At 38.1% G+C, this 144,179-nt stretch overlaps 1 pseudogene across 1 annotated transcript; it reads left to right on the top strand.

Moving 5' to 3' along the window:
* The first annotated feature begins 18,070 nt into the window (after positions 1–18,070).
* On the top strand, positions 18,071–19,116 carry LOC309622491 (RNA-binding protein 3 pseudogene; annotated as a pseudogene). Its single transcript has one exon. The product of its transcript is annotated as an RNA-binding protein 3 pseudogene (transcript).
* Positions 19,117–144,179: the final 125,063 nt, after the last annotated feature.

Below are 144,179 nucleotides of genomic sequence, written 5' to 3'. Positions count from 1 at the left end.
CACATACACACATTCTTCCAGGATGAGTGGTTATTTTTGAGACGCATGTACTAGTGGCCTAACTAAATCTATATAACAAAGTCCATTTAATGGGAAACTGTTCAGTGATTCTGCTGCCTTTTTCTTCCTTTCGTCAGGGCTAGGTTCATGAAATCCCAGGACTCCACAACCTACCTTTTACTTGTCTCATTGTTTTTCTTTGTTGTATTAATCAAGTAATCACGTTTGCAAATGTGTTACCTTGAAAAGTGCTGAGACTTCTCTTGATTATGAATGATCCTTAATAGTTCTGCACGTTCGCCTGGGGCCTCCTGTGGCTATGTGTCAATTTACTATCCCATCCATGGACACACACTCACAAGCATGAATGCATGAGCATGAGCACACATGCAGATATTAAACTTGTTCAATTTAGTGAGAAGCTGATTACAAATTATCTGATGACATCCTAGATTTCAAGAAAACAGCAAAAGAGAATTGTTCATTCACTTGGTGGATGGTGGAGTGAGGACAAATACAGAGAACACATTTTAGGAAATTCAGTGAACAGAAATATCGAATTGGGGGGAGTTACAGATCAGTCAAATGAAAATAAAGGAAGTTATTAAAACTGTGCAACCACACTGAAGCCTGGTTTTAAAGGGGTATTTTGATCAAAGAAACACATTGCAACAATAGGGAGTTTTGAAAATAAAACAATTTAAAAAAAAACAAACGAGTTTCTCAAAATACTGTGAGGAAGACATGTGATGTTTACTGATATTTCTTGAAGAATCATTTCTTATCTCCACTTCTTTAACCTCTTATAGATGTTTCTATTCTTCTCTCTCCCTGAAATCAACAGGACTCTCTCCTCCTTGCTCTGGATAAAAACTCCCCTCTCAACCTTCTCCTTGGCTCTTTAAGTCTCCTCCTCGGCCCTTTAAGTCTCCTCCTCCTCTCCCCATTTTACAGCCTCTACTCTCCTGTCTCTCCACACCCCTCCCAGAGAGCACGCACCACCATGGACAATCTCCATCATCTCCAGTCCTCAGAGGACAGAAGAAGGTGAGAAACCATGCAGGCAAAAAGAGGATCCTCTTGGAGAAGGGGAGGAAAGCAAGGCCAGGAACATTGAAATACTCATTCTTCCTTCTTCTCCCCTCCCCTCTTTTCCCCTCCTCTCCTCCCCTCCCCTTCCCTTCTCTTCCCTTCCCTTTCCTTTGCTGTCACTTTTGAAACACTTTGAAGAAACATATATGGCAAAATTATTTCAAGCATTATTGCAGAAATGAAGTAAATACAATTTATATTTACCCATTCTATTAATGACATATTAGCTGAAACTATCAAAGTATAAGGTATTTATGATATTGATTCTTTTTCTTAATCTCTCTGTCTGCCCTTCCCTCTCATTTCTCTTTCCTTGTCTCTCTCTCTGTCTGTTACTCTCTCTCTCTCTCTCTCTCTCTCTCTCACACACACACACACACACACACACACACACACACACACACTGTTCTCTGGTTTACATTTGCAGCCAACCCATGCACCCAATACATTTTGTACTGTGGATAACAGACAAATGATCTCCCAACCAGTTCCAATTTTTCATTCATAGGCATGTTGTCTGAAGAATAGTGTCAAATTGTTAAGTGTGACTGAGAGATGTGGCAAGAGGGGCAAGTATGTGATTTATAATGGGGTATTTTTTACAGTTTAATATTAGTGATGCCCTGAAATAAAGATGTACAAAATGGTCTCTATACTCTTGTGGTATACAAAAGCTTGATATTAGTAAATTAAGGTCTTAATGTTTGTAATGTGGGAAACAAGGAAAGCAAGTGGAGAAATTTTAATGGACAGAGAGGATTATAAAATACTAATATTAACAATAATAATTACCTTTTACTGAGTACTGATTTTCTACTAGAAACTTTGAAGATCTTTAAGCATACATTATCTAACTGAACTCTTGGATCAATACTGATAGAAGTATTGTTATGCTCATTTACAGAGGGAGGAGCTGAGGTTTACATGGGTTAAGTAACTGCCTATCATCTATCATAGGGCTTGTAAATTGCAAAGATGGGATTCAAATCCATATCTACCTGATCTAATGTTGTGCTTTAAACTTTGTGATAAATGTGTGTATGTGTGTGTGTGTGTAATACACATATACATATTTACATATATGCAAATATAAAGTGATTGCCTCTGTAGGCAGTTTGCGATTTCAGATAGAGAGAAGATGTTTAGGAGGTGGGGATAGCTTTCATAAGGTTTTATAGTATGGGACAGATGGTCAGAGTATAATTGGTTACATAACTGTGTGCTTGAAGAATAGAAGGTTAAAGAGTAAAAATAAGGCAACTGAACTGTGGATTCTGTCAGATGTAGTAGTTCATCATTACCTTTGCTATCTGTTCCCTGGTGCCTTCTCTCTCAAGTTTCATCTACTTATTTCCTTCTCATCGATTCATACTTGAGTTGAATTTTCATTGATCTACCTTTTCTTTTTGCCCTTCTTGACATTTGACCTCAATGGGTTTTTTTTGTTTTGTTTTAAAGTATCTATTGAATTTGTTACAATATTCCTTCTGTTTTATGTTTCTAGTTTTTTGGCTGCGAGGCATGTGGGATCCTAGCTCCCCTACCAGGTATCGAACCCGCACCCCACGCCCCCAGCATTGGAAGGCAAAGTCTTAACCACTGGACCACCGGGGAAGTCTCTACCCTCAATATTGAGTGTCCTCACTAACTACTGTGTCTGGCCATCAATGAATTGTGATTAAACAGAAGGATATACATAGGAAAGTAAATGTTGTTTCACAGGTGGTCTCATAGAAGGGTTTGTGCAGAGTATCACAAAATTCCCAGGCAGTAAGGACTGGTGCCTGTGGTTTAATGAGCCTGAGACTCTCATTCTTGAAAGAACAGGATAAGGAACCAGGCTGGTCATGCTTTAACACAAACCTTGTATAACACCATTTGGTACCATGAATAATATCTGACTTTAGTTAGTCTCGGACGCCTCTTATATGAACATCAAATAGCTAAGTGTGTCCCTAAACTCCTGACATGAGGATTGGACTATAATTCTATATTCCACGTTCTCTGCAGGCGGTGGGAAGTCCAGGGGCCAAAGCACTGCATGGCGCGTCAGACACATTGATTTAGGTTCTCAGCTCGGCACACTAGTAAATGATGTGGAATTGCTTGGGGCTCTGGTTTCCCACAGATAATAGGAATGCATCAGCATCACAGCACCTCACATTTGCTGAGTACCCAGTAGTCATATATGAGATGCAATGGGTTTTTACAGGATTTAGGCATGGTCACTAGTCTTCCAAATGTACTGTTTAGTGGGGAGACAAGACAGACGGTTAGAGAATTGTAGCACTGGAAATAGATATCCTGGAAGTTCCCATTAGCTGGAATCTTGTGAAGTGTTTGAGGGCAGGGATAATTTATAGTATTGCCACAAAATGCGCCCTATCTTATCTGCAGTAGAGGGCTCTCCTGGAGTCTGGAAAGTATCCTAATGATTACACAGAACGTATCCAAAATAATGCTTTCAATAATGCTGCAAAATATTGTGTTATAAACATAAAGGAACATCCAGTATAACAAGTATTGTTTTCTTATTCTCTCATGTCACAGCTAAAGGCATTGACAGAGAAGAATAAAAACTACATATCAATTCTACAATTCTGAGTCTTCCTTTATTCTCTCTCTAGTGTACAGGCCAGCTTAGCAATAACAAAGTGAATTACACAGGGAGAAATGGGAGCTCTAGAACAAGGGCTGTCAAACCTCTGTGGGCATCAGCATCACTTGGAGGGCTTCACATGCACAGCTCTCTGAACCTCAGCCCCAGAGTTTCTGATCCTCTAGGCCTAGAGTCAGGGTTCATAATTTGCATTTCTGACAAGTTCCCAGGTGATGCTTATGCGGCTTCTCTGAGGACTACCCTTTGAGAACTACTATCTTAAAGTACAGGAAGGAATAAAATGGACACATGCTTTTCTGCTGGAGTGTTCTGCCTTTTTTTGAAAAACAGTGAGTAAAGAAGAAGGACTAGGGACTTCCTTGGTGGCCCAGTGGTAAAGAATCCACCTTCCAATGCAGGGGATGCAGGTTCAATCCACGGTCAGGGAACTAAGATCCCACATGCCGCGGGGCAACTAAGCACGCACGCCACAATTACTGAGCCCATGCACCTCAACTACAGAGCCTGTGTGCCGCAAACTACAGAGCCCACGTGCTCTGGAGCCAACGCGCCACAATGAAAGATCCCGCATGCCGCAATCAGGATTTTAGTACTGCAACGAAGACCCGACGCAGCCAAATAAATAAAAATAAATAAATAAATAAATAAATAAATAAATAAATAAAATAGTAAAAAAAAGAAGAAAGACTAAATGTCCAATTTATGAAAAGAATTTATCATTCTTTTAAAGCAATGTTAACGCTGTAGAGGAGACTTGGAAGCTCTGGTGGTAAGTTCTAAGCCAGAACTATTTCATTTGAAGATATCATCTGCTGCTTGTGTTTACTTATTCTGAAGAAAGTGTTTCATTGTTTTCTTCTTTTCAACTGATTTTTACTATACTGCTATATTTTAAGGAAAATTATAGACATTGTGATATCCTACCTCCTAAATATTTCAGCATACATCTGTAAAAAATGAGAACGTTTGCCCATATAACCAAAATAGCATTATTATACCTAAGAAAGTTAACAATAATTATTTATTATTATTTAATACTTATTCCATATTCATATTTCTTAAAATTGTCCCTAAAATGTCCTTTTTAGTTGGTTTGTCCATAGCAGGATCTAATCCAGGATAACGGATTGCATTTGGGGGTTGTTTCATTTAAATCTTTTCAGTTTAGAAGAGTTTTTTTGTTTCACGACACTGACTTGACAAAAAGAAAGGGTCCTTTGTTCTGTAGAATATTTCATTTTTTTGGATTTGTCTTGCATCCTTGTGGAGAGTCCCAATTAGATCACAGTAAATATTTTGGTAGGGGTACATACTAGCTGTACTCCGTACTGCATTACATCAGGGGACATATAATACCTGGCTTCCCATCATTTGCATTGCTCTATTATGTTAATGCCTTCCTGACCATCCACTATGTTATTACATTTTCTCCCTGTTGCCAGAAAATCATCTGTGTGCTGTTACTTTGGTACTACACAAATGTCTGATCCCTCCATATATTTACCTTACTGTTTTAATATCACTTGATAACTCTTGCCTAAATCAGTAATTTCACTAAAGTTTAGAAAGTGATAATTTACTAGTTCTATCACTCCTTCTATGTATATTATCTGGCATTCTTTTTAAAAATTAGAGCTTTTGTTTACAACTGAGGCTATTTAATCACCTTAAGATGTATTTTCTACTGGGAAGCTCAGTCTTTCCCATAATTTACCAATTTTCAAAGTAAGTGAGGAACTGGTTTAATTAAGTGTCTCAAATGTTGACAAGTCAGATAGTCTAGGTTTCTCTGTATAAGTATCGTTAAAGACACGTGATGTTCACAGATTAAATGTGGTTCAGTTGCCTACAATTATTCTGAAAATGTATTCGCATGACAGGAGTAAGCTGTCAAGAAGCAATGAGCTGGAGACCAAAAGGACAACTCATTATGACAGGAAACAGGTGACTGAGCTGGCAAGGAATCTCAAGGCTTCAGATTTCCTTATTAGCCGTTTCTGGGTAAAGCATTCAAGGAATAGGCACCTAACCAGTGAAGCACTGACAAGAGAGAAGACACATACCATTTGCTTTGAGAGGTATTCATTCCAACGTGGCTTAATAAAGCCAATCCAGGAAATTGTGGCCACTAATTTTTATTAGTAGAAATAGTTTTTTAAAAAGTCAGGGTAGTAAGAAAACTTTAAGGGGGATGTAATCTTTGCAGTGTGTTTGGTTTGAGCCTATTTTGGGAATGGTGATGGTGGAAGAAATGCTGTTCTTTATCGTATTTATAACCATGCTGAGCTTGCAAAGGGAAAACAGACTAAAGTCATTAGATGAATGCAACAAGGCAGTTAAATGTAAACATAAGGGGAATCATTTACATGGAAGTCTTCAGCATTTTTTCTATCTCCTGGAGTTTATTTTTTTCAAAAAACCAACAGCCAAAACACCTAGCACTGAAGAATTAGAAACCATTTCCTGTTACCTTGGGTTGAAGTAAAAAAAGTAAGTGACAAATTATTTTGGTAAGACTGCTGGTGATAGTCACAGTCATAGGTTTTAACTATGTATGTTCAAGTAGTGGAACTTCTAGCAGATGTTTTAGAATCATCTCTCTTGGATGCTGTCACCCCTTCCTTTTGTTCAAATCTCAGCTAAAGGGACATGAAATGTCTTTTATTTCTGTGCTCTGTATGGAGAAATTGATCATGATGGATTTGTTGATGTAAAAGACAGTCCTCCCCTTTCCTTCCCCTTTTGCTGGAGAGCCAGGTGTTATTCCCTGGAAAGCCACATAGAGCTCTGGACTGGGTGAGCTTTCAACAGCCAATGCCATTAGCTTGGGTCATATCCACCCTTCCTAGGACCCGTGCCTCGGGACTTCTGTTGGGTTGACCTTAAACCCAAGCCACGCTGTCATCTTTCATCTCTGTTAATATTGTCATGTCCATTCTCTAGTTCTGGAATGAGTTACTAGTCTTCCAGAAATGTGTGCAAAAATAACATTCTGAAAATTTTCCAGGTTGAACTTTCTGGATGCACAAGTTTGTCCTTGTGTGGAAAGTTGACAGTGTGTCAGAGTTGACAAAAAATAGTGTCTTGCAGAATAATAGTAAAGATAACATTATTTCTCATTCTAGAAACGTTCGATGAATATTTACTATGTATCATGAAGGAATAGCTCTCTTAAACCATTAAACATGGTATCTACTCTCTACTAATTGTCTTATTCAGAGATCATGACTCTTCAAAGCAATTAAGTCTATAACTAAAGATGGAATTATGTTTTTTCCCTGGTAGGTAGGGTCTTCAATTTAACCTTTATAGCATCCAAACTATAAGATAGCAAAGGATCCAAAATGCTTCTAAGTCTCAGCTTATTGCCAGTTTTATAGGCATTTGGAATGTTTGTTTGTTTCATACTTTAACATTTGTTTATTTATAACAAAGAGCTTATTATTGTGCATAATTTCATAATAATTATCTATTGATACATGCAGCTCCTTGCTAAATTCAGTTCCAGATGTATACTTTATCTTTTTTCATCCAAGGTTCAGAGTTGCCTTTGAGATAATTTATCGTTGGTTTAAAGACAAGAGAAAAAGAAAATGAGATACACTGCATCTTTGTGGATCCTTTGGGTACAATAAACATTGTAATTAAATCAGCAATTACGAGAACACTGAAGTTGGTTTAAGAACAATTTTTCTCCAGTGTATAAAAATATAACAATAAAAATGCCATCCACTGTAAGGCTTCTGAAATCAACTGGTTGTATCTTATAGCCAAGGAAGTCTTTCACTGGAGATTTTAATGTGTTAGTTATGTCGACTTCAAAAGGAAATTTCTGTAGTGTGGAATGAAATATAATTTTAAGAATTTTAATTCTGTTTCGGTTCAGAACTAGAGGCAATTGTACTTAGTATTCTCTGCATTGGCAAAAGTCTTTGAATTTAGATAGCCATGACTCTTAAAAATGAGAACGTTTAATTGTTTAATTGAGAGTTGGAGTTGCATAGAGTTTCTTGGGCAAAGGTTGTGATCCTGCTGCTTCATTAACAAAAGGCAAAGTTTTAATATTTTCTAAACCTTGGGTAAAAATCCATATATTGTAAATAAAAACATCATTTTATTATACCATATTGGTACAGAAAATTTGAGATCATTTGCAAGGTCCTAGATATGGGGAGGAATTAGTCATCAAATCTTTCAGACACTTCCAGGGATTGCAGAGGCCTTTATGCGTCTCCTATAAAGGTCTGCTCACCCTCATGCAGAGACAAGAAATGCAGTGATGTCTGCCACAGAGGCAAACTCGCTGTACAAGATGCCTTGCTTATGACTCTCCCAAAAGACTCACTCTGTTCCTGACTTTCCCCATTTCCTAGGACCTGGGCCACAACAGGATATTTATTCTCTCCTTCTCCTACCTTTAGTCTGATCCTAGGAGAAGACGCTCAGTGTCCCTTATGTAGAAACAGATGGTGCTGCGCCCTAGATCTGCTGGAGCACAGCTCAGAGCCTCCAGCTGGAGAAGACTTTATGGCCTCAGGACACGAGCCCAGCTCAAGGTGAAACATGCCTGAGAATCACAGAATTCCAGGCCTGGGAGGTTCTCTTAAGTTTAGGAATTTACCACCTCGCCCTCCCCACATTACTTTCCCAGTGTGTTTGTGCAGTCCATTTGAGTTCACATAGCTCTGTTACATTTTTGAAACCACTGTGAGAAAATCTCTGAATGTCTCTTTAGTGTCCCCCCATTGCTCCTAACTGGAGAATTAGACGATTCTGAATATGTTTTTTGGCTCTGATATTTGGTGTTCCCATAATGCTGATGCCTTAGTCTCCTTCATGCCAGATTGGGTCAGTAAGACCCCATGGTGTTAGTGAAACTGAGCAGGACCCCGTGGGGCTCTTGGGATGGGGCCTTTCCGTGCCCCCTGTTTCTTGTAGGGAACAAACTCCAGCCTCCATGACCTTCCCTGAGTTCCAAAGGGCAGATTCGAACAGTTGTTAATCCGGGAAGGGAAGGGATACAGAGTCAAGGGAGGAATAGCCAAGAAACAATAGTGCAACCTTGGGGTAGGGTCCTAGTTCTGCCTCAAAGGTTACACAATACAATGTCTTTAAGCCCTTTATAAAATTAAAAGCAGCAAATGGAAGATGTCAGCATTCTTCATACCAGAGAAGACCACCTGAGGCCAGGCTAAAGGAACCAGAGAAACTCATCAAGAAGATTACCTGAGATGAGATTAAAGGCCCTGCCCACACCCTAACCTTATCAGCAACCCCACCCTTGAACCATTGCCATAAAACTCCTCACCAAACTCTCCTGGGTTGGGACACATAGTTTTCGAGGGCAGGAGCCTGCTGTGTCCCCCTTTGCCTGGCAAAGCAATAAAGCTATTCTTTTCTACTTCACCCAAAGCTCTGTCTCTGAGATTTGATTTTGGCATCATTGAGAGATAGTCATTTATTCAACAGACATTTATAGAATGCCTAGTAGGTACCAGACACTGTTTTAGGTGCCAGAGAGACAGAAGTAAACAGAAAAAAAAAACCCAAAAACCCTGCTCTCAAAGAACTCATGTTGTTCTTGGAGAGGAGAAAACATCTGAAAAGAAAAAAAAAAAAAAATTTTAAAGTTGGTCTGTTAGATGGTAATAAGTGCTATGGAAAAAAAAGAAATTAAATTTCAGTAGGCAGGTTGTAACTTAAAATAGAATGGTCAGGAAAGCCTTGCTGAGATCGTCACTTTGAATAACGACCTGAAGGAGGTGGATGTGAGCTGAGCTGAGCTCAGCAGACATTTCAGGAAGAAGCATGCCAAATAGACAGTGCAGCAAGTGCAAAAGCCCCCAAGCCGCGATTTGAAGAATGGCAAGGAGGTGGGAAATAGCAACGGGACTGGTGTGGTCTTATACAGGCAACTATAATTATAACCTTGGCTTTCATCCATATTGAGCTTGGATATTTTTGAACAGAGAAGTGATACACTCGAACTTACCGTTTCAAGGAGGATTCTGGCTGCTGTGTCACATGTAGACCAGCAGGGGCCATGGGCAGAAGCTGGGAGTGCAGTTCAGAGGAAGCTACCAGGAGGAGGAGCTTCAAGATGGCGGAAGAGTGAGACGCGGAGATCACCTTCCTCCCCACAAATACATCAGAAATACATATACATGTGGAACTGCTCCTATACAACACCTACTGAACGCTGGCAGAAGACCTCAGACCTCCTGAAAGGTAAGAAACTCCCCACGTACCTGGGTAGGGTAAAAGAAAAAGAAAAAACAGACAAAAGATTAGGGACGGGACCCGCACCAGTGGGAGGGAGCCGTGAAGGAGGAAAAGTTTCCACACACTAGGAAGCCCCTTCACGGGCGGCGACTGCTGGTGGTGGGTGGGTGGGGGGAACTTCGGAGCATGGAGAAGAGCGCAGCAACAGGGGTGCGGAGGGCAAAGCGGAGAGATTCTCGCACAGAGGCTCGGCGCCAAGCAGCACTCACCAGCCCGAGAGGCTTGTCGGCTCCCCCGCCGGGGCGGGCGGGGCTGGGAGCTGAGGCTCGGGCTTCGGAGGTCGGATTCCAGGGAGAGGACTGGGGTTGGCGGCGTGAACACAGCCTGAAGGGGTTAGCGCACCACAGCTAGCCGGGAGGGAGTCCGGGAAAAGGTCTGCAGCTGCTGAAGAGACAAGAGACTTTTTCTTGCCTCTTTGTTTCCTGGTGCGCGAGGAGAAGGGATTAAGAGCGCCACTTAAAGGAGCCCCAGAGATGGGCGCGAGCCGAGGCTATCAGCGCGGACCCCAGAGACAGGCATGAGACGCTAAGGCTGCTGCTGCAGCCACCAAGAAGCCTGTGAGCAAACATAGGTCACTCTCCACACCTCGCCTCCCGGGAGCCTGTGCAGCCTGCCACTGCCAGGGTCCCGTGATCCAGGGACAACTTACCCGGAAGAACGCATGGAGAACGCACGGCGTGCCTCAGGCTGGTGCAACGTCACGCCGGCCTCTGGCGCCGCAGGCTCGCCCTGCATTCCCTACCTGTCCCTCCCCCCGGCCTGAGTGAGCCAGAGCCCCCGAATCAGCTGCTCCTTTAACCCCGTCCTGTCTGAGCGAAGAACAGACGCCCTCAGGCGACCTACACGCAGAGGCGGGTCCAAATCCAAAGCTGAACCCCTGGAGCTGTGCGAACAAGAAGAGAAAGGGAAATCTCCCCCAGCAACCTCAGGAGCAGCGGATTACAGCTCCACAATCAACTTGATGTACCTGCATCTGTGGAATACCTGAATAGACAACGAATCATCCCAAACTGAGGAGGTGGACTTTGGGAGCAAAGATATATTATTTTTTCCCCTTTTTCTCTTTTTGTGAGTGTGTATGTGTATGCTTCTGTGTGTGATTTTGTCTGTATAGTTTTGCTTTCACCATTTGTCCTAGGGTTCTGTCTGTGCATTTTTTTCTTTTTTTTACTTTAAAAAATTTTTTTCTTAATAATTATTTTTTACTTTTTAGTTTAATAACTTTATTTTATTTTATCCTCTTTCTTTCTTTCTTTCTTTCTTTCTTTCTTTCTTTCTTTCTTTCTTTCTTTCTTTCTATTTTTTTCTCCCTTTTATTCTGAGCCATGTGGATGAAAGGCTCTTAGTGCTCCAGCCAGGAGTCAGTGCTGTGCCTCTGAGGTGGGAGAGCCAACTTCAGGACACTGGTCCACAAGAGACCTCCCAGCTCCACATAATATCAAATGGTGAAAATCTCCCAGAGATCTCCATCTCAACACCAAGACCCAGCTTCACTCAACGACCAGCAAGCTACAGTGCTGGACACCCTATGCCAAACAACTAGCAAGACAGGAACACAACCCCACCCATTAGCAGAGAGGCTGCCTAAAATCATAATAAGGCCACAGACACCCTAAAACACACCACCAGACATGGACCTGCCCACCAGAAAGACAAGATCCAGCCTCATCCACCAGAACACAGGCACTAGTCCCCTCCACCAGGAAGCCTACACAACCCACTGAACCAACCTTAGCCACTGGGGACAGACACCAAAAACAACAGGAACTACGAACCTGCAGGCTGTGAAAAGGAGACCCCAAACACGTAAGATAAGCAAAATGAGAAGACAGAAAAACACACAGCAGGTGAAGGAGCAAGGTAAAAACCCAGCAGACCAAACAAATGAAGAGGAAAGAGGCAGTCTACCTGAAAAAGAATTCAGAGTAATGATAGTAAAGATGATCCAAAATCGTGGAAATAGAATAGAGAAAATACAAGAAACATTTAACAAGGACCTAGAAGAACTAAAGAGGAAACAAGCAATGATGAACAACACAATAAATGAAATTAAAAATACTCTAGAAGGGATCAATAGCAGAATAACTGAGACAGAAGAACGGATAAGTGACCTGGATAAAATAGTGGAAATAACTACTGCAGAGCAGAATAAAGAAAAAAGAATGAAAAGAACTGAGGACAGTCTCAGAGACCTCTGAGACAACATTAAACACACCAACATTCGAATTATAGGGGTCCCAGAAGAAGAAGAGAAAAAGAAAGGGACTGAGAAAATATTTGAAGAGATTATAGTTGAAAATTTCCCTAATATGGGAAAGGAAATAGTTAATCAAGTCCTGGAAGCACATACAGGATAAATCCAAGGAGAAACACGCCAAGACACATATTAATCAAGCTATCAAATATTAAATACAAAGAAAACATATTACAAGCAGCAAGGGAAAAACAACAAATAACACACAAGGGAATCCCCATAAGGTTAATAGCTGATCTTTCAGCAGAAACTCTGCAAGCCAGAAGGGAGTGGCAGGACATATTTAAAGTGATGAAGGAGAAAAACCTAAAACCAAGATTACTCTACCCAGCAAGGATCTCATTCAGATTTGATGGAGAAATTAAAACCTTTACAGTCAAGCAAAAGCTGAGAGAGTTCAGCACCACCAAACCAGCTTTACAACAAATGCTAAAGGAACTTCTCTAGGCAGGAAACACAAGAGAAGGAAAAGACCTACAATAACAAACTCAAAACAATTAAGAAAATGGGAATAGGAACATACATATTGATAATTACCTTAAATGTAAATGGATTAAATGCTCCCACCAAAAGACACAGACTGGCTGAATGGATACAAAAACAAGACCCATATATATGCTGTCTACAAGAGACCCACTTCAGACCTAGGGACACATACAGACTGAAAGTGAGGGGATGGAAACAGATACTCCATGAAAATGGAAATCAAAAGAAAGCTGGAGTAGCAATTCTCATATCAGACAAAATAGACTTTAAAATAAAGACTATTACAAGAGACAAAGAAGGACACTACATAATGATCAAGGGATCGATCCAAGAAGAAGATATAACAATTGTAAATATTTATGCACCCAACATAGGAGCACCACAATACATAAGGCAAATAGTAACAGCCATAAAAGGGGAAATCGACAGTAACACGATCATAGTAGGGGACTTTAACACCCCACTTTCACCAATGGACAGATCATTCAAAATGAAAATAAATAAGGAAACACAAGCTTTAAATGATACATTAAACAAGATAGACTTAATTGATATTTATAGGACATTCCATCCAAAAACAACAGAATACACATTCTTCTCAAGTGCTCATGGAACATTCTCCAGGATTGATCATATCTTGGGTCACAAATCAAGCCTTGGTAAATTTAAGAAAATTGAAATCATATCAAGTATCTTTTCTGACCACAATGCCTTGAGACTAGATATCAATTACAGGAAAAGATCTGTAAAAAATACAAACACATGGAGGCTAAACAATACACTACTTAATAACCAAGTGATCACTGAAGAAATCAAAGAGGAAATCAAAAAATACCTAGAAACAAATGACAATGGAGACACGATGACCCAAAACCTATGGGATGAAGCAAAAGCAGTTCTAAGAGGGAAGTTTATAGCAATATAATCCTACCTTAAGAAACAGGAAACATCTCAAATAAACAACCTAACCTTCCACCTAAAGCAATTACAGAATGAAAAAAAAAAACCCAAAGTTAGCAGCAGGAAAGAACTCATAAAGATCAGATCAGAAATAAATGAAAAAGAATTGAAGGAAACGATAGCAAAGATCAATAAAACTAAAAGCTGGTTCTTTGAGAAGATAGACAAAATTGATAAACCATGAGCCAGACTCATCAAGAAAAAAAGGGAGAAAAGTCAATAGAATTAGAAATGAAAAAGGAGAAGTACCAACTGACACTGCAGAAATACAAAGGATCATGAGAGATTACTACAAGCAACTCTATGCCAATAAAATGGACAACCTGGAAGAAATGGACAAATTCTTAGAAATGCACAACCTGCCGAGACTGAACCAGGAAGAAATAGAAAATACAAACGGACCAATCACAAGCACTGAAATTGAAACTGTGATTAAAATCTTCCAACAGACAAAAGCCCAGGACCAGATGGCTTCATAGGCGAATTCTATCCAACATTTAGAGAAGAGCTAACACCTATCCTTCTCAAACTCTTCCAAAATATAGCAGAGGGAGGAACACTCCCAAACTCATTCTACGAGGCCACCATCACCCTGATACCAAAACCAGACAAAGATGTTTCAAAGAAAGAAAACTACAGGCCAATATCACTGATGAACATAGATGCAAAAATCCTCAACAAAATACCAGCAAACAGAACCCAACAGCACATTAAAAGGATCATACACTATGATCAAGTGGGGTTTATCCCAGGAATGCAAGGATTCTTCAATATATGCAAATCAATCAATGTGATACACTGTATTAACAAATTGAAAGAGAAAAACCATATGATCATCTCAATAGATGCAGAGAAAGCTTTCGACAAAATTCAACACCCATTTATGATAAAAACCCTGCAGAAAGTAGGCATAGAGGGAACTTTCCTCAACATAATAAAGGCCATATATGACAAACCCACAGCCAACATCGTCCTCAATGGTGAAAAACTGAAACCATTTCCACTAAGATCAGGAACAAGACAAGGTTGCCCATTGTCACCACTATTATTCAACATAGTTTTGGAAGTGTTAGCCACAGCAATCAGAGAAGAAAAAGAAATAAAAGGAATCCAAAGTGGAAAAGAAGAAGTAAAGCTGTCACTGTTTGCAGATGACATGATACTATACATAGAGAATCCTAAAGATGCTACCAGAAAACTACTAGTGCTAATCAATGAATCTGGTAAAGTAGCAGGATACAAAATTAATGCACAGAAATCTCTGGCATTGCTATACACTAATGATGAAAAATCTGAAAGTGAAATTAAGAAAACGCTCCCATTTACCATTGCAACAAAAAGAATAAAATATCTAGGGATAAACCTACCTAAGGAGACAAAAGACCTGTACGCAGAAAATTATAAGACACTGATGAAAGAAATTAAAGATGATACAAATAGATGGAGAGACATACCATGTTCTTGGATTGGAAGAATCAACATTGTGAAAATGACTCTACTACCCAGAGCAATCTACAGATTTAATGCAATCCCTATCAAACTACCACTGGCATTTTTCACAGAACTAGAACAAAAAATTGCACAATTTGTATGGAAACACAAAAGACCCCGAATAGCCAAAGCAATCTTGAGAAGGAAAAATGGAGCTGGGGGAATCAGGCTCCCTGACTTCAGACTATACTACAATGCTACAGTAATCAAGACAGTATGGTACTGGCACAAAAACAGAAATATAGATCAATGGAACAGGATAGAAAGCCCAGAGATAAACCCACGCACATATGGTCACCTTATCTTTGATAAAGGAGACAAGAATATACAGTGGAGAAAAGACAGCCTCTTCAATAAGTGGTGCTGGGAAAACTGGACAGGTACATGTAAAAGTATGAAATTAGAACACTCCCTGACACCATGCACAAAAATAAACTCAAAATGGATTAAAGACCTAAATGTACGGCCAGACACTATCAAACTTTTAGAGGAAAACATAGGCAGAACACTCTATGACATAAATTACAGCAAGATCCTTTTCGACCCAGCTCCTAGAGAAATGGAAATAAGAACACAAATAAACAAACGGGACCTAATGAAACTTAAAAGCTTTTGCACAGCAAAGGAAACCATAAATAAGACCAATAGACAACCCTCAGAATGGGAGAAAATATTTGCAAATGAAGCAACTGACAAAGGATTAATCTCCAACATTTACAAGCAGGTCATGCAGCTCAATATCAAAAAAACAAACAACCCAATCCAAAAATGGGCAGAAGACCTAAATAGACATTTCTCCAAAGAAGATATACAGATTGCCAACAAACACATGAAAGAATGCTCAACATCATTAATTATTAGAGAAATGCAAATCAAAACTACAATGAGATATCATCTCACACCAGTCAGAATGGCCATCATCAAAAAATCTATAAACAGTAAATGCTGGAGAGGGTGTGGAGAAAAGGGAACCCTCTTGCACTGTTGGTGGGAATGTAAATTGATACAGCCACTATGGAGAACAGTATGGAGGTGCCTTAAAAAACTAAAAATAGAACTACCATACGACCCAGCAATCCCACTACTGGGCATATACCCTGAGAAAACCATAATTCAAAAAGAGTCATGTACCAAAATGTTCATTGTGGCTCTATTTACAATAGCCAGGACATGGAAGCAACCTAAGTGTCCATCAAGAGATGAATGGATAAAGAAGATGTGGCACATATATACAATGGAATATTACTCAGCCATAAAAAGAAACAAAACTGAGTTATTTGTAGTGAGGTGGATGGACCTAGAGTCTGTCATACAGAGTGAAGTAAGTCAGAAAGAGAAAAACAAATACCGTATGCTAACACATATATATGGAATGTAAGAAAAAAAAAAAAGGTCATGAAGAACCTAAGGGCAAGATGGGAATAAAGACACAGACCTACTAGAGAATGGACTTGAGGATATGGGGAGAGGGAAGGGTAAGCTGTGACAAAGTGAGAGAGTGGCATGGACATATATACACTACCAAACGTAAAATAGATAGCTAGTGGGAAGCAGCCGCATAGCACAGGGAGATCAGCTGGGTGCTTTGTGACCACCTAGAGGGGTGGGATAGGGAGGGTGGGAGGGAGGGAGATGCAAGAGGGAAGAGATATGGGCACATATGTATATGTATAACTGATTCACTTTGTTATAAAGCAGAAACTAACACACCATTGTAAAGCAATTATACTCCAATAAAGATGTTAAAAAAAAAAATAGAGGAAGCTACCAGTAATAACACAGGTGGAATGTGCAGGGCGAAGGGGGAGGTTAGAGCAGGCTGGAAACAGCAGAGATGGTGAGAACTGTTCCAGTTCTTAATACATTTTTAAAGTAGAGCAAATACAGTATGCCAAAGGATTAGATGTAGGATGTGAGAGAAAAAGAGGGCTCAAAGGTGACTTCAAGGGTTTTGTCCTGAGCAACTGGAAGAACGGAACTATGGCTTACTGAGGCAGAGAAAGACCTGGATCAAAACCCCTGTCTGCCGAGTGTGATTTTGGATATGCATCTTAACAACTCTGTGCCCCACGGCCTTGGTTACGCTTATAATATGGAATAAACTTATCGACTTAGAGGCTGATATAAGAATTAGAGATAATGTATTTAAAGCTTTTGCATGGTGCGTGACACTGGTGGGTACTCAGTAATAACTGGAACTGTTATCATGATCCTTCCTTAGGAACAAAAGAACAAGTCTGGATTTCCCCGCATGATAGTCCTTCAGATATTTGGAGATAACTCAATGTTTCCTCTGAGTCTTCTCAGAATGAATTCCATTGTCTCTCCTTGTGGGCGTTGGCTGGATTCTCTGACTTTCCTTGGTGCAGGTAGGTTTGAACCACTCTCCTGGTTTATAAAAGGAATGAGAAAGGTTTAGAAAAGGACTTTATACATCTTTCAAGAGTGAGCTAAATGATCAGAAATCCACGTGTGAGCAGTCTGTATTCCCCCTTCTCTCTCTCCCCATAACAATTGTGAATGGAAAAGCTTTACTTTGGATGCAGTTGACGTAAACATGAATCAGGATAATGGGAGTCATTATTTACATGTATTTTCTTTTTGTCATAAACCTTCATTATATCTCAGGGCTGTAATGCAATTTTAGTGCAACCAAACTTAACACCTCCAAGTTATAAAATCAATTCTATCCAGCCACAATTATTGATATAATTACTTGTAGTTCCGAGCATGCCTCGGTGGCTGTCATTTACAAAAAGACTGGTGGCTGCTCTGGTCCCTCAGTCCTGCAAGCTGGCTACATGGGCAAAAAGTTCTAGAAAGGATGAAAACATCAGATGAACTCTATTTGACTAGGAACCATGCGTCAAAAGCCATACGGTTGGCCCAGTCTCTCGGCTTCTTGGCGGTAGCTGTCTCTTCGGCCTTTTACTTAAATTCCAGGACTTGAATTTACCGCCATGTCCTCTGAAGAAGGGAAGCTCTTCGTGGGAGGGCTCAACTTCAACACTGATGAGCAGGCTCTGGAAGACCACTTCAGCAGCTTCGGACCTATTTCTGAGGTGGTTGTTGTCAAGGACCGGGAGACTCAGCGATCCCGGGGTTTTGGCTTCATCACCTTCACCAATCCAGAGCATGCCTCAGATGCCATGAGAGCCATGAATGGAGAGTCTCTGGACGGTCGTCAGATCCGTGTAGACCACGCGGGCAAGTCGGCCCGGGGAACAAGAGGGGGTGCCTTTGGGGCCTATGGGCATGGTCGCAGCTACTCTAGAGGTGGTGGGGACCAGGGCTATGGAAGTGGCAGGTATGACAGCCGACCTGGAGGATATGGATATGGATAAGGAAGGTCCAGAGACTATGGCGGCAGCCAGGGTGGTTATGACCGCTACTCAGGAGGAAATTACAGGGATAATTATGACAACTGAGATGAGGCATGCACACCTAATGTAGATACACAAGGAATAAAACTTCTTCTGATCCAGGACCATCCCTCCAAATGGCTGTATTTATAAAGATTTTTGCAGCTGCACTGAAACATCTGTTTTAGTTACATCAATTTTTTTTTTTGAGTAGAGCTCCCAAGGTAGCTTGTTAAAGACCTTTCAGAAAGTTCCATGTGTTTTTTAAAATTTTTCTCCCATTTAAAGACAAATTCTGAGACGTTTGTGGAGTCTGGATATTTTTTCCTTTTTTACCAGTTTTTTAGTTCGGGCTCTCAGGAATGTTGGTTCTGGCAAAAAATGTTTGGCCAGACTGATTTTTTTAAATAATGTGCATCTAGGAACATTTTAAACACCTGTACACAATGTTTAATCGTGATTAGGAAGCAATTTCTGACTGTAACTATAAGAAATGAAGAACATGATTACTTAGAGGTGTTTTTTACTCCAGATCTCTGCCTTGATTATATAGAAGTTTCTTAAAAATATTTGTGTGTCATTTTTTTTTTAATACTGGAAGAAAAAAATATTCTGTTGTGTTTCATGTAGCGTTTAGGATGTCTTTCACCGAGTTGATTAAAAAGATGAAATCTGAAAAAAAAAAAAAAAAAAAAAAACTCCTACCTGCACTATGTCCCCCGAAAGTTCGACGAGTGGGTGGCCCCCGCCCCTGAGGTCGTTGACATGGAGAAGCGCCTCCACCGAAGTGTTTTTCTCACCTTCCTTCGCATGTCCACTCACAAGGAATCCAAAGATCATTTCATTTCCCCCTCTGCTTTTGGAGAAATCCTCTACAACAACTTCCTGTTTGACATCCCAAAGATCCTGGACCTCTGCGTGCTCTTTGGAAAAGGCAACTCCCCGCTGCTGCAGAAGATGATAGGAAACATCTTTCTCCAACAGCCAAGTTACTATAATGACCTGGATGAAACCATGCCCACCACCCTTCAGGTACTGACTGACTCTCAGCCCTGCCCAGGGGAGGCAGAGCCCTTCTCCTACCTGCTGATGTTCCTCAACTTTCCTGGAAGAGTCTGAGAGAAATTCCCCCCACCCCCACCCCAGATACACCTCCAGACTGTCTCTGTGTTGCACCCCTCACCTCGCTCCTTTGAATTCATCCTTTCCTCTCTTGAACAGGACTGAAATCTAAGGGCTATCCAGCACTCATACAGAAAGAGCTTGGGGTGCCTTTTGTGTTGTTTGTCAACAGCCATCTGTCTCTAAGGATACCCCTGTACGTTTCTCAAATCAGATGAAATAATGTTCACTGTAGAAAATTTGGAAAATTAAAAAAAAAAAGGAGAAAAAAACAGAAAGAGGGAGATTAATCTTCCTCCATAATCCCACCACCAAGAGAGAACCGCTGTTCACAGTAACTCTTAGAATTTTACATGCTAGCATACTTAAAATATAGCACAATCAGTTAAATACTTACATGATTTTATGATGGGCTGTTTTCCCCTCACTGTTGATTTGTCTTTTATTTCAATATAGTTCCCATAAATCGCCAAAAAAAAAAAAAAAAAAAAAAAAGCCATACGGTTGGAGCAAAAGCCTGAATACAAAAGGAAATATGGGAGAATGTACAAAATCAGACTATGTCTTTGGTCCTCATTCTTTTTTTTTTTTTTTAAGTTAAAATTTATGGGCCTGGACTAAATAGTTTCTTAAATTCTATCTCACATTAATACTTTATGTTCTGTTTCCTTCCTTCTGGTGCCGTCTCAAAAGACAGTAAAAATAAATGTTAACATTCCACTTGCCATGGTGGAGATTATAGCCTTCTGAAAACTTTTCATGGATAATCAAGCTTCATGGGTTACACTATAGTCAGCACACAGGCAGGGTCCAAATCTTAATCTCTGTTGGCAAAGCAAAGCAAGGAATTTAAACCAACGTATGGAGAAAACAACACAGAGATTCTTTGATACAAGTTGGATTCTCACAGTCATCTATAACTTCAATGTTCCTTATCCAGAAAAAAAAAAATCTTTACTAATTTATCTAAACAAATAAACCTGATGATGCTTCTAAATCACTTAGCACAATGCCTGGAATATAGCACACATCCAACAGGTGCTTTTTCTAATAGTAATAACGGTAGTATTTTAATTTTTTATGTGTCTTTCCAGTGCAGTGCTACTCTATATTCATTGAGATCGGCCAGTCTATTAGACTCCTCAAAATGTACAACAACACTGACTTAACTTGTTAATAAACTGGAACTTCACACCTGCTCCCAGCAGTCCCCAAGAGGCCCTGTGAAGTAGAAACACAGCTGAAATGGCCCAGGGATTGCTGGCTGATTTTAAAGTCCTCAGCTTTCGTGTTGGTCACACACGTATTCACACTCCCAAATGAAACATGTCTTTGTGCAAGAGCAAAGAAGGTGAGTGAAGCTGGCAGCTTGCTTCATAGATGCTTTTATGCTTTTCACCTCCTCCCCACACTAATTTTTATTTAAATCAAGAAAAGTATACATTTGTGACTCTCCTATATATTAGTAGTGAAATGTGGAGTGTGTAACCAGCAATTTCAAGTGAGTCTAGGGGTGGCTTGGTAGTAAAGGTTTGGCTTGAAGGCTGGGAGCAGCCATGTGCACACATCCAGCCTGTGTATCCTCTGGGTACGTGCCCTTGGTGCCTGTTTGCTGGCTCACAGGCTTTCTCTTGGTGCTGCTTTTCTGATGGGGTGAATTAAGATTTATGTCTATCACTAAGAATTTTTCTCTCACTGCTCTGTATTTAAAATTTTTCTCTCAGTAAAAACAGATATGCTTTATAGCCTATACATAAGCCCTTAAAGTTATATTCTAAAAAGACTCTAGAAGAATCTATAGTAATATTCTAAAGTAACTCCAGGAAATTAAAAGAACATAAACTAATCATTCTAACTATTAATTTTTAATTTTATGTTTTCTTATTGTATGTGAATATAGAAATACATATAAAATATATATGTATTAATGCACTTGTGTATATATGTATGTAATCTTTGTTCCCCAGGAAGTGGCTGGGACTCTTTTTCAATTTTCATTTTATTTTCTTGTTGTGATGACCACAGATCTCTGTTTTCCCACCAGCATGTAAAATTCGCAACGAAGGAACTTGTCCATTCATTCTCTGCTATATCTCCAGTGTCTACAAAAATATCTATTAAATACCATACTGAGTATAGAAAAAACTTAAATATTAGACACCCAACAAGCATACAATAAAGAATAACTGCTTTTAAAGGACAATAGAGACAACTGTACAATGTTCTTAAATTTGAATGTGCATTAGAAAAAGAACTAGGAGTTTATCAAAAACTCATATTGTTAGTAAATGCTCAGAGATTTCAGTTCAATATGGGGTAGAGCCTAGGACGTGATCAAGCAACCTTCCCCCATCTCCCACCCACACCTTCACACAAATGATTCTGAGACAGGCAGTCCCTTGAACCACACTTTGAGAAACACTGCCTCAGAATCTGCTTTTTATTTACACAGCCTGAATAACTAATACTCTAAACTTAGTGGCTTATTTCTGTCCCTGTTCCACTTTGTGCTAACTTTCCTCACCCAAAGTACATTAATGCTTCCTAAATTCCTTTTAGCCTTTGTTCACCTCTTTATCCCCTAGATTAGAACCACAAGGGTTTGGCCACCAATCAAAAAGAGTCTCCCGTCTATTGACAGAAGATTAAGAGGTGTTGGGGCTGACTGACATCAGGAAATGAGACCAGGACACAATGTGATTGCCTAGGTTTGGGAGAGAAAGAGAACAAGTGAATCTGCCTGGAAACAGCAAAGAGAGAGGAAATGAGATTTGAATTAAGAGCAGAAGGGGACAGGAATTGGTGGAAAAGGACCTGGACCGTGTGCTTAAGACAGGCACTCAAGAGGATCTAGTGACAGAAACAACGAAAGGAGAAGCTACCAGCGTAGGTGTTTCCAGTCAATGGCAAAACTGAAGCTGTGCCTTGAGCTTAGGGCGTTGTGTCTGGGATTCAGCCAGAAAGGATCTGGCTTCCCCACGGAACTGGGAATAAGGAAAATAGCTGGGCTAGTTTGAGTATGAAACAGGTTGGAACTAAAAAAACAGGTTTGTGCATTGTAATTTGCCAAGTTGGACCCTATGACTAAGTTTGGTAGTGGTAAGTGATCTGCCTGTGGGCTCTTTAGGCTCTGAAATCTTTTACTCTCTAGAAGAGAACTGTTTTTATTTTATTTTTATTTATTTATTTTAATTTAAAATGTCAGGCTGACACAGAAGAAGGTATGGACCAGGAGCATGGAGGCAACATTACTGGAGGCCAAGATCGTGATTGAAAGGTTGCCTTATAAAAAGAAAAACTTAATCTCCTTTGACATGGGGAGTGAAACTGATAAGTAGCAAGCAGGGAAGTTTTGTAGGTGCGCTTCTGGTGCTTTAGCACATAGCTCTCAAGAAGTGCTAATTGAGAAGCTGAATGGATGACTGGTGACTTCAGGACACCCTTGCCTAGAGCAGTGGGTGGGTATACAAGATCATTTTTCACAATGCACTTATATTTTCTGCTCATTCCATTCACAACTTAAATATTGCAGATGATTCCACTAACTAGCCGTGTGAAAACTTGCTTAAGAAATTTAATGCTTTTAAATTTTGCTTTTCTTTTCTCATTTAAGAGGAAAGCATATTGCCTTTACAATAGGTAGAAAGTAACATCCATTCCAAAATTACAAGGATACATTCTGGCTCTAGAATTCAATGTCCAGATTCTAAAAATAAATGAAAGTCACTTGTTACAAAAACATTTATTGCATAGTATGTAAGACATGATGGCTAAGCTTTCTTGCCCTCAAGGGTTTACAGTCAAGTAAAAACAAGATAAATCCCAAATTTTGTCATGGCACTAGTCTAGAAGCAAGAATTAAATTTATTTTGCATAACATTTTAATGAGCAAAAAGAGAAAAGCTATTGGACTAGGTTACTAAATAAGGAACTGGCAAAACACATGGAATGAATGAGCATGTTTCCACTGGACACATGTATGGGAAAGCAAGCATAGGGAGTAACAGGTCAAACAAACAAAAAACAAGGCTCCAAACAAGTGCACATCTGTGCAGCTTGAGCGTTGAAAACAACCATCAGTATCCTAGAGGGAGTTAAATACATTCAGCTCCTTCCTTTATAGTTGGTTTCAAGTAGAATCTCTCTTCATTTATTATACAAATGATTAGTGTTTTCTGCTTGGCATTGTGTTAGTGGGAGAAGGAAGATAGATTAGACAGGGTTCCTGCTTTCAAGGAGCTCAAACATAGAAAGCTGTATTATGAGGTAAAAAGCTCGAGGGGCTTTACAGAGGTTCAGGTAAGGTGTGTGGGAGCTCATAGGGAAGTCTGGATGGCTTCAGGGAAAAGGTAGGGGATTTGAACTGGACCTGTGGACAGATGCAAGTGGACAATCAGAGTTTGGAGAGCTGGGATGTGTTCTAAATAGAGAGATTCTAGTAGGATTGAAGACAATGGAACAGAAAATAAGTCATATTTGGGACTAACCAATGAGTAATCTTGTTGGCTTGGACTAAATGGATGTAAGAAAAGGCACAATTCAAAAGAAGAGTTGAGGAAATATTTAAATAAATAAAATGAGTGATGAACAACATTTGATTATTTACTTAGTCTAGTGACTTGGTGAGCAGAAGAACCAGGGTAAGGAACACATTGAAGAGGATTTTATAAAATGATTGCCGAGATTTTCTCTGTAGAGTGGCAATTGCAAACTCGACTGTCCAGGAGAGTCTGGTAGGTAATGCCGATGAGTGAGCTAAGCCAGGAGTAGGAAAAGTAGCAACTCAAGGGAGATGATCAATGACAGCAGTCTCATGGTCTGCATGTCAGATTGTGACAGGGACTGGGCTTTAAAGTGGCCAAATGGATGGAACACATTACTTCTGAAAAGGCAGCTGCTACTCAGCTCCAGACACTTGTTGCCTTGTGGAAACTGAGGCCCAGTAGGGCCAAATATTCAAGAGACATTACAAGCTCATATTTTATGTTGGCAGTGAATTCAAATTAAAAACAAAACAAACAAAAAAACAAACAAACAAAAACACCCAAACAAAACAAAAAACAGTGGACCTCAGCATTGTGTGGGTCACACAAAATAGGTCTGCAGGCAGTCAGTTTAAGGCCTCTGATGATTGCTTAGGAGTCCTTAAAAAAGGTGGAATAGGGAAAAGCCTTCCATTTTAAAAGAAATTAAAGCATCACACTGCTAGGAATAGCAGGAATAGCAAAGAGCCATGTGGAAAACCCACAGCTTGTTTGATTATTTGTTCAATGTCTGTCTCAGTAGACTGTAAACACCCTGAGAGGGGAGAGCATCCCTGTTTTTCTCCTCAACACCCAGCACAGTGCCTAACATAACATGGGCATGAAATAAATATTTATTGAGTAGCCATTATTCTTAGAAATGTATTCTTAAGGCTAATGAGAAGTGCCAGATTCTGGTTTTTTCTTTTTTTTTTAATTTTATTTATTTAGTTAGTTAGTTTTGGCTGCGTTAGGTCTTGGCTGCACGGGCTTTCTCTAGTTGCGGTGAGTGGAGGCTACTCTTTGTTGCGGTGCGTGGGCTTCTCTTGTGGAGCATGGGCTCTAGGCACACGGGCTTCAGTAGTTGTGGCTCGTGGGCTCTAGAACGCAGGCTCAGTAGTTGTGGCATATGGGCTTAGTTGCTCCACAGCATGTGGGATCTTCCCGGACCAGGGCTCGAACCCGTGTCCCCTGCATTGGCAGGTGGATTCTTAACCACTGCGTCACCAGGGAAGCCCCTCTGGTTTTTTCTTTACTTGAGATGAGGGAGAAGTATATTGATGTCTGAATAATTAATGACTTGTAATTTTATCATATCAATATGTTATTAATACATATCCTTTTTATTTTCAGCAGAATCTGGTCATATACATTATTACAAAACTCTTAAAAGTTATAGCCTATGTGAAGTCCATGAAATAACTGTGATCATGACGTTCCTCTAATCAAAATGCTTCAATGACTTCCCATCCCCTACTAAAGAAAGTCTAAACTCAACATGATCCAAATTTACTTATATGATCTGGCTCTTGGATGTATCTTATGTCTATCTTTTCTTTCTGTTTCCCAATCTTGGGATAGTGAGTAGGTGAGTGGTTCTTGGTTGCCGAGAACTATTTCAGAGAATAATTTTTAGGGGATATATGTTCATATTTGATAGTGGTCAAAGAAAAGACAATGAACACCAGTACATAGGATATATTACCAGTTGTCAAAAGAATCACGTGAAATTGGGCAAAGGCTCATGATGGGGTTTAAGGCCATTGCCCTTGGTACCTAGGTATCACTGGCATTCCAAACTTGAGTTGTGCTTAGTTTCCCTTTATAGGCATAGGAGCTAATAAATAAGGACACACATTATTTTTAAAAGGTTTTATAATATCCAGAGTTTGTGTGGACAAACACTTTTTTTTTCTGGTTTTCTGGTTAAATATTCTAATGTGTTCGTGAATGCTTGTAGGCATTATATAGGCAATATTCACATAATGAGAAGAATGGCTGCAAACTTTATAGGATAAAAGTATCTTTTATTTTCTAGATGTTCTTTATCCATTTTATTCTGTGTCTTAAGGTAGTATTTCTCAAAGTACAGACTAAGGAACAATTATATTAAAATAACCTAGAATGTTTGTTGAAAGCAGGTTTCTGGAACATACCATAGGTGTATATTGAAAGTAAATATCTTGGGGAAGGGCTCAGGATTCTGCATTTTTATAAAGTTTCTCAAGAGATCTTGATGCCTATGAAATTTAAGAACAATTCTTTGAGGGTATGTGGTCAACCCAAAGTGGCACCATTTATTATCAGTGGGTGGTCCCCCTCTCTTTCTCTGTCCTAGTGTGGAGCCAGCTCCACAAAAATGCTACCCCCTGGAAGTTTGGCTGGGGAATATCTGTGCAAACACCTGCGTACCAGATGGGCACATCTGTACAGCTTGTACTGTTGATCCAACTTCGGTACATGTCATGCACCACTTGCTTAATTCAGAGTGACTGGAAAGGCTGATGAGGATTTCACACAGAAGTCTTCAGCACATCAGAGTCATTTTCTTTTTTTGGTTCTTTTCTTTTTTTTCTTCTCTATTTACCTTGATTTGTGGTCTTTTTCTTTTTCCTGAACAAGAATTGCAGGGATTGAATACCCAAAAGTAAACAACTCATCTAGCTGAAGGCATTGCTTTGTGAATACAAGTCACTTAATGCAGAAAGCCTCAAGCAGGTGGTATTGCTATTTGCAAGGATAGACTTGTTTTTTAAATAGATCCAGTTTTCTATTAAAACCATCTAACAGTTTAAGGTTTATCAATTACCAAGTGTAAAAGTATGCATAGTTGTACTAAAATAGGAACTGAAGACAAAAGAATTATAATTTTTTTCTTTCTTTCTTTTTTCTCTAATGCAAGTGACCTAAGTATCAAATAGATGGTTAATCTCAACCACCACAATGAGATACCAGGATAAGGTCACACAGTAATCTTTTAGGCAGGCAAGCATGGCGTATATCTAGCTTTCTTTACTTTTTCTTTCTCTTTTTTTTTTTTTTTTCCATCTATACTTTTCCCTCTTACATTCTTTTTCCCACTGCTAGATCTAGACAGAAGGATGCTACATTGAAAGATGGAAGGAAACAGTAACAGTTTATTGTTGGAATCACAGAGCTAGGAAACACTCTATTAGAAATGGTTTAGAATCATAGATCTTGGGAAGGGGAACTGGGTTCATGTTGTTTAGCTCTAAAGAAAACGCTGCCTACTGGTTGAATACAAAGGGAAATAAGTTTCCACAAGATTTTTTAAAAAGACCATCATAAAACATTGTGACAATTAACAAATGATTACAGCAGCACACAGGAATGGCAGACGGGTTTTGCATGGTGTTTGACCAGGGAAGTCACCAGGGAGTATTTTTCTCTGTCTTAGAAAAGTCTCCTGGAACATGTACAAGCCAAGCTTGAATCTCCATGCTGGGGAAAGAGCTGATGGGAAGAGGGGAAACAGGAAGGGGATTGAACCCTGGCTTTGATATCACACTGCATTTCTGCTTTCAGTGCTAGGAGCATGCTTTCATGGCTTTCAACATACAAATGCCATTGGGATCTATAAGTCAATCATAGGCTCTTGTTTTGTTCTTTCTTGTATTATAGAAAGTTCTGTAGTCCTTGGAGGAGATAATGATCTCCGAGGTGGCCAAATTAGAATCCAAAGTTCTGGAATATCTGTCATTCTTGAATAAAAATGAAAAGACCCAACTTGAACTAGCTTGTGGAATTACTGTTTTATGTAATCCAAAGCAGGGAAAGTAGTCATGCATAATACATGAACAAATGGGTGTGGCCATTTTTCCAATAGACTTTTATGTTTAATTTCTTTTTAAATTCATTTATTTATTTATTTATTTTTGGCTGTGTTGGGTCTTTGTTTCTGTGCGAGGGCTTTCTCTAGTTGTGGCAAGCGGGGGCCACTCTTCATCACGATGCGTGGGCCTCTCACTATCGCGGCCTCTCTTGTTGTGGAGCACAGGCTCCAGACGCGCAGGCTCAGTAGTTGTGGCTCACGGGCCTAGTTGCTCCGCGGCATGTGGGATCTTCCCAGACCAGGGCTCGAACCTGTGTCCCCTGCATTAGCAGGCAGATTCTCAACCACTGCGCCACCAGGGAAGCCCCTCCAATAGACTTTTATCTACAGTTGGCGGTCAGATTTGGCCCACAGGCTGTGGATCTGGCCCCTGTCACATGGCAGAGAGAAGCAGTTACTTTGGACCCTCGTCCCCAATCCAATATCAATCAGGTAGTTCCACTGTATTTGCAATGGCTCAGTGATTCTATCAATGATCTAGCACAGAAATAGAGAATGAGCTTTATCTCATCTGTCACTTTCAAACAATTGATAGAGAATGAATATAACTGTGTTCAGAAGGATTCTGAGATTGTGTCTGGGCTAAGCAGAAAAGTATGTCATAATCAATTAGCAATGTTTAAAGTAGGCACCAAGGGGAATATAGTAGTGCATACATCACATTTTTGTCATTTTTGCTTTAGAATACAGCACCAGCATGGCCTGATCTTGCTTCACACATTAAAAAATTTCCGCTCAAAGGCCTAGAAAGATTTTTCTAGCTTGATTATTTTCAAGATCCTAACAAAGATCCAAAGTCGGGTAAGATGTCACCCAATGCAATTGCTCATTTTTTCAACTCTGGTTTTTTTTTTAAGTTTAGTACAGAAATGATAAGATCACTTAAAATATTTTATCAAGTGGAATTAATCAGAATTTTGGAGATAATCCATCTTATGAAATACTCAAATGAGATACCTATTACTTTTTGTTATACTGAAATGGAATGGCAATGTAGTATTGTATTTTTTAAAAGACTTCTTTTAGCTCTCAATTATTTTGCACATATTTTACCTATGATGTGCTCTTACTAGCCTTTCTAACTTTTTTTTTTCCTTTCCTGGAGAAGGTCATAGACATTTTGAAAGCTACCAGGAGGAGAGATGATACCAAGTTAGCTGTTGTAGAATCCTGCCTACAGATGAGCAAGCACCACCTGCAGCTGTGCTATAAAACAAATGGTGCTTCCTGAAAACATAATCATTGGGAGGCGGTCGGCAGCTGTTAAAATTGAATCACCATTGCTCAGTCCAAAGGGAAGGAAATTTTAACCATTAGTCTCTCTAAGTTGATATTTAAATACCCTCAAAAAGAAGAAAAATATGAAATTTCTCTTCAGAACAACTTATGTGCCATACCCAAAGTTTCACAAGACAAGTTTATTGAAGTTGTCTCAACAGTAGCTGTGTGGGCAGAGGGTACACAAGAAATAAATCCATGGTTCCTTTTAGTTGAAGTTTGGCTTTAACCAGCTCTATTATCACTTATTTTACTTATCCTTTTCTAAAAGAGCAAATAAGGTTTTAAAAAATATATTAAAAATCTTTTTGAACACTGTCTTATGATTTAGATTGGAATGTTTTTTTCTTACCAGAGAATGAGATGTGACAAAATGGAAAAAAGGATGGAGAGAGAAAAGAAAGAAAGAGAAAACAGAGAAAAGAAGGCTGAGACAGCAGTTCTTATCCTAGGCTGGCTTCAGGGAGAATTTATAAATTACCTGAAATTGGATGCAAAATTTTACATTTGTGTGTATTTATACGTACACATGCACTCAAGTGAAGTATATTTTGGGGATGAGTATTAGCCCTTCAATTGAAAATCACTGTTCTACAGATTGAATCCTTATCCAGACAGGGTAGCCTGAATAAGTTCTGGAATGGCCAAGTCCAGCCCGAGGCCTAGGAAAGAGTAGTGGCCAAGGGAAAGCGGATGTTAACTAAGGAAAATATTATGTACTTCACAAGTTTTGCCCAGAGGTGGCTCTGATCCTAAATACATGATGATCAGTCCTGGAACCAAGGAGGAACCATGGTAGTCAAGGCAGGCTTTTTTTTGGAATCAGTGACATATGACTACTTCCCTCTTTCTCTCTGTCTAGAGAACAGCTGGTGCACCCTGGAGAGGCCCTGACAGTGAATGATAGCCCAAGGACAAGGGACCAGCTGAAAGCCAGCTTGGCTGCAAATTAGAGTATAATGGCAGAGTGGTTTCTGCTGTGAAGCGATTTGCATCAGAGCCCACTGACAATGCATGTTCTGTAGGGTGGGCATTTGCGAGAGAAGGAAATCATAAATGCTGCATTCCTAAATAATTTAGAAGAAGATACATCAAAGGAAGAGGAGCAGAGAAGATAGGGAATTTATAGTAACCGTTTTTAGGTTATATTACATGAACACTCACTTTGCACCCAAAGAAGTATATCTATATCAAATTTACCTCCATGTACTTGCTAGTTGCCCCCTCCTCCTGTACTCTCACGGTACTTAACTCATAATTCTATTATAGAACTATATAAATGCAGTGCTTAGACATATATTTCATTAAATTGTGTGTTTATAATGCTTAGGTATGTTTTCCCAAAGGTCAGATTACTGTGGTTATCACATCAACACGCCAGCATTCTAAGAATCTCGTGTGTGTGTGTGTGTGTGTGTGTGTGTGTGTATAATAAAATCTTTAATTGTTTTAGGAAATGCACAAATGGCTGAACCTTGTGGAAGAACTCTGATAATGTAAAACATCAGAGAAGAGATCCAATAAAAGCTAAATGAAATTCTGTGATAATGGAGACAAAATGCTGAGGAAAGGAAGCAGCTGGAAAGGGGAACAAGAGAGAAACATGGTAAGATTCATGAAATAGTAGTAATAATCAACATGGAGGAGCATAACATGTTTCTGTGTTATAGCTATCAGAAAGCTAATCCATTAATTGGACATAAGATAAACATCAAATAAACAGTATTATTTTATTAATGTAACTATGAATATCTGCTAGAATGGCATATAGATACATGGTAATTTATGATGGTTGATAGGCTGAGTTTGTATTTTCCATCTGATGGTGATTTTCATGGGGGCAGAGACTGTATCTTTACTCCTTTTATAATCTCCAGTACTTAGTTCAACACTTATCACACAGAAAGCAATGAATAATTATTGGTTTAAAAAAACAAATGTCTGACATTTGAATCTTTGTAATCAGCCTGATCTTATCCATGCTTCTTACTTTTCCACTTCTTCCTATTCATACCTCCTGCTCTACTCATCACTGCCTCATGAAGCCATGCTAGAATGCTTTTTCTTCTTTTCTTTGCCTTTCCCAATCTGCTCTATACCCATTTAGGCTTCAGCACAGCTTACGTCCCACCGAGTCCATGAGGTCTCATCTGTCTGCTCTTTGTATATTGATTTCCTTCTCTTTTAAGTTAGAACTTATCATGTTCACTTTTTTAAAATTTATTTTATTGAAGTATAATTGCTTTACAATGTTGTGTTGATTTCTACAGTACAGCAAAGTGATTCATATATATGTTCTTTTTCATATTCTTTTCCATTATGGTTTACCACAGGATATTGAATATAGTTCCCTGTGCTATACAGTAAGGACCTTGTTGTTTATCCATTCTATATATGATAGTTTGCATCTGCTAATCCAGACTCCTAATCCGTCCCTCCCCCCCAACCCCTTGGCAACCACAAGTCTGTTCTCTATATCTGTGAGTCTGTTTCTGTTTCATAAATAAGTTCATTTGTGTCATATTTTAGATTCCACATATAAGTGATATCATATGGTATTTGTCTTTCTCCTTCTGACTTACTTTACTTAGTATGATAATCTCTAGGTCCATCCATGTTGCCACAAATGGCATTATGTCATTTTTTTAATGGCTGAGTAATATTCCATTGTGTATATATACTACATCTTCTTTATCCATTCATCTGTCGATGGACATTTAGATTATTTCCATGTCTTGGCTATTGTAAATAGTCCTGCAGTTAACACTGGGGTGCATGTGTCTTTTCAAATCATAGTTTTCTCTGGGTATATATATGCCCAGGAGTGGGATTGCAGGATCATATGGCACATGTTCAGTTTTCATTGAGTGTTTCATTTGTTCAAGACTCGTTTCCTTGCATAGACTACAAGCTCTTTGTCAGAAGAAACCGTATTTCAAAGAAGGTAAATTTCTATATTTCCCATGTTGCTGAGGGCATATTGGATACTTCATAGACAGATACCTGCCTGCAAGGTAGAGAGCATTTCTGGGAAGGAAGAGGAATCTAATGCCACAGCAGAAGTGATGCTTAAAGGATCTGAGAGCTTGCAGGTGGGTGGGGATCCAGGCTTAGAGGTTTTCCCAGAGTGTGGGGTAGTTTCGCCATTTGCAGGGAGCTCACATCTACAGAGATGTGATAAAACAAGAGGCTAGGCCCCTGAATATAGTGTCCTTAGTGGAGAATCACACATTTCGCTAAGCTTTCCATTCATTTCCTATCTCAGCAGCTGTAGTCACAGAATTGACATATTGAAATTAGATGGGTTTCTTTTACATGGTTACAACTTCTAGCTTTTCTTTCTCTCTAGGGCATAAATTAGTAGCAGGTAAGTAAATAGTGGCATAGAAATTTAATCGGTTTTCTGTCATTGGAAAGCTCCTTTTGTACCTTTCTCAACTTCTAGGTGGAGAACATAAAATAGAAATAAAATTGTTCCTATATTTTCATCTGGCATTTACTGATTTGACAGCATTTTCAGTACATGGAATACAAACAATAAAAAAACTGGTCTATATATTGTGCTAACCTTAAGAATTTTTTCCTACAGTTTTTCAAGGGAATTTGGCTATATCAGTTGATAGATAGTGTTCAGTAAAAAGAAAGAAAAAAATGTAGTCTTATCTTTGTCAATTAAAAAGAACTGAAAACATGCTATATAAGTTCTAATCCTTCTGTCCTTGTGAACTCTACTTTGGGAATAAGGCAGACTGTACCCTCCTGAAATTGCAGAATATTTTTGTATAGTTAAGCAATGATGTAGCATTCTTTAACCTTGTTTTCCATAAAAACATCTAATAGCCTATTGGAAGAATAAAGAAAGGCAAGATTCAAGATCTATCCCAATCCGATAGGATTGTTCTACCTGGTGGTGGCTTACTAATAGCTTTATTATTAAACCATGTGAGCAAAAGAAAGCACTACAGCTTGGAGAGAACTCAGACGGATCTGCTTTCAGCGTGTAACTAAACCAGTGTGTAGAAACAAGTAATTAAAAGGACACAAAGCCCGTAATCAATTGCGCACCGGTTATCTTTGATTGCTCTTGCAAAGGACAAATTACACACAAGCCTCTTGAAAGCCTGCAGAAAAAGAGGTTCTATTATCTTCTTTTTGAAATCATTTCTCCACAAAGACAAGGGCGTCCCTATTCCAGATCTCTTGGTTTAATTAAAGAGACACAAACATCAGATGATGTTGCAGCATATCGAATGTTTCCCTGTCAGTGCAGTGGAGTGAAAGAAGAGCAGGGGGAAGGGGGGTGAAGTGGGAAGTAGGGCCTGGGGGTGGGGGTGGGTTGGAAGAATTTCTTTTCCATAAAGACTAGCCTTTTTCACTCTGACCATCTGTTTTCTCATGGTGAAAAGCCCCATTGCTGGTATCCTGGCATAGCTTTGCACGTCTTTGTGCTTGAGGGACATTCAATCTTGCATCTGATACACGCTGATCTGTGACACTTCCTAACAAATGAGGCTTTGTTCAAACAAAGAGACTCCCTGATAGGAACTGTAAACTTGGAGCTTGATATCCTGTAGGAAAGGCAGGCTATGGCTGAGCTGGCACAGGAAATTCTCTCTGCAATGCAACAGAGCCGAAGGAGGTCACACCCCCGTGCACACATACAGCCTTTCAGATCTTCCCAGACCTCTCATCTCTGTTTTCCCTTCAGATATGGCAGCTCTAGAGCACGCCTGCCTTCGAACCCAGCAAGAATGGGACCCATCTCTATTACAGGCTGAAGCTCACTCTCAATAATAATGGCACTTATTTGTATAGTTTCTTCATTTTACAAAGCTCTTTCACAATTGTTAATCCATTTGATACAATAACCTCATAAGGCCCAGTCCAAATGTGATCATATCCAAGAGAACTGTTTTATAAATACCAATGCCAGTTGCTGCTTGTCTCTCTTTCTCCTTCTGTGTCCTCTCTCTCTCCCTTTTCTTTTCTCCCTCGTTTTTCCCCCCAACTGATGACCTTGATTTAGAGGTTCCCAACTTCAAAACTACCCGTCTTTTCACCATACTATGTTTCTGTGGTCCCTTACTTCTTAGACTTAAGCTGTGGAATAGAAAATGTATAATGAGCTGCTGAATATGGATTGCAATTCGGAGAAAGTAGCAGAGAAGGCCCAGATTAGGAAAATACTGCTTGCTCTTTCTAGTTATGATTTGGAATCCTGTTAGAATGTAATTAGCATCCTTAGAAAGAATGCCACTTTTTCTTTTTTCCCTTTAATGTGCTGTGTCCTCTCCTTGGCAAACTCCTACACACTCACTTAAGACCTAGCTGAGGGGGGCTTCTATTTCAGGCATCCCCTCCCTCCTCTAGTCAGTTAATTGGTACTTCCTTTGTGTTCTCACCCCACTTTGCTTCCCACTCAGCACCAGTATGTAGCACACTGTAGTCTGAACTATTTGTTTATGTATCTATCTCCCCTACTAAGCTGTGAACCACAGGGCTGGAATGTGTATTTATTATTCATCCTTGTATATTTCCAGTATTCCATGAAGTGCCTGACCAATAATAGGCTGCCAGTAACCGTATGTTGAATAAATAAATTTTATTGGTTAAACACTGGTACAGTTGAAAGGGAAGAAACAGGAAAATACGGCAAAACAGGGAAAATTGACTTCACTGCACACATCTACAAATTTTTCCTTGGCCTGGACCCGTCATTTGGCTTTCTGTGTCTTACCACTTCAACAATATGAAGCGGTGTGTGATTCAGGAATTATTTTAGACCCAGTCTCTCAGTTTTCTGGATCAGTACTTTTTTCCAAAGATGCTTGAATTGCAGAGAACTTCAGTAACCTTTTTAAAATTCTGTCTTTGATTACTTAGTGGACCTATTACCAAATATAAAGATTTTTGGCTCAATAAGGCCCTGGAGTTACAGGAATGAAAACTTGTCCTGTGGAGCACTTTAACATGAGAATTTCTTAGGGAGGGCAGTGAGCTGCAGGAAAAAAAAGTGGTCACATAGACTTTCAATCTTACTTTTCAACTGGCTTGCTCAATCACAAGTTTTTTTAATGTTTCTGAACTTTGATTTCTCTACCTATGAAATAAGAATATTAACACTAGCATGCCTCAATCGGATTTTATGAGGACTAACTAAATGTGATTGTAAAATATGTTGGGAACATAAAGTACTGGATAAAATAATTAATATTCAAAATTTTGAGACTGGATAGGATTTCAAAGGGTAATGGTGTAAGGCAAGGTGTGACTGCACTGCATTTTTAAAGGGAGGGGCTCCAACTCACTTTGTCCCTTTTCTAATCTCTTTCCCTTACGTGTTGGTAAAAATATAACAGAAAATGGATTAATTAAAGTTTGGTGGCACATTGGAATTTATTTGAAAATAATTTTTAAGAGTAATAGTGGTCAGCAGACAAAGGGTAGAGCAACTGTAACCGCCTTGTTATTGCAGCCAGTTTGAACATTACCATGTAAAACACTGGAAAGGACCACAAAGACAGCAGGACAGACCCGTTGGCTTTTAATGTCCAGTTACTCATTCAGTTAAAGGTAACCAGTACTGACTCTATAAGTGATTATCAAAATACGCAGCTTCTGTGTCTGTTGCTAGTTAAAGTGTGGTAGCGAAAGAACCAACTCTGCTGGCAGAGCAGTGAGCCAACCAATGGATCTAAAATTTGAGGTTCAACTTATTGAAATGCCAGAAACAACTTTAAAAGGTGTTTTACACCTGGGGATCACAAAGTCAGTTTATCACCCCAGGGGAGTAGAAATGAGTTTAATGTGAACCTACTCAGTTTGATTCTGTTTAAAGTAATAGCTGACATGAAAGTAGTGCTGCTTTTTCCTTTGCATTCTGTGATCTGTATTTCTGCCTATGATGCTCCTAAAATCCCTATTAAGGAGATAGGTGAGGTTGTAGTAACTCTAAGTGCAGACATGAGAGTGAGGCGCTGTCACATGAGTGACCCACCCTGGGCAACCTTTTGTCTTGCCATCAGTGGAGCTTTATGTTCTGATTAAGCTTGTCAGATTTTCCAAACTTGTCTATCACATGTGAAAACGGACTTTTTTTGTTTAAAGGAATGGAGCTGGGGGAACAATTTTCCCAGCATTTTCAAAAAGCAGTATTGATTTTTCTTTCAAACTATCTTTCAGATTCCTTCCCTCTTTTCCACTCTTACCGTCAACCCTGAAGATTAAATCCTCATTACTGAACTTACTAGAGCAGTAGTTCTCAACCTTGGTGGCACAATAACATCTCTCTGGGAGCTTTAAAGTACTGACATTCGGATTGGAATCTCAGAGATTCTGATGTAATTGGTCTGGGATGTGCCCTGAGCACTGAGATATCAAAAGTGCCTCTGGTGAGTCTAAAGCGTGGCCAGGGAGAGGAACCGATGACCTCTATCACGCACTCTGCTCTGTCCCGTCCATCCTGCAAACCGCTCAGATTTAACTTAATAACCATTACAGTAACCAGCTCCACCTTGGTCTTACTAAAAGTACATCTCACCTCCAGTTTTCCTCTTCTTATTTTCTATTCTTAGTATAGATATTTCACCTCATATAGTTTGAAACTAAAGATGAAATAGGTGATAGATATATTAAAATTTCAGGGCTAGATAAATATTTCCCCAGTAGTGTTTTAATCATTTTACTCACTCAGAAATTCTAAAACATTGGCATTGCTAAATTCGAAAACTCTTTGACCTAGTATTTAATATTCTTCAACATTTTAAAATCTCATTCTACTGCTTCAGTTTGACTTACCACTACTGCTCTTTCTGAATCCCAAACCCACCACGCTGAACTATTTGTTCTCCCCACAATATGCCTCATACCACCCCATCTCTGTGCCTCAGTTCTTTTTTTTATAAATTTATTTATTTATTTTTGGCTGTGTTGGGTCTTCGTTTCTGTGCGAGGGCTTTCTGTAGTTGCGGCAAGTGGGGGCCACTCTTCATCGCGGTGCGCGGGCCTCTCACTGTCGCGGCCCCTCCCATTGCGGAGCACAGGCTCCAGACACGCAGGCTCAGTAGTTGTGGCTCACGGGCCCAGTTGCTCCGCGGCATGTGGGATCTTCCCAGACCAGGCCTCGAACCCGTGTCCCCTGCATTGGCAGGCAGACTCTCAACCACTGCGCCACCAGGGAAGCCCTTGTGCCTCAGTTCTTACCTTTCCCTCTGCTGAGAAAGCCTTGAGCCAGCTCTAACTCTTTCAATATAAACCATCCTTAATGTGCCAATCGATATGCCACTTTCTTTAATAAGACTTTTCAGTTTTGATAAAAATAGGTGTAAATCCTTTTTTCTACACCATAACATTTTTTACTTCTACATCTTATGGCTTGATCTATGATTATTTATATATTTTATTCTACTCCCTTTCTTCCTCCCACTATACTGAAAGCTTCTCAATGGCCACAGTAAAATATGATGAGAGCTACTTTAGAGTCAGATAGCCTGGGTTCAAATCTTGGTTCTACCTCCCACTAGATATGTAACTTCTAGCAAATTATTTTCCTCTCCGGGCTTTGTTTTCATATCTTTTAAATGGGAGAAATAATACCACCTTCTTATAGGGCTGTGGGGCAAATTAAACGAATTAATACCCATGATGTACTTAGAACAGTGCCCTGCACAAAGCACCAGTAAATGTCAGCTCTTGTCAGTTGCTTGCTTTATCTTGACAGAGACTAGGGCAGTATCTCGTACATTTTAGGCACTTAAAATATTTGTCAAATGTAGTACATTCTTTGGAGCTTGAAAAGATCCCAAATACCCATACTATAAATATTTGATAGGTGATAATCTTCAAGTCATTTTTACAGCTACTTGAAGGAGCATGTGGGCCAAAGTGACCTGATATTTTGTTTGAAAAAATGGAAAACATAATTTCTGACAGGCTTGGTATCTCGTGTTGAAGTTCTTCAGTCCCATAGTTAGTGCTAGAGGTTCACCTCTGTGAAATGCCAAAACTGTCAATCATAGTGGTTTACAGCATACTCAATTCCACAGACATTTTAAAAAAATAGTTGAAAATCCAGAAGCCAATGAAATTCTTTAGCTTAAAACAGGTATGTGCAAAGAAACTGAATAGGCAAATTATGTATTCTGAGAACAAAACTTCTCTATGTAGATTTCATTTAATAATATACACTTCACAGGTCTTTGGAGATAGGACTAAAAATATGACTGTCAGATTTAACCAATAAATATTTTAACACCAGCACATCTTAAACTCATATGCATTTGTATCTCAGATGTCATAAAATTGAATTGCCCTTTAGTTTTTCAGACAGAAAAAAAGAATACATAAAATGATCAAGTCCATGTCATGTGTGACTATACAACCAGTTACTGGGGTTTTCCCCCACCTACATTGACTTTTGAAGTGATTTTTTTTTTGGAAATTAATAATTAATCTTTTTCAGGTGTTCCTTTTGCAGGTGGTGAGGGCAGTCAATGTTAAAGGAAAAAAGATAAGAATAGAGGACAAGTCCTGCCTGTCAGAGGCAAGGTGTTTACGAGGTAATAAGACACCACAGGGATCAGACTGTGTGGTATTTGTACCCTAGATGTTAATGTGGTCTTTGTCTTCAACCATTTCCCAGGAAACCTTGTCAACGAATTACCTCTGGAGGTGATGTTTGTGCAAAGGAAGTAGAATAGTAAAAGTCTGAAGTAACAGTTTATAGCTACAGAGAGAGGGAGAAAGAGAAAGAAAGTGAAGGAGGGAAAGAGAGAGAGGTTATGAGAGTCAAGCAAGGCTTTTCAGAGTAATGCTGAAGATAGTTTATCCTCCAGGAGTCACATATTGAGAATGGCACATGGGAATTTATTTTGTTTTGGGTTTTTTATAACCATCATTTTTCACCTTTGCTGACTATTTGAGTCCTCTTTGTTCAAAGAATTTATTCATGGGATTACACTCAGATTCACAATGGAATATCCAGCATGTATACTCCTGGATGGGAGTATATGTCTTTATCAGATCCTTATATAGGGCTCATTACATGCCAGGCACTATGCTCTAAGTTTTACTAAAATATAATTACGAAGTTAATCCTCAGAATAGCTCTATGAGGTAGATACTCTTATTGTGCCCATTATACGGATGAGGTAACTGAGGCCCAGAAAAGTTAAATATCTTGCCCAAGGTCACAGAACAGGGCTAGGAATAGGACACAGGCTGTCTGACGGGCTGTCTGACTCAGGCTCATAAACATTGAGTTATGTCGCTTCGGAAGGAAAGACACAGTTATCTCAATAGCATTCAGAGCAGGTTCCCCCTGCATTTTAAGCGTTTTTTGCTCTTGTTATGTAACTCTAAGCAGTACTCCCTTTTGAGGATAATAGGAGGTAATGGTGTTAACCTGACAAAGGAAAGGAATTAATCAAAAGATGTGGCAAAGGAACACCAGGAATTTAAATTGACTATAAAGTTAGTGCAAAAGTCTCAAAGTGTTTTGGCCCAGGGCCTGCACTGATCTATGGGAGGAGCTGGCAGCTCAGGGAAAGTCATACAGTGAGTGTGGAGGTGCAGTTTTATGAGAAAGTGGCAAGGTACAACAAATAGGAGAGAGAACACTAAAGGCCAGAAGTGTGTGAATTCAGGAAGGACATCGTGTTACATCAGAGAATGCTTTCGCATATCCTAAATACCATCCCCTTCTCTCTAGCCTTCTCCAAAGTAGGAAAACTATTAATATTATAAGGATATTCTGTAGAAGATAACTGTCTGGAGGCCTAAATTTAAATCCTCAGTCCACAACTAATTGGATTTATGGCTTTGGTCCAGGTATTACATTTTCCTTGATCACAGTTTTCCCATTGATGAGACAGGGTTAATAATAGTACCTACCTCAGGGTTATTGTGAGAATTACATGAGAGAATCTATATGAAACATTGCCAGCACAGTGAGTACTCAATAGCACTTAAAAAAAATTTTATTTATTTATTTGGCTGCGCTGGGTCTTAGTTGCAGCATGTGGGATCTTTGTTGTGGCATGCGGGATCTTTTAGTTGCGGCATGTGAGATCTAGTTCCCTGACCAGGGAGCAAACCCGGGCCCCCTGCATTGGGAGTGCAGAGTCCCAGCCACTGGACTACCAGGGAAGTCCCCTCAATAGTACTTTTTAATTTTTTCTCTCCTTCGTGACATTTGACGTCATGAATACAATTTTATAATTCACAAATATTTATCTTCTACTGGTTAGGTACTGGGATATACAAAGGTAAACAAAATATGGTCCCTGCCTCGAGTTAAAAGATATTCATGGTCTACACAGTAAATGCAAATATTTGTTACAGGGTTGTACAAATAAGTGAACTACAAATACTGCAATAATTTCTAATCAATTTCCCAGAGCAAAAAATAAAGTTTTCAAGATACATGATAACTTGATAAAATGCACTGAGTGTTCTCTGCCCTGTGTGTCTCTGTGACGTTCCTGGCAGCATCGTGGATTTGCCATGTGGAGGAGAGTTCTGCACCCACAGTCTGTGCACTGGGTGTCTCACAGGACAGGCTCAGGCGGCGGAGTTGTCCTTGAGAAGATCTTTCTTCTTAATTATGCCCAAAGGGTATCAGATATCCATTTTAAAGGGGAGACATGATGGAAAGAATGGATTTATAAACACAGTTTTCTTAACTATAGTAACAAGACCATATCTAAGGTTTCTAAGGCCTACATCATAATTCCTGGGTAGCATGTCACAAAAGTTCTTTGTACATTTTTCAAAAAAGTTTCAGTTTGTGTATGCCAATATGCTATATGCTTCATAAGAAGATATGACAAATTAATTTTAAATATTTAATATGAATACCAAATTTATTCTGTTGCTTCATGTTCCACCTTTCAGCCTACCTCTGATTTTAGCCACAGTTGCAGGGCACACTTTTATGTAATCTTAGCTTCAGGCTGACAGCATCCTGCACCAAGGCCTCCGCAAGTGTCTTCTCATTTTCTACTTGAGACCCTCTCCAAGGCCACAGTTCCTGCTCAGCTCCTGCTCAGCACAAAGCCAGTCTGGGAACATCTGGGTGTGAATATCCCAGATGGGTTGATGGATATACTGGGCCTCCCATCCTTCTAATGGAATAATTGTGGGGCACACTCTCTATGCTCTTAGAGATCTGGCTGAATTGTACCAAATACATTTATTTATATATATTATTGATATATATTTATATATATTATCTTTTTCTCCTTCCCTGTTTTAATCTCCCTGCTCCTCCACTCCTGTTTTTGAGGTCATGTCTAAGTAAATAGTCCACATCCAATGCATCCAAGACTTTGTCTTTAGCTCTGCATGGAAAGAGTTCATATTAAGACATAAAATCTCAACATCCAGGTGGCTAATAGTCTTAAATTAGTTAAATAAACTGAATAAAGGAAAATGGGTAGATTAGGAAATCTGGGTATTTCACTCAGTTAGTGGGACTGTGAGTTAGAGATCATCAATGGAATCTCCTTTCAGGCCAATTAACATCATAGAGATGTGCAGGGTAGTGCACATTACAACTTCTAGGAAAAAACTCTTTAAGTGAACTCATCCTTCTGAGAGGTGTTCAGTGGTTACATGTTTCTATAATAGGAGCAGAAATATTATGTTTTAAACACATGAAAAGAAAAATTAAAACATATCTTTCTTCTCGATAAACAGTTTTAAGTTCTAACTGAAGTTGTGCTAAAAAGACTTAGAGACATATGGGCCACTTTCACTTAGTTTGAATCAATGAGACCGACATAATGATCTCATTCTTCTTTGGCTGGTTTATGACAGCTGCTTGTGTTAGAATGTCAATGAAAGCCTGCGACAGCAATATAAAAGCTATCGTACTGATTGTGACATAAGCTTTGAGCTGATTAGAAGAAAAGTACACAGTACAAAGTATCATTTTTATCATTTTATAATCATTATAAAAAGACCACAATGATTATCACTAGCAAAGCTGTTTACATCATGATGCATGAAACTGACAAGCATATAACCCAAACCGATGCAAAGGACAGAAGTTAAGGATAGAGCAAATACACCTGCTCTGAATTAAGAGAATAATAAAATGATAGGGTCCTTTCTGAGAAGTGGTCTATATACTTTTGCATCCCTAAATTTGAAGTTCTTCATGAACACTATTATACTTCAGTTTTAAGTTACCACTGGTGAGCTAAAGAATTTCATTTTACATCCATTGACTGGTTTTCCCTATTTTAGCTGTAGTGATGTCACTGTTGATATGCATAATGCATTTTAGATTACCTATGACTCTAAGTAAGCCCCATGACAACTTTTAGAAAAACAGTCACCCTAGAAATGATAATCAGTCCTTTTGATATTCTGGGTTTATGGGAACACTATCAGAGCAAAATTAAAGAGAGCCTAGATAATTTGAGGTCATGGGATTTCTCCTAGAATAAAACCAGAAACCGAATTTGGCCAAAAGCTGTTGAAGCCTCTTGAAGTAAATTAGCAGAAGGGCAGATGTTCTCTGAATATTATGGGGAAATCTGGTTAGTGTCATGAGGCTGTCATTCCTCTTAAAAGTTGCTGGAGAACTGTGTTCAATCTCTTATTTGGTAGCTGTTCAAAATTTATCTGAGTGTTGTTTAAGAAATGAGCATGTTTGAGGTAGTGAAGTTGACAGAAAATTGCTATGTGACAAATGACCTGAGAATTGTTAAATGTTGCAGTTCAGTTCACTTCAGATGTCGCTGCTATAAACAAATGGCATTCTGTGGAGCATGCCTCTTAAATGGGCAGGCCTATTTGTCTTATAGGATATGATAGACATTACTCACTAACATTGTCCATCAATCCTTCTGGGAGCATGGGAGGATTGCATGTCTTTGCACCATGAAAGTTAGACAAGCATCTAACATCCTCTGACCAAGAAAATAAGAATAAAGTAATTGGTGTCACCTGTGACCTAAATCATAGAAAAGCATGTGCATGATTCTTTTTCTTCTCTTCTTCACCCTGCTAAAATCTGAAGGCTCTTGTGAGACAGCAGCACAGACGAAGCTAGAGCCTTTATCTATTTCAGTCGCTGAGTGACTACCATAAATCAAGTTCCCCCTTGACCCATATAAGTCATGTGCTGTGCATGGGAAATAGACCTTTGCTGCATTAAGTCACAGAAAGGCTTGTATTTTTTGTTACTGCATATAAACTAGCCTATTCTGACTAATACACAGCATCTGTTTTAAAAAGGCACTGTTTATGTGAACCAGCGACCTGGGATTGAAGTTAGCTCTGATATATGGAATATACGGGCAAAATATTTAATCAACTATAACTCTAACTTTATTAAAATTATCATGTGTTTAACCTCCATGCTTATGGCAAGATAATACCCCAGGAAAGAATAAAATCCAAGTTAGTGGCTTTTTCAGTTCTTTCAGTGAAGAACATAATAGGTGCTCAGAAAATGTTGTTTGAATTGAGTTAGGTTGTATTAGAAAGCAAGAGTGCAAGGAAAGAGGTTTTTTGGCCAAATACCATCTTATACCACAGAGAAAAAATGTGGGAGAGAAAGACAAAAATCATGATGAGATAAAGAAAGGCATCATAAGCAGTAGGAGTGATATATCCTTAGCCATAATGTAAGTAGGTTCAGAGCAGAAAAATGGGAATATACTGATTGAGTCAGCCCAAAGCCTGAGGAAAGATAAAGCTAGTTGTACAGGCTTCAAAGGGGTTTTAACTGAAGCTGTGTCTACATGGTATCAAAAATTTTATCTAGTTCCATATTAGTTTTACAGACGTGATTGATTTTTTTTTAATCAAATTCATTGATTAGTGTTATGTAGACAGAGTGATTTTGTTTTTTTCTCTCAGAGTTGTATGTCATATCTAACCATATGCCTTATCTCACACAGGTTGGTAGTAATTATTTTTATGGTTAAAAAAGCTTTTTTCCCAATATCATCAAATTTTATAAGATCAAGAATAATATAGGGAATTTCAAAACTTTTGTATTTCCCCTTTTTAATGTTTATATTTCCTGAAGGTCTGACATTCTATGAGGGCAGGAATGATATTAGTCTATTCACCAGAGAATCCCCAGGACCTAGCATAATGCCTTGTACACAGTAGATGTTCATTATCTTCTGAATGATTATATGAATATGCATATAAAGCTTCTAAGCGCCTTTCGATATGGAGCTACTTTATTCTTCTGGTTTTATGTCTGTTAGACTCCCTGACATACCTTGTGCTGTGACCAAACAGATCTGCCTATAAACTTCATCCCATCTTTGTTCTCTGACTTACTCTCTTTCCTCAATATGTCCCCATGTCTCTGCCTAATATTAATAGATACCTTTTATGGCTAAGCACTTTTCATATATTTTGCCATTCCCTAAAATAAAATAAACAAAACTATGAAGTAGGTACTATTCATAGTAATAATACCATTATACAGATGAGAAAAATAAGACTTAGAAAGGTAAGGTATTCTCTGAGCCCCATGGGTCCCCAGCCGCAGGGCTGCTAACGTTTGCCTCCTTACAGAACCATTGCTCCTAACCACCTTGCTTACCACTAGTCTCTGTTGTCCCTCCCTCAAGCCTCATTCAAACACCACTTCCTCCATAAAGCTCTTTCTATTACGTTGATCTTCACTGATCTCTCCTTTGTTCCAAACACCTGTTACCCTTAAACTCAGCACCATGCTGTTCACCCTTACTCTTTCTGTACATATTTCATGTGTACAAACTTTACATGTCCAATGAGCCCTTGAAGTCTCGAACAGGAATTGAGCGCTATTTCTTTCGTATATTCCCGTATCTAGCACAGGAGAGATGATCAAGCAAAACTTCCTAGATAACAAGCTGATAAAGAATAAAATAATGTTAAATTTGCCATATTTACCCCGGAATTCTCATTTAGAAATTTTCCTCAAAGATCAAGTCTGACAAAGAAAGATCTAGCTTTTTCTTTTGACATCCTTTATTAAAATAAAAGTTTAGTTACTTTCTGTCACTCAGAAACTTAAAACCATATGTTCAGCTTTGGAATTGTTAGAAATAGTTTGGATAAAATAGGCTGCCTTTTCAAGATGAGGCAAAAACTCTTATTTCCAGTCATTAAAACTGTTTAGGAACAAAGGAATCAACTGACAACTTGTGACTGGTAGAATCAGAGAAGCCGGAGATTGGGATGTTTATTTTTACACATTGGGAAGGAAGAAGCAAGGATTAGCCCCTGAGTTTGACACCTTGGATGAGCTCAGTGGTTTTGCATCATATCACATGAACATAATGCCTCTCTTCATGCCCCCTTAGAAGTAGGCAGAGGCACAGAAGAAAGCCCCAGGCCAGAGCTCTGAACATAAACTGGATCTAAGGCTTAGTAACTGAATCTGATCATATAAACAACTTAGAACAAGTGAAGAAGTGCCAAACTTGTCCTTGTGAGTTTCCTTGTAAGTTAAAAATAAACTAGAACAATTATGTATTCAGATTATGGAAAGGTAATGAAACTGAAGCTAATTTAAGTAAATGATTCATGATTCCAAAATACGTAAAACTACTACAAAATTAAGTTTAGCTTGTGCTAAAAGGAAAAACAAAATAAATGAAGCCCTTGGTTAGGTTTGATATTCTTTAAACATATTACAAAATATTCTACCATGTCACCTTAAATAATAGATTCAGATTTAGACCAAGTCAGGGGTAAGCAATAGTTATTACCTGAAGGCTCTTTTGTGATCTATGGAAAACAAAATCACAATTTAAGTTCATTCTCAATGGAAATGTGTCCACTATAACTGCTGAGGCTTTAGGCTGAGGCCTTGAATAATTCACAAATTAGGTGACAGTATAATCCTCTTATGTAGATGCGTGTTTTTAATGGGAAACAAATATTTTTTTAAATTATGAATTGATTTCAAAATAGAGACTCACTTAAAGATCACAGAGTTTGTGTTGAGAACATAACAGATGGGAATTGTGAGACCAGGCCAGATGCATGCCCACTTTGGACAGTACTATCTTGCTAACAACACTCCAAAGATCATGCTGTGGGAAAGTGGCACAGGCTTTCCTACTAGCAATTTATGGTCACTCATTAACTTGCCAAAACTTTTTGGGGATCATTATATTTTTGCCATTATTATCTGCAAAGTAAATACAATACCTGTTATTCCTACCACATTTTTTGATTCACAAGATATCAGGATGGGCATGGTTGCTTGCCCTGAGGGACTTCTCTATAAGATCTGTTCTAGTCTTACCCCTCCCACCACCCTTCCGTCCCTTTCTTTGTTCTGTCTCTTTGACAGAATTTATTCACACTTCACATAAATTTGTAGCTCTCAATCACAACCACTCTCAGGCTATGTGGTCTTTATAGCGTCATGTTTAAAATTTAGTAGTCTCCATGACTCTTGCTCGTTCTAGTTGTCCTTCTAAATCCAGACCTCCTCAAGTTCTCTTTGTATAAAATTATTGAAGTGGAATGTTTTTGGTGGAGTTCAAGTCCCCTGGTAAGAAGTCCAGATAAACTTATATGTGCAAGAGACTAATTGAAGGAAGGGCCTGTGAAGGATAAAAGGGGAGACGGAGCAGAAGTAGGCAAGGGAGTGCCTCAGACCATGACGCAGGTCTGACACTGGAAAGCAGAGGGAAGGAGGGAGGATTGGGTAGGAACAGCCTCACACTGCAGTGCAGCTGGGAAGAAGTCATACTCAGGTCAGATCAGAAGTGTCCCATTAAAGAAGTTATCCTTGGGGTAGGAATGGTCCAGCTCTCTCATCCCTACTGTGCTCCACCATTGGCTAGCAAGTGTCCAGGAAGAGCATGGCCTCTGTGTGAGAGCTGTGATAGATCCCATTGGGTTAACAGCTGAGGTTGTTACTACATACACTCAAAGCAGATTCTCTCTGGAAGGGAGATCTGAGTAACTCACCTTCATGCCTTCCATAATTCACCCTTTGTGCTGCACAGGTCCAATTCTCCATCTGTGTTTGCAGCCCAGCTTCTCCATAGTTCTTTGGACTCCTTTTCTGAAGGATAAATTAGAAGACGGTGGTTAGTGGAATGAAAAACCGCTGTATTGCTTCATTAGGTCTCAGGTCTGCAACAGGTACTCATTGTCTCTGTTCTCTACTGTTCATGAAAAATGCACCTCATTCACAGCTATCTTCTTGGTAAGTCTTTGTAGTTAACCTGGTGGTGTGACCAGGTCTTCATTCCTGAGGGGTCTGAGCCCCTTTATGAGGTCAGGTCAGGGTTGCTGAATGTGCGCACTCACAACTGGACAAGGGAGTATCAAGAGAGGCCCAAGTAGATCGCTTAGGTTCCACAGGTCCCCCCCCCAGTCCCCATTATGTCAAAATGGCACTACTTCCTCCTACTGATCCGGGTCAAACGTTTGCTATGTTGTGTGGGTTTCCGTGTCTGTGGGTCAGGTACTCTGTGAGTACCTGGGCAGTGATCCTGGCTGAGGATCTGTGGGCAGATAAAGCGAACTCATAACTGAAATCAGTATTTTTCTCTGTGAGGATAAACTGTCAGTCCTTTCAAGATAAAAGAGACCCAGAGTAGTCAGATTGCCTCCAAATGACTTGCTGGTCTCCTGGAGGAATAATGCTATACTTGAGACTCAGCACTGACGGCCATTTGGATATTCAGAGATAGCCATAGTTAAGTGGGCCTGGAGAGGTGTGTGTCCATGTTAGGTCCCTGTGTAGCTTCTAACACTGACACCCTGGGGTCCCTGAATTTTTAAAGAATTTCTCTCTCACCCTCTTGACTGCAGGTGTCTGACCAAGGCCTCCAGTGCTCTAGCCATTGCCTGCTCATCCTGCCTGAAGTCACTGATGTAATGGATCAATGTGATTTTCTGTACAATGTCTAGACAGCCCATATCTCCTTGAATAATACTATGACAGAAGGCAGGAGAGTTATCATAATAGAGTTATCAGAGCCCGGAAATAAAACTGTACATGAGTATTTCTGTCTATTCCATGTAAATGCAATTGTGTCTGATCTTTTTTCCTAACTGTGGTAGAAAAGAGGCCTTATTAATATCTTCTAGCTATGAAACCATGATTGGTCTTCGAGATGTGATCATGGCTATTACTCAGTTGAACTTCTGGTAGAATACGACCATTCTCCCTGATCTATCCAGTTTCTGCAGGGGTCAAACTGGTGAATTACACAAAGGTATGTTAGAGACTATAGTCCTAAAACATTTAGATCTTTAATAACAGCAATAATCTCCATCATCCCTCCATGATATGGTATTGTTTAGATTTACTTTCTCGGCTGAGGGGTGATGGCTGTTTTAAAGGCTTTCACTTGGCTTCCTCCGCTGTGATAGAGCTTACTCCACAGGCCAAGGATCCCATGTGAGAGATAGTCTGACTTTGAATCCTAACTATACACTCAAAGTAAATGACTACTTGATGTGCCTGTGGACTCAGTGGCTGGAGCACTATAGTGGATAAAATCCACTGTACTAATATTTTATCAAAGATTCCATTTATTACCCAGATCCCTCTCTAATGAGGGTGTTATAATGATGGTTTGGGTTTCAGGTATTAATGTCAACTCAGAAAGTTATATACAGTAGTTGTCAAAATGTTGGATAATACACTTTTTCCAGTAGTCAGTCATCTGAGTAAAAGGCTACAGGTCCCTCTGTGGAAGAACTAAGTGAATTTTTACCGTATGGACTTGTCATAGTGTTGCGAGATCTTTCTTCTTGGGAGCCATTTTATTTATTTATTTATTTATTTATCTATTTTTTAAAAATTTATTTTATTTGTTTATTTTTGGCTGCGTTGGGTCTTCGTTGCGGTGCGCGGGCTTCTCATTGCGGTGGCTTCTCTTGTGGAGCGGGGGGTCTAGAGCACAGGCATACGGGCATAGTTGTTCCGCGGCATGTGGGATCTTCCTGGACTAGGGATGGAACCCGTGTCCCCCTGCATTGGCAGGCAGATTCTTAACGACTGCGCCACCAGGGAAGTCCCTTGGGGACCCATTTTAGTCAATGGATTCTGTTTCTAAAAATTGACCCAGATTCAGGAAATGGAAAAGGAATTGTGACTTTTTATTGGAGTGACTGCCCTCAGCTCCCTGCTCTTTCATTGTTGTTAGATATTTAGGAGACATACTGCTGTCAAGCTATTTATCTTCTAGGGTGTGACAATCTGTTAACCATTTCTAAAAGTCCTTGTGGGTTAACTCCCCATGGCTGCTTCTCCTCCCTTGTCAGTTACTATAATTGTGGCCCCATGGCTTCTGGCCATTAAGTGCCACCTCCTGGCATCTATTGTTCCCTTGGCTATTAATGAGCCAGGCTCAATGATCCCCTCCCGCAATGTCAGCCCTGGACAGCAGAGGTGGCCACCACTGAGCTTTGTGAGGCTGGTGCCCCCCTCCCCAGTGCATTCCTGGTAGCCTTGGTGAACGCTGGGTCTTCTGAACCCTCTCCTGGAGCATTATCCTTGGGTTGGACATTCATTCCCACATGTCTACTTCCTAGAGCCTTTTAATTCCATCCTCTACTATCTGTCATGTCAACTCAGGCATTTCGATTTTGCTCAGCATGGGCCACTACTTTCTCCAGGCTTCTAAAAGTCCCCCTAACAGTGAGTTTTCCCTATTTCCTGGGATTCTTGACAATTTATTAAACCTGTGTTTAATAATGTCCCCAACTCAATAAATTATTGTTCATTCAGCCTTATGCTCAGGATCCCTTGACTAAGCACCCTCACAATCCAGTTCCAGGAGACTCCTCTGGAACCTGCTGACCCGTGCCTGCTAATTCTTGCCATTTCTTTGGTGTGTGAGGTATTTGCTGCCTTATTTGGCCTGCCCATCACCAGCTGGATTATGCTGGGATCAAACTGTTATGCTCAGCCTGGTGGCCAGGAGAGGGAGTAAGAACAGCTCCCAAGGGGCATTTGTCATTGCCTTGCAGGTGAGAGGCCTCTGTGGCAACACACGCACATGCCATCCCTCCTGAGGCAGTGTCACCTCTGTAGGCTCCATAGTTTCAGGAGAATCTGCAGAGCCCAGCCCTTAGGGCCATCTACCCAGTTCTTCCCATCCCTTAACTCAGTGCCCTAGATCTTCTCAACCTGACCTTAGCATAACAGACCTTCCAGGGTTGGTCATTTAAATGATTCTGGAGTTCTATGACCCTAACTCTTAGATCCTGTGGTTACTCCTGAGCTGTGTCTGTCTTTGCACAAGATGGTGGCTTCTTCAAAAGCTACCAAAAATGCCCTCTGGCTCACACACTTAGCATTTAACTCTTTGTTAACTGATTTATCAATAAGTTTCTCATTGTCCTTCAGGGTGTCAATGCAACTTAGTAGTAACTAGCCACTTCTGCTGTCCTTAACTGGCATTTTTTCACCATACATTTTAAACACCTGAATCATTGCACCATCAAAAGTCTTCCCTTCTACTGGGTCATTTTCCCAGGTCGCCACTGGTGAAATTTTTAGCAGTTGGGATACTTCCTTGTGCCAGAGACTATCTGTACCTCCTTCTAGAGAAGTGTTAAGGGATCTAGTTCACAGACCTCATTTTATTACGTTTTATTGGATCACTTCTGGTACCAAGTGTGTCAGCTTGGGAACCAGATGCCAATGTGGAATTAGATGTGCAAGAGTTTTGTTTGGAGAATGGTTCACAGAAGATAAAGGGGAGAAGGATCAGGGTTATGCAGGAGTGTGATGCATGTCTGATCCCTGTAAAGGGAGTTACAGAAGAAGGAGGATGGGATGGAAAGAGCCTCACACTGTGATCCAGCTCTGAGAAGGCACTGGGCAGGCTGACAGGTAGCCCCAGAGAAAAGACTGCCCATTAGGGAAGTCCCACTTTGGGCAGGAATGGTGCAGCTCTAGAACAACCTCTGTGCTCTGTTACTGGTCATAAGCAGTCTAGGAGTAGCATGGCCTCAGAGTGAAAGCTGCAGTGGATTCTGTGATGCAGCACCAGAGTGCCCTCCTCACAGCAGATTCTCTCTTAAAGGGAGACCTGAACAGCACACTCCAGTGGCTGCCACAGTTATGTTTCAGGTGAGGACACACCATAATTTTATATGAGGGAAATACTAATTACTTGATTTTTTCCCTTACATACTAAAATTGCCCAATTATATCTCATGTTTGATTCACTTTCAATAGCATAGGAACCTAATGCAAACAATTTCCACTCTTCCTAAGTCTTTTTCTTGATCACAACTATTAGCTCAGAACTCTTTGTTTTGCACTTACAGTTTGAATTATTTATTGCTAAATGCATTACCTTGCTTTTTCCCATATTAAAATTTATCTAACCACTTTCTACCCACTGTTCTGACTTAAATCATCTTTTCGTAGTGTCCCTACCACTAGAATTTGTGTAATGGGGACCATATTTATAGCTTCCCATTTATAATGAATATTTGCAAGTTTTGACAGGTATTTTTCCAATTTCATGCCTAAGTTTCTCTATGGATTTACCTGTTGTCTGGCTTTAGACCATTTTGAGACCTCTGAGCAGAATCTTCTGAGAACGTTCCCTTTATACAGCACAGGGGACTCATTCTCTGCGTCAGCCTTGTGTTCCTGTACCGGAGAGATTAACTGAGGACCCATAAGCCTGAAGAGCCTGTGAAGTACATGCCACCTTTTAAGGGTGGAATTTCCTATATAGAGGGTCATGGCTTTAGAAGCAAATTTTGCAGGTGAAAACTGTCTTGCCACCTCAGACTCACCCTGACTGCACCGTAGATACATAAAAAGGCAACAGTGCATCGTTACCCATGGGGTAAGCCAGTTGACTCGTGAGGCTTTGCTGATATTCTAGATGAACATGGAGAAAGTTGGTAACTTAAGTCCAAGCTGTTATTACAAAGTAAACAACTGCTCTCTAGGTAATATTTTATGTGAAGCATGACTGCCTTTCTCATGAGGCAACTCATCAATGTACTCCAGGTTGTGTGTGTGCTAGCAGTACAACCAATATCTAGAGGTAATCTGTGCATACTCTCTCTTTAATGCTAAGGAATTTGATCAGCTTGATTAGTTTTACTTGGCTGTATAATTTCTATTTATGACTGTCCTGTTCTGTCTCCTGACTGTACTTATGTATTTTTGAAAAGTTTTCATTTCTAATCCTTCTCCACTTACAGAGGAAACTTTTTCTGGTGCCTGCTTTTTTGAGCCTTAGACCATATTAGTTTTTGGTTTTCTAAGTCATTCAATCATTTAGATGCCCACCAATCTCTGTGTCCCCTCCAGGGTAGAATTATCAGTGGAAGCAGCTGCTTAGTCAGACACTATATTTTCTAGGTACCCCAGCATCTAGATAAGGCTGTGTGTCTGGTTCTTGCAACTGAAATGGAGCAGGAATGATATGTGTCACCCCTTTCTGCTGGCTGAATGCAAAACATGATAAAATCCTTGGAGGTGGCACATTCCCAACATGGATGGGACAAAGGTCTCTGACTTACACATAAAGAAACACTGTTTGCTCATTGGGAATAACTGGACTGAACTTAGGAAAAAAATTAACTTCTATTCCACTAGACCACTGAAATTTCAGGGCTTATTTATCATAATTACTGGCATTACACTAATGAATGCTAGACTTTTCAACAAGGAAAGATCTTAAGCATAATTTTAAGAAATATCACTGCATTTACCTTAGTGACATCTCTGAGTATGAGTAGGCAGAATTTGTAATGTTCTATGGGACAGGTAAAAAAGATGAAACTTTTATATAAAAAAATGAAATAGAGTTGATATCTCTTTGGATAAAAGTATCACTTTTTATGATGCAAACTGATAAGAATGTATTATAAACAACCAAACCAAAATAGTGTGACTTTTTTCAAAAAAAGTCAAAATAGGGCTTCCCCGGTGGCGCAGTGGTTGAGAATCTGCCTGCCAATGCAGGGGACACGGGTTCGAGCCCTGGTCTGGGAAGATCCCACATGCCGCGGAGCAGCTGGGCCCGTGAGCCACAATTACTGAGCCTGCGCGTCTGGAGCCTGTGCTCCGCAACAAGAGAGGCCGTGATAGTGAGAGGCCCGCACACCGCGATGAAGAGTGGCCCCCACTTGCCGCAACTAGAGAAAGCCGTCGCACAGAAACGAAGATACAACACAGCCATAAATAAAATAAATAAATAAACCCAAAAAAAAGTTAAAAAAAAAAAAAATCAAACAAACAAACTTGGTTTAACATTAAAAAAAAAAAAAAAGTCAAAATAGTCTTTTTTCAAAAAAAAAGAAGGATTTGGGTAAGCTGCAAAATCAAGTCAAGGTGTAAATCGAGAAACTTCATTTAACAAGAGATAGACTGGTGGAATGTTACATGAATTGGAAGATGAGGGAAGGATTTTGAATAAGACAGAGGAACTGTGTCAAGAAAGGATACTTAAGCATTCATGATTTAGCAGAAACAAATCCAGAAGGGGGTAGTGGGTGAACCAGTAAAAACTGGCAATCATAAATCAGTAAATCAGCATTTTAAATATGGAAAGTAAGTACCACAGATATGTCCATTTTTATCTCCTATACATCAGTGGAATCTAGCTAGAAGTAAAGATCCAGAAAGCCCTAGATGAAGTAAACAATACTTTTCTCTTTGCACGTTAAATGTTATAAAACAGTTTTACATACTTTATCTCAGGTGTTCCTAACAATGTCCCTGACAATTAGAAATGTTGGATAGTGTTATAAGAATGATGAAGATGAAGAATTGAGGCTCAGAAAATATGAGCAATCATCTACACCAAAGGGCTTCCTGCCAACATTGGCAATGATGATATTTGAACTTGAGGCTTGTGACTCTTAAATAAAACTTAAACAAAAAAACAAGCAAAACTTTTACAGCTGCCTGTTGTAGGGAAAGGTGTGACAGACATGAAGTTCTCATCCAACTGTGAAGAGTCATCTGGGAAAACTCATGGAATGATTCAGGGCAGTCCTATCCTTTGCCATGATAAGGCCAAGATATTTGTGGACTAAATTTTTGTGTTTATGGAACTCAGGAGTAAATTAGCATGAGCTGTGGATAAAGTACTACACAGGCGTCAAAGAGAAGTGTTGCTAGCTCTTCCTAATTGGATGGGCCACATGTGTCAGACGTCTTTGGAGGAAATGTGTTTGGTAACTGGCTTCTCAGCTTTATGAATAAAAGTAATTTGAAATAATGTCATTTGAGGAATAGTATAATAAGCCTTACTTAAAAAAATGCTTTACAGTTTTAAAAACATTTATTTCATTTTTTTCCCATTTATTTTACAAACTCAGTATATGTTTTGAGGTATGAGAAGGTGTTAAGGATATGAATGTGGAAGTCAGTCTCTTTTCCCAAGGAGCTCTGAATCCACTGGGGGATCCAAACAAGTGAACAGATAACATTACTATGAAATGAAATGCTCTGATGTATTTATTGAGGGAACTGTATGTGTTTACTCAAAAACCATAGTAAAAAGAGTCAGAATTCATGGGAAGTCAACCACAGTTTCATAGGTAAGTCATTACTGAAACATTTAGTTTTGGTGACAGGAAGCTAGACAAAAGCAGTTGGAATTCTCATTTTTTTTTTCTCTAATTTTCTAACAGCCTCCTGTTTTGCTTTTACTGTCTTCCTCCTCCTCTCTTCTCCCCACATAATCCTCTCTCCTTCTCTCTCCCTCTATTTTTAAGCCAATCTCACACATTTGCATAAGCCTAACCTTACTTCCATGCAGCACAATTGTGGTTTTAATATTACAGTCTGTGGAGTCAGACTGTTTGGGTTCAAATCTGGCCTCACCACTTACTACTTGTGTCACAATTTACTTAGAATCTGTGTTTAATCTCCTTGTCTAAAACATAGTATTCTCTTTATAAGTTGTGTGTGTGTGTGGCCATTTAATGAGTTAATTTAATAAAGTGCTTAGTGCCTGGCACATGGTAAGTGCTGTATGGTTGAGTATTAGTTTCCTTGAGCTTGTAACAAATTACTACATGCTTAGTAATGTAAAACAACATCCATTTATCATCTCACAGTTCTGTAGATCAGAGTCTGGATAAGTTTTACTGTGTTCTCTGCTGAGGGTCTAACAAGGCTAAAATAAAGGTGTTGGCCAGCCTAGGCTCTTATCTGAGGCTCTGAAGGAGAATCTGCTTCATGGTTTATTCAGGTGATTGGCAAAATTCAGTTCCTTGTGGTTGTAGGACTGAGGTCTGTTTCCTTGACATGTGGGCCCCTCCATTTCAAAGCCAGCCATAGCATGTTGAATCTGTCTTGTGCTTTGATTCTCTCAGACTTCTTCTGCCACATCTTTTTGACTATTTTGCCTTCTTCTTCTGCTTTTAAGGGCTCATGTGATTACATGGCCTACTCAGATAATCCAGGATAATCTCTCTATTTTAAAGTCAGATAATTAGCAATTTTAGTTACATCTGCAAAGCCTCTTTTGTCATGAAATGTAACATATTCACAGACATGACATGGGGTGATGAAGGTTATAGGAACCAAAATTCTGCCTACCACAGACCATTATCTATTATTACTGTTATAATTTAAGTGAGTGAAGGACTAACAGGGGTAGGGAATAGAATGTTCTGGACTATAAAGTTTTCTAGTGAATTGAAAGTTATTTAATTTAAAGAGTTAAACTTTGGAGTAAAGGAACTACTGCTCTGATGAACTCAAATCTTGAACTCTTATCTGTGTGCACATATATAATAACGATTTCTATATTTTTAAGTGTAACACTCTGTTGCTTCTGAATCTTAACACAGATCTGTCGATACACTTTCAAAAATATTTATAAAATTACAGGTCATCTCTTATGTTTAAAAATGAATAAAATTTGTAAGAAGGAAAAGTCTTCTCCACAAAATTTAACTTGGAGATAGTTTCAGAAATCTGAGAAATTGCACGCCTTTCAAATATATGTTTTAAGGATGTGTAGAAAAGGGAACCCTTTTACACTGTTGGTGGGAATGCAAATTGGTCAAGCCACTATGGAAAACAGTGTGGAGGTTCCTCAGAAAACTAAAGGTAGAACTACCATATGATCCAGCAATTCCACTCCTGAGTACATATCCAAAGAAAAGGAAAACATTAATTTGAAAAGATACATGCACCCCAATGTTCATAGCAGCATTATTTACAATTGCCAAAATATGGAAGCAACCCAAGTATCCATCAACAGATGAATGGATAAATAAGTGATATATATATATCACTTCTTTTTTCTTTATCCATTTATATATATATATATATATACACATATATACATATACACACACAATGGAATACTACTCAGCCATTAAAAGAGAGTGAAATTTTGCCATTTGCAACAACATGGTTGGATTTGGAGAGTATTATGCTTAATGAAATAAATCAGACAGAGAAAGATAAATACTCTATGCATCACATACGTGGAATCTAAAAAGTAAAATAAACTAGTGAATATAACAAAAAAGAAATTATATGTTTTGTTCTGAAATATGACTACAGTTGATTCCTGATAATATAAGAAATGAAACATATTTATTAACTAATTAAGCTTTAATATAAAATGTAAAGATTTAAATTGTAATTACTTCTAGGTATTTCACAGTCAGAATAAACCTAAACTAGATCTTGCTAGAAATTGAAAACAGAAAACTTCAAAAGATCATGAGGAAGGAAATAAAAGTAAAATAAAATATAGTGTTTAACTTATTCTGTATGCCTGCAGTATGAAGCTAGATAACTGTAAATCACATGGGTAAACTATTTCTAAAGACTTTTTTTCTTTTGGTTTGTAGTTAGGCAGCTTGTGGGTGTAGTATTCGAATCTTCTGAGTATGGTTACTTCTCCCTAGCATTTGCTCAGGGCTCAGACTCTCACTGTGGGGCTAGTTATTCGTATTTGGGAGTTGTAAGTGTCCAAGTACAGGAGCCACTTCATATTTTGTCATGGATGGTGAATCTGTATATATGTGTATATGCATATATACATCTGCACATGCGCTTACACACACACACATTACTGATTTATTTGACCAATTAACAACAATTGTAAATTTGTTTCTCAAACATACTTTTTAAAAAAACTTTTAGTGTGTAATCTGTATACTAGAGGCAGCACAGTATCAGCTTCTTTTTTTTCCTAGCTTTTTACTTATTTATTTATTTATTTATTTTTGGCTGTGTTGGGTCTTCGTTTCTGTGTGAGGGCTTTTCTCTAGTTGCAGCAAGTGGGGGCCACTCTTCATCACGGTGCGCGGGCCTCTCACTATCGCAGCCTCTCTTGTTGTGGAGCACAGGCTCCAGATGCGCAGGCTCAGTAGTTGTGGCTCACGGGCCTAGTTGCTCCGCAGCATGTGGGATCTTCCCAGACCAGGGCTCGAACCCGTGTCCCCTGCATTGGCAGGCAGATTCTCAACCACTGCACCATCAGGGAAGCCCCTCAGCTATCTTTAAACAGAGACATGTCACTGGGAAAGAAACGGGCAGAGATGGAAAATGAGTAAGTCTAGACCTTCTAAGTTATACCATAACTTTCAATGCTCTTTCTATTTTGCTCTCATTTCCTCTTCCTATTTTTTTCCCACCCATTTTTATAGCTTACTTGCCAAAGTCTTTTTCTATGCATGTTTATGCATGCCATTACGACCTTTCCCTCACTTCCCTCACATAAACCAGATTTTGGCTTAGTACAGCTTTTGCTTTATATCTTGGAATAAGGTGATTTAGCTCAAAATTCAATCTTCTTTTTCATAAGGACAAGACGAAATTATTATTTTTTTTAATTTTTAAGTTTAATTTAATTTATTTTTTTATACAGCAGGTTCTTATTAGTTACTCATTCTATACATATTAGTGTATATTTGTCAATCCCAATCTCCCAATTCATCACGTCACCACTACCTCCCTGCCACTTTCCCCCTTGGTGGCCATACGTTTGTTCTCTACATCTGTGTCTCTATTTCTGCCCTGCAAACTGGTGCATCTGTACCATTTTTCTAGGTTCCACATATATGCATTAATATATGATATTTGTTTCTCTTTTTCTGACTTACTTCACTCTGTATGACAGTCTCTAGATACATCCACATCTCATCAAATGACCCAATTTCATTCCTTTTTATGGCTGAGTAATATTCCATTGTATATATATGTACCACAACTTCTTTATCCATTCATCTGTCGATGGTCATTAAGGTTGCTTCCATGACCTGGCTATTGTAAATAGTCAATGAACATTTGGGTGCATGTGTCTTTTTGAATTATGGTTTTCTCTGGGTATAGGCCCAGTAGTGGGATTGCTGGGTCATATGGTAATTCTATTTTTAGTTTTTTAAGGAACCTTCATACTGTTCTCCATAGTGGCTGTATCCATTTACATTCCTACCAAAAGTGCAAGATGCCTCCCTTTTCTCCACACCCTCTCCAGCATTTGTTGTTTGTAGGTTTTCTGATGATACGCATTCTAAGTGGTGTGAGGTGATAGCACATTGTAGTTTTGATTTGCATTTCGCTAATAATAAGTGATGTTGAGCAGCTTTTCATGTGCTTCTTGGCCATCTATATCTCTTCTTTGGAGAAATGTCTATTTACGTCTTCTGCCCATTTTTTGATTGGGTTGTTTGTTTCTTTAATATTGAGCTGCATGAGCTGTTTATATATTTTGGAGATTAATCCTTTGTCCATTGATTCATTTGCAAATATTTTCTCCCATTCTGAGGGCTGTCTTTTTGTCTTGTTTGTAGTTTCCTTTGCTTTGCAAAAGCTTTTAAGTTTCATTAGGTCTCATTTGTTTATTTTGTTTTTATTTCCATTACTCTAGGAGGTGGATCAAAAAAAATCTTGCTGTGATTTATGTCCAAGTTCTGCCTATGCTTTCCTCTAAGAGTTTTACAGTGTCCAGTCTTACATTTAGGTCTCGAAACCATTTTGAGTTTATTTTTGTGTATGGTGTTAGGGAGTGTTCTAATTTCATTCTTTTACATGTAGCTATCAAGTTTTCCCAGCACAACTTATTGAAGAGACTGTCTTTTCTCCATTGTATATCCTTGCCTCCTTTGTCATAGATTATTTGACCATAGGTGCATGGGTTTATCTCTGGGCTTTCTATCCTGTTCCATTGATCTATATTTCTGTTTTTGTGCCATTACCATATTTTCTTGATTACTGTAGCTTTGTAGTATAGTCTGAAGTCAGGGAGTCTGATTCCTCCAGCTCTGTTTTTTTCCCTCAAGACTGCTTTGGCTATTCAGGGCCTTTTGTGTCTCCATACAAATTTTAAGATATTTTGTTCTAATTCTGTAAAAAATGCCATTGGTAATTTGATAGGGATTGCATTGAATTTGTAGATTGCTTTGGTTAGTATAGTCATTTTCACAATATTGATTCTTCCAATCCAAGAACATGGTATATCTCTCCATCTGTTGGTATCATCTTTAATTTCTTTCATTAGTGTCTTATAGTTTTCTGCATACAGGTCTTTTGTCTCCTTAGGTAGGCTTATTCCTAGGTGTTTTATTGTTTTTGTTGCAGTGGTAAATGGGAGTGTTTCCTTAATTTCTCTTTCAGATTTTTCATCATTAGTGTATAGGAATGCAAGAGATTAATGTGCATTAATTTTGTATCCTGCAACTTTACCAAATTCATTGATTAGCTCTAGTAGTTTTCTGGTGGCATCTTTAGGATTCTCTATGTATAGTATCATGTCATCTGCAAACAGTGACAGTTTTACTTCTTCTTTTCCAAATTGTATTCCTTTTATTTATTTTTCTTCTCTGATTGCCATGGCTAGGACTTCCAAAACTCTGTTGAATAAGAGTGGCAAGAGTGGACATCCTTGTCTTGTTCCTGATCTTAGAGGAAATGCTTTCAGTTTTTCACCACTGAGAATGATGTTTGCTGTGGGTTTGTCATATATGGCCTTTATTATGTTGAGGTAGGTTCCCTCTGTGCTCACTTTCTGGAGAGTTTTTTTACCATAAATGGGTGTTGAATTCTGTCAAAAGCTTTGTCTGCATCTATTGAGATGATCATATGGTTTTTCTTCTTCAATTTGTTAATATGGTGTATCACATTGATTGATTTGCATATATTGAAGAATAGTTGCATCCCTGGGATAAATCCCCCTTGATCATGGTGTATGGTCCTTTTAATGTGTTGTTACATTCTGTTTGCTAGTATTTCGTGAGGATTTTTGCATCTACATTCATCAGTGATATTGGTCTGTAATTTTCTTTTTTTGTAGTATCTTTGTGTGGTTTTGGTATCAGGGTGATGGTGACCTCATAGAATGAGTTTGGGAGTGTTCCTTCCTCTGCAATTTTTTGGAAGAGTTTGAGAAGGATCGGTGTTAACTCTTCTCTAAATGTTTGATAGAATTCACCCGTGAAGCCATCTGGTCCTGGACTTTTGTTTGTTGGAAGATTTTTAATGACAGTTTCAATTTCATTACTTCTGATTGGTCTGTTCATATTTTCTATTTCTTCCTGGTTCAGTCTTGGAAGGTTATACCTTTCTAAGAATTTGTCCGTTTCTTCCAGGTTATCCATTTTATTGGCATACAGTTGCTTGTAGTAGTCTCTTAGGATGCTTTGTATTTCTATGGTGTCTGTTGGAACTTCTCCTTTTTCAATTTTAATTATATTCATTTGAGTCCTCTCCCTCTTTCTCTTGATGAGTCTGGCTAATGGTTTATCGATGTCATTTATCTTCTCAAAGAACCAGCTTTTAGTTTTATTGATCTTTGCTACTCTTTTCTTTGTTTCTATTTCATTTATTTCTGCTCTGATCTTTATGACTTCTTTCCTTCTACTTACTTTGGGTTTTTTTTTCTTCTTTCTCTAGTTCCTTTAGGTGTAAGGTTAGATTGTTTATTTGAGATTTTTCTTGTTCCTTGAGGTAGGCTTGTATTGCTATGAACTTCCCTCTTAGAATTGCTTTTGCTGCATCCCATAGGTTTTGGATCATTGTGTTTTTGTTGTAATTTTTCTGTAGGTATTTTTTGATTTCCTCTTTGATTTCTTCAGTGATCTCTTGGTTATTTAGTAACGTAATGTTTAGCCTCCATGTGTTTGTGTTTGTTACGTTTTTTTCCCTGTAATTGATTTCTAATCTCATAGCATTGTGGTCAGAAAAGATGCTTGATATGATTTCAATTTTCTTAAATTTACTGAGGCTTTATTTGTGACCCACGATGTGATCTATCCTGGAGAATGTTCTATCTGCACTTGAGAAGAAAATGTAATCTGCTTTTTTTGGATGGAATGTCTTATAAATATCAATTAAATCTATCTGGTCTATTGTGTCATTTAAAGCTTGTGTGTCCTTATTAATTTTCTGTCTGGATGATCTGTCCATTGGTGTAAATGAGGTGTTAAAGTCCCCACTATTACTGTGTTATTGTCGATATCCTCTTTTATAGCTGTTAGCAGTTGCCTTATGTATTGAGGTGCTCCTATGTTGGGTGCATATATATTTATAATTGTTATATCTTCTCTAGGATTGATTCCTTGATCATTTTGTAGTGTCCTTCCTTGTCTCTTGTAACATTCTTTATTTTAAAGTCTATTTTATCTGATATGAGTATTGCTACTCCAGCTTTCTTTTGATTTCATTTGCATGGAATATCTTTTTCCATCCCCTCACTTTCACTCTGTATGTGTCCCTAGGTCTGAAGTGGGTCTCTTGTAGACAGCAAATATATGGGTCTTGTTTTTGTATCCATTCAGCTAGCCTGTGTCTTTTGGTTGGAGCATTTAATCCATTCACATTTAAGGTAATTATCGATATGTATGTTCCTATGACCATTTTCTTAATTGTTTTGGGTTTGTTTTTGTAGGTCGTTTTCTTCTCTTGTGTTTCCCACTTAGAGAAGTTCCTTTCGCATTTGTTGTAGAGCTGGTTTGGTGGTGCTGAATTCTCTTAGCTTTTGCTTGTTTGTAAAGCTTTTGATTTCTCTGTAGAATCTGAATGAGATTCTTGCTGGGTAGAGTAATCTTGGTTGTAGGTTCTTCCCTTTCATCCCTTTAAATATATCATGCCACTCCCTTCTGGCTTGTAGTGTTTCTGCTGAAAAATCAGCTGTTACCGTTATGGGAGTTCCCTTGTATGTCATTTGTCATTTTTCCCTTGCTGCTTTCAATAATTTCTCTTTGTCTTTAATTTTTGTCCAATTGATTACTGCGTGTCTCAGCGTGTTTCTCTGCGGGTTTATCCTGCCTGGGACTCTCTGTGCTTCCTGGACTTGGGTGGCTATTTCCTTTCCCATGTTAGGGAAGTTTTCGACTATAATCTCCTCGAATATTTTCTCTGGTCCTTTCTCTTTCTCTTCTCCTTCTGTGACCACGATAATGTGAATGTTGTTGCGTTTAATGTTGTCCCAGAGGTCTCTTAGGCCATCTTCATTTCTTTTCATTCTTTTTTCTTTATTCTGTTCTGCAGCAGTGAATTCCACCATTCTGTCTTCCAGGTCACTTAACCATTCTTCTGCCTCAGTTATTCTGCTATTGATTCCTTCTAGTGTATTTTTCATTTCAGTTATTGTATTGTTCATCTCTGTTTGTTTGTTGTTTAATTCTTCTAGGTGTTTGTTCTTTAATTCTTCTAGGTCTTTGTTAAACATTTCTTGCATCTTCTCGATCTTTGTCTCCATTCTTTTTCCGAGGTCCTGGATCATGTTCACTATCATTATTCTGAATTCTTTTTCTGGAAGGTTGCTTATTTCTACTTCATTTAGTTGTTTTTCTGGGGGGGTTTCTTGTTCCTTCATCTGGTACAACGTCCTCTGCATTTTCATTTTGTCTGTCTTTCTGTGAATGTGGTTTTCCTTCCAGAGGCTGCAGAACTGTCATTCTTCTTGCTTCTGCTGTCTGCCCTCAGGTGGATGAGGCTCTCTAAGAGGCTTATGCAAGCTTCCTGATGTTAGGGACCAGTGTTGGGTACAGCTGGGTGTTGCTCTGGTGGGCAGAACTCAGGAAAACTTTAATCCACTTGTCTGCTGATGGGTGGGGCTGGGTTCCCACCCTGTTGGTTGTCTGGCCTCAGGGGACCCAGCACTGGTGCTTACCTTCCTCTTTGGTGGGGCTAATGGAGGACTCTCGGAGGGCTCGTGCCAAGGAGTACTTCCCAGCACTTCTGCTGCCAGTATCCTTGTCCCCATGGTGAGCCACAGCCACCCCCTGCCTCTGCAGGAGACCCTCCAACACTAGCAGGTAGGTCTGGTTCAGTCTCCTATGGGGTCACTGCTCCTTCCCCTGGTTCCTGATGCACATGCTACTTTGTGTGTGCCCTCCAAGAATGGAGTCTCTTTCCCCCAGTCATGTTGAAGTCCTGCAGTCAAATCTCACTAGCCTTCAAAGTTGATTCTCTAGGAATTCCTCCTCCCATTGTCAGACCCCCAGGTTGGGAAGCCTGACGTGGGGCTCAGAACTTCCACTCCAGTGGGTGGACTTCTGTGATATAAGTGTTCTCCATTTTGTGAGTCACCCACCCAGCAGTTTTGGGATTTGATTTTATTGTGATTGCGCCCCTCCTACCATCTCATTGTGGCTTGTCCTTTGTCTTTGGATGTGGGGTATCTTTTTTGGTGAGTTCCAGTGTCTTCCTGTTGATGATTGTTCAGCAGTTAGTTGTGATTCTGGTGCTCTTGCAAGAGGGAGTGAGCACACGTCCTCCTACTCCGCCATCTTGAACCAATCCCACAAGATGACATTTAAATCGCCAAGGGTTTATTTATGGAAATATCAAAAGTCACGAATGACCATGAGTCACTATGAAATTTCCTAAACCTCATTTTAGCTGTAGTTAATTTACAGATTGAAGGGTATTTGCTGGATTATGATCAAATCCTTCAGACAAGAGGATGTTGGGATGATAGCCTTTCACTACATAGTATCCATTTACATGATATCACTGAGACTTTTGGCATAGTTTTCATGCCCAAAATGTTTTAAACATCTGTGTCACTGTTCTTTTTTTAAGACTGAAGATTCAGTATTTATTAATCTCTCAAACCTCAATTGGCCTTTGGAAGCAGCTGAATACTTTCTTTGAGGAGTGAACAAAATGTAATCTCAAAATAAATCACAAGAAGTGTAAGGTAGTGGTTTTTAGTTCTAGGAAATGCAAGAGTTCCTGGTATGCTTAGGGAGTTAAGGTTAATGTGGTGAAATGTTTTATGTGGCTCTGCATTACCTTTCACTTAAACCTGTCATGCAAAAAGCAAAGAAAGTTGAAAATCTCAGCAACAATAGGCAGATTAGATTTAGGAGGGAATGAGTTGATGCTTATTTTATGATATATATCAGCCTAAAGCAGGTTTCCAGATTCTCTGTTGTTCAGAAATGCATAGCCCTTGATGGTAAACATATTAAAATTGCTTTTGGAAAATGAGGATGACATTCATTTGACACAGAGGGTACTTAATCTCTGCAGGTATATCATATTGGGGAAAAAGTTTTTTCATTTGGGTCACATTTATTATCATTTCTGCACCGTTGATAAGATGGTTAAACTGAACGGATCAACTGGGCTGCAAGCACCCAGAAGGCTACGCTCATAGGCATGAAATGAATAGTTACTGACAGGGTTTTCAAGAGAAATGGAATATATTAAGCTGAACCCAAGCAGAATGCTAATTTGGAAACAGCATAGAGAAGGTTTAGTAAGAGGAGTTTTATTTTGGGTGAAATATTAATGCAAGATGTACAATTCCACAGAAGGTTTTTTGTTTTGTTTTGTTTTTGCTTGAAGCTGTGATGAATGTCAAGTGATGGCATCATACTCTTTTCCCTTATAGATATTCTTTACTCAGTGTATCTTGCATGCACATGTGTTTGGTCTCCATTATTCGATTAAAGGGAAATGTAAACCAATTCTGATTATCTACATTTATGATCAAATCATATTGTCGTGAAGTGCAGGTGTTTGAACAAATTCTTTCTTAAACTTTTAAATTAAAATTGTATATATTTAAAGTATACAACATTATGATTTGATATACATATACATAGTGAAAAGATAACTGCAGACAAGCAATTTAACATATCATCCCCTCACACTTCCATTTTTTGTGTATGATGAGAGCCCCTGAAATCTACTATTTTAGCAAATGTTTAGTAGTCAATGCAGTATTATTAACGACAGTCATCATGCTGTACATTAGGTCTCTAGACGTATTCATCCAACGAAACTGCAACTTTGTACACTTTGACCAGCATCTCTCCATTTACCCCATCTCTCAGCCCCTGGTAAACACTGCTTCTATGTATTTGACTTCTTTAGATTCCACATATGAGTGAGATCTTGAAGTTTTTGTCTTTTCATATCTAGTTTACTTTACTTAGGATAGTGTCCCTTTCGGTTCATCCACGTTGTTACAAATGACAGAATCTTCTTTTTAAAGGCTGAATAATATTCCATTTGACCAAATTCTTTAGTTGGATTCTAATTCTATTACGTCAGCTATTAATGAAGATAAACATCAACTAGAAGCTTAGAATTTTTCTTTCTTTTCTATGGATTTTTATTACAGTGGGATTTTAAAAAATTAATTAATTAATTAAGTTTTTACTTTTGGCTCTGTTGGGTCTTTGTTGCTGTACATGGCCTTTCTCTAGTTGTGGCAAGCGGGGGCTACTCTTCATTGCGGTGCAGTGGCTTCTCTTGTTGTGGAGCACAGGCTCTAGGTGCGTGGGCTTCAGTAGTTGTGGCACATGGGCTCAGTAGTTGTGGCTTGTGGGCTCTAGAGAGCAGACTCAGTAGCTGTGGTGCACAGGCTTAGTTGCTCTGCAGCATGTGGGATCTTCTCAGACCAGGGCTCGAACGCGTGTCCCCTGCATTGGCAGGCGGATTCTTCACCACTGTGCCACCAGGGAAGTCCAACAGTGGGATTATTTTAATAGCATTTGATGTGAAGAAAACATACTTAATTTTCATTGATATTTCAATATTTAGTTATTGATATCCTATGATAAGGGGAAAAAAATCTTGCAATGAAGCTGCAAAATTAGGAAAAATTCAAAGACAATATTCTAGGAAAATTCTCTGAAAGAGAACCACCTAGAAAACACTGAGAGGATCAAGAATATTTTGTTTTGGCTCTTAATCATGGATCAAAATGAGAGAATTCAAGTCAAAACTTTTAATATTTACATGCATTTCAACATTCAGCTTACTGGTCTTTGGAAAAATATCTATTTCTAAAATTTGATGTACATTAAATATCATGCTTGTCTTAACATGATCAAAAACTAGATCATTCCAAGTATGCTGAAACAGAATTTTATGGCCTTGCAGAAAAGCGCATTTGCAATTAGTCTTAAAGTGATGGAGAAACTTGAGGAAACATGTAATACCTCAGAGAAATGGTCAAGAAGTGCTATTTTCAGGGGTATTATAATTATTCTCATAGCATGGTTTAGAACATATGAATAACTGTATAATTAAATAAGAAAATCCATCCTTATTGTAAAACATATACTCCCACAATCAATTGTAAATGGCTGCTTTTATGTTCATGATTGCCATGGATGCGGTTTGCCAATGAATGTTTATTTGGAATGATATGAGAAAGAATAAGTAAGATACAATAATGAAGCTGACTTGAAAACAGTTGAAATTTTTAAATAATGCCTTTGATTTTTAAAGAGAAGATTTCTACTAGAATAACAAAGATCCAGATAATAGGAACTCAGGAAGCAAAGTTCTGATAGTTTGCAGCTCCTTACCTCCATGGTTAAGCCACTTTGAAAATGTGCCTTAAAGCTTACATTTCTGAGTAAGCTGATGTGGTCATTCCTGGCTGAATGATGCTCTCATTTTTATCTCCATGTTTTTCTTGATTTTTATCAAAGTTGTACACAGACTAAAGATTCAAAAATTTTATAAGTGTTGTTATGAAAAACAGCAGCTCCTTACCATCCTCCCCAGAAGAAACCAATTTTAGTTGAAACAAGTTTTATTTTGACACTTATCTCCCTGTTGCTAAGTAATATACTTGCTATGTCATGATTTTTTGATGTCAGGTACGATCTATTGAATTTCCACTATTGAAAATGTTGTTTTTGTTCACTCTCTGCTCCCTACACCTCTAGTAAATAGGCTCACCCTTCCCATCTTTCGACATTCTCCAATTAAAGTTATATGGTAATTTTGAATAAACCAATATTCATTATTTACATTATTATGACTATGTAAATACTTGTCACAGCTGACTTGTTTAGTAAAACATTAGTTTTCCTTTCTGGCACAAGTTTTAATTTTTTGAAATTTATTTATTTTTTATTGATGTATAGTTGATAAACAATATTATATAAGTAACAGGTATACTATATAGTGATTCACAATTTTTAAAAGTTGTACTCCATTTATAGTTATTATAAAATATTGGCTATATTCCCTGTGTTGTACAATATATCTTTGCAGCTTATTTTATACCTAATAGTCTGTGCCTCTTAATCTCTTCCCCCTAAATTGGCCCTTTCCCCTTCCATTTTCCTACTGGTAACCACTAATTTGTTCTCTATATCTGTGAGTGTGCTTCTTTTTTGCTATATTCAACAGTTTTTTGTATTTTTTAGATTCCATATATAAGTGATATCATACAGTATTGGTAGTTCTCTGACTTATTTCACTTAGCATAATGCCCTCCAAGTCCATTTATGTTGTTGCAAATGGCAAAATTTTATTCTTTTTTATGGCTGAGTAGTATTCCACATATATATATTATCCATTCATCTGTTGATGGACACTTAAGTTGCTTCCATATTGTGGCAACTGTAAATATTGCTGCTATGAACATTGGGGGGCATGTTATCTTTTCAAATTAATGTTTTTGGTTTTGTTTTTGTTTTGGATATATACCCAGGAGTGGAATTGCTGGGTCATATGGTAGTTCTATTTTTATTTTTTTGAGAAACCTCCATACTGTTTTCCACAGTGACTGTACCAATTTACATTCCCACCAACCATGTACAAGGGTTCCCTTTTCTCCACATCCTTGCCAACATTTGTTATTTGTGGTCTTTTTGATGGTAGCCATTCTGACAGGTGTGAGATGATATCTCATTGTGGTTTCAATTTGCATTTCCCTGATGATTAGTGATGTTGTATATCTTCTCATGTGCCTGTTGTCCATCTGTATGTATACTTTGGAAAAATGCCTATTTAGTTCTTCTGCCCATTTTTTAATCAGGTTATTTGTTTGTTTGTTTTGATGTTGAGCTGCATGAGCTGTTATATATGGTGAATATTAACCTCTCATTAGTCATATCATTTGCAAATATTTTCTCTCATTCAGTAGGTTGTCTTTTTGTTTTGTCAATGATTTCCTTTGCTGTGCAAAAGCTTTTAAGTTTAATTATGTCCCATTTGTTTATTTTTGCTTTTATTTCCTTTGTTTTAGGAGACAGATCCAAAAACATACTGCTACAATTTATGTCAAAGAGTATTCTGCCTATGTTTTCCTCTAGGAGTTTTATAGTATCTGGTCTTACATTTAGGTCTTTAATCCATTTTGAGTTTATTTTTGTGCATGGTGTTAGAGAATGTTCTAACTTCATTCTTTTACAGGTAGCTGTCCAGTTTTCCCAGCACCACTATTGAAGAGGCTGACTTTCTTCCATTGCATATTCTTGCCTCCTTTGTCATAGATTAATTGGTCATAAGTGCGTGGGTTTGGCACAAACTTTAATTTTTTTATGAAGTGAAAAACTGTCTAGTTTTGCTTGGTTTTCTATGAACATAGCATCTTTTTTTTTTTTTTTTTAAAGTATTTTATTTATTTACTTATTTGGCTGCACCGGGTCTTAGTTGCAGCATGCGGGATCTTCGTTGCAGCATGCAGGAACTTTAGTTGCGGCATGCAAACTCTTAGTTGCGGCATGTGGAATCTAGTTCCCTGACTAGGGATCGAACCCGGGCCCCCTGCACTGGGAGTGCAGAGCCTTAGCCACTGGACCACCAGGGAAAACCCACATAGCATCTTTTTTCAACCACAAACTCTTGTGCATCAAGTGTTCTATTAATTTACTATTCCAGAAGAAATATTTCCTTGAGCCCTCTGACCTGCTCCAATCTGGACTGTGTGCCCTCTGTGTCTGATTACTCAGCTGTCATTGTGGCATCTTCTGTCACCACCATCCTGGGGACTCATCTCTTCTTCCCTGTGCTCTTTCCTGTTTCCTGTGAATTTTTTTCTTTGTTTCAACTTTATTTTGGTAGAGCATCTCTACCTAGAAGATCCTTGAGAAAGGATGTATGGAGTAAGACTTTTGAGGCTTTGTCTTGTGTGAAAATGTCTTTACTTTTATTCCTTCTTACTGATAATTTGTCTTGATATAGAATTCTTTACCTATTTTTCATCAGAAATCTGAAGGCACCTCTCTTTTGGCTTTTAACGTTCCCAGTTTTCCAAAGTTGCTGCTGACAAATATCTGAAGACGCATTAATTCCTATTCCTTTTTAGGCGATTACTCTCTCTCTTTTTCTCTCTCTGGAACCTTGTTGAATCTTCTTTTTGTCCTTAGTGTTCTGAAGTATCACAATGATATGTGCAGTGAAAAGATCTGTCTGCATCCACTACATTGGGCATGTAATTTGGTCTTTCAACCTGAAAACTTAAGCTCTTTGAGTTTTGGAAAAAAATTTTTAAATTATTTTGCCTATCATTTTCCTCCCGCTTTTTTCAGTTTTCCCTTTCTGGAATACTTAAAAAATTTTTTTTAGACCTTTTGGATTGATCCTCTCATTTTCTTGTTATTTTTGTTTTCTTTATCTAAAATTATGTTTTACTACTCTTCTTGTTTTTGTTATGCCATATGAAATCAATGCTTTCTTTGTATTCTTGTTTTTGATAATTAGTGTCTAGACAGGTTTTATGTCTATTAGTTGGTATGTTTTAATCTGAAACAATTTTGTTAAATCTGTTTTTCAGTTTACCAGCTCAAATGCATTATCTCCTTCCAAGTCAAGTGAACTGGAAGTCCTTACCATCTTTGGTCTACCTTTTTTTTTTTTTAAGAAATATTTTAAACCTTATCTTCTATTGTATTTTAAATATGAAAGTGTTCTTTTGGTGCTCAGAATGTTCCTTTTTATTATAGCGTCCTATTCTTTTTCTCCACAGTTACAATATCTTCTCTTGCATCTCAGTGGATATTAATAATACATATATCTTCAAAGCTCTCTTCCCTTTGCACAGTCTGTTTCCTCCAAGTTGCTTTTTGTATTTTTCATACTTTTCATATTGCAGGCATTCCTCAGATATCTAGCAATTCTAGGGGACCAAAAACTTTGATTGGAAGCTCTGATACATGAGTGGGTCTTGTCACCTGTGAACATCACAATAAGATGATGTAGATGAGCTTTTTAGTCTTGTGACCTCTAGATACATTCTCTTGAATTGGTCAGATTTGCCGGAGAAAGCGTTTCTAGTCCTATGCCTGGAGGGTGATGGCCTAGCTTCTAGTTGTTAGGAAGCCAACTAGGGAATGAGTGCTGGAGGTCTCAGTCATAGTTTCCAGACTTAATCCTCCCCGTTTTATCATGTTATCTCTTCCATCTGTCCTGTAAGGGGTCCAAAGCCCCCTTGTTTCATCCCTTTAAGAGAACCTGCCTCCCTATTGGGCAAATACTCAAGAGGTGTAGTCATTTGGCTGCCTAAAGCTGGGGAGGGGATCTAGAGTTTTGACTGCTACTTAAAGTTCTCCTTATTTTAGCTCTCTCCTTCTATTCACACTTATAATGGTATCTGATGCTACCATACCCTTAGCCTTCTGAGGATTCTGTGTTAGGAATCTGATGAGTTTTCAGCTTTTTGAGTTGCTAGTTTAAGATTCAGTTTTCTTGGGTCTGTTAAATCCTTTGCCAGTTGAACATCTGCTTTCCAGCTTCTAAAATTTTGTTGCTGTTGCTTCTTCTTTCATTCTCCCTGTGTTTGTGGGTTAATATGTCTTGGGTGAGAAATCAATTTACTACTATTTTAGTGAAATTTCAAGGGGGAACAAAATTAGACATATGTGTTCAATCTGTGGCAGACTGTATTTTCCAAAGATGGTCACAATAATATCTCCTGTTCTTTTTTGCTCTTTCAATGTTACTATGACTTTCCTTCTATCAAGAGGTTGGTCCTGTTTTCCCTTCTCTTGAATACTGATTAGATTTTGACTATGGTAGAAGTGGTGCTTTATGACTTCTGAAGCTAGGTCACAAAAGGCTATAGGGCTTCTGCTGGTTCTCTAGGGACACTTGCCCTTGGAATCTAGCCATCATAATGTGGCTAGAACATAGTGAGCAAGGTGTAGAGTAGTAAAAGCTGTGATGGAAGAGAGAGATAGAGATTTTGTCTTTATTGGACATGAATCACAAAACCTGTTCTTCAATTCTAGCTTCTCCAGGTAACTGTGTGATTCAGCAATCTCAGTTTCTTCATCAACAAAATGGATGCATTAAATAAGATGGATTTTAAGCTTCTAGTTCTAATGCCCTATAATTTTATGACATTCTAAATAATCCAGGACCATAGTGATGTTTAACTTCAGAGAGTTTTATTCAGATAGACTGCAATAAGAATGATGTCCTAAAGTTGTAGAAGGTAGCAGCTATGATAATCAGTGAGGTTGATATGTGTATCTTTGAACATAAGTCCCGTTATTGGACAAGCTTATGATGTATCTGTTATTGCTATTGTACAGGAATTTATCCCTCCATTATAGCATTTTAGCTTTGAAGCAATATAATTTGGTTTGCAAAGATTCACTTGACTACAGCCTTTCTCTGGATGCCTTGTGATAGAAAGTAAAGACAATTTCTAGGACGCTGTTTTCTTTGCCTGTTAGTTTGGTGGGAAAACAAAGCACAAGCGCACATTGATATTGAACAACAATATATTCAAGAACACTAAATTTACTTAAGATGTCTTAAGTAATACATAATTAATCGTCAAATCACTTGTTTAGATTCTTCTTGCTATTCTGAACATCCTTCTTTCTACCTCATAGACACTTACAGATCCCATGCTTCTTTCTCATATCTTTGCTTTAGAACTTCTGAGTTCTTTAGAATTTCTGAGAACTTGAAATTTAAAACAGTTTTTCACATTTTCTAAGAGTCCTTGAAGCCAACTTTTCTTGGCAAGAACTTTTATCCTTATTCTCCCTTTATTGTAAATTATTTGTATCCTTTCCTCATGGAATTCCTTATTTTCTACACAAATTATTCTGCAAAGCCAGAGCTCCTGAGGGACAGGAAGATTTCTTTTACACATGGAAATCCCCTGAATGTCCATATTTGCTTTGGATCATCTTTAGTGTTTTTGAGAGGAGGATGAACCATGTTGTGCTGGATGTCATCTTCATTCCCAAACCACCGCAGTGCTCTTACAAATTGTCCACTCTAGACATTAACAATTACAAAAAATCCACACTCACATTAGTCTCTTGCAGGAAACACAGCAATGAAATCTTTTCCTCTCCCCCCAGATGAGCTCTGAGACTTGGGGAAAATCATGTAAGCACTCAATTTACTGTTAAATTTGTTTCAAAATTCTACTTTACCCTTCTCTGCAGAATTCTCCTCAGTGGTTCCTGAGAAGCTCATATTTTGCACTGTTGTATTTGGTTAGTAAAACAGGTAAAGGATAGAAAAGACTTTAACAGTCATTTTTTGGGATAAAAGCCATTCTGGATGAACTCTTTCTTAATTAAGAAGCTTAAAAAGGGTAAAAACATATATGAACCACAGAGATGCCTTGGTTAAAATAATCTTTTAACCAGTAAAGTTTCATTCTTTATGTGAGGATTTCTCAATTATTCTAGAGCAGCAGGACTCAAACTTTATGAGTGTCAGAATTAACTGGAGGGTTTGATAAAACACAGATTACTGGGCTCCACCCTCAGAGTTTTTGATTCAGTAGGTCTGAGGTGAAGCCTAGGAATTTGCATTTCTGACAACTTCCCAGGTGACACTGATGCTCCTGGTCTAGGAAACCACACTCTAAGAACCACTGCATTAGAAAGCCTGGATACTGAGGGTCCCTACTTAATGAATAATAAAGACATTTTTTAAGATTCCATATGTAAGTGAGATCATATGTTATTTTTCTTTCTCTGACTTATTTCACTTAGCATAATACGCTAAAGTTTCATCCATGTTGAAAGCTGCTAAGAGTAGATCTTAAAAGTTCTCACCACAAGAAAAAAACTGTAAACATGTGTGGTGATGGTTGTTAACTAGACTTATTGTGGTGATTATTTCATAATATATACATATATTGAATCATTATGTTGTACACCTGAAACTAATATAATGTTATATGTCAACTATGTTTCAGTTTTTAAAAAGATATTTTTGGAAGTTTTGTTGCTTGCAATAGCAATAAATGCTTCCTTAGTTTGTGTTTAGTTCTGTTGTGGTTTCTGGTCCTTTGAGTAAGCAGCTAATGTCTCGGCATCATGTGGCATTTTGTGGCTGAATACATCTCCGTGTTACAAAAAAGAGGTTCCACGACTCAAACAGTAATTTATATTATGGTAACACACCATGATGATGCAGAAATTGACACCAGAAAGCATGCGGATCTTGGGATTATACTGTCAGATTTCAATTCCTTATATCACTGGGTATTGGATTTGCTCTACAGTAGTTGATTATTTTAAAAAGCAAACATGTACCAAGTATGAATATTGACCTATGAATCCAGGTGTGTATGAAGTATCACACTTTTCTTAATTTCATTTAAACAATCCTGAGTCTGTCTCTGAGTCCTCCATCCCTTGGGGATGGAAGAAAATTTAGTCTCAGTTATTTTTAGGTCCTACCACCCTCCAGGCTGTGCTTGGGCTTCTGTGATCTTAACATCTCTATGGACATTGGTCATCAGTAACCACCTAAATACCCATGGGCTGCTCTGTTGCTTTGGTACCCCATTTGGCTTAATGATTTTGTTAATTACACAAATAGTTATTGAGTATCTATTATGTGCCAGGTGATGATTTTTTTAAATTACATTTTTAGTATATAATATTTGATACACACAAAAGAAAACCATAACATGTGTATTATGAAACATAAAATGAACACCCAAAAATAATTCCCCAATTAAGAACTAGGACTTATCAATACTGTTGTATCTATCTGTGTGTTCTTCTCTATTCAAACTCCTTACATCCCCTACCAACCCTAAACTTTTTTGCCATCCCATTGCTTTTTAAAAATAGTTTTATCATGTAATTATGTATCTTATACTAGGATATTTAATTTTACCTATATTCAAGTCTTATAAAAATGGTTTCATACTGTATGTAGTCTTCTGAAACATGACTTTTTTGACTAAGTGTTTCTAAGATTCACCTGTGTTGCTGTGTGAGGTGTTATTTTTTAGTTTCATAGCTGTATAATTTTCCTTTTGTGTGACTATATCAAAACATATTTGTCTATTCTCCTGTTGAATAGACTTTTAGGTAGGGCTGTTATGAGCAAGGCTATGTTGGGCATCTTGTATGTATCTCCCTGTACCGATGTGCAAAATTTTCTCTAGGATTTTTTTATCTTGAATGAGCAATACATTGATTCTCTAGAGAATAAGGTGACATTGCATCTTTTTTAAAAAACTTTTTTTTCAATTAAATGTAAAAGATTTTATGAAGTGTGTTCTATGGAAAACTAAACCCACTAACTGCACTTTCAAAATGTGTTTCATGGTGAAATAATATTGATCAGTACTCTATTCTATGTACCTCCTTTGGAAAGTCACAGTAAAATAGCTCTGAGAAGTCCTGTAATAAAGGAAATGTTTAACTGTATTGAACACAGTGGTTCCCATGGGTTTTGATCACAGAATCCTTTCTGTTCACTACATCCATTATTATCTCATGGTACCAATATTCTATTGAACACATCTTGAGATACACTGATATATTGCAACAATACTATAATACTACATAGGTTTTTTTATTGTGTCTCTTTGATACATAAATGAAGTTTGATACAGTAGCTACATTATGGAATAGGCAGGAAATCTCTATGGAGTACTAGAAAATCCTAGGAGTAATAGAAATTCTTACTTAAAATCAGTAATTCTGTGTTGATATGTAATCTTTGTGATCAATTACCATTCACTGTCTGATTCTAGCCCCACTCCCACGTTTTGTAGCAGGATAGATATAGGTCAAATCCTAGAAACATGGAGGAACCATGAAAACAGTATAGGGATAGCTCTTGTCCAATATACCAGCTGGGTTTAAAAATCAATTCTGGCTTCCCTATGACTAAAAGTGGAAATACTCCTTGGGCAGGGATGCCAGCATGTCTGTTAATCCACCACGCCAGAGAGGTCAGGATGCCTCCCAGATCCAATTATTCACTGTCAGGGCTGTCTTCCTGGTTACATCAAGACTTCAGACATTCCAGAAAAATCCATATTTGCTCTACTCTGGCACAGAATATAGCTATTTTATATTTTACCACCCTTCGCTCAAAATCTTTTTCTTTGTGTCTCATTTCTCTTTGGCCCAGATTTTGAATTCTTCTCTTTTTTAACTGATCAGATTGTTGGCTTATTCCAATGGTATGCCCAGCATTTTATTTCAACAGTTCCTTAGAATTTGTTTCTAGGATTTTCTTTTCAATTCCCTGCAAGCTAGCACTTGAGGAAGTATAACTTCATCTCTGAGTTTCTTGGAACTTCTAAAATATTACACTCCATCTGAGGCTCAATTCTCAAGGTTCATTTAGATGAGGAATTGGGTTCCAGGGATCAGAATTTGTTTTCTTTTTACCCATATAGCCCCTAAAATTTAGAGTATGAAACCCTGCGTTCCTTCCAGTTGGCCAAGCCCTGATAGTTTACCTTATTCTATTTGCCAGATTCTGGACCTGTTCTGATTCTTCTCTTTCTTAGATTTTGTGATTTTTCCAGAATGCCCCTTTTCTGACAAGTGTTATCATGCTCTCTGCTTTGTGGCACTTGCTGCAGGACAGCTTTCTGTGTATTTTTTGAATATTATATAGGTTTTTCATAATTATGATTTTATTGGTTTTTAATAATTATAATTGACCAAGCTAGGGCATATAAGTTGCTTCCATAGTTCCTAGTCTTTGAATGCATTTCCTGAAACATACTCTCTTCAATGAGCTCACCTCTCTGGAAAATCTGTACTCTTTACTTTTGAATCTTTAAGTATAACATGGATGTAGTTCTTTGATCAGGGCTAAGTGTGTCTGAAGTATACCACATGCTCTGCAGAACATGCCACAAATCTCTCTTCTTGAAAGTGTTGGCAGCATCCTACAGGCAAACATTTCTTATAGATATAGCCAATATGGAGGGACCTTCACAGCCACCTTCCAATTCTTTATTTGACTCCAGTGAATTTCCTTTTCCTTTCCCCTTATTCACTATTCAACCCAGTCCTCTATTTTACTCCTTCCTAACACTATAGCTGAAAAACCTTGCTTCCTAGTTCACCATGAAATCTCAGGATGAATCCTCAACCTCTTGCTGCCTCCATCTGTGACCTACAAGAGATATATACCCAACCTTTCCACCTTTTCTTTGTCTGAAAGGATGAGTAGTTCTCCATTCAACCCCATTTCTTCCATTTGGCCCCTCTTCTCCTGCTTTATTAGAGATTTGTCCTGCTAGTTACTACCTCTTTCTACTGCATTTTCTAGCCATTCAGGTCAAGGCTTAAATGCAACTGCTTCAGAGAGGACTTTCTTTATTGTAAACCCAGAGTAAACCAGCTGGCACTGTCCATAACATCACCCTGTTTTATTGTTTTTCATGGCAATTATCATCATCTAGTATCCCTTATTTTTGTGTTATTCGTTGACTCTCCTGTGACTTCCTTGAAAGCAGTGACCTTGTCTCTCTTGTTTATTCCTGAAGTCTCAAAGCCTAGAATAATGCTTGGAACATAGTAAGAGTTCAGTAAGTATTGTTAAATAAAATAATACGTATATCCTCCAATATCTTCATTTCTACATACTCTTTCCTTCCAGCCTATAAATAGGGGTATTAATTTCCCATCTTAAAAACAACAAAAGCAAACAAGTAAAAGAAGAAAAAATCCTTAATTCTGACAGCAATTGCCTAACCCAGGGATTGTCAATGTGTGACTCACCAGCAGACCACCTGTTTTTATAAAGTTTTATTAGGAAGAACCATGAACATTCACTTATGTAATGCTTAGGACTGCTTTTTGCCCTACAATGGTACGGTTACATCTTTGCCATAGAGACCATATGCTCACAAGCCTAAAATATTATTATCTGGCTTTTTTAGAAAATATTTGCCTACCTCAGGACCTAGCACCTATTTTTCATATTCAGCATTCTCCAATGTAGTCGTGTACCACAATTTCTTGCATCCTTGTAAATCTCATTTCCTTTTTCTCTTTCTTTAGTCTGATTCTGTCTTCCATACTATACTATATTGCTTTCTCTAAGGTTAAAAGTGGTTCCCTAATTGCAAAATCCAATAGATGATTTTCAGTCTTTATATTGAGGGACTACTGCTCTTGGCTTCCATGACACTTATCCTCTTCTTTTTTCTCCTACCTCCTTGATTATATCTTTTCTTTCTTCTTTAGTCTGCCCCTTTAGGATTTGTATATCCCAGGATTTTGTCCTCAGCCAGAAGTTCTCAATTTGCATACTTTTCCTACATAAATTCATTCAGTCTGATTGGTTTCAATACCACTGCTAAAGTTCAGGACACATCATTTCTCCACTTGACTTTTGCAGCTGCCTCCTGTCTGGTCTTCCTGCATTCAACCATACCCCATCAAAGCTACCTCCTACCCAGCTGCCAGATGTCAATTTAAGGCAGTGGTTCCCAGACTTTATTGGGCGTCAGACTCACTTGAAGGGCTTAGTATTAAGATACAGATTGCCAAGCCCCACTCTTGTAATTTTGACTAGTAAGTCTCCTGTGGGACCTGAGAATCTGCATTTCTGTGTTCCCAGGTGATGCTGGTGCTGCTGTTCTAGGCTGCACATTGAAAACCACTGGTTTAAAAAATGTTTCTACTGCCCCACCCTTTCCTTAATACCATGCAGTGGTTTCCCATAACCTACAGGATTAGACCCAAGCTTCTTATTACGTCACCTATTGCTCTCCAAGGTCTTATATTTTCTACTTCACCAGGATTCTCTCTCTCATTCTTTGACTTCCACTTGATTCTCCTGAAACCTCAAACTGCATATCTCAGCATGTGCCCCACCATTCCAACCCTCTGTGCTCTTGCTCATACCTGTAATTTCCATGCCCTTTTCACCCAACTTTCTTCTCATTCTCTAAAGAGGTATTTTAAGTGCTATTCACCTTCCCAAGCTTCTGCAATAGTTGGACACATTTCTCTCACTACATAGTTTCTCTGTCCACTCTCCATCCACAATAGTGTTTTATCAACAGTTATTTGTGTTTATTTTGTCTCCCCTAAATTTTGAGCCCCTAGCAGAGTGCTTAGAATCTATGGTTCTTTCTCTCAATCCATTTCTCTCTCTCATCACAAAATGTAGGCTTGGTTTAATGTATCAGCCTAGAAATATATTTCCCACTGAGGGTGAAAGCATGGAAATTAGTGTTCCCATACATTACTGATCATGCCGTAAATTGACTCCATCCTTTTAGAAAGCAACTTGGCAGAATCCATGGAGAGCCAAAAAATAAAAAGTTAAAAAAAACCAAAAAACCCTTCATGTTCTTGGACTTAGTCATTCCACTTCTGGTAATCTAGTCTAAGAAAATAATTCAAAATATACAATGGAAAACACCAAGTGTTTAACACTAGGGAGTGATTAAGTAAGATGATTCTAATTGATGAAATATTGCATATTTAAATGATGATTTTTGAAGCACATATGGCAAGCATAAGATTATTTTTGTTGTAATGTTAAGTAAAAAATAAAGATATCAAATGTTAATATAAACTATAATTTCAATTATGTAAGAATATTTTTGAAAAAAGGTCTGGAAGGAGATGCACTTCAATTCTAAGTTAGGATAATAAGCTTATGATATGACTTTATTGTGTGGTTTTATTTTAAAATAAACAAATATAAAAACTTATTTTAAATATCTATGCTATTGCATGTTATGCAGTTTTCTTTTTAAAATTAAAAGGATGTGTCAGTTTTAGTTATACAGACGATGCTCAGTTGAGCCTTTAATACATAGAGTTTCTTGTATCTTTTGTCTAAGTTACCGCAGGATACAATTTTAGAAACTGAAAAATATTAAGAGCCATAATGTTGAATATTGACAAAATGTAGCCTGAGATTCACGCAACAGTCAAAGGTAAAATGACTTTTGTGAGAAGAGGAAGCTAAATATAACATGAAGACACCAAGTTACAAACCAAAGCAGGAGTCACCAGGGCATTAGATGGATAAATGCACTCAAACATTATGGGCTAATGTGGAGTTAGTACAGCATGGTGGTTAGAATTCTCACTGTAACACCATAGTCTGGATTTAAATCCAACATTGTCCCTTACTAATTACGAAACTTTGTGCAAGTTTTTAACTTCTTGGAGTCTGTTTTCTCATCTGTAAAATAAGGATACTAACACTTGCTTATGGTAGACACTGCTGATTGCTTACCCACAGCCATCCTATTGTCTCCAGCTTGTCTTCCTCTACGCTGCGCGTGCACACATGCTCCCTCTCTCTTTTACATACACACTCATTTTCAATTGGAGTCTGTCTCTCACTCTAGAGGCTCCCAGTATCAGATCCTTACTTTCTCAGCTCTCATTTAGCCCGATTAGGGTCATATGACCCAGTTCTGGTGTCTTGAACTGAAGGAAATGCCATAATATCTTCTGGGAAAGGTTCTTCTCCCCTCCCCCACCCTGCCCCAAATATATCCATGGACAAAAACACTGGTCTTCTTTGCTTGGTGTGGTCATTCTCAGGTGTGCTGTCTGCAATTGCCTTAGTTATCTGACCATGAGGGAGGGAACATTGACCCACAGAGTACAGCAGAACAAAAAGATGGACAGCCTGAACCTTTGATGATATCACCACCCTGGAAAACTTCTTTTATATGAATAATACATATGCTTAATGTTTAAATCAGTTTGGTTGGCTACTCTAGAACTTGCAGTTGAAACCACTACAATATTGTTTTTTTTTAATTTTATTTTATTTATTTTTTTATACAGCACGTTCTTATTAGTTATCCATTTTATACATATTAGTGTATGTATGTCAATCCCAATCTCCCAGTTCCTCCCACCACCCCCCCCCCACCACTTTCCGCCCTTGGTGTCCATACGTTTGTTCTCTACATCTGTGTCTCTATTTCTACCCTGCAAACCGGTTCATCTGTACCATTTTTCTAGGTTCCACATATATGTGTTAATATACGATATTTGTTTTTCTCTTTCTGACTTCACTCTGTATGACAGTTTCTAGATCCATCCACGTCTCTACAAATGACCCAGTTTTGTTCCTTTTTATGGCTGAGTAATATTCCATTGTATACATGTACCACATCTTCTTTATCCATTCATCTGTCGATGGGCATTTAGGTTTCTTCCATGACCTGGCTATTGTAAATAGTGCTGCAATGAATATTGGGGTGCATGTGTCTTTTTGAATTATGGTTTTCTCTGGGTATATGCCCAGTAGGAAACCACTACAGTATTTTATATTAAATGAAATAAGGTGGGTGACATGCTTAGCAAGGAAGTGAAACATAGTGGTCAAGAGCAGAGGCATTGGCGTCAGACTGAGTTTTTTCTAGTGCTAGTCATGTAACCTTGAACAAGCTGCTTAAACTCTCTGTGCCTCAATTTCCTCATCTGCAAAATGGAGATAATAATAGCACCTACCTCACAGGGTTTTGTGTTGGGAATAAATGAAATATGTAAAGCACCTATGAAAATATCTGGCACCTATAAAAGTTCCTACATTAGGAATTAATTGTTAATAGTAGTATAACAAGGGTTCAGTAAATGATAAATACCACTCTTATAGATTGGTAGTTATGAAGTGACCTTAAAGACCACCTAGACATTTTATAAACAAGCTGTAGTGACCGATTTCAGGTTAAATAATCAGGTCACCTAATTTTTAATTCATGGTGCTTTCTCCTGTACTATACTGTCATTATCTTTTCAACAATCTTAAAACACTATTTATTACTTTTTAATTATCATAAGTTTTATCACTTTAATATGTGATACAGAAGTAGATCCAATGGATAGATATTAAAATGCTTCTGCATTTAATTCGAGTAATTTAGACTATTTTATTAGACACATTATATTCCTAACATGTTTATGTAATTAGTATTTTTAAAATAAGGGGCTACTGAATTATATTTTTTACTTTATAAATTTTTTTACTTTATAAAGTGTTTAGAATAAATTTAGTATAAACTTGTAAAGTATATACTTTTTTAGTATAAACTTTTCATGCAAGACATGTAGTAAATTTTGGGTGATTTCACTGAAGCTTTCTCTCCTTAGGTGTTATATGATATACTTACATGATTGCTTACCCACAGCCGTCCTATCATCTTCTCCAGCACTATAAATATCTGCAGAATCTAAATTTTTAAAAAGTAACAGAAGCATTATCATATTTCATGTGGCAGCTTCTGCTACTCTTTAGAAGTGTGTATAACACTCAAAATGAAATGGAAGGATTGAGCATTAGTTGTTAGTCCCTCTGACTATGAAAGGGAGAATTTATTGTGTGAGTGTATGGTAGGACCAGAGCATCCACAATTTACTTGAGCTCTGTCTGATCTAGCCTACAACTACAGTTTCTAAAAATCAACCATGTTTTATGCTTAGCATCTAAAAGAATGCATGGTAATGTTCCATAAATGATTGGTAAATAAATGCATAAACCAATCACTTATACCTATATTTATTAAGCAAATTCATGTACTGGACAGAAAAAGTTCTTGATCTCACAATTTAATCTTTACAAGTCATGGTAAGTGCTATGAAGACAATAAAACAAGGAGGTGTGTTAGAGGATTACTGAGTAGTTGGCCACTTTAGATGAGGTAATCAGGGAAAACTCTCTGATGATATGGCATTTGATCGGAGACCTAAAAGATGAGAGGGGCCAGCCTGTAGTTTTCTGGGGCGGGGGGTGGCTGTAGTAATCTAGGACAACAATATGTTCAAAAGCCTGAAAGCAGAATCTAACTTGCCTTCACCAAACAAACAACAAAACAAATCAAAACCGAAAGATGGTTGAAATGTTTGAAGTATCGTTAATAAAGAGGGAAATAGACAATGAGGTGGGTGAGGTTGGCAAAGGCCAGGTCAGACGGATCCTGGTAGAACGCAGAAAGGACTTTGGATTTTTCTCTAATGACAACTGAAAAATTTTGGAATCTTATTCATGTAACAAATGAATAATCATATATAAGATGCTGAGTATTTACCATTTAGGCACTGTTCTAGTATTTTACATCGATAAACCTATTTAATGCTTATAGCAACCTTTTGAGAAAACTGGTGCACAGGTATGTTGAATAATTTTCCCAAAGACATACAGCTAATAAGTCAGAGGGCCAGGATTTGAAGCTGGGAAGTCTGGCTTCATAGTTCTTGCTGACTCCCTTAAACTTATAGTGTCCTTTGTATGACTGTGTGAATGTAACACAATATGGAAGCTGGAGAACAGAATTTGTTTCTTCTTCTCAAAGGTAAGCACTACCTTATATCCCTTGTGATTTAATTCATTTTGGGCTAACAATAAGTCATCGATGTCATACTCAACACATGGTGCTGGCTAAAGTTCTGGGGTACAGAAATGAAGAAGATAATGGTTTTTCTCTCAAGGAACTCACAGTCTAACAAAAGAAGACCAGTAAATACATAAATATCTGTAATGCGAGCAAGTCTCTCTGGTACTTAATATGAGTGCTCTCTAATATCCAGTCATCCTCTCTTTAGTAGGCCCATTTGCATTAAGTTGGACTACGTCATTAATTTTGTCCATGGATTTTGAGCACGTCACTTCTGGGCTAAGACATCAAAAGCCCCTGCACAACCCTCCAGTTTCTTCCCCCCTCTTGAGGTGACTGAGGAAGCCTCATGTTGCCAGGGCAGAGACACAGTTTGGAAGCAGCCTGGTGAGAAATGAAATCATTTCATGGAAAACAGCTACCCTGGGAAGTTACCAGACTCACATCAGTTTTTTTGTAAGGAAGAAAAACTTTGTTGGAATAACTGCTGAGATTTCAGGCCCTACTTGTTACCACAGCAAGGCATAGACTATCCTGTGTTTTCTGCTTTAAAAAAAGTATATGTGATATGTCCTGACACACAAGAGAAAAAAAAAAAAATCTTACTGGTATATTGAAGTTGTTTCCACAGAAGAAGTAACATTTTAATTGTACATAAAAGATGAGAAGGACTTCAGCAGTCAGAAAGATAATGGGATTGAGGTGGATAAGGATCAGGAAATCTATCACAGGAAAATAAATCAGTTGAATAATGAAAGTTAAAAATTCTATGAAAGTAAAAAATACATTTGAAAGACAAAATAAAGCCATGTTTCTAAAATGTTTGGTAAATAGTAGTAAAATGGTGGCAGGTATAAGGCTAAAGGTAGAGAGATGTGAGTGAAAATATAGATTAGGGCCCACTTATTAAGGGTTTTGATAAACCAAAGGTCCTTGAACTTGATTTTGTACAATCTGAGAGAGCTATTAAAAACTTTTTACAGAGGAGACATTTTCTGACAACCACTAAAGGACAAGTATTGAATAGACTACATTAATTATGATATAGTCCCCATCCTGTGTTGGTTGCAAACTACAATCAGAGATAGTACATCGTTTTGAAATGCTTTGTTTAGGTGACCTTAAGTGTAAACTCCGAGAGCAAATACTTTTAGAGATATTGAGGCAAACTCACAGTGGAAGTTACATTTTCTCTGAATCTTCATTGTTCACATAGTAGCTAAGACTTGTTGTAGGTGCTGAGAAGGAAGAAGTATAGGGGAAGGGCTCATGGGAATATGAGTTGGGCTCTGTGACTGCATGCAGCCTGCGCCTAGGAAGACGACTCAGCAGCAGTGTGACTAAGGACTCCAGTAATTGTCCAGGAGAGAAAATAGGGGCTTAACTGGAACAGTAATGGTAGTCATAACTTGGGGAGGGATTGAACGGGTTGAGAGACCTCAGATGTGTCCAGATGTCTGGCTTTGGCTACTAAATTAATGATGCAAATAATTGCAATTAGTGAGATAGGAAAAGTAGCAGGTTTGAAGAATCATAAAGGATCAGCTGGCCTGTTTCAGCCTAGGTCTGTAGGATGCTTGGTGGAGCCACTGAAACTGAGTGAGAAAACAGCCTTGTTTCTGACCATAATGCTTATGTCTCCACTGAATTCTCTCTTGTGACATGAAAGATCCTAAGACAAAAATGAGCTCTTTGGAAAACAGTACTGGTGCTATTGACAATAGAATGGGAAAATTAAAAGTAAGGGATAGAGAGTTACTTGTTTTATAATACTTGCAAATTCTAATAGGAAAAATTTCATTATTATGGAATAAATATTACATTATTTTTCAAGTGTGTATAGGTGTTAATGTTATGAATAAAATATAAATCATTAAAATAAAACTGGATATTTATTTACTTTTTGTCATCATTATAATTCTTTAATCACCTGGCAATGAAAATGTAACTATTAGCATGGTCAAGGTCTTCATAATTTTTTATATTAAAGTGAAAACCCTATCCATGGGAAGGTTGAGAACCATCTGCTCTGGTAAGAGATACTTATACCACTGGTATACAGACATATATGTCTGGGAGAATCTGAAATTAATAGAAATTCATTGCTTGACTTTGAATGTAAAGCAAAAGGATCAGTCATGGAGATGGTCTTGCTTTGACACAGTCCATAATTTACATACCTAGATAGGCAAAACTGCTACCAGGAATTCTGAGGAAGCTCCTAGAACATCAGGTCTTAGTCACAGATTCTAGTAATTCTTAAAGATTCTAGTGCTGTATGTGTGTGTGTGTGTTGGGAGCGGGGTGGTGGTAGGAGGACGAGGAGGGATGTACAAATATTGCAATGGTCTTAGCACGTGCCTCTTGCTGAAATCAGGAAGTTTGCCAGCTGTTCACATTATTTTCAGATAAGTTCTTCATCTGAAACCTATAGCTACTGTGCTTCATTTTGCTTGTGAAAGCATCTGTTACAAACCATATTGAGAACGGTTGGTTATTTTTTCCCTACATGAGGACTTTGATCCTTTGTGAGAAATTAGTTTGCTACAAATATAGAACAATTTTGCTGAAAGCATTTTGTTGAACTTAATACCAGCGGTGATACCTTTTATTGTTATTTCACTGAAAAGTCAAGGAGGGTTTAAGTAAATGTTTTCCTAATAAATTGTATGGGGAATCTGTAACTGCTCAGTGGAGAAATCTAAAATAAGCAATTAGCAAAGGCACTGTTAAGAATGACATTTCCCTGGAAGCCGGTTGTTACCATCAGCATGAAGGTTTTCCTACTCCTTGTGCCCCTCACTCCTGACTTGGAAATCAGTTAACACCAAATAGCTGCTGATTTCATTTTGCAAAGCTTTCTTTGTTAACATATCCAGATATTATATAAGGCTTTCCGTTAGCATCGAAATTTAATTAAGTATAGTCAGTTTGCCTTTGCTTTGACTTTGATTATTTGAATTTCAACTGCCTTTAGGGAGAAAAATACGGAAGTATATTACTCACCATTTCACATCTGTTGCAGTTTAAAAGACTCAGTTGCCAAGAATTTTAAGAAGCATCACTTAGTAATGATTCAGGAAATGATCAGTCAATGCGTCTTATGCTCAAAGTGGAGGGCACCCTCTGTTGTCCATCTTGGTATGATGTTTCCTTTGTGTTGTCTTAAAACATAGAATCAAGCTGTGAATTTGCAATTTCTTCTTAAATGGACACTGATAACTGATGAGTACACATAAAAGAATCCTTCAATATTCTACTCAGAGTGTTAAAGTAGAGTGGTTTAAAAAAATAGACCCCAATGTTAATAATTTTTTAAAAATTGGCTTCATTCTCATCTTCCATCAGTTAACTGGAATTTCCAAAGTCACTTGATATCTCTTTCCAAATGAGAAATGTTAACAATTTAATAATATTAATGGAAAATGAGAATATTGACAATTGTACAGTGTTCATTTGCAAAGGTTTTATTTTTGCAGTTGTTATTTAAATTTGAAGTGCAAATGAAGTTTCCAACATTTTTTGTTTGTTTTTTTACAATTTTAAGATGCAATTATTATTCACATTTTCTATCAGGCCATGGAATGGATGACTACGTTTAGGTCTTTGGCTGAAAAAAGACACCTCAAGAAGTTTGCTTCTTTAACTTTTTCCTTACAAAACTCTTATGACATTATTACCTCTCCTATATATTTCTCACTTCTTCTCTGAAATTTGCAATGGATCTCTCGTTTATTATTATTTATACATGTTTTGATTCTTGATGATTTCTAATGGTTTATACCTCAGACCTCTGCTATTTCGCTTGGCATACAACTCATTAATTTTCATTGTTTCAACTACCACACCATAAGAACAGCCCTGAAATATTTATTTTAGTTTTATAAAACATTCAGTATCATATTTTCATACAGTTACTATGCTGCTCAACTTGTGTAGCACACAGCATGTCAAAGTCAAACTCATGACTTTTATCCCAAATCTACCTCAGGTTTGATCCTTATGGCAAGAATACAGATGGTATTCTGCATTTTCATTGGAAGGCATATAATATTTGGCTGGCTCATTGCAACATGGTAGGTCATTGTTTCTAGATCTTTCCTGTGGTCAGAGTTAATGAAATCTTTTTAGTGGACAGAGCTAATACATTTTATACATATTATATATATATATAATGAATGTATATTATATATTGTGTAAGTGCCTATTAAAGATAAAATATCTCATGAACTCATATTAATACTTCTTATAAAATTTTACAATACAGATTTTTTTACTTAATTTGTTTCATATTTCATCTGTATTACCGTTCACAGTGAGGACCCTAGCTGTCAAGGATACAGGGGATCACAGAATTAGAATATCCCATAATTTTTCTTAACAAAATCTGTGCACGTTTTTTTCACCTCCCTCCCTCCCTCCCTCCCTCCCCCCCTTCCTTCCTTTCTATTAAGGTATAATTGATATGCAATATTATGTAAGTTTCAAGTGTAAAACATTGTGATTCATGATTTTCAAAGGTTCTACTCCATTTATACTTATTGTAAAATATTGTGCTTTATAATATATCCTGTAGTTGACTTATTTTATATATAGTAGTTTGTACCTCTTAATTTTCTACCCCTTTCTTGTCCCACTCCCCCTTCTTTCCTCTTCCCACTGGTAACCACTAGTTTGTTCTCTATATCTGTGTTTCTTTTTTGTTATATTCACTAGTTTGTTTTACTTTTTAGATTCCACATATAAGTGATATCATAGGATATCTGTCTTTCTCTGTCTGACCTATTTCACTAAGCATAATACCCTCCAAGTCCATCCATGTTGTTGCAAATGGCAAAATTTCATTCTTTTTTATGGCTGAGTAGTATTCCATTGTATATATACATACCACTTCTTCTTTATCCTTTCATCTGTTGATGGACACTTGGGTTGCTTCTATATCTTGGCAATTGTAAATAATGCTGCTATGAACATTGAGGGTGCATGCATCTTTTTGAATTCGTATTTTTTTTTTCTTCAGGTATATACTTAGGAATGGAATTGCTGGATCATATGGTAGTTTTTTGAGGAAACTCCATACTATTTTCCATAATGGTTGCACCAACTTACATTCCCACAAACAGTGTACAAGTGTTCCATTTTCTCCACATCCTTGCCAACATTAGTTATTTGCAGTCTTTTTGATAAAGCCATTCTACAGGTGTGATGTGATATCTCACTGTGGTTTGATTTGCATATTTCTGATCATTAACAACGTTGATCGTCTTTTCATGTGCCTGTTGGTCACCTGTATGTATTCTTTGGACAAATTTCTAATCAGGTTTTCTGCTCATTTTTCAATTGCGTTGTTTGTTTTGTTGTTGTTGAGTTGTATGAGCTGTTTATATATATTTGAATATTAACCCCTTATCACTCATATCATTTGCAAATATTTTCTCCCATTCTGTAGGTTTTTTCATTTTGTCAATTATTTCCTTTGATGTGCAAATCTTTGTTTTAATTAGATCGCATTTTTAAATTTTTGTTTTTGTTTCCTTTGCCTTGGGAGACAGATCCAAAAAAAAAAAAAAGCTGCTATGATTTATGTCAAAGAATGTTCTGCCTATGTTTTCTTCTAGGAGTTTTACAGTTTCCAGTCTTATATTTAGGATGTTAATCCATTTTGAGTTTAATTTTGAACATGGTGTTAGAAAATGTTCTAGTTTCATTCTTTTACATTTAGCTGTCCAGTTTTCTCAGCACCATTTATTAAAGAGACTGTCTTTTCTCCATTGTCTATTCTTGCCTCCTCTGTCGAAGATTAGTTGACCACAACTAATGGGTTTATTTCTGGGATCTCTATTCTGTTCCATTGATCTATGTGTCTGTTTTTGTGCCAGTACCATATTGTTTTGATTACTGCAGCGTTGTAGTATATTCTGAAGTCAGGGCTCATGATATCCCCAGCTCTGTTCTTTCTCAAGATTGTTTTGGATATTCTGGGTCTTTTGTGTTTCCATACAAATCTTAAAATTATTTGTTCTAGTTCCTTGAAAAATGCCATTGGTAATTTGATTGGGATTGCAGTGAATCTGTGGATTGCCTAGGGTGGTATGGTCATTTTAACAATATTAGTTCTTCCAATCCATGAACATGGTATATCTTTTCATCTGTGTCATTTTCAATTTCTTTCACCAGTGTCTTATAGTTTGCTGCATACAAGTCTTTTACCTTCTTAGGTAGGTTTATTCCTAGGTATTTATTCTTTTTGATGCAATAGTAAATGGGATTGTTTCCTTAATTTCTCTTTCTGATCATTTGTTGTTAGTGTATAGAAATGCAACAGATTTCTGTATATTAATTTTGTATTCTGCAACTTTACTGAATTTATTGATGAGTTCTAATAGTTTTTTGGTGGTGTCTTTAGGATTTTCTATGTATAGTATCATGTCATCTGCAAACAGGAATAGTTTTACTTCTTCCTTTCCAATTTGGATTCTTTTTATTTCTTTTTCTTCTCTGATTGCCATGGCTAGAGCTTCCAAAACTATGTTGAATAAAAGTGTCAAGAGTGGACATCCTTGTCTTGTCCCTGATCTTACAGGAAAAGCTTTCCGCTTTTCACTGTTGAGTATGATGTTAGCTGTGCTCTAAACATATATGGTCTTTATTATGGTGAGGTATTATTATAGGTTCCCTCTATACCCACCTTCTGGAGAGTTTTTGTCATAAATGAATGTTGAATTTTATCAATAGCTTTTTCTATATCTATTGAGATGATCATATTGTTTTTATTTTTCAATTTGTTAGTGTGGTGTATCACACTATTGATTTACAGATATTAAAAAATCCTTGCATCCCTGGGATAAATCCTACTTGATCATGGTGAATGATCCTTTTATTGTATTGCTGGAGTCAGTTTACTTGTGTTTGTTGAGGATTTTTGCATCTATGTTCATCAGTGATATTGGCCCGTAAGTTTCTTTTTTTGTGATAGCTTTGTCTGGTTTTGGTATCAGAGTGATGGCTTCATAGAATGAGTTTGGGGGTGTTCCTTCCTCTGCGATTTTTTGGAATATTTTGAGAAGGAGAGGTGTTAACTCTTCTCTAAATGTTTGGTAGAATTTGCCTGTGAAGCCATCTGGTCCTGGACTTTTGTTTGTTGGAAGATTTTTAATCACAGTTTCAATTTCAGTACTTGTGATTGGTCTGTTCATATTTTCTATTTCTTCCTGGTTCAGTCTTGGGAGATTGTACCTTTCTAAGAATTTGTCCATTTCTTTTAGGTTGTCCATTTTGTTGGCATATAGTTGCTTGTAGTAGTCTCTTATGATCCTTTGTATTTCTCTGGTGTCCATTGTAACTTCTCCTTTTTTATGTCTAATTTTATTGATTTGAGTCCTCTCCCTTTTTTTCTTGATGAGTCTGGCTAAAGGTTTATCAATTTTGTTTATCTTCTCAAAGAACCAGCTTTTAGTTTCATTGATCTTTTCTATTGTTTTCTTCATCTCTATTTCATTTATTTCTGCTCTGATCTTATGATTACTTTCCTTCTACTAACGTTGGGTTTTGTTTGTTCTTTTTTTCTTGCTTTAGGTTTAAGGTTAGGTTTTATGAGGTTTTTCTTGTTTTCTGAGGTAGGCTTGTATCACTATAAACTTCCATCTTAGAACTGCTTTTGCTGCATCCCACAGATTTAGGATCATTTTTTGTTTTCCTTAGTCTCTAGGAATTTTTTGATTTCTTCAGTGATACATTCATTGTTTAGTATCATATTGTTTAGCCTCCACGAGTTTATGTTTTTTTACAGTTTTATTTTTCTTGTAGTTGATTCCTAGTCTCATACTTCCGTGGTTGGAAAAGATGCTTGATATGATTTCAATGTTCTTAAATTTACAGAGGCTTTTTTGTGGCCTACCATGTGGTCTATCTTAGAGAATGTTCCATATGCACCAGAAAAATATGTGTATTCTGCTGCTTTTGGATGGAATGTTCTTTATATATATCTACTAATTCCATCTGGTCTAATGTGTATTTTTTTTTTTTTTTTTGAATTGTGGAGGCTCCGCTATGACTGGGTCTCCTTGGAGTTTTTATTTATTTATTTATTTATTTTTGGCTGTGTTGGGTCTTCGCTTCTGTGCGAGGGCTCTCTCCAGCCGCGGCGAGCGGGGGCCACTCCTCATCGCGGTGCGCGGGCCTCTCACGATCATGGTCTCTCTCGTTGCAGAGCACAGGCACAGGCTCCAGACGCGCAGGCTCAGTAGCCGTGGCCCACGGGCCCAGCTGCTCCGCAGCATGTGGGATCCTCCCAGACCAGGGCTCGAACCCATGTCCCCTGCACTAGCAGGCAGATCCTCAACCACTGCGCCACCAGGGAAGCCCCTAATGTGTATTATAAGGCCAGTGTTTCCTTATTGATTTTCTGTCTAGATGACCTGTCCATTGATGCAAGTGGGGTGTTAAAGTTCCCCACTATTATTGTGTTAGTGTCAATTTCTCCCTACCTGTTTGTTAATATTTATATACAGCAATCACTCTTTCTCTTTCCATATATATATGATTGCTTTAACTTGCTGATCTCTTAAATTCAAATGCATTTTAACAACCCTGAATTTGTACTCCCCTCCCCTCAAGATTAGCATTTTTGACATCATGTTGTACATCTTATTGTTTTGTGTATCCCTTAACTGCTTGTTGTGGATATAGATGATTTTACTAATTTTGTCTTTTAACCTTCCTAGTAGTTTTACGTCATTGAGTTACTATCTTTATTGTATATTTGTTTTCACAAATGAGATTTTTCCTTTTGTGATTTTCATGTTTCTCATTGTATCTTTTTTGTTTTCACTTAGAGAAGTTCCTTTAACATTTCTTGGAAAGCTGGTGGTGCTGAATTCTTTTAGCTTTTGCTTATCTGTGAAGCTTTTGATCTCTCCATCAAATCTGAATGAGAGCCTTGCTGTGTAGAGTGTTCTTGGTTGTAGGTTCTTCCCTTTCAACACTTTAAATATATCATGCCATTCTCTCCTGGCCTGCAGAGTTTCTGCTGAAAAGTCAGCTGATAACCTTATGAGAGTTCCTTTGTATGTAACTCATTGCTTTTCCCTTCTTTTAATATTCTTTCTTTATTTTTAACTTTTGCCATTTTAATTACAATGTGTTTTAGTGTGTTCCTCTTTGGGTTAATTGAGTTTGGGACTCTCTGTGATTCCTGGACTTGGAGGTCTGTTTCCTTTCCCAGGTTAGGGAAGTTTTCAGCTATTAGGTCTTCAAATATGTTCTCAGCCCCTTTCTCTCTTTTCCTTCTGGAACCCCTATAATGCGAATATTAGTGCACTTGATGTTGTTCCAGAAGTCTCTTAAACTATCCTCATTTCTTTTCCTTTTTTCTGTTCAGTGTTAGTGATTTACACAACTATGTCTTCCAGCTCACTGTTCCCTTCCTCTGTATCATTTAGTCTACTTTTGATTCCTTCTAGTGTATTTTTCATTACAGTTGTTGTATTCTTCATCTCTGTTTGGTTGTTCCTTATATTTTATAACTTTTGGTTAAAAACTTCCAACTTCTCACTCTGTGCATTCATTCTTCTCTCAAGTTCTTTGATCTCTTAGAAATCATTACCCTGAACTCTTTCTTGGGTATATTGCCTATCTCCATTTCACTTAGTTCTTCTGAAGTTTTATCCTGTTCTCTTGTTTGGAACATGTTCCTCTGTCACCTCACTTTGCCTAACTTGCTGTTTTTATTTCTATATATGGTAGGTTAATTACATTTCCCAATCTTGGAGAAGTGGCCATTTGAAGAGACATCCCATGCATCCTGCAGCATGCTCCTCTTTCATCACCAGAGCAATATGCCTTAGGAGTGCCCCCTCCCACCCCACCCATGTAGGCTGACTACTGTGGGCAGTCTGGTAGGCTCGGTTGGTCCTTGGTCCACTTGACTGGTAGGCCCTGCCTTGTATGGAGGCTTCCAGCCACTGGTTGGCAGGACCAGTCATGAGGTGGTTGGTTGTGGAACCCCAGGGACTCCTAGGGCTAGTGCTGGCTCACTGGTATGCAGAGTCAGGGTCCAGGAGACTCTGGGCCTGGTGCCTGCCCACTGGTGGGTGAAGCCAGGTTCTGGGGCTAGTGCTAGTTCACTGGCAGGCAGAGCTGGGTTCTGGAATCTAGATGCAGGGCCCAGGGGTCCCAGAGCTGGTCTTGGACTTCAGTTAGGTGGAGCTGTTCCTGACACAACTGACTGCAATGTGTGGGGTGTCCAAAGCTTGTACTGGCCTGCTAGTGGGTGGGGTCAGGGTCCAGCCAGTCCCAGGGCTGGTGCTAGCCTGCTGGTGGGTGGGCTGTGTCTGAAGGCTGTGGGGCTGCAGTTGTCCTGTAGCTGGTGTCTGCCCGCTGGTTGGTGGGCTGAGTCTGCAGGCTGTGGATATCCCATAATTTTTAATTTCCTTTATTCTATATCACATGCATAATTATCTCAGGATAACAATTCTAATGCTATTACCACCAATATTATTTATAAAAGTAATTATGGTTTCTTCATTTGTTCTCCTCATTCTCCTTATTCTTTTGACAAATAATTGTCCTATATCTACATTGTCAGAGCATGTAGTATTACACACTGTAATCTCTCATTTTTAACCCTCATTTAGGGTTAGTATTAGTTCCACAAGTAATTATGTATCGAAGTTCACCACCAGTCCTAGGGAAAGAGTACATCTACTTTTTAAGTTTTCCTCCTCTGCTAGTCAGTATGCACATGGAGCAATGAACAAAGAAGGGTGCTAGCTTCACTAGTTAGATACGCTTATGCTCCTAGGGTAAGTGCTGGTGACAGATTGTCTGCATCAAATGGGAGAGATCCAAGAAAAACCTTTTCTTAATTTCTACAAATGTGCCTCATTCCCTGGGGAAAAATATTGAGTCATATGTTGATCATAAAAATATCTGTTCATCTAGAGAACTAATCCTTCAACTATTTATTACTTAATTACTCCTATTTTACCTTTATGAAGCACTAAAACATTTTTAAAAGCCATTTTAAGCATTTGTGAAGAAAACAGATAATCAAGAGTTTAGAGTGTTAACACTAAGTACATCCTATTAATTTGTTAAATCATTTAGTAACATTAGTCAATTCTTATGTGGACATGTATATATGTGTTTGTGAAAATTCAGGTTTCTGCAGGTTTCTTTACATAAGAATGTTTTCAATTATTAGAATTAACTTCCATATGTTCATGTATGACTGGAAAGATCATTGGTAATCAGTAGAGTACAATGCACAAAATATTGTCAGAGATGCCATTGTAGAAAGCTCTGCTGTGTTTTTTCGAATGTACTTTTAAAGCATTAGTACATATAAAAATAAAATGAAAATAAAAGTGAAAATAATCATGTAAATAAAAATTTAGGATAGGAGCTCTGCTATCAAGCAGATTTAAGTTCCAATAATATGAAAAGCAGATGTTTAATAATACTTGTTGAATGAATAAGAGAATAAATCAGTCAGTCATTTAATAAATCCTAGTTCTATTCCATATAGAGTATGTAACATTGGGCATGTTTTTTGAAAAATGAAACACAGAAAAGTTTTTATACGACAGGGACTAGTTCACAGAATTGGAGTGAACACAACTGGCATATTGTATGCAAACATCAAAAAAAGTGTCTTGAACATAATAATTGGTCAATGTTTGTCTTTTATCTTTCTTGAAGACATTTGGGCTGCTTTTAGCAATATGCTGTCAAGAATGCTGTCAAGCAATATGCAATTTTAAATAATGGTATTTATTTATGCATCACCATGGAACTGGGCTTTAAACCAGACAAAGGCATTCACTCTATCCAACACTTAACCTGGAAAATAGCCTGAAGTTTATCAGACCCTAAAGTTGCTTGGATAATTTTAAAACTCTAAGAGGATATCTAGGAAGGCCTTTCTTGAACATCTTGAATGAAACATAATTTGGAACTTTTCAAGGGGACTGTTACCAGAAAATTCACAGGAATAAAGAAAACTCTTTTTCATTAGACAGATTTTCTCATTTGAAATGAACATATAGCTGAGCCAATTTAATTAATCTGTTTTTCTGGATTTTAACATTTTTACTTTTGGTGTTGAGTGAAATCAGATCAGTGTAGGAGATTAGTAATGGCAGGTGAATTTTTGAATAGAAAGAGAAGAACGTGTTCTATTGCTGCTTGTTATTTTCTTTCTCAGCATACTGACTTCCCATCTTTATTTCTCTGCTTTCAACTATGATCACTTTTGGCCAAACATCTCCCCTAGCGCATTGTAACATTAAAAAATGTTATTTTTTATGCCAAGTCATATGGCTTTTCTTGTTCTTTAAACTAAAAATTTCTGCAGATATTGTGTCCATTGTTTCTCTTCCTTCTTGAATCTTGGCTTCCAAAGTGCACCTGTATCCCAGTGTTCCTCTTACACCTCCAGAAACCCTTGCTCTATTTTACCCTAACTATCCAGTGCCTTTAATATAGGCTTGCCTACAAAATTTTGTGCCTACCCATCCTGGTGGATGTGTGATGTGCCACCAAGAGTACCTTTCAGGTATGAAGTAATCATAATACCTGCTGCTGGGTGTACTGCCAGAAGACAGACTGCAACTGTTGGCACTTCTAAGGAGTTACTTGTAGAAGAAAGTCACCTAGACAAAGATCATGCTTCCTTCCCAGGGCAGCTACTTCCAATGTCTGATTGGCACAGAGGTGTAAGGCCCAGTCTTTGCCCTAACTTTGGGCATCTTTAAAGGGTTATCCCATCTTCAGAACACCCTGGAGGATTAGCTGAAGCTTCCATTGAGACTATATCCTTCCTTGACCTCTCCTTTTTCCCAACCTGTTGATCCCAAGCATACTTCCTAATAAACATCATGCTCGCTAATCTCCATTTCAGAGCCTGCTTCCTTGGGAACCCAACCTGTGACAGTCACTTTTTTCATGCTGTGCTTTTTTTCTGATGTCACCTCAAGCTTTCTGGACCTCAGCTAACATCAGATGATTCCTAACTCTTTCTCTTGCTCTGAGTTCCTCTGTAACCTTCAGATACTGATTTTACACCTAGTATGGTACATCTTCATAAAGGTATCAGCTCAAACTCAGTATGCTGTCAAATATTATCCATATCTCACCTCTTCACCATCCTGCATCACCATCTTCTCATCTTGTTCCACATCTCAGTTAATGGCAATACAAACTACCCATATAGCTCACCCTGAAACCTTGGAGTCATTGCTTTTTCCTGTCAGTCTTGCACCTCTTGCATTAAATACTTCCCAAATCACATAAGTTTTATTTGGGTGGTGAGTCTTATCTTCATTGTCACTCCCTTAGTTACTTTCATTTTTTTCATTCATTCACAAATATTTATTGAGGGTTGACTATGTCTCAAACCCAGTGTGAGATGTTCATTGTCCCTAATCAGGAAAATTGTGCTAATATTCTAGTTGGTTCTGCATTTCTTCTCTTTCCACTCCAACCTATCATTCATCTTAACTGAAATAAAGCTATTATCATGAAATAGCTTTGCTCAAAAACCTTCTGTGGTTTCTCCCTTTTCATAAAGTATGACCCATTTTCTTCAGCTTATCATTTTCGCTATTTAAAATGTATCCCTAACATCATTTCTAAAACACTTCTCCTATCTCTCCCTATACTACTCACTTCAGTCATGATGGCCAGCATGTGGTTTCCCAATTCCCAGTCATGCCAAACATATATTTTCAGATCTCCATGTCATGTATATCTTGCACACTCTTAGAACATTGTTTTATGTTTTTTTTTTTTTTTTTTTTTTTTAATGCATGGGGTTCTGAACTCATCATTCAAATCTCAGCCAAAAATTTTGCTTCTCTGGGAAGCCCTCTCTGAACATCCAGCCAAAATTTATTCCTCTTTCCATATTCTGCTATTGGTCTCTCTCATTTCATTCTGAGCCTCTCTATGTCAGGAGCCACATTTTCTTCATGATATCATATTAATATCCAACATTTAAAAGCTATGGTTTCTGTAAGCAAATGAGGTTCCCACTTATATCAATGAGTAACAAGCCAGACAACATTTTATTTCAGTTTACTGATTTTTTTTTATATGTATGCTTTTTTTTTTTTTTAATAATTAATTTATTTATGGCTGTGTTGGGTCTTCGTTTCTGTGCGAGGACTTTCTCTAGTTGTGGCAAGCGGGGGCCACTCTTCATCGCGGTGCGCGGGCCTCTCACTATCGCAGCCTCTCTTGTTGCGGAGCACAGGCTCCAGACGCGCAGGCTCAGTAGTTGTGGCTCACGGGCCCAGTTGCTCCGCGGCATGTGGGATCTTCCCAGACCAGGGCTCAAACCCGTGTCCGCTGCATTGGCAGGCAGATTCTCAACCACTGCACCACCAGGGAAGCCTCAGTTTACTGATTTGAATGAGTGTACCTTAAAGTTTAGCATGGTGCCATGGCTCCAAAAAAGTTGAATTTCAAATTTAAAAACATATGAGTAATTTCCCATTCTCTACCTCCAATTTACCCAATAAAATACAGTGGCATAGTCTAGGCATTGAGTAAGGTTCTGCACACACACACATACAGGGGGAAAGAATATGTAAATGTGTGTATATATATTAAAGACTTAACTGAGACTTTAAGTTCCATGAAGGCAGAAACATGTTTGTGCATCACATCAAGTAAAACGTTTGCAATGTAATAGAAAATGAGTATTTGTTGATAAAAAAATAATTTAAATTTCATCCCAAGTACTAAATTCTTTTTTCAATCTAACCTTGGAGCAATCCATATTTTATCCTAAATCTTTAATTAACATTCTTTTTGGTTATAGTTAGATAAATTCTTCAGTACTTGTTCTTTTGGGAGTAGGGTCACAATTTAAGGCACATGTGATTAATCTCATTCGTGTGTAACCTTGCAACCCAAGGGTGTCTTGAGGCTGAAGCAATTCATAAGCATCTGGTACCTCTGGCATTGGTTGCCCCTTTGGTACTGCTCTAATGTAGCAGCTTGCAAGTCATTTGGACTCACCTGTGTCCTCAGTTGTCCCAACTATACTCTGTTGTTCTGCCTTGATCTAAAGAAATATGGCCCTTAGACTATGAGAGTATTTTAAGGGTACTTTTGTAACTCTATTACATGAAAAAGTTTATTTTCCTCTTCTAAACATTGCATAAAGGTAGAAAAATATTTTGATGTCAAAGTAAACTTTTGTTTTTAAATAGAGCTTTGTGAAAATAAAATTAAGTTCTTCTGACTCCCACATATTCCACTGCCCTGTTCTATTGATGAACATTTTCAAAACTTGCTCCTCTCAATTTTTAAATTCATTACACTACATATTTCGTTTCTCATGCAATGGACTTTAAGAGGGCTTCTTAACTGAGGTCTTAATAAAAAGTAACTGCTTTCTTAATTTTTTCTACATTTCTCATGCCCAGTTTATGCCCTTCACCAAGATTGTGTGTGCATGTATGTGTGTGTGTGATTATCTGTATAAATTTTACTTGTAATTTACTTATTACCTTATTTTAAGGAAGATTTAAGATTGTTTTAGGAGATTGTATTTTGGGTATATAAATATGTGTAGGTATGCATCAATTTCATATCCACTTCACATTTATTTCAATCCTTGTCATTGGCTAGATGTCCTAAATTGAGATAAAAATATCTGCCAAATATACTAAATTACATACATGTACATGATTTCTCTTCCTTTTATATCAGATAAACTAGTCAATGAGTCAAAACCCCTTTTTATTGATTAAGATCAGAAGGTTAGCAGGAACCCTCAAGTGGGGATAAACTGTTCTCTGGCCTTCATGATAGTGTCATAAGAACACCATTAACAAGTCTCCTTCTGTGTGGATAGCTTCCTGACATACTTGTAGAGTCCTTCATGGAAAAGAGCAGCAAAATTAAGATTTATTCTTCCGTCTCCATCTTAGAATTATGTTTTCTTTTAATTAGTTGATGAGGATGGACTTAATTATGGATAACCAGAAGCTGAGAAACAAACAAATGGTGTCACAACTTCCAAAGAGCTAGCACTAACTTAATGCTGATTTTCTTCAAAAATCTATTGTTAGAGTTTGTAAATATTTAGCTACTCAAGAATCTCAGTTTCCCCTGGTGGTAAGGATTTGATTTCATATTTGAGATTGAACTAATCTCTGCAAGTAAAATTAAAACCAAAAGTCTTTGGGGACTGAGGCTCTGAGTTATAATAGTTATTTTTCTTATTTCATAACAGAATCTCAACATCATGGTTGTATTCAATGTCTACAAAGAAAGGATTTAAAGATGACAACTAGTAGAAAAGTGAAGGTGCTAGGGAACTCAGCCTGAAGCCACATTTTCTTAGAAAGACTGCAATTTCTATTTAGATTGTTTGCTTACTTTATGCAGCTTGGGAGGAAGCCCAGCAGAAATCACAGGGGTTATTTTTCTATGTCACTTTCCCACTGTCAAACCACTCCTTGTCACTAACACTAGTTCTTAATTAATGTGCATTGATTGGTTAATTAAAGCCCAGCCATTATTCAACATTTTGCCTGGAATCAAATGCAAATATATTATGGTGTCCTGTATTTTCCTTATTACATACACTACATTAGTGTGTTAATGCCTGTTAATTTCTAGTTTCCCCCACTTTGACAGTGAACTCTGTGAGTCAGGGGCAATATTTCAATCCATATTGCAGACTCAGAGTTATCCAAGGGCCTTGCATATATAATAATGCCCCTCAATTTTTGCTGAATAAAACAATCATGAGAACATTGTCTTAGAGGTATTTTCAAAGGTGATTACACCAAGAATGTATTTCAAAACTTACTTAACATTTTCTTAAGTAAAAGACAAATGTATCAACAGCACGTAGCATTTTCAGAACTGGAATTTCTCCTGGCTATAGCCATTTCTTTTAAACTAGGATTTGAAAGAAAGCCTTGAAGCTAGTTAGTCACTAGCTGCTTTCCCTACCATGTTTGGTGTTAAGAAAGGCAACTGGACAAATGAGTTTTCTCTGTTTGATTTTTTTGATGTGTGCATGGAAGTTTGTGATGGAGCAATTTCTGAGTATGGTCTTAGTGACCAACTTTTAGCTCTTAAGTAGGTTAGGTGTATCCAAAAAGCCACTGTTTCATCAAAATGTTGTATTTCATTCTCTGAACTAGTTATGATGTTACCCACATATTTATGTTGACATTTATTTGCAATGGAATAAAGTACAGAAATACCTGGAAAAATACTGTGTGAACAAAAATGTGACCTGGCAAAGGAAACATTTCTAAATCTTCAGAATAGAACATTCATTTAACAATCATAATAACAGTAGTTCCTATTTATTAAAAATTCATTATGTAGCAGCTCTTTCATGTGGTTTATGTTACTTAATCCTCCGAAAAGCACAATAAATTTAGTATTAATATCACTTTTAAAGATGATAAAACTAGAGCTGAGAGAGGTTAAATAGTGTTCCCAAGGTAACACAATTTATGAGTCATGAGTGAGATTTAAACTCAAATTTGATTCTCGACCTTGTATTTTTAATCACTATATTATCCTGCACTTAATTCCAGATGATTAAATGTCAACCATTAAAAAGATGCTGAAATGGAATATGTGTCAATTTTTATACAATAAAACCAAGGGTTAACCAATAAAATTACATTTGTGCTATGTTGTCCTAAAAAGTTCCAAGAATTATATGAGATAAATAGATGATAAACATAACCATCTTTAGTATCAGTTACACAGTTTCTTATGGAAAATTAATTGCACACCTTTTTCTTCCCTACAGCATTTAACCTTTTTTTTTTTTTTTTAAATCCATTTGCCAAGCTCCGGTTTGGAGCCTGGAATATTAAACTGTCATCTCGCAACCAAAAAAGGACAAGAGTAAAGTGAAAATGGATCTCACCCCAAATAGCTAAAAGTTTTTTTGGCATTGTTTAATATTTGGAGGGAAATAAGTGAGCTGTAATATAACAGAGCAGAAAGCTCCTCGCTGTCATGGTTTAACTACTGCTTTTAATCTCAGAATTAAACACAACAGAACAAAACACATTTCCTACAGCCCGCAATGAAGTAATATGCAGTCTCACAGTACCATTTTTGGAATCAAGCACACTATCTTTAAATCTACTCATTTTCTTTTCTAAGCCCCTAAGCAGGAGACCTCACATACACACTTTTTTTTTACAGAGCAGTCGTTTTGATTTTTAAAGAACGTTTCCTTTGCATTGGGGAGGGCTCTACGTGCCTGTTCTGTTGAAATTATTATAGAGTGAAGACGCTTATAAGGTCTCTTCTATTTTGGAGAGTAATGTTTTAAAACAGAATTTGGAATACTGTTTCAAAAGATGGAATTCAGAGAGTTGTAGATGAATACCACCTACATAGAACATGCTTTGCAACCTGCTGTAAAGAGATTTTTTTTTCCCACCCCTTTTACAGATGGGTTTTTTTTCTTTTTCTGAATTTAAAGAAATTGCTGCTGAATAGGAAACTCTCCTGTCTTTCATGGTTGTGTTTTCATACTTTTTTTCTCTTCAGTTTGCATTTCAAGAGACATTTGCATAAAAAAATCCTGTTCAACTGAAGCTTAACCTGCTCCTACTCCTGATGGATTGACTTCCAGTCATAATTAGCGATGGGAGAGCTTCAAAGGCTGTAATTCCCCAACCTTTGTCTCAGGGCCCTTTCCCTTTTTTTCATAAATCCCCTCCCCCCAATCTCAGTGGCAGTCCTTCCTTTTACTGACCCCAGGAAAGCTTCCCCTCCCTTTCCCCTCCCTTTGGCTTCTGGTCAATAAACTCCCACTGCAATTATGAGCTTTTCACTTGTAAGTATTAGGGAGCCATCACTGCCAGATGTCCCTCGTTGTAACTGCCTCAAAATGTGCCTTACTGTAAAAACACATGCTCCCCAGAGTGAGGGCAGTTCCATGTTTTTGCTGCCCAATGGCACCTGCTAACTCCCAATCATCCTTGAAGAATCAGTTTATCTCTTTTCGGAAAGCTTTCTTGACCCTCCTAATCTGGCAGTTGTCTTTGCCTTGTACTACTACAGTATCCTGTGCTTCCACTTTCATAACACTCATCAGATGGTTGCAATTGCTATTTAATTATCTATAATTTCCATGGAAGTGAGGACATTAATTTTGTCTATATCCTCTACCTCCTAACATAGTTTCACACTTAGTAGGTGCCCATTAAACATTTATGAGTGAATGTTACTCAGCTACTCTGTGTGCAACACTGTTAGGCTTTGTTGGGGGAGTCCACTAAAGGCGGAGATGGGGGTGCGCAACATTTGCAAGTAGTTATTTGCATTTCTGGAGTGCATTAGCCTGGGATAACCATTCTCTCCACAATCAATGGAGGAGGTGTGCAGGTGGAGAGGTGGGGGTAGGTATCTCTGAAGAATAAACATGAACAAAGGCACAGAGGTGGGAAAATAAGAAAGAACATATGAGAGGGTCCGAGGTAGCTTCCAGGCCAAATCAGTCCTAGACTATTTCCACCTTCCCTGCCAGACCCAGGCTTATGGGAGCTTCCAAGTTTTATCTCAAATGACACTTATTTTATAATGCTTTTCATGTTCCCTAGAAAACTATATTCGTCAAGTCCCTTTAGAATTTTGTACTTTTTATTTTATTTTATTTTTTAATAAATTTATTTATTTATTTATTTATTTTTGGCTGTGTTGGGTCTTCGTTTCTGTGCGAGGGCTTTCTCCAGTTGCGGCGAGCGGGGGCCACTCTTCATCGCGGTGCGCGGGCCTCTCACTATCGCAGCCTCTCTTGTTGCGGAGCACAGGCTCCAGACGCGCAGGCTCAGTCGTTGTGGCTCACGGGCCTAGTTGCTCCGCGGCATGTGGGATCCTCCCAGACCAGGGCTCGAACCCGTGTCCCCTGCGTTGGCAGGCAGATTCTCAACCACTGCGCCACCAGGGAAGCCCCAGAATTTTGTACTTTTTAAATGGAACTGACCTGTTTTATTATTTTTTAAAATTTTATTTATTTATTTATTTTTGGCTGCGTTGAGTCTTCATTGCTGTGCGAGGGCTTTTCTCTAGTTGCAGTGAGCAGGGGCTACTCTTCGTTGCAGTGCATGGGCTTCTCATTGTGGTGGCTTCTCTTGTTGCAGGGCACAGGCCCTAGGCGCATGGGCTTCAGTAGTTGTGGCACGTGGGCTCAGTAGTTGTGGCTCACGGGCTCTAGAGCACAGGCTCAGTAGTTGTGGTGCATGGGCTTAATTGCTCCGTGGCATGTGGGATCTTCCTGGACAGGGCTCGAACCCGGACCAGGGCTCAAACCCGTGTCCCCTGCATTGGCAGGCGGATTCTTAACCACTGCGCCACCAGGGAAGCCCGGAACTGACCTATTTTAAATCATAGTCATTTGTGTGTGCATCATCATATCTCATCTGCTCAACCACAAACTCTCTGAGGGAAGATGTGTTCTTTACTCATCCCTTAATCTTCTGTCCAACATAGAAACTGAGCACATAGTAAGTACACATTATTATTATTATTATTTTACTCTTTAAGGTGAATATCTTTATCAGTGATGCATGGTATACAATAAATGAAGAAATCTCCATTGTTTGAGTTTTGTCTACCTAATATCCTGCTCTTGAGCTATTTGGTTTTATGGACTAACATATCTAGCCACTGGTAATTTCTCTCTGGGGCTTGAATGCTTGTGTATGAAGTTCAGATATGGCAAGAAGCAAAGTGATATTTCCATTACTTTTACTTATTTATTTATTTTTGGCAGCGTTGGGCCTTTGTTGCTGCACGCGGGCTTTCTCTAGTTGCGGCGAGTGGGGGCTACTCTTCATTGCAGTGCACAGGCTTCTCATTGCGGTGGGTTCTCTTGTTGCGGGGCACAGGTTCTAGGCACACGGGCTTCAGTAGTTGTGGCTCACGGGCTCTAGAGCACAGGCTCAGCAGTTGTGGCTGCACAGGCTTAGTTGCTCTGCAGCATGTGGGATCTTCCCGGACCAGGGCTTGAACCCGTGTCCCCTGCATTGGCAGGTGGATTCTTAACCACTGCGCCACCAGGGAAGTCCTCCATTACTTTTAAATCCACAACAAAAGAGTTAAATTTTGACTTTTAAGGTAGAAGGGAAAACTATCACATGAATTAGAAATTAAAAACTTTAACCATAGACATAAATTTGTGTTTCTTCTTGTTTTGCTATTTCTGCCAACTGGAGAAAGCTGAGGTAGTCATGAAGTAGACCATTGAACACATTGTAAACGTTGAAAGCACCAGTTCCAATCCCACTCCTGGGCATATATCTAGACAAAACTCTAATTCAAAAAGATACATGCACCCCTATGTTCACAGCAGCACTATTTACAATAGCGAAGACATGGAAACAACCTAAATGTCCGTCTACAGAAGAATGGATAAAGGAGATGTGGTACATATACACAATGGAATACTACTCATCTATAAAAAATGAATGAGATAATGCCATTTGCAGCAACATGGATGGAACTAGAGATTATTCTACTAAGTGAAGTATATAATTATCACAAAGAGAAAGACAAATACCATATGATATCATTCATATGTGGAATCTAAAATATGACACAAATGAACTTATCTATGAAAGAGACAGACTCACAGACATAGAGACCAGACTTGTGGTTGCCTAGGTATGGTGGGGAGGGATGGATTAGGAGTTTGGGATTAGCAGATGCAAAATATTATATATAGAATGGATAAACAACAAGGTCTACTGTATAGCACAGGGAACTATATTCAATATTCTATAATATACCATAAGATGAAAAAGAATATATCTGATATCTAATATATATATATAAAACAGAATCACTTTGCTGTACAACAGAAATTAACACAATATTGTGAATCAACTATACTTCAATAAAATAAATTTTAAAAAAAGAAAACACCAGTTCCCTTTGAAATAGTGCATCCAGACTGTGCCTTTGACTCTATGCTGGTCAGTGGCCTACACCGCAGATGAAACAGTCAAGAAGCCAGGACATTTCTTTTTCTCATAGCTTAGCTGTGTGACCTTGGATAAGTCAGTTTTTTTAAGCAGATCTTACTTCCATAATTTTTTAAACAATGCAGTTCAATTAGATAATTTTTATGATCCCTTCTAACATCACATTCCTAGGATTTTCTGAAATTTTAGTAAAAGCAAGGAGAGAGATGATTGACATACAGTCTTTTTTTTCCATATGCACTTGTAGCTGGCCTTACTGCAGAGGGACCTATTATTGCTGAGCTTTCCATAATATAAAAAGCAAGAAAGTTCATAGGCATTATTTGCCTTTAAGCTTCTGCTTTTTCCACTGGATAAGATTTTGCCAAGTTCTGTAGGTTGCATATATTGCCCAGAAATGGCAATAAAGATGAGAGTCAAGAGGCCCTGGTAAGCTCTTCCTTCTTTCAAAAAGCCAATAGATTCAATTGTAATTTTCAGCATATTTTAAAACAACTCCAAGTTAATCCCTTAAGTTATTTAACTAATAGTTATATCCTTTTTAATAGGAGGAGAATCTAAAGGATTTATACTTTGTTTGGATTTATAATACTACCATTTGTCTCTTCATTTCTAAAGGTACTGAATGATATTAATTAATTTTGGATAGTGGAGTGACACTATAAAATGATTTTGCTCTGAAACTTATGACATCCCTTCAGATAACTGAAGACACCAAATAAGTTTATACAAATAGAAATGAAAATCCACTACGAATCTTCTGCTTAGAGAAAAGCATTTAAGCACTGAGAGGTAGTGAACCAGCAGAGGGGCATATAAAGAAAGAGAGATGGCAGGAGAGACGAGTTAGTGGTTAGTTTTCTTCTCCTAAAATTTTGAAAATCTATAGATTGAACTTTTATTTTGCAAAGTAGTTGATCTTACTGAGTTTTTAAAATAAAATATCACATTTTCAATGATTTTAAACCTTAGAGATTTTAGAAAATTTCAAATTTGAATTCTGTTAAATGGAATAGAATTTAAAATATATTTAAATCCATGTGTAATTACTAAAACAGAAAGAATGCTAACATTTTTATAATACCAGAGATTAAATAATTAATTCACACTTAATAATTTAAATTCATATTTACATCAATTTTTATAGAACTCTTTATCTCAACCCATTCACTGCTCCATTTCCATGTTTAAAAAAACTTCCATCCAGTAACTTTTATCTATTGTTAGTTTTCTCTAAATGAGGTTGATTTTATGATACCAACGTAAAGCTATTCAGTTAATCACCAATAAGATTCTAGTAGATAATTCCCCAAAGTTTAGCTTAATTTTTTTTAAAATAAACATTTCGCTCTGTAAATATTTAATGCAAAATTAGTCAAAGTTGTCATATAGTTTGTATAAAATTTTACTTAAATCCAAGAATGGCTTTTCCCTTATATAGCTCTCTATTTTGTGTCAATAAAATAAGATATATAAAAGAAGCAAAAGAACAACTTTGGTATCAGGGTTCTTGATTTTGAACTTTGACTTAAAGACCTGATTAATCTTAACTCTTACCTATGCATCCTGAAATGCCCCAAAGTCACATCCTCAGATAGTACATTTCTTCTTGGGAAACCTTGGCATAAAAGAAAATTTATGATATTCCAGCAAGAAGTTACATATGCAAGAAAGCAAGGTAAAATCAAGTGGAACAGTGTACACCAGAACTTGAGATGCATTAAAACTTCCAGAGAGTGTCTTTTTGAGTTTTGGGGCAGAAGACTTCAAGGCCTGAAAGACACAGGCTTCATTTCTGCCAGGTCAAGAGAGCTGATCACAGTTGGGAAAAGACATTTTCATTTTCAATCACAGAATTGCTTTTCATTCCTGAAAAACAAGGAAAGTGAAACTGGAAGCAAGACAGGCACTTTGCTGGTTTTTCTTTGGGTGTGAATTTGTTCACATAGCTCTAAGTTCAGAACATAATGTTATGTTCTGGAAACGACATGGTGTATTGTTAGAGGATGTAATGTCACACTGAGGAACGTTCATTTCACAAAAGGAATTTCAGTTCCTAAAATGCAACTAAATACTATGTGTGCATACTATAAACACACACACACACACACAATTTATGGAAATGTCCTGAATTTCAGATCTACTCAAAGAGCTGAAGAGAAAAAATCTCATTTTCAAAAGCCATCAAAACTAGAATGCTAAATACCTTTGATTTTTATTTAGAGGCAGAATTTCTCTGATACCTGATTTACTTCTAGAGTAGAAGAGAAGGGTATGGATTATTCCCTGTAAATTTTTCTTCCTACCATGACTATTCAGATTACTCATTGGAAGGAACGTCTCTATATTTGCAACAAAGTGTGGATTTCTGAGCTCAGAGTATGACATAGACTATTTTGTCAAAAGTAAATGAAACATGAGGCAGTCCTATTTTTTTTAATGTTTGTTGCATTTGTCCATGTTTTATTAATGTCTCCTGACTTAGAGATAACAGTGTCTCAGCAGCATACTTAACATGGTTGCCTATGGGTTAATCTGCTCTTTTTGTACTTTCGGAGTTGAGGGGTGGAGAAAGTGGAGCTGAGTGCAAGGCAATGCACCTGACATGAAGTGACTGGATTCCTTTGTAGCATCCTGATGCCATTTCATGCCTATAGGTTTGTTCTTTCCAGCTGAGTTGCAAATTATTCCTGGGATGGACACTTTTATGTGTTTCATACTTTTTCATAGCACTCAGAATATCTATGCACATAGCAGGCATTCGAGTATATTCTTAATAATTAAGGGCATCATTTCAGTGTTGAAATATTGTATGTTATATTTCAATCACTATGGAAGGCTGGAAATTCTTTTGGCTGCTTGGCTGGCTCCTACTAAGAAAGTTTCAGGGATTCATGGGCCTGCTGTGTGGTCCTGGCAGAAACAGCTTGAGCCTATGGTCTGAGCCATGAGATGGGCTAAACTTATCTCTGAACCGCCAACTCCAGAACTCAGCCTACATCCCAGGTAATGTCAAGTAACAATTTGGTCTTCTCAACCCCTAAAAAATAAGAAATACAAAAATGAAATGGCATTTTCATTTTGAAACACATTTCCAACAATACTTCATGGTGAAGTGTCTTGAAGAAAGAATAAATCTTATTCCCATTTTGAAAGCAAAGGGGCTGCTGGTTGACTTTGACAATTGGGCACTAGGCTCTAGGCATTTCCTCAACCCATCCTCACTTTAGTCTCTCCCCTTTCTCTGACCTGGGGTTAACAAAGGTTACAAATGCAGTGTGGGGAGTTGGGGCACTCACCTGGGCAACGGGCTGAATGGAGGAGAAAAGAAAAAAATGTAATTTCTACATGGGAATGTGGTGAGGGGCTTGTGAAGATTATGCATGTGACACTGAGGAAATATTCTCAATTAATCTTAACAATAATACCTTTGAGAAGCACAACAAAAATTAGACAGTCATCTATTTTTTAATGTAAATTCAGTATATTTATTCTGAGTGATTCATAAACTTCACCACTGCACAAAATCCTTTTTGATATTTTCCTTATGTTTGTAGTATCACCAGTTTTTAGATTGTGTCATAAAATAAAGACTTTGCAGTTCCTCAGTTGAATATTTTGGCTGTTGTTCTTTTGGAATATAATCTGAAAAATCCTTCAAAATCTCACTTGGTTGAATAGTACATTTAAAGCCAATTAAAGAAAATAATGAATCGGCTGTTTTTATCCATCAATATGGACACCTCAACTAGTAGATATAACCCATTCATCAACCAACTGAGGTGCCTGTCTTCTGTACAGCTGGCAGTGTTATTCTGCAAGGCTTTTAAATCTCCTTTTTGTTATATATTAGTGGAGAGGAAAATCAAAGGAGGGTCATTTTTAGAAGGCATTGGTGCTACAACTTAGCTGATCTGTTTTGTTGATTTAGGACAAATTCTTACTGCAAATTAATTCACTGCTACCTCTTCCAAAAACTGATACCAGGTTTAATTTAGATGGGATTCCTTTTATATCTTGGGGCCAGCATAGTTTAGATACAAAAAGAGCATCTAAAAGTGTTCAGGCTCTGACAATTAGGGAATTCCCTGGGGATATTTGGGGGAAAGTTCTGAAGGTGATGGTTTGTGGAGTTCCTGGGAGAAATTTTGGCATTGTGGTCTATACCAGTAATTTTTAAAATTTAGTGTGGATCAGAATGACCTGAAGGACTTGTTAAAACACAGATTACCTCAACCCCAGAGTTTCTGATTCAGAAGGTAAGGAGTAAATAATCTGTATTTCTAGAAAGTTCCCAGGCACTGCTACTGGTTTGGGGACTGCACCATAAGAACTTCTAGTCTAGAATATATCCTAGACCCACTAGAGATCCCCCAAGCCTAATGGCAGACCTGGAAAAGTTAAAGAGTGATGGAGTTAAACAGGATGGAGAGAAACAGAGACACTTTGGGTTGATTGGTCAGGCCACACACAGAAATGGAAGAAACTACGAAATCTAGAGACCTCTTTCTATGCTACTGGGATTTATCTCTGCTTAGCTCCATGAAAGAAGCAAATTGACATTTATGTGATGGCAAACTGTAAGGCACCCACTGCCAGCACGAGCAGTTCTGACTACCCACTGTTATTTTTTAAATGTTTCAAACACCCTGGGAGCAAGTGCAAAAAAACAGACTCATGAGCTAAACAATATGAGGAAAAGAATTCCAGATAGTACACTTCGCACAAAGACATTCCTTTCTACAAAAGCAGGTTAGAAGATACAGTGTAATGCAGCAGCAACTATTTTAGAAAGAAAAAATACATAAAGGGCGTTTTTATGAATATTTCCAGACATAAATATCCTTACCGCTGTTTACCAGTGCAATTGAAATGTGGGTTACTTCATTTGGGAACATTTCTTACTCATCAAGGAAAGGTAAGGAAAAGCATGTACAACATGTGGGTTTCATAAAATGTACCTTTGTTCAAAACATGTAAATGAGTTGTCTCCACTCCCGCAGACCTTTAGCAACCAAGGATGATAGTCATTGTGCCCAAGGTAAGGTACACATAGGAACATTTTGATTGTATTTTCTGGGTACCAGAAGTCCAAAAAGAGAACTCAGATTTACAGTCAACAGTTTCAACAAGTGACCCTTGGCAGAAAGGGTCTGCTTTTTCAGCTGGCGCTGGTGTTGAAGTTCAGAGGAATAGCTCATCTGTCTCTATTTCAGGCATCTGGCAAATGGAGAACTGTTTCAGCATTCTCCATCCCACTAAATGCTTACAGATGACTTCCATATTCTGGAGTATCTACTGGTTATCTCATTTCTCTCATTTTGAATTATTTTCCCCGTTGTGTTTTGAAAAGCCTCCCTCTCGAGCTTTTATTTTGTTAAGTACACTATTGTTGCTGTTGTCAAGTACACTATTGTTGCTGTTGTCGTTTAGGGAGAAATCAACAGATGTGTTTGGTATTACCCCATGAGATAGGCCACACCTGTGGATAATCTGAAAATAGAAATGGTGATTTTTAAAAAAGGAAACAAAAAATAAATACAAGTTAAAAGCCCAGCTGAAGCACAATTGTAAAATATGTTCAGGAAATGATTCATGGACAGAAAGTAAACAGTCATCAATAATTTTAGGATCTTTTTTTGAAAGTTCTTATAAAAACAACACAGTACTCAAAGAAATTCTATACACATGTTGTTGCTACATATGCATATATATAATATAAACGTTATTCATAACTTATTATTATAAATGAATCCACTCATTCTTATCCTTACTGTTGCTTTGCCAGGTACGGTACTCTGCTCTATGCCTTGTAAAATATCAAAACAGCCAAATATTCGGGTTCTTCCTGAGGGAATTTTTCTTCATTTCCATAAAATACAGACACATATAACTCATAATATATTGATTCCAGCTTCTTCATTTGCTTTTTAGAGCACATGAATGATGTTCTGCATATAGTGAGGGTTTTCTTACTCCAGTTAATCAGATACATGGGGTACTTATACATGAATTTGATATTATTAATGTACTTATTTAAAAGCAGGGTGACTAGTGCTATTAAAATTGTGATTTGAATTGATTAGTGTCCAGTGAAAATTTCTTTGATGCACACTGTGAATTGGACAAGGAGAGGTATTCTAATTGCCATCATTTCCTTTAAAAACAGAAAGAACAATGGGCATGTGACTCGCTAATAGTCTTGTTTTCTTAATTTCTTGAGATCTTAAAATGTAGAAAAGATGAAAGAAAAAACATTTAAAAATCACAGCATACAATATTAAAAACATACCACTAGTTATATTTGTTCCATCATTTTTTAAAGAAACAAAACATTTACAAATTTAGCCAAAGTCTTTTATAACAACTCCCTGCTATTCTATTGCTTGCTTGCCCTTCTCAAAGACAACTTTGCCCTTACAAAAGAGGCCAGAGAGACATCTCTGGCCACTTCTACCATGTGAAGATAAAATGAGAAGTTTGGGACCTGAAAGAGGGTTCTCACAGGGTCATGATGGCATCCTGTTCTTGAACTTCCAGCCTCCAGAACTGTGAGAAACAAATCTCTGTTGTTTATAAGCCACCCAGTCTGCGGTATTTTGTCATAGCAGCCTGAACAGTCTAAGACACATAGCTTTTCTTGTCTTTGCAATCTTTAATAAATGATATAACAGTGATAACCAGAGGAACACCTTTCTCAGCCTTCCTTGTGATTGCCCGTTGGATGCAAAGATTAATTTGAGGAGTTGGATTGTTTCTTGGACACAGATCAGAGGACAAAGGATGAAGACCAGCTACATTTAAGGGTGTTGTCAGGGAAACGAAACCATTATGTTCTTTGTTTGTGAAAATTAGGCAAAGATGGATTTTAGCAGCAGTTTGAGAAAACACTTTTGCCATCTTCAGAAGGGGGTTGGGTTAACATATTGACATCACCTCCTGCTCAGAGAAATATCGATTTCTGCCCTTTGTTTCAGAAGATGCCTACGTTGATGGCAATTTCTATCTCTGTAGAAGAGTGAAATCTAAAAGACTAAAGGGAGGCCAATTGTCCTTGCCATGTTTCAGGTAAAGTACAGATTATCTTTCTTTGTTGCTGCCAGATATTGTCTACAGCTTATGTCTAGCCTAACAAAAAGAAGCCCCTATGTTTCTGATTACTCTGCGTCTTACTCATTACTGTTATTCCCTGAGTATTTTTAAGGTATTGACACTTTCGCTAAATATGATATACTAGTTTCAGTTCACTTAGTGGAATCCCTCACACAGAGGCTCTGAGTTATCTGGAGATTTCTGTGATTGTAACTGCTTGGCCAGTGGACTTTCAGCCTCCTGATATCTCATTGGTAAGGATTCCACCTTACTATTAAGGGTTGCATGAGTGATGCAAAAAAATTGAGAGCTTTATAGCAATAGTTTAGGAATAAAAAATAAATACCTCATACGGCCTGGAACCTCAAACAATGATACAATTCAACAACAAATTTACTTATACAGTGATCTACCTTGTCATTTTTAGAAAACCAAAACTGAAAAAAAAAGTATGTTTTATTATGTCTTCTATGAATAAAGCATATAGTTAAAAGACTTTTGACTTCTGATTTATGTTAGTTGTAAAGAAAATTACTTTAAATGTTAGCTATATGTGTTTATATAATCTTGTATTGTGCTCTAACACCCCAAACAGCAAGAAAATAGCTTGTCAACAGGCTATAGGCGCACAGCCAATTTATATTAGAAAAATTACATTGTGGGTATTTGATGACAATCTAGGTCTATAATTCATTGGTATATTCTAAAGATGTATTTATATTTATCAATTAGAGACACTTAAACAGAGCCATGTCTCTGAATGCAATTCAAGAAGCTTCAGGAAGAGTAGTGAAGGGGTATCTTTTAAATCTGCTGATGAAGAAACTTACCTGTTCATCTATATGATTCTTTTTCTCTAACTGTGCTGAATCTAGCTTGCTAGGCATGCCTAAAAATATTACATGGAGGTGTGATACTACTGCGAAAATATTTTTACAAGGCTATAAACTTTGGTATCAGACTTTTTTGTATAGTTTGTGATTGAGAATGCCAATATATAGCATTTTGGTTCTGAAGTTTTATTTGTTAAACCTCCCTTTGCTTGGATCATCTTTTACCTGATCTTTATTTTCATCATAGTTGCATGACATGGTAAATCTAATGTTCACAAACACCTGGAAGCTGAACTTGAAAAACTCTTAGAGACACCCTTGTGTTTTTATATTATTTATTTTTGTTTATTACTATGGAAAACTGAGTGAGAACCCCAAATTCCAGAACTATAGTTCCTGATGGAATATGCTGCCAGTGTAGACTATTGCCTCCTAGTATTTCAGTGGCTAGGAAGGTCTCATTATGCCATGAGAATCTCCATTGCTCTTCGTGATGACTGGAATTTCAGTTTGCTTTTAAATGTAACCCCCTTGCATGTAATATTTTACATGATTACTCTTATTCCAAATATAAAACATGGCAGAACCTTTCCTTAGAGGCTTTGATTAGTTATGAGCTCGGGTGATTAGAAGAATTCGGAGATTGTGAGCCAAGAACAAACATTCACATACTTTGCAGTTTTACCTTGTACTAGGTTTGGGCTCATGGATGTGTGGATATTATGTAAAGCTCTTCTATCTTCCTCTGAATTGTTAGAATATATTTACCATATTGCATTCAATTTTGGTAGTAGCTATTCTAAGGGATTTCCCTTGTCTCCTATGGAATTTCTCAGAAGCTAACTCAATTTCAACACAGTATTTTATCTGTCTTTCCCTAATCTTTTAAGCAAACAATTTAGCATAGGAGTGGGGTCGCCTCAACCACAGATACACATTAGAATCAGTGGAGGTTTGAAAGAAAAAAACCAACAACAATTCTAGTTTCCCATTTTAGCCCAATTAAATCAGAATTCGTAAGAGGAAGGATGGAAGGACAGTGCATTGTATTACAAAAAAAAAATTTAGATGATTCTAAAATTCGGCCAGGCTTGAGAGCTCCTGACTTAGCATTTAAGCTTCCTTATGCTGTTTATACATCTTAATTACTATTCTACCATATATGTTCTACCTTATATATGAGTTTATTAAATATTTACAAATCTGACTCTGCCAGTATTGAAAAACAACCTTAAGGACATAGAATAGCACTTACTTTTTATATTTGCTCTAGTGTCTGGGTCTCAACATATGTTTGACTGAACAAAGGAATTATAATGCATGGCATATTTGCCCATTTACAAGAGGATTTATGTCAGGTAATAATCAATAAATGCTGTTTAAACGAATGAATGGAAGTAAAACAAGAGTGACTCTTCATTCTTAACAGCCTTTGACAAAGACCTCATGCACAACATTATTAGCAAACACCGGGAAATAGTTCCATTGTTTGCGTATGTACCTAGTTGTCTCTATAATATCTTCATCTTTAGGTTAAAAATTAAGTTTTTTTTTTTTTTTTTTTAATTTATTTATTTATTTATGGCTGTGTTGGGTCTTCGTTTCTGTGCGAGGGCTTTCTCTAGTTGCAGCAAGTGGGGGCCACTCTTCATCGCGGTGCGCGGGCCTCTCACTATCGCAGCCTCTCTTGTTGCGGAGCACAGGCTCCAGACGCGCAGGCTCAGCAATTGTGGCTCACGGGCCTAGTCGCTCCGTGGCATATGGGATCTTCCCAGACCAGGGCTCGAACCCGTGTCCCCTGCATTGGCAGGTAGATTCTCAACCACTGCGCCACCAGGGAAGCCCTTAAAAATTAAGTTTTTTGAAAGAAACAAATGACTGATTGTTTTGTTGAATTAATTGCTTTATAATTTCTCAGAATTCCTAGCATTAAGGACTATTGGATACATATTGACTGCCTGAATTGGCTAAGATAAATGTTTGGTTTGCCCGTATTTCAGAAGAATTCTCTTTTTTTGGATTTTCATTTCTTTTTACTTGCAGTAATACCCCTCCCCTCCCCCAACCTGAATAATCAACGGGCAAACCCCTCCATTATCATGACCTGGGTAAAAATCTTTTTGTCTCCTATTAAGGTCTGTCAAGACAAGTAGAAGTAAGACGGATGCAGTTATTTAGCACAATTCTTGCTCAGTAATTCAAACATTACCAATTCTAATTCTCTACTGAATTCCACTATCTACTTCATGTAGGCAGTAAGACTTTGAAAGGAAGTGGGTCTGCTTCTCTCTGTTATCACACGTAACCAAGATTCAAATGACCATGCAGTAAAAAATGAACATTACACCTTGTACTTACAGAGCTTCACTCTTTGAGGAACTCAAAAAGCTTTAAAACATGATCTTGCTAATCGTCACAATATCCTTTCTAGGAAGTAACATGACATTTTAATGTAAGACAATCCAGGTGCAGTGTAGAAAACGCCAACCTATCTTACTGGAGAGAATTTTTTTAAAGGTATTTTTGTTTATATATTTCAGACTTTAGGCTTTTCAGTGCTGCATTTGGTGCCTGGTAAGCTTGAAATGATCCAGATGGTATTTCCAACCCAAAGGACTTTTTTTTTTTTTAACAGAGACTTGGCTATATATGCATTCTTTTTATTTTCTTCAAATTATTATATACAGATGGTTTGACTATAGGTGAAATGCCACCAATTTGGGGGATTTTAAATAATTAATTTCAGCTGCTTTAAAAAAGAAGTGGCTTTTCAATGTGTAGAGACCAGTATAAATTGTGATGAAAATGAAAATAATCGTAATGGGTAATTTTTCTGTACCCCAAACAATTTTCTTGGTTTAATCATTTTATTTTTTCTTTACCCTCAGTTTAATTATATTCCAATCCATTGTCAACACTACTACTTGGATGCTCTTTTCAAAATGCTTGAATACTTTAGGGTGGCCTTGCACACCAGACTGCCATAATAGAGATCCTCACCATGACCTGACTTCAGGTAGTTATTCTGCCACTTGCAAACCTACACCCAAATGTGTCATTTACCTCAGATATGATATAGTCACTATTATCCAAACACATCATCATATCAAATTCTTCCACGCATTCACATAACTGTTTCCTCTCCCTGCAATGTACATCCATTTTTTCTTCATCTAGCTAAGTTCTACTCAGCTTTCAATATTCAGGTCAAGAACCACCTATACTATAATTATTGAGTATACTGTAGTTGTTGGTCCAATTTTTTTTCATTCCAATAGATACTGGCTTCTTGAGGAAAGAAACAATATACTATTTATGTTTAAATCTTAATACCTAACATAGTAACTAACATATAGTAGAGATGCTAAAACATGGGTCTATTGAAAGAATTATTTTCTTCTTACAATGTATATGCTTAAATTTCTAAGAACATAACTAATATTAGCCATCTAATTTTCATATTAGCAAATTAATATTTAAACAAAATAACAGAGAATTTTAGACTCAGTCATTTTCTTCATGATAGTAAAATTTTTATATGGTGAAAGTTGATGTTAACTAAGCAATATAGCCTTTACCGCATTATAGGCTTTCCTCATTGAATGCAACCGATATTCACTAAGATTAAACCACATTTTATACTCCTTACAATTAAGAGTAATATCTTAGGTCTCAATTACTCATTTAATTCTAGGTAGATTTTCTAGTAAAATCTTGGTCCTTTTCACAGGGTGTCGTTCAGCCCACCTACATTTGAAGGGGGGAGGTGTACTCTTCAAATAGGAATCTTCTGTAATATTCTTAAAAGGGTATCATCCTTCCTCTCCAGCTGGTACATTATCAAATCATGTTCATCTGCCCTTAAATGGCAACATGAAACATCTTATGAAACATTTAAGGGTAAGAAATAATTCTTATGGTGTGCACTTGAAAGATTTGAAGACGTCTAATCTCAGTCTAGATGCTATCTGAGAATCAAGCCATGCCACTAGGATGCAATGTACAGTTTTGGCCCCCCCATATATTTGTTATTTGAACTTTGGCATGATGCCTCTGCTTGCAAAAATAGGTGTTATAGGAAACAGCTGTGTAGAACCTGCTATTGTCTTCAGCGCCAAAGGGTCTTTTCCGGACATCATGTATTATACAAGGGGATTTCAAATGTGACTGCTCAGGAGAACCTCTTAGAGAGCTTGCTAAAATACAGATTCCTGTGACCCATTTCAGACCTACTAAATCAGAATCTCTGGGAATAGTCCTTGAGATGAGTTTAAAAAATAATTTTTATTTTGAAATAATTTTAGATTCACATACAAGCTTCAAAAACAGTAAAGAGTTCCCATGTTCTAGTCCTTCAACTTCATCTTACTTAACTTTAACATCTAACACAATGATCCAAACCAGGAAATAGATGATGGTGTGACACAATTAACTGTAGACCTTAATTAGGACGACAGAAGCTTTTACATACATTTTTTGGTATATTAGTTCTATGAAATTTTTTCACATTTATAGATTTGTGTAACTACCAACACAATCAGCACACAGAACTGTTCCATCAACTCCCTGAACTCCCTGGTGTTAGCCCTATACCCACACTCTACTCCCATTCTTAATTTTTAGTGACCACTCATCTGTTCTCTATTTCTATAGTTTTGTCATTACAAGAAAGTTATATAAGTGGAATCATATAGTATGTAATCTTTCGTCATTGGCTTTTTCCTCTCAGTATAATGCCCTTGAGATTCAGTCCCAGTTTCTGTGTCTATCAACTTTGCTCTTTTTATTGCTGACTAGTATTCAGATGTATCACAGTTAATCTATTCATCTGTGAAAGTACATTTGGGTTATTTCCAATTTGGGGCTATTACAAATAAAGCAGCTATAAATATTTGTATGCAGGTATTTGTGTGAACATAAATTTTCATTTCTCTACGGTAAATTCAGTCCACATTCTGGTTTTGTCAAATGACTCTATACTGTCATTTATAGCATTTTCCCCTCACATTTTCCTTTCTGAACAATAATTTCTTTGTTCAGGAATTAATTGCCTCCTATCCTCAAGCCCTCTCTCTTTTTTAAAAAAATTTTATTTATTTATTTATTTATATGTATTTTTGGCTGTGTTGGGTCTTCGTTTCTGTGCGAGGGCTTTCCCTAGTTGGGGCGAGCGGGGGCCACTCTTCATCGCGGTGCGCGGGCCTCTCACCGTCGTGGCCTCCCTTGTTGCCGAGCACAAGCTCCAGACGCGCAGGCTCAGTAGTTGTGGCTCACGGGCCTAGTTGCTCCGCGGCATGTGGGATCTTCCCAGACCAGGGCTCGAACCTGTGTCGCCTGCATTGGCAGGCAGATTCTCAACCACTGCGCCACCAGGGAAGCCCAAGCCCTCTCTTGTCGAGCTATCTCTCCTTCTGTTTAAGTCTGAAGTTGTTGCATCAAACATTTGTTGCACTGCTATTATCCAAGAACTTCTTTTCCTCATGGTCTTGCATTGAATGCTTTTTTTGGAATTGTGTCTTTCTTTTTGGTTTATTCTCTTTTTACAGTGTACTTCCTAAGAAAGAATTCTTAAATGTTAAAAGTGTCATTTTAAATATCAGAAAATATCTTCATTCTATACTGCCCCTTGACTGATCTTTTGTTTAAATTCTCTCTTGAAAATAATTTTTCCTCCAAATTTTGAATACATTACTCCATTGTCTTTTAACTTCCAACTTTAGTCCATTGTGATTCCTAAATCCTTTGTATGTAAACACAGTGTGTGTATATGCTTTTAAATTCTTCTTCTAATGTTGGTGTCATAAAATTTCACAGAACATCTTTTAATTAGGGACTTTTTAAATTCATTGTGCTAACACTTAGCCATTGCAATCTGGAGTCTAATGTCGTCATGTTTTAGGAAATTTTCTTGTATACTTTTATATTATTTTAAGAAAAAAAAAATCATCCCCTACAATTTTGTTTGGTCATTTTCTCTTTCAAGAACTTCCACTGGTTGGATATTGAACCTCTAAAATGGTCCTCTTATTTGCTTATCCTTTCTTTACTTATTTCCATCTGTTTTAATTGTTTAGTTTTCTTGAAAGTGCACTTGATTTCAAGAGAGCAATTTCTAATTTTAAATACACTATAAAAATTTTCAAAAGCTCTTTCTCTTTTTCTTATTTTTAATAACATCTGTTCTTTTTTAATGGACACACTATATTGTCTTATCTCAGGGTATTAGTTGCAAGGTTCTTAAATTTTCTTTTGTTTCCTACATTGTCTTGGTCTCTTCTTGATTTTCTTCTTACTTTTGTGTCTTTTCTTATTCTGTTTTGTATGTGGAGGTTTTGGTCACATCTCTGGTGAGCCAGGCCTCCCTGTTCATAATTAAGTGTGAGGAAACAAATAACAAGCCTTGAGCACCTAGATGATGCTTGTCAAAAGTGGGCATCCCGTAGTCAAAATCCACTTTTCTTCACTGAAGTATCCCCAAATAAACATATCTGTGGTTTTCATTTTTGTTTTAAATCTGGACCGGTTCAGTTTATCCAGTGAGTAATACCACTAGTCTCTTGCATCAGGGTTGTTCCTGGCTGCCAGGGTCCTGGTTCAAGTGGCACAGGGAGGAAAAAGGCGAGAGTCCCACTCTTTGATTACACCTCACTTAATCACTCCTTCCTCTTTTCAAAATCCCATTTCTCCTTCCCACCCTTTGTTAGGACTCTAGACTTTGGAGAGAAGGGTGGTAGTGGTGAGGCTAAGTAGTCCATGAGGGGTGGAGGGAAAAAAAAAATAGAAGTCCAACCATTTTTTATACAGGTTTTAATGCCTGTTTTCAGCCCTAACCCTTATTCATCCTTAGTATATTTGATACATCTGAATCCTGAGCCCTCTGTGGTTTAAACCAGCTTATTCTCAATGGTATTTCTGAAGCTTTCTTAATTTGCTATCAGTTTCCTGACCTTCTTCTGGCCTCCAAAAAATTGTTGAAATTTCTTGTCCAATATGTTTTCCATTGTTTCTTTTTAAAATTTATTTACTGTCATGTTAAAGTTGTTTGAGGGGAGAAGATAAATGTCTGTAGTCAATCTGCCATGTTTAACTTGATATATAGCTATGTCACTGACACTGTGACGCTTTACACTATGGTAATTATATTTAGATCTTGGTTCCATTTCCAGGATAGTCAAAGGACTATGTTCCATTCATCTCTAATTGTTTGCATAATTCCATGTATTCCTCAAAACAATTAACCAGCAAGTAAGATAAAGTCAGGCTCCTAATTCTTACAGTTTGTTATCTTTCTCTGTCTTTAGTTCATATTTATATTTTCATTTTCCCCTTTTCTTTTTCTTTATTCTCCTCCCATAATATCATATAATATTTCAGTTAAAAATTTCTCATATCAAATTTGGAAACAGATAAATGGATAAATAATGGAAAATAAAGAAGTGACGACAACTAGATAAATTTTTGGTACTGGTTAAAAGTGGTTTGAATTAAGACAAAGACTAATGTACTTTTAACTTCCATCTTGAGTCAGTCAATGAAAATTTTCTATTCCTCTCCTCCTCTTCCTTCTTTTAACAATTGACATTCTTAATTCATATGAAGCACAAGGGGGTTTACTACTGTGGTTAGAATGGAGCAGAGAGGTGAAAAACACATGGGCTTTACTTCTCTGCACTTATACCAAGATCTTGAGAAAGTTCCTCCATCCAAAGTAGTCTAATTCTCTTATATGGAAACTAGGAGCTAATTATACATTAATGAGAGTTTAGATATTCATCAGAATTTATAGACTGTTATTACTTATTCTAGTCACAAGTCTGAATGAATAAGTACTGTGTTTGGTCGAAAGTTATTCTCTTATGTTCTAAAGATTTTGTTAATATGTTGTTTTAGTAGTGCCAGTGACTATCTAAAACTCATCCCATGTTTAAGAACCTCCATAAAATATTCCTTCAAATTGGAAATAAAAATTATTTTATACCACTCTTCTGCTTAAAAACCCTCCAGTGTCTTAGTTTACCTAGAAAAAAATTCTAACCCTATATGAAAGCCCCAAGCCTATCTAAAAATACAAAGTCTATATGAAAACTCTTCTATCTCATGTGCCTCTATTTTCTTTGTGTGTATATATATATATATATATATATATATATATATATATATATATATATATATATATATACATACTCCATCCATGCTGGCCTTCCCTTACTTCCTCAAATTCTCCAAGTTTGTTTCTGTTCCAGAGCCCTGGCACCAGCTGCTCCCTACATGTGGAACAGAGTTCTCCTTAATTTAATGTGACTCCCTCAGTCTAGTTATTCAGATTGTAGCTTAAATGCCTCCTTCAGAGAGACTGTCCTGGACCACATATTTAAAGTAGCCTCGCTGTCCGCTGTCACTCTTCATTTCACCACCCAATCTGAATTCTTTGCAAAGTAGTTATTACCTGATATTTTTGTGTTTGTTTCTTCTTTCTCCACTTTATTTATATTTTATGGTTAATCTCTCTAGTTGTTAAAAAGCAAGGTTTTTGCCTATCTATTTTACTTTAAAATTCTCTAGTGTTTGCAAAGTACCTGGTATTTATTAGGCACCTAGTAAATATAAACAGTAAATTAAAGAAGTACATAAAATTTCAAGTAATTTGTTAATCAATCTAGGTGTAATTACTGGAGGAAATTGCTAAAAGTAGAACCACTGAAATATTATTAGAATTAACATTTATATCTTTAAGATGATATGTGAGGGGGATCTAAGATTTTTAAAACATGGAATAAAATAATAAATCTTGTGCTATTTACAATATGCTGAACATACACCATTCTAACAACTTTCAAAGTATTAAGATCCTGGTTTCATGCACAGGTGAAGCATAACAGATTTTAGATGATTATAAATCATTTCACATCTTCACACGTGATTTGGCACTTGCTTCTTAGATTCAAAATCATATAAAAATAATTCAACCATTGCATATTAAAAACTAAGACAGCTTGGAGATAAAGTTGGTTATATCTGTTTCACTGAGTTTAGAAAGATTTCCTAGAGCTATTCTCACAGTCTTGAAACATTACACACGATTTTCACTAGTCATTGTGAAGGACCAGGTAAAGACTTAACTTACTAATGCATCATTGGAAAAAAACAAGAAATTCTATTTTGGAGAAAAAATGCTGTTTTGGTTCAAAGATGATTTGAACAAGGATGATCTGGATGTTATTTAGAAACTGTAGGCACTCACTATTTGGAAAAACATTTCTAGAGAATAGTAGTAATATTTTTGCAAGTAATCTTAAGGAGTTTGTATAAGAAATTTAAAAGTGTGTATTACGTTAGTTATTTAGAATTCTGCTTGGTTATTTAGTAGAGTTAGGCTGTGTTTTATAGAATATTACTATTTAAAAGATAAGATGGCTGAGAATAAGGAGTCATTTAGCTTCTGTATCCCATCTCTTCTTCATTCAGTCATTCCAACATACATGCCCATATGAAGATTCTAGCTAAGTAATGAAAATAGAACTTTTAAAAATTGCTTGTTTTAAAACATTTCTACCAAGAAAGTAAGCTAACTGCTGGAACACAAAAGCTAGGCTAGTTATTGAAATTAGCAGCTCCCAAATGTCAGAATCTTAATTGTCAAGATTTACTTACTGCTTGACCACATCACATAGTCCACTGCAGTCTGGCATCTCTTCTCAAAGCGGTGATTCAGAGGCTCAGCCTACCCCTCCATCTTGTGGTTCTTCTTCAACATATCAACTTCAAGTTTGCCTCAGAAGTAGAAAGAGAGTAGAGGGCTGTATGGAAATTTAAGAAATCAGGCAGGGACTTCCCTGGTGGCACAGTGGTTAAGAATCTGCCTGTTGATGTAGGGGACATGGGTTTGATCCCTGGTCCAGGATGATCCCACATGCTGCGGAGCAACTAAGCCCATGTGCCACAACTACTGAGCCTGAGCTCTAGAGCTCGCGAGCCACAACTACTGAGCCCACACACCACAACTACTGAAGCCCACGCACTCTAGGGCCCACCTGCAGCAACTACTGAGCCCGCGTGCTGCAACTACTGAAGCCCGCATGCTTAGAGCCCATGCTCCGCACCAAGAGAAGCCACCGCAATGCAAAGCCCATGCACCACAACAAAGAGTAGCCCTGCTGGCTGCAACTAGAGAAAGCCCATGCACAGCAACGAAGACCCAACGCAGACAAAAATAAATAAAAATTTTAAAAAAGAGAGACCAAGCAAAGAACAGGTGCACATTCTATCAACCAGAGCTGAGTCACATAGCCCTGCTAACTTGAAGGAGGCAGGGAAATGTAGTAGTGCCCAGGAGAAGGAGGCAAAGTTTTGATGAGAAAATAGCAGTATTCTATTCTTACTCTTTAATCAAGTCAAAGTATTAATACCCACACAATGGCAGCAATAGAAGTAGGCTACTCAGATCTCCTTCAAGAGGACCTGATACATGGAGCATAGTTGATTTACAGCCTTAGCTGTTACAGCTTTGAATCAACCACCACAGATAACACTTTTCCCAAGCTGCTATGAATCAATGGCTGAGTCTGGTCAGTTCATAAGAACCAGACCATTCATGTTCAATGTGAGATTCTTTAAAGAATAACTTGTGCTTTGAGTCTACCCACTGGCTTAGCCAAGACTTTCTTAGAATGAAACTGCATTCAGAGGCTGGTTCTAAGCAATCCTTTCCTCCTTCTCTCCTTTCACAGTTGTCAAACCTACATAGTGGTCTGAAGCCTCTTCTTACCTACTCCTAGTCTCACTTTTATCATTCACAGAGCCACCACAATAAATCTCTCAAATGTCTAATCCTGTCTTGATGCTTACTTATGAGAAGGCCTGAATTGATGCAAATAGTACTAAGATTGATTCAGGAAATCAGGCAGCAAGGTGAGTTTTGAGAATGGCTCATTCCTTAACTGGCTGAGAAAGAGGACTTTGTTCTAAGTGGAATGTGCAGGATGGATAATCTCTGGCACAAAATGGCAGCCTAATTGCTGAAGGTTCCAGCAGTGATACCCTGGAAAAATGTCCTGGTGTAGAGGAATGACCTTGTTGGTGCTATGATTCTGGTATTTAAAAGATTCATGGAGAACAACTCCTTCAAGGACAGTGGCGTTATCTGGTTACTACTAGGCTGTGTTTGACAACTTGCAAAGAGACAGCAGGAAACTGAGGGTGGTTAACAGAAAATTAAATATTTTGAGAGCTAACAAAAATCCCCTTTCTCCTCCAGAGGAAGAGCAGACATGGGTGATGTATTAGTTCAGGCTGCCATAACAGAATGCCAAAGACTGGGTGGCTTAAACAATAGAAATGTAATTTTCTCAGAGTTCTGAAGATTAGAAGTCCAAAATCAAGGCATCAGCAGGGCTGGTGTCTGGTAAGGGCTCTCTTCCTGGGTTGCAGATGACCACCTTCTTGCTGTGTCCTCATATGGCCTTTCCTTGATGCATGTAAATGGAGTGAGAGAGCAAGCTCTGGTGTTTCTTCTTCTCATAAGGACACCAGTCCTGTTGGAGTAGTATCTCACCCTTATGACTTCATTCAACATTAATTATCTCCTTAAAGGCCTTATCTTTGCATAGAGTCACATAGGGGGTTAGGGCTTTAACATGTGAAACTTAGGAGGACACATTTCAGTCCATGATGGTGAAAAGCAGAAAAGCAGACATGGGACTTCTGAGTCATAACACTCCAGAGATGCTAATTGATCAGTCAGTGTAGGTCTGTTATGCCAAGGTCGGGGCCTTGTTTGAGAAAACTTGGTAAGGATTCTGGTCACCAGTTTCAGTGTGTGGCAGTTTTCTTCCCCACACACCCCATCAATTCTCTGACACCAGCTGGATGTCCCTACAGTTCAACTCAATTCTGACACTATCTACCTGGAGACAGCATCAGACTCGCAGGTTAAGGACTCAGTCCCACAAGACTGCCTCCCTACTAAGTTCTAGCAAGCCCAGGTTATCCTGTGCTTTTGACCAACCAGCTACAGACTGGAGGTTCCAATGACCCCCCCACTCCAACCTTGGGTTCGATTAATTTGCTAGAGTAGCTCACAGAACTTAGAGAAACACTTTGCTTACTAGGTCAATCACTGGTTAATTGTAAAAGGATATAACTCAAGAACATCCAGATGAAAGAGATACATAGCACAAGGCATGGGGAAAGGTCGTGGAGTTTTCATGCCTTCTCCACGTGTACCATTCCCCTCAAATCCTCGCATGTTCACTAACCTAGAAGCTCTTTGAGCTCCATCCTTTAGGGGTTTTATGGAGGTTTCATTACATAGGCATGATGGATTAACTCATTGGCCACTGGTGATTGAACTCAGTCTCCAGCCCCTCTCCCTTCCCCAGAGGCCAGGGGGTGGGACTAAAAATTCCAACCCTCTATTCATATGGTTAGTTCTCCTGGCAACCAGCCCCCAACTTGAGGTGTTTTCCAAAGTCACCTCATTATCATTAACAAAAGGCACCCTAATTGCTCTCACCATTTAGGAAATTCCAAGGGTTTTAGGAGCCCTGTGCAAGAAATGACATGAAGACCAAATATATATTTCTTGTAAATAAAAATATCACACTTAGGAACCTGGTACATAGGTTGGAGATAATTGGATGGATGCTCCTGATGATCTCGGTTATGTAGACCTCTCTGAACTCCCAGAGCTCCCAGGGGTGGCTTACATCTCCCTGGAGAACTCTGTAGAAAGACATTACAAAGGCCTCTCCCCAGCAATGCAATACGTATCCCCTTAAGGAAATGTCCCATCTCCTCCCCTAGCTGCCAGTCTGATAATAAGGGTTAAATCTCAGTATACCCCAGCTGGGGACAAGCTGGGCCTCATAAAGGAGGATAGAGAGTAACACCAAGAAAGAGGCAAGAATTAGCTTGCATGTTTGATAGAATCACAGAGCTCTGTAAGACATGTGAAGAATCCCTGGGATTAGGCTTTGAAATTGTTTAAGGGGTCCAGAATAAAGACAGGTTAAGCAAGAATGTATTTGCTTCACAATACTTTCTAAGGATGTGTGATTTAATATCTTGCAAGGAATGGGGCAAACTCTTTGCTGGGTGTGCTGTTAGGTGTGTGGAAAAATCAAAGATCTATGCTGGGTAAAGTGGAAATTCCTAAATAGAATTCAGGTATTGGTATATGGCATGAGGTGTATGGTAGAGGAAGGAACAGAGTCTCAGGGAAGTGGACATACTGGAATGGACATATTGTATAAGGCCAGAAGACCCACTAGATGATTAAGTCTCATCTCCAAGGCCATGAGGAATGTACTGGTGAGAGGGGAACCAGCATCACTGAGAAGTTCAGGGGTTGGTCTTTTCTGTAGGCCAGGGCTGTTAGGAGGAGAGGGGCTCACAGACCTGGGCCCTTTAATATCCAGGTGGCTTATGAGGCACCAAAGTAACAGACACCAGGGGGCACTGCTTACAGTCAGGAACCAAGAGGTTCTAATTACTGTAACAACCAGAAAGATCAGAGAGGACAGTCAAAAAGATTTGTAGAGATGCTTAATAGAGGATGGTGTCTATACAAGTAAAATAGATGGGCAGCCAACAAGTGTGCTGCTTATTATCTACAACCAGAAGATGGTAAGAATGGAAGGACAGGAGATTGAGAGCAGTCACTTCAATACAGTCATAATTCCTTGTTCAGTTTCTGGGTCTGAGCTGATTTTCACATACAGACTTTACTAACAGAAGAGGTGTTCAGCTCCCTAGGAGGAGAGACCTACAACCCACAGCAAGTGTATACTATATTATATACTATCCCCAAAAGGGCCCAGGGTCACTTACTTCAGCGCCTTTACACTGGGGAAAGAGGAATGCCTGGACATTTTGAGAACAATTGCACACAGAATTTGAACTGATATTCACACTTAGAGACTCAAAATTTATTATGGTCCCCATGTGAAAGTAGCAAGTAAAAGAGGCCAAGTAATAAAGGGAGTCCTAATTAAAGTCAAGCTTACAATAGCTAATGGGTCCACGGATAGAACCACGTGACTATTATTTTCCTATTCTCAGATATATAGTAGGGATTGGTATTCTTGGCAGTTGGATAACACTCACACTGAATTCTTGACCTGTGGAATAAGAGTTATCATAGTGAAGGTAGCTAAAGCCAAGTAGGAACTCTGAAACTATTCTGTCTTACCCCTGACCAAGACACTAAATTTTAAAAAAGTATCACACCCTGGGGCAATGGTGAAGATTAGTGCTTCAATTATGGACCTAAAGAACATAGGGATGGTGGTGTCTATTATATCACCATTTAATTTTCCAGGATTTGGCATTTTCTTCAGGGGCCTGACAGTCAAATTAAATAGTAAATATTACTTAGTTCATCTTATTGTAGACTATCCCAAGCTCAACCAAGTAGTTTTCATAGAAATGGAATCAACAATATCTAGATTTTGTGTCTGGCTTCTTTCACTTAACACAATGTTTTCAAGGTTCATCTATGTTGTATAATGTACAGGTACTTCATTTCTTTCTATTGTCAAGTAATGTTCCATTGTATAGATATACCACATCTTTTATCCATTGTTTTTGTTTATGTTTATCAGATAATGGACATTTGGGTTGTTTCCACTTTTTAGCTATTATGAATAATACTGTTATGAAAAAATATATGTTCTAATGTGAACATATGTTTTTAGTTCTCTAAGGTATATATCTAGAAGTGGAATTGCTGGGTCATATGATAACTCTACATTTAACCTTTTGAGGAATGCCAAACTGTTTCCCAAAGCAGCTGAACAATTTTACATTCCCACAAGCAATATATGGGGGCTCTAATTTCTCCACATCCTTGCCAACACTTGCTATCATCTGTCTATTTTATTATAGCCATCTTCCTGTGTTTGAAATGATATGTCATTGTGGCTTAGGTTTACATTTCTCTAATAACTAAGGATGTTACAGATATTTTCATGTTTTTACTGGCCATTTGTATATCTTTTGAAAATGTCTATTTAAATCATTTGCTCATTTTAAAATTGGATTGTCTTTTATGTCTTTTTATTGTTGAGTTGTAAGGGTTTGTTACCAAGCAAGAGCTCATTGCCCAACACCCATAGAAGCTAATACTATGGCACTAGCTTTTGAGAAAAGAAAAGGACTTTATCTTGAGGTTGACCAGCAAGGAGACAGGAGGCAGGGCTCAAGTCTTTCTTCCTGATCTGGAGTTCAGTCAAACTTTCATGAGTTAGGGGAGGATGTGTTGGAATGTGGAAGCACTGGCAGGGCAGGTTTCCACTGGAGGGCTTTGGAACTGGGCCATGTATGGTAAGGTGTGGTAAAGTGGGCTTCAGCATCAGATCTTCCTGGACAACAGACCCTTTGCTTTTGAAAGTGTTCTTGTGTTCAGGTTCCAGTCATGTCCTAGTCCTTTGGTTCCATGGAAGGGAGAAACTTTAGTTCTAAGTATTATTTGAGGTCAAAATTTTCTCCTTCACACATGCTTTGGTTGCATGACTTGCAGTTTTGTTCTGTTGTTTCTGAAAAACAACTCAGTATCTCGTTATCATTAGAGTAAGACCAGATTGAGCTGGTCCTGGGGTTATAAGTTCTTTATATATTCTGTATCCTGGACACTTATCAGATAAATGACTTGCAAATATTTTCTCACATTCTGTGGGTCATCTTTTCATTTTCTTTTTTTTTATTATAATACAAAAATATTTTCCTTTAATAAAGATTTTCATGTCATGTTTAATGGGAAACAACTAAAATGTTATGTAAAGAGCCCAGGAGGTAAACTTTTACTATTTATCTTTCAGATCATATCAGTTTTCTTCAAAATCTGTACATATTCTTGTGATGTTTTCAAAACTAGATCTTGATATAGATTTGACTCATCAGTAGATCCTAGAGGAGAAGCTCTATAGGATCCAGGTTCAAATTCAGCAGCAGCTTCTTCTAGTTTCCTAGCTATATTTTAAAAATAAGAAACACTTCATGAATTTGCATGTCATCCTTGTTCAGGGCCCATGCTAATCGTCTCTGTATCATTCCAATTTTAGTATATGTGCTGCAGAAGTGAGCACAACTTTTCATTTTCTTGATAGTGTCCTTGAAGCACAAAAGTCTTTTTTAATTTGGATGAAGGCCAATTTATTTATTTTTTATTTGATTGCTTGTGCTTTTGGTGTTTTATCTATCATTGCCTAATCCAAGGTCACAAAAATTTACATCTATGTTTTCTTCTAGTAGTTCTATAGTGTAAGCTTTACAGTAGGTCTCTGATCCACGCTGAATTAATTTTGTGTATGTTGTGAGGGAGGGGCCCACCTTAATTTTTTGCATGTGGATATTCAGTTACCTGGCACCATTTGTTGAAAAGGACTAAATTTTTTTCTACTGAATCATCTTGGCACCCTTGTCAACTTGCTGTGATTATTATTGAGGAGAAGAGTATACTTAGACTTAATCCTATTTCCCTCCCTGATTATTGTTGGTCATGTTAGCAAGGTTTGTTACTTACTAAATTTTTTGTTCTCTTAATAAAGGTGCTATAGTGTTTAATCTTAGCTCTATTTTTAAATAGCTTCAAACTGTCCACAAAAACTTACCTTAGCTTCTCCAATTCTGGATTTCTCTATTTTGCATCATTTTGCTTAGCTGAATTTTTTCTCAAGTAGTGCCCCCTCCACCTCTAGAAGGGGCACACAACTTTAGTTCCCTCAGTATTATTTAGGTTAATGTCTGCCTGTTCCTTTTAATTTGAATGGCAACTTGACCTGGCATATATTATTGCAGGGGTCAGCAAACTTTTTCTGTAAAGAGCCAGATAGTGAATGTTTACAGCTTTGTGGGCTTTATGGTCTCAGTTGCACCTACTCAGTTCTGCTGCTGTAGTGCAAAAGCCACCATAGACAATTTGTAAGCAAGTGGATATGATTGTGTTTCAATAAAATTGTATCTATCAAAATAGATGGTGGCCAGATTTGGCTTATGGGTTGTGTTAAACTGACCCACCTATTATTGTATCACAGACTCCCTTATAACTTTGTGGACCTGTTTGTTCAGTGGATATTTATTGAGCACCTACTCTATACTAAATCTTCTAAGTGCTCAGGACACATTGTTGGACAAGGCAAAAAAAGGCCTGTTCCCTAATTAACAAACAACCAAACCTATATGCCAAAAGAAGGAGAGAGAGAGAGAGAGAGAAAGGGAAGAATGGAAGAAGGGAAGAAGGAAGAGGTGAGGGAGAAATAATACAGAGAAATCAGACTGTAGTAGGACAGGCAACATTTACTAGAATGTACTCTGCAGAGGTGATAATGAGAGAAACTTTCAATTATGTGATGATCTGGGCAAAATATTCCAGTAATGAGACAAAGCAAGTTCAAAGTCCCTGTGGTGTGATTTAGAAAAGAGAGAAATGCTGTGTTATTGAACAAATTGATTCAATGGGAGAGTGTTAAGACTTGAGGTGAGAGAGGGAAGTGTGAGAATTGTAAAACATTTGGATTTCATTCTAAATGCAATGGGAGGACACTGGAGAGTTTTAAGTGGGGCAATTACATTACCTGATTTATTTTTTAAAATGATCACTCTGATTATATTTGGAGAGATTTAGCAGGAAAAAGTATCAGAAGGGAGTATTTTGAAGGTTATTGCCATAATTCAGGAAGGAATTCAGGAAGGGCTCAGTAAGGGAGATGGCAAGAGGCTTTGGTGAAAAGTGTATTGATAAAAGATAAATTTGGAAGTAGAGCCAGCAGGCCTTACTGATGGAATGGATTAAATTGATAAAGAAGAGAGCAGAATAAATGATGACTTTTTGGGTTTTGGCTTGAGAAATTTGATGGTGCCTCATATTGAGATCTGGAAGACTGAGGGAATAATACTCTTTCTTAGAGTCAGGGAATATCCCTTACATGCCTATTTGATAGGGAAAAGATATGACTACATAAAGAAGGCAGGGATATATATGTCTGGAATTTGGGATGAAGTAAGGGATGGAGATAAAAATCTGGAGGTCATTGTATAATAAAAGGTCACAGAAAAGAGAAGAGAGCTCAGGAATGAACTCTGGGCCATCCCAACGTTTATGGCAAAGTAAGGCAAGAAGATGGAGTTGTGCGGCTAGCAATAGAGGAGGCAGAGTAGGAGGACTGATTAGAAAAGAAAAAGACAACACTTCAGTGAGGCATGAGGAAGATGGGGAGAGTATAGTGTCACAAAGTTAGAAAAGACAATTCCAAGGAGGACGTAAACAGACTAGTATAAAAAATATGGTAATGGTTTCTTATCAACTCTTTATTATTTTTTCATACATTTATTTATTTATTTTTATATTTGGCTGTGTTGGGTCTTCGTTGCTGCGCGCAGGCTTCTCTTGCTGCGGAGCACGGGCTCTAGGTGTGTGGCTTCAGTAGTTGTGCCTCGCGGGCTCTAGAGTGCAGGCTCAGTAGTTGTGGCGCACGGGCTTAGTTGCTCCGCAGCATGTGGGATCTTCCCGGACCAGGGCTCGAACCCGTGTCCCCTGCATTGGCAGGTGGATTCTTAACCGCTGCACCACCAGGGAAGCCCTCTTATCAACTCTTTAAATGAGTGAAATTAGCTGCTGTGTCATGGCTACATATGGTACCTTCTGATTATGTATCTTTCCCCAGTTAGTAGAGGAAAGAGGGCTGTCTGGCCAGCGAGATTACGTGGAACTAGGAGAGGGAACAGAAAGTTTCTCAGGTGAAATGTGGGATATTAAAACCTGCGGAGCCAGCAGAGCTGAAACTAGTGTCAGAGACTAGAGTCTGAGAAGTCAGAAGGGGGCATCTGGACGGTTATCAAAGAGAAGATGCCAGGATCAGATATCAAAGCTTGGTTATGGAGCCAGGAAGGCAGAAACTATGGATTGGAACAAGCATGAGCAAGTTGAGAATAGATGGGAGCTGTCCGGATCTTCTTCACAGATCGGGATTTTTTTTTTTTTTTTCTTTTTCTTTTTAAAATGTAACAGCCTGGGTGTAGCAGTGCTGGGTCAGGAGCTCAGAGGAGATTCCAGTCCCATAAACTATAGGCTGTCTTCTCCAGTTGGGGTGGGCTAAGGCCTCTTGTGTACTGTTGAGTAGAAAGCCCTGGCATGCTCTGGTGAATCCTTGTTGAAAAGTGGTAATTTGGAAAGTAGAAAACAGTTCCCCATAATCAAGCCTGGCTTCATGTGTGTGCAACCTACGCAGCTGCACAGAACCCTGTACTTAGAAGGGCCCCATGCTTGGTTTAATACTCTGCTGTCACCATCTTGAAATTCTTAATATTTTTTTCACCAGCAGCCCCACATTTGTAGTTTGCACTGGGCCTTGCAAATTATGTAGCTGGTCCTGCCCATAATCGCTTTTCTGGCTACATATTTCACACATTTTTCCGACTGTGGGGTCAGTTTGAGTTGGCGCTCTTTCTGCCACAAAGCTGGGTTAATGCACCCCATCTGGTTATAGGTTTGTATCTAAAGGTTAGCAGATAGCAGAATATAAAAGCCAAAGATTATGAACGATGCTTGTCAGAGTAGGTCTTAAACTAGGAGCCATAAGTATAGCTCAGGTTTCTGGATGGCACATGGAGGAAGGAAGCTTCCTTGGTGAACAGTGTAGTGGTGCCTAGAACAGATAGGAGACAAGGTACAGGATGAAGGTAGCATGTTGGTGAGAGGTCCACCACAACCCAGATAACAGCAAATCATGGAGGAAAGGCAGATCTCTGCCTAAGTTGATTATGGTAATGTCTTAGGAGCAAGGAGTGACAGCAAGAAGTTTTATTAGCCCTTTAGCTTTCAAATCTGTCCTTGGTCAGGTTGGCAGGCAGCCATAGTATTTGGAAGATATTATACTGAGAAGATGGAGAATGTAGGGCATTCATGTCTCTAATGACCAGAAACTCCTGCTTCCTGGGGCAGGTATCTATGACTGCAACGAAGATCCTGAAGATGCAGACCCAGTGTGGAGGTAGGATGGTTTCCACTCCGATTTTGGAACAATTCATTTCATCTATGATGTCCTGGGTTGGATCAGAGTAGACTAAAATCAGGGTAAAGCAGACACGGATGCCAGTTAATAAAATGTTTTTTGGGGGGTTAAATATCTAATGAATCCCTTTCCTTTCTAAAGAATCTGTGAGTAACATGGGAAATTGAGCATCTAAGTTGCTCACTTAAGGAAAACTCAGGAGCCACTGGACATCCTTGAGTGTTTGGGGCTTTTAAATTCAGAACTACTGGTCTCTAATCTGGGGATGGCATCCTTCAGGGGCTTCAAGCAGTTCTGATGGCTATGCTAGAGAAGAAATGTAGCTGTGGGTCCCTCAGGTGATGATGATGTCATGGATTCCTAGTAAGGAGACACTAAGGACCAGGGAAAATGTCGAAAACCCGTGATGAACAGGCATCATAGCCCCTGAATCTAGCTTCATAAGGGCAGCTGTATGGGGCACAGGTCCTTCTGAAGGTAGGTGCTGTCAGCAGAGGCCTGAGTTTGTCATTGTTTATCATGGGAGGTAGTCTGTGGAGTCACCAGGGGCTTCTTACCCCTAAAGACTAAGGGATATTGTGCTGTGGGATTCAGGACAAGGCCCTGCCAGATTCTGTTGAGCATTAAACCACAAGAATTTTCTTCCGTTTAGGTAGTGGTGATCATGCCGGGCACCCACTCTTGAAGTGCCCGCCCTGCCGCAGAACAGGCACAGCAGCCCTGCCTATCAGTGAGCCTCTCTGTGGCATCAGCGAGAAGAAGGGGCAGACAGCTGGAGACAGTGCATGTATCTCCACACTGAGCTCGTAGGCTCTTCCACTCACTGAGCCTTGAGTCCTTTCCTACGCTGCGCCTAGCAGAGCCAAGCCACTGAAAATGCCCTCTGCCTACCAACCTCACTCCCTGACGGTTAGCTGCATCCTTCAAGGCTGTCACACACTTTCAGTTCTGGAAATTTTATGAGGTTCCCTTGGAGACTTTTCTTTTTTTTGTAAGAGAGGGATCTGTCTACCATTCATCTTCCATGAACAACTGGATCTCTACATGTCATACTAAAATATCTTTATTTCTAAATAAAACAATTCAGCCCACAGTGGCTAGGCTGTTTTGCTCATAAATTAGTTCTGATTCTTTGAGATTGTATAGAATGCTTTGGGGGGAGGTATATATATTTTGTGAAACAAAGTACTTTCATATTCCAAGTCACTCTCTCTAACAAGAGTTTCAAAAACCTCATTTGAAATTTCATTTCACGGTCAATTCAGCATGTAATGAATAATTCATGCAAGGACTGGAGTGTATAACTTGGGCCATGGGAGACATGGATATATTTTATTCTCCTTAATTGATACCTGTTTGTAGAGTGGGTGAATAATCCTAATTCTCTTCAGGGATAGAGCCACTATATGAGCTGCTAAAATCCATGGGTTGTTATAGATACAGTGAGGATTGTGCTCCTTGGGCTCTGTCCACTGGGGGTTCAAAGATGGGCTGCTGCAAGAGCCTCTCCCACTTTTGTCCCTTGATGGAGGATCTGTGCCACAGTTGCTGCTCAGGCTCTCTTCCCAGCCCACCTCCACCTGGAGGAGGGACGGATCGTCTTGAGGAGGAATCGCCTCCTTGTCCAGGCCTTTAATCATGGAGAAGTGGTGTCTCTCTGTGTATTTGGAGAACTGGGCTACAAGTTTATTGAAAAGCCTTCAAGATGTGCAATCCATCATGAAATACTTATAAAAACATTGAGAGACTTTTATTTCTTTTAGAAGTGTATTCATTTCCTTTCATAGCTGTGATCAATTATAAATTATTTGGGGGCTTATAACAACACACCTGTTATTCTGTTACAATTTAGGGGGTCAAAAATTCAAAAGAAATTTCACTGGACAAAGTCAAAGTGTCAGCAGGACTGGTTCATTTTAGAGGTTCTATGGGAGAATCCATTTACTTGACTTTTACAGCTTCTAGAGACTGCCTGTATTCCTTGATTTGTGGCCACTTTCCTCTATCTCTGAAACCAGCAATGTAGCTTCTTCAAATCCCTTGTTGTTCCTTGCTTCTGTCATCATATCACTATCTTCTCAAGCTGACAATTCCTATGTCCCTTTTATAAGGGCCCTTGTGATTACATTGGGCCCATTCAGGTAATCCAGAATAATCTTCCCATCTCAAGATCCTTAATTTGATAACATCTGCAAAGTCCCTTTTGTAGGGACTTTGTAAAGTAACATTCACAGGTTCCAGGGATTAGAATGTGACAGATCTGGTGGAAAGCATTATTTAGTCTATCATAATAAAGCATAAATGTTGAAGCATGAAGTTGGTGGATTTGCCTGTTGTATGGGTTTTACAAAATAAATAGAGGAAAAGTCCTTATTTTTAGCAGAAATATTCTGTAAAAACATTTCAGTATAAAACTATCCAGTTCTTCCATTGCCAAGCTAACAAACAGTTTACAGGTTAATCACAGACTGCTTTGCAAACATGTGATTTAAAACAGCCAATTACTTTGGATATATTTGGGATTTTGCTGTTCAGTGTTATAGCAATAAATTAATATTCACATAGTGGTCATGTGCCATTTCTTAAGAATTTTATTTTAGCCCAGCACTCATTAGAATTTCCTAACAAATACTACAAAATGACTATCTTGAAATATTGTCAAATTACAATTAAGTCATGTATACATAAAACTAATGTAACCAGGAATAGGAGTTCTGAGTACCTCTCTCTCTTTCTCTTTCTGTCTGTCTCAGTCTCTCTCTCTCCTCTCTCTGTCTGCCTCTGTCTCTCTGCCTCTCTCTCTGCTTCTTGGAGCCCTCACTCTGAGGGAGGCCAGCTGACATGTTGTAAGAAACCTTATGTAGAGATGTATTTGATGAGAAACTGATGTCTTCAGCCAAGAGTTAGCAAGGATCTGAAGTCTGCCAATAGCCATGTGACTGAGTTGGAAGCAGGTCCTCCCCAGCTGACCTTTTAGTTAACTGTGGACCTGGCAACACCTTGATTGCAGCCTTAGGAGAGACCCTAAAACAGACCCACCCAGCTAAGCTGCTCCCAGATTCCTGACCCACAGAAACTGTGAGATAATAAATGTTTGTTGTTTTTAATCACTAATTGTGGGGGTAATTTGCTACACACCAATAGATAACTAATGTACCAGCCCTGAGCATCTTATACGCTCATTAAAAAAAAAAAAAAATTAGTAAACAACTCAAGGCTGTACAGTTGACCCTTGAACAATGCCAACCCTCCACAGAGTCTAAAATCCACATATAACTTGTTGATGAAAATAATCAATAAATAATCTATAACAGGAATAGAAAAGAGTTTTATTTGAGCCAAACTGAGGACTACACCCCAGGAGACACAGATTCAAGAAGCACTTGAATTGTATTCTGCTGAACTACAAAATGGGGAGGCTTTTTGCCTTATAAAGGACAAACCCACAAAATTACATAAGGTGTTTGTCAAGAATTAGGATTGTAGCCAGCAAAAAGTAAGGGTGCTTATTAAGTAAGGACTGGTTGGGGTTTGAAATGGCGGCACAGCAACAAGGGGAGACCTTGAAACCATAAGGTTGCAGCTGTCAGCTGCTGGCAGATATTGAGAACAGCGGGTGGTGTTCCTGAGTCTGATACAGTTCAGAAAATTCAAGATCTCAGTGATACAGGAATGTGTCTGAAACCACATTCACAATAGTCACCTGCCTCCATTTTGGATGCCTGAACCATGGTTACTCCATTTTGATTTTTTAAATGCATCCTTTTCTTTAATGGTTAAAGCAGATATACAATGCATGTTTGACAGTCCACATAACAGGCTGCTCTAGGTAGCATAAATTTTAAGTTAAATCATGTATAAGCCGGAATGACTTCCCCATACCTCAATATGTGAAAATTTCTCTCATCAAACTTATAGTCAGACCTTTATATCCACAGCCCTTCCATATCCATGGTTCCACATCAGCAGATTCAACCAACCACAGATCATCTAGTACTGTAGTATTTACTATTGAAAAAAATCCATGTATAAGTGGACCCATGCAGTTCATGCCTGTGTTGTTCAAGGGTCAACTGTACTTTCAACTAAGTATTGGATTTTGAGTACAGTCACTATACCTGTACACTCAGTATCACTGGGGTATTGGTTCCAGGACCCCCACAGATACCAAAAATCTGTGGATGCTCAAGTTCCTTATATAAGATGATGTAGTACAGTCAGCCCTCATTATCAGGGTTCTGCGTCAGCGAATTCAGCCAAACTTGGATGGAGAACCCATGGACACAGAGGGCTGACTGTACAGTATGGAAGTCAGTAAAGGTGGAGTTGGGGGAAAGGGAGAGTTAAGCATAAGGAAAAACTCTGCTTATCCTAAAAGCTTAAGAAGACTGAGTATGCCTATGACATTGATGAGGCAGGTGTCTTGAGAATATATTTGCATGGAAACTTAACAGCCTCCTGGGAATGAACTCTTCCTTGCTCCATCAGGCAAGCTTTATTGTCAGAAAAGGAGTGAAAACAGCTTGGTGCTTCTCTTAGATGGACTGCTTGGCCAGAAAATATAGAAGTGTGGAGTAGAACGCCTTTGCTTCCACAAAAGATTTGCCAACACTTCTGGGAGATGATATACTGACCACTAGGCAGAACTGCCTCATGCTTCCATGGTCTGCCATAGGGAAGAAGGGCCTCTCTGGCCAGTTGGAGCATCTAAAGTACCTTGGACTCTGGCAGCCATCCGTGTGAGATGGCACTGCCTTCGCTGCCGGTGAGGAGGGGCACTGAGGGGGTTTTACATACGTAAGCCACCTGGGCTACCATAGATGTCAGGACCACAGCAGGAAAGGAGGAACTGGCAGAGGCAACATGAGAGCTTGAGAACTGAGATGTCTGTTTATGAGCACCTAGGAGAAGGGTGGAAATTCCATCATGAGAGGAAGCCAAAGTGGAGAAATAATATACTGCCATTATGACTTTTTTTTAATCCACAGGTTGGTGTGGCCTATGAAACAGGAATTTTATTCTTCAGGCTTCTTTGGGTAATTAGTAATCTTAGTATAGCATCTGTATGTAGCATGGATTAAGTACTACCCAAAGATTAGCACTAACTTCCTTGTGGTTAGTGGCAGGACCATGTGAGAATACTGTACACTGTCAGAGATTATTTATATAGCTCCAAGCCTGGGCACTGGGTTAGAGATGTTGTTGCAGGTAGTAGGAAAGGCTGTTCAGTCTCTGGGAGAAAAGTGATGGTCTTCTCTGAGAGATCAGAGAGGTCTCTACCAGCCTTAGGGGAAGTGCCTTTTGGCTCTGGTTGGAACATTCCACTCAGGTATTGTAAAAGGGGGTAGGAATGGGAAGAAGAGGGAGAAGGGTGTTATTGGACGCCTGTAGGCCCATAGAAAATAACATCTACTCTCTCAGGCAGAGAATGCTTATAGTTGGGGATGGGGGATGCTGGTGATGTATAAGTAGGTGCTTAAAACCATGGGAAGTTACATGACTATAAGAATTAAATTTCTTAAGATATATCAGCATGCAGGAAAGTTCTGCTTGTGTGTTGTCAGGATGAAAACTTTCATAAACAGTAATAGACACAGGAGGTGAGACAGGGACTCACTGTAAACAAATGGTTGCCATAGTGAAATATTTAATGGTGGCTTAGATTGCAGGGGGAAAAAAGTACGGCAACTTAGCTTCCCATAATTAATACACACTAGCAGCAGAGGAGGCCAGTTTTAGCACTAAGATGGACAAAATCCTGGTGGTGCAGGGTGCGGGGAGCAGAAATCACTGGAACAGCTACCAAATTACCCAGCACTTCAAGGCACTAGCCTAGAAGTAACTTAGAGGACCATTCAAACTGGCAGCTGATCTTCAAGCCCTTCCCAGTGTTGTGTGTAATAAATATTGGAACTGTGAATGGAACTATTAACCATTTTGTAACTGTTGCATTCATACCATTTTTCCTTGTGACATGTGACAACAGGAAAAGCCAAATCATAGAAGTCCATTTCTACCTGGAGAGCCATGTTAAGTTTAGCTTTTCTGGCCCTTTTAAAATAAGACTTAGTTAGTGATGTTTTGATTTCTTGGTTCTTAACCTTTTTGTGTAGTAGGATGATGCTACTCAAAGTTTGGACACAAGCTCCCTGCATCTCAATCATGTTAGGAGAACGTTGGAAATATATATATTCATTCTTTTTTTTTTTAATGATTTTTTAAAAATTTATTTATTTACTTAATTTATTTATTTTTGGCTGTGTTGGGTCTTCGTTGCTGCGTGCGGGCTTTCTTTAGTTGTGGCGAGCGGGGGCTACTCTTCGTTGTGGTGCGCGGGCTTCTCATTGTGGTGGCTTTTCTTGTTGCGGAGCATGGTCTCTAGGCACACGGGCTTCAGTAGTTGTGGCACACGGGCTTCGTTGCTCCGCGGCATGTGGGAACTTCCCGGACCAGGGCTTGAACCCTGAATTGGCAGGCGGATTCTTAACCACTGCACCATCAGGGAAGCCCTATATATTTATTCTTGAGACCGATCTCTTTGTATTCCAATTCAGTAAGTTCAGGGTGGGGCTCAGGAATCTGAATTGTAACCGATATACTTCCCTTCTCAAAGTGATGCTGGGACTATGCTTTGAGAAACGTAATTTAGGGTCTTTTTGACTGATGATTTCTGAAGCAAGGTAGTGAGATGAAGACAACCATCAGAAAAGGAAAATTCAGAGCAGAAGATGTCACCAGGAAATAATCTGCCTTTGAAATTGATTTATAGGCAGAAATCTGTTGTTAATGTTCCATAATCCACAGTAAAGACAAGGGGATAAGCGGGAATTCACCCCTCCAACTATCTGCACCCTGAAGATCTATAGCTGAAATTTGTCCTTGTGAACGAAAAGGATGTAGCTGATTATGTGGCCTGGAAAATCAGCTCAGGACTAGACATTGGTTCACTATGAGTTCCAGGCTCTGTGAAGGGGAGTTTTCCAGAATGCCAAGAAGCTTTGATAAAGGCCAGCATGAATAATGATTATGATGAAAATGATAATGGCTAATGTTCTTAAGCACTTATTTCTCAAGCACAGACCCAAACAGTCTTATGTAATTCTTATAATAATCACATGATATCGGATGAGGAAAATTAGATTTAGTAACTTGACCAAGTTTATTTAACTACTACATGAGCTAATTGGGCTTTTAATCTCAGTCTGTCTGACTTCAAAGTTTGTGGGCTACATCATTAGTTTTTCTGCCTCCCTAAATGGTACTGTGAGGGAATGAAGAAGGCTCTTCTAAAAGGAATTAACTTTCACAGGACAGGTTGACAAAACAGACTGAATCAAGATTGATTACACTACTTCTGTCATCAGAACTTCAGGAAAGTTTTTACACAGATAGCTCTCAGCCATTTACTATGTGGGACTCAGCATTTCTCAGAATCATGCCTAGGAAAAGGCTCAGTTTTTTCTAATAAAAAGATTGTCCATTCCTAGGGATAGAGACTTTTTAAGGATATTACTTGAAGAAGTCCCAGTTGAACTTAAACTGAGGGCACTTTAGGACTCCTGTTGCAGAGGTCTATCAAAGGCAGATTTTTATGAGAAGGAAAGCCTCCTGGGAAATAACTATTACAAGAGAAAAGGCAATCTGGCACATATCTGTGCCCAATAATATCATCAGTGCTGGAGAGGAAGAGTCATTATTAATATAGAATGGTGTCTGTCACTCAGCTTATCCTTCAGCCCCAAAAGACACAGGTTGAGTGCTAGGAGAAACCAGGTATGATTTGAAAGAAATTTTTCATCAAAGTCTGAAATCACTGGGACTTTGTTACCCATGTAACATAGTGTGACACACAGGCTCACTGGGGCTTCTTCCCTACCTATACAGACAACATATAGCATGGCATTGCTACCACCTTGAAGACATTCAGGACACGGGTGGCCTCCATGGTGTCAGCAGCATTGAGCACCATATCATGTCGGCACAGCAGAGAGGTTTTAGCCCAGCAGGACATCTGCATAGTGCATATTCAGTTATCATTACTAGAATTTATCCCGGACCTGGAAGAAAAGGGCCTTCATGGGATGTTATAAGCCTGAACCTGGGTAGCAGACTTCATATTGAGAGCCATGAATGGAACAAAAGACAAAATAAGGCAATGATTTCATGGTATCTAAAAGAACTCTGTGCTTGAATCTATGTGAGATACTTTCAGAAATAATTAGGAGAGATTTTAAGGGACTCTAGGGATTCCAAATAGTGGATAGAGGCAGCCCTAAGAGGCTGATTATAATTATTGCTGTGCTATTCAGCCTCCCAGATGCCATCTAATACTCCTTGGCTGCTGATATTCATGTCTTTGTGTTGAACCGAATATACAGTAAATCAGTGCTGACCCATGTCACCATTAGAATACTGTGGAAGTGATGGTGTGTAACTTCTAAGCTAGGTTATGAAAGGTACTGCCTTTGATATCTTGGATTGTTCACTCTGGGAAAAGTCAACCTCATGTTTTAAGAACACTCAAGTAGCCCTGTGGAGAGTGGATGGTGAGGGTAACTGAGGCCTCCCATCAAAAGCCAGCATTTGCCAGCCACGTTTGTAGATTTTTCAGTCTCAGGCAAACCTTCAGATGACTACAGCCTGCCCAAGGTCTGACTGCAACCTCATGAGAGACTGAACTCACACAACCCTCTTCCAAACTCTTAACCCACAGAAACAGAGAGAAATAGTAATGATTACTATAGTTTAAGTCACTAAATTATAGAGTAGTATACCATGCAAAAAAGAGAGCTAATGCAAATATGATCTCCGTTTTTACTCCTAGGCTAGAAAGTCATGAAGGGAGAATTAGGTAAGACTTGAATTGCTCCATAAGTAAATGTTAGCAATTGATCGGTGCTGAGGCATGGGAAACCTTTATCAAAAAAGGGATGAACATTAACAAAGGCAGAGAGACAGACTCATCTGTGTTCAACGGGACAGATTTGTCCACAGTGTTGAGTATACAGCAGAGAACTGAGGAATTAGGTAGAATAGATTGGCTAGGTCCAGGTTAGGGAGGTCTTTATGGGCAATTTTAGGATGTTACATATAAACCTTAGGGCACTGGAAATATGAGGAAGAAGAGTAATGGAATAAATAATTGGCCTTCCAGGATATTATTTTATGGGTGATTGGAAGTTGAATGAAATAAAGGCAAGAAGACATTGGAATGAATAAATTGTTTGAATAACAATAATTGTACATAGTAAATCTGAATGAACTAATAAACAGATATTTAGAGAAACTGGACTTATCTTTTCAAATATGATGTATTTTATAAGAAGACTATGCAATATTAAAAATTACTTGCAAATCTTTGACTAGAAGAACTTCATTCATTAGCAAAATGTTTATTGAGTATTTATTATAGAAGCTAGGCACATATAAATTGATTTTTAATTCAGCATATATTACCACAATAAATTTTTTCCTATACAGTGTTAGTAAAATGGGGGCAATTTTTAAATTAAATAGTTTAAATTATTTGTCTCATGAATTTATAAGTAAAATTTTTAAGAAATAAAGAAAAGTATTCCTCATTTATAATTTCTATCATTCAGTGATTTTGTTGTTTGTTAGTTTCTGCTTTGAAACTGCAAGTAGATATTGTCTATGGAGAAATTTCACTCTTCTCCATAAGAATAGGTGCTATCTTCCTGAAAAAGAATTCAGAGTAATGATTGTAAAGATGACCCAAAATCTTGGTAAAAGAATGGAGGCACAGGTCAAGAAGATAAAAGAAATGTTTAACACGGAGCTAGAAGATTTAAAGAACAAACAAACAGAGATGAACAATATAATAACTGAAATAAAAATACACTAGAAGGAATCAATAGTAGAATAACTGAGGCAGAAGAATGAATAAGTGAGCTGGAAGACAGAGTGGTGGAAATCACTGCCACAGAACAGAATAAAGAAAAAAGAATGAAAAGAAATGAGGACAGTCTCAGAGACCTCTGGGACAACATTAAATGCACCAACATTCACATTATTGAGGTCCCAGAAGGAGAAGAGAAAGGGAAAGGGTCTGAGAAAACATTTGAAGATATTACAGCCAAAAACTTCCCTAACATGAGAAAGGAAACACTCAAGTCCAGGAAGTGCAGAGAGTCCCATACAGGATGAACCCAAGGAGGAACATGCCAAGACACACATTAACCAAACTGACAAAAATTAAAGGCAAAGAAAAAATATTAAAAGCAATAAGGGAAAAGCAACGAACAATATAAAAGGGACTCCCCATAAGGTTATCAGCTGATTTTTCAGCAGAAACCCTGCAGGCCAGAAGGGAGTGGCATGATATATTTAAAGTGATGAAAGGGAAGAACCTACAACCAAGGATACTCTACCCAGCAAGGCTCTCATTCATATTTGATGGAGAAATCAGAAGCTTTACAGACAAGCAAAAGCTAAGAGAATTCAGCATCACCAACCCAACTTTACAACAAATGCTAAATGAACTTCTCTAGATGGGAAAGAGACCAGAAACTTAAGACAACCTTGTACATATATAGACTGCTATATCAAAACCTCATGGCAACAGCAAACCCCAAAACTACAATAGATACACACACACAAAAGAAAAAGCAACCCAAACACAACTCTAAAGATGGTCATCAAACCATAGGAGAAGAGAACAAAAGACAAAGGGAAGAAAAAATACCTACAAAAACAAACCCAAAATAATTTTTTTTTAAATGGCACTAGGAACACACATATTGATAATTACCTTAAATGTAAATGGATGAAATGATCCAACCAAAAAAAAACACAGACTGGCTGAATGGATACAAAAACAAGACCCATATATATGCTGTCTACAAGAGACCCACTTCAGACCTAAGGACACATGCAGACTGAAAGTGAGGGGATGAAAAGGATATTCCATGCAAGTGGAAATAAAAAGAAAGCCAGAGGAGCAATACTCATATCAGAAAAAAAGACTGTTACAAGAGACAAGGAACGACACTACATAATGATCAAGGGATCAATCCAAGAAGATATAACAATTGTAAATATATATGCACCCAACATAAGAGCCCCTCAATATATAAGGCAAATGCTAACAGCCATAAAAGAGGAAATCGACAGTAACACAATAATAGTGGGGGACTTTAACACCCTGCTTACACCGATGGACAGATCATCCAGACAGAAAATTAATAAGGAAACACAAGCCTTAG

Source organism: Balaenoptera borealis (genome assembly GCF_965194805.1).
Source record: "Balaenoptera borealis genome assembly, chromosome: 2".
Classification (NCBI taxonomy): Eukaryota; Metazoa; Chordata; class Mammalia; order Artiodactyla; family Balaenopteridae; genus Balaenoptera; species Balaenoptera borealis.
Note: the sequence above shows the minus strand (reverse complement) of the source record. Positions and strands in the feature narration are given on the sequence as shown.